Raw genomic sequence first — 123,411 nt, forward strand, 5'->3', positions numbered from 1 at the left:
GCAAAGGATGTGAACAGACACTTCTCAAAAGAAGACATTTATGCAGCCAACAGACACGTGAAAAAATGCTCATCATCATTGGCCATCAGAGAAATGCAAATCAAAACCACAATGAGATACCATCTCACACCAGTTAGAATGGCAATCATTCAAAAGTCAGGAAACAACAGGTGCTGGAGAGGATGTGGAGAAACAGGAACACTTTTACACTGTTCGTGGGATTGTAAACTAGTTCAACCATTATGGAAAAGAGTATGGCAATTCCTCAAGGATCTAGAACTAGATGTACCATATGACCCAGCCATCCCACTACTGGGTATATACCCAAAGGATTATAAATCATGCTGCTATAAAGACACATGCACACGTATGTTTATTGCGGCACTATTCACAATAGCAAAGACTTGGAATCAACCCAAATGTCCATCTGTGACAGACTGGATTAAGAAAATGTGGCACATATACACCATGGAATACTATGCAGCCATAAAAAAGGATGAGTTTGCATCCTTTGTAGGGACATGGATGCAGTTGGAAACCATCATTCTTAGCAACCTATCACAAGAACAGAAAACCAAACACCGCATGTTCTCACTCATAGGTGGGAACTGAACAATGAGATCACTTGGATTCGGGAAGGGGAACATCACACACTGGGGCCTATCATGGGGAGGGAGGAGGGGGGAGGGAGGAGGAATTGCATTGGGAGTTATACCTGATATAAATGACGAATTGATGGGTGCTGACGAGTTGATGGGTGCAGCACACCAACATGGTACAAGTATACATATGTAACAAACCTGCACGTTATGCACATGTACCCTAGAACTTACAGTATAATTAAAAAAAAAAAAAAAATCATTAAAATGGCTCAGTCTCCCAGGCCAAGGCTGTGTGATCACACCCGAGAGTCTCAGCACTGCCCAGTACTCCCTCTCTCCTTGCTGAATTTTTAGTCCAACAGATCACAGAACCCACACCCTAAAAAATACAACGGCATTCCAATAGCATTCTGTTTTGCTTTTTAGCCACCAACAACTCAACCTATTCTCAGAGCAGGTGAAATACAATTCTGAATCCAGTTTGGAAAGATTCTGGCAACCAACACTTTATGTCAAAGCACAAGGAATGATGACAAGGACTCTGGCGATGGAAGATCAAAAACAGGCTTGTTTTATTTATACACAGAACAACTTATGTACAGCACTCAGGTATGGACTATGTACATAACAATACAAGAGGCATTTGTTTCCACGGTGGTCACTATATAAATTAAGATTATAAATACGAGGGGGTAAGCCCCACCTGAGGGCACAGAACCTTTTCTCCAAGACTCTTCAGGGATCCTTCCTGCCTCTCTCTGCACAGCAGACCGTGAGGCCTGTCTGGCAACAACACAAGGGGACCTGGGCCGGGGCAGCAGAGCAGCCCCCCGGACAGCAGCGACACCCCAGTGCGGGACACCAGCCCAGCACCAAAGAGCAGTTTCCTAAGCATTCGTTTTCATTCCTTCCTCACTTCTAACCTGTTAGAACTAGAAAAAATGGTTTTTATGTAAACAGTGTTGTTATAATCACTGACAACATATTAATTTTAAACACTTTTGATCCAAACCCAACTCCTTGCCAGGAGTAGGACACTGAGGACTTGGGATGGCCCTGATGTCCTTGAAGCCATGGTCAGCTGTTTATCCTCATGTCCCCTCCTCACCCGAGTTCCAGCTTGCCTGGGGCTTCTTCTGGGACCCGAAGAGCCCCAGGATGCCCACAGTGCCAGGCCAGCAGGGCCAGTGGTCATGCAGGGACCGCAGGACAGGTTCCCATCATGTCCTGTGTTAGCCTGCTCCACCTGGGAAACCAAGCAACTGCCATGGCTGGCTTATTTCTCCCTCTGCCGACCCGCATCTAAAATGTTCTGGGGAAAACACTCACAGGTGGAAAAGGTGACATACAACCACCTTCCACCCACATCACTTCCAGTGAGGCAGCTAAGTCCAGCAACAGAGCATGGCAGAGTCTTTCATCCAAAAATCCCGGCACGCCGCATGTAGGGACAGGAGGCTGCACCGGGGAAACCCAAGGCCCTGGCTCAGCCTCCTCACTCCAAGGGCCTTGGCCCAGAAGGACCATGAAAGCGGAGCACCCCAAGGCACGTGGAGGGGCCCACCTAGGCGCACTGCAGAGGGGACAGAGGGGCTGTGAGAGATGGGCCAGCGCTGTTCACTGCCACCTGCTCAGGACTGAGGGCTGCCGCAGACCCAGCCCCGTCTATGCCCTCCCCAACAGGTGCAGCCCAGCCTCTGCACATCAGATGGAGTGACGCTGACTAAAGGACCGGGGCGGTGCCGGCAGACATTCCCAACACTGTCTTTCTCTTTGGGGCATGGAGCTACGGCCAGGCAGCTAGGCCAGAGCCATTTCCTCCTCACACCAGGGCAGGGGTTACAGAAACCTCTTCCCAAGATATTTACGAGCCCCTGCAAGCCACAACTATCAAGGGGGAAAAAGGGCAAAGCCAGTGCCCTGGAGGACCAAGCGCATCCTCCACCTGGAGACTGCCCCTGTGGGGCACAGCACTCTGCCCAGGTGAGCTCCCTGCCCTCTGGCACCATCATCTGCTAGTTCAGAGCCAGGACAGAGGCAGGGCAGGAGCAGTATGGACCATCAAATCAGAGTCCCTGCCAGCACCTCCAGCGACACCAGGCCCGGTAGCAGGAGACAAGAAGCCAGAGCAGGGGCAGAGATACTCAAGAGAGCCTCTGGCCTCCAGGCCACCGGATAGCGTGAAGAGGTCAAAGCACACCTGCCCACCAGGGCCATGCTCCCTGGGAACCACAGAATGGGCAGAAAGTCTCCCAGAGCCAGGAAACGTTTCCCACACAGAAACACTGAACTCATGTGGACACACGTCCTCTGTCTGCGGGGTCGCAGCTGGCAAGCTGTCTCACTCACAGCCCAAGCTGAACTTGGGACAGAAGGGCAGGCGTCCCCAGGCCACAGCAGGTGAGGGGGAGGGGGAGGGGGTGGGGGAGGGGGAGGAGGGAGGAGGGAGGAGGGAGGAACGCAGGCCCTGCGACACCCAGTGAGGGGCTCCCCGCCTGGGAAACAGCACTCGCTGCCTTGGCTCACGCAGGAGGAATTTTTCTTTTCTCTTCACGTCAAATTACAATCAACAGGACTAGAAACATCCATGTTACTTTCAAACCAGGAAAGAGCATCATTTTTGTGCAACAACAAAAGCTGCACCAACAAACAAGGGCTCCTGCAGGCTGCTGGGCCGCAGCCACGTTTCCGAGAACGGGACGGGGGCCAGGAGGTGGAGCCACACGGTGTGGCCACAGAAGGACACAGGGAGAGGAGCCCCCGGGACAATCCAAGCACGTGGCCAGGCAAGGGGTGCCCAGGAGGCCAAATGCCGCTGGATTCCCTGGCCCACAACACAGGCGGGCAAGAACTGAGTGGCCGCAACACATGTGCTCCAGGTGACTCTGAGCTGGAGAAGGTGTTGTTTCAAAGGTAGCTGTGTTGTTATGTTCGAGACCCCAGAGCTCTGGTGGACGGTGTCACGGAGGCTTTCTGTAGCTGACAGAGGAAGTAGCACCATGAGAAGGGGGCGGGCTGCAGCGTCCGCCCAGGGCCTCAGTGGCAGGAGGTGCAGAGACCACAGGCTGAGAGGGCGGAGGCTAGGCCTCGGCAGCGGGGATGTGGAGGCCGCAGGCTGAGAGGGCGGAGGCTAGGCCTCGGCAGCGGGGATGTGGAGGCCGCAGGCTGAGAGGGCGGAGGCTAGGCCTCGGCGGCGGGAGCGCTGCGGCTCAGTTCCTTGATGCCACACAGGATCCTCTTCATGTGGCCCACCTTGGTCACGCCCAGGTCCTGCAACAGAGGAGACACCACCATGGATGCCGGGGAGACAGCCGGAGCCAGAGGGCTCCACAGCAGGCCTGCCACAGTAGCCCTTTCCACTCGGCTTGTGAACACAAATGAGAGTGAAAATGACAAAAACGGTAAAACAAGATGGAAACGGCTTAAAAACAACAACCATACAGATGCCTGGCCCATCGCTCCTGCATTCTAGTCACTACCATCAGCAAGGACAAATCCAAGACAAAGACAAAACACAGGCCTGAAAGCAAGTGGATGACAAATGACCTCACGAGAGCCGCCGTCCAGGACACCCACGGTGGCAGTTTGCCCTCTCGGGACTCGGCCAGTGACTCAACACCCAGGGGTAGCCCCTTGAGGCCAACCTGGGTAGGGGCATGGCGCTGCAAGATGTGGCATGATGTCTGGCATAGACAAGGCCTGGCACCCAACCGCCACTTCCCAAGGCTCCCTGCAGACGAGTGGCAGCACCCACCCAGGAGCAGCATGGGGACAGTCGCGTGTGACTGTGCTTCAGGGGGCTGTGTCCCCTCATAGGGTTGTTAACACGAAGACAGTCCTTGTCTGATTAGGCTAAGATAACCAAGGCTCTGACCCCATTATGTCTGCTCCTGGCTTCCTCTGGCTGTGGTGGGTGGAGCCATCACTGCCTAGGGTGAGGGCCACAGTCGCCCCCACCTGAGGTATACACAAAGGCCTGAGGAGAATCGTGATGCTTGAGACATGGCCAGGTCAGGGGAGAAGATGGAAGAGAAGGGAACTGCGTGCAAGCCCAAGTGCAGGTTCCAGAGACATGCCTATGGAAGTACCTTGAGGTCCCTCCGCTCCAGGTGCAGGAGCTCAGAGCCCCGGATGTCGTGCCGCGTGAAGATGTCCTTATACTCACAGAGACTGAGGTGCTCCAGCCAGGCAGCAACCTCCTCTGTCCCCCAGAGGTGAACTGTCGGAGATGGAAAAGCACGAGTGCAGTGAGTGCCCAGAGCCCAGTGCGAGGTAGGCAGCGGCCAGCACCCAGCACCCGAAAGCCCAGTGCCAGGACAGAAGATGCCCCAACAGCCAGCACCCAAGACAGCCCAGCAGCCACTACCTGAGATAGCCCAGCAGCCAGCACCCGAGACAGCCCAGCAGCCAGCACCTGAGCCATCTCTGGCAGCCGGCACCCATCACCCAGCCAACAGCACCACCCACCAGCAGTGCAGAAAGAGGCAGAGAGCCACCAATTCAGGGGGCGACGGCTGCAGCAGAGCTGGCATCTGTTCCTGCCAGGTGGGCCGCCAGCCTCTGGTCATTTCCCCGTGTCCCAGGAGGGATTTACCACCACCAAATATGAGGGAAATGTCCCCATGATTGTGGCCAAAGCCAGCTTTTCCTCCAGCTTCTAGAAGGGTTAAATTTCACTTCTGGACCATAGCAGGAAGGGAGACAAGCAGATATTCCAATTTCACGTAGTCGGGGCCACCATCATTAACAGAAACCCAATTTCTGGACAAACATGCAAAGAAGAAAAACCCACAGGAGCTGCCCTGACTGGCGGCAAACACCAGTCCCAATACCCAGGCTTGGAGGCCTCTCCAGCCCCTGACAGCACTGGATATGGCCTGGGTACTCAGGGCTGATCCTTCAGACAGAGAGTTTAGCTCCAATTTACTGACCCAAAGGAACAATGTCCTTTAGGATCATATTCGATTGATTTCATCACCCACAATCTCTGGTGGCCTGGGGTTCCCATCACAGGAACCTTGACCAATGCATCGATTTATCAGGAACCAGCAGCCCAGGAGGGAGCAGGCGGAGCATGCCCCAGCGCGGCCTGAGTTCAGAGCTTTGTGTCTCCCAAGTTTGTCTTGTCACCACTGCTGTCTTCCTCCCCACCTCGAATCTCCCAAGTCAGGGCAGGCAGAAAGCCAGAGAGCACGTTAGGGCCGGGTCTAACAATGGTCAGAGGGGAAGGAGGCGGAGTGGAGGGCTGTAGCTACGAACAGACTAGTGTGGCCGCGGGACCGGGGGTTACAGCACAGGGACCAAGAGGGAGGAGCCGCAAGGCCAAGGGAGAAAGCAGAGGCCAGGAGAACGGGGCCGAGCCAGCAGGCATGGACAGCCAGAAACACACACGGGAGAAAAGCAGGTACCCGGGGCTGCCAGGCTACTGTGAGCTTCTTTGTTCTTGTTGTTTTTCTCCTTTTTAAACTTGGTCACGAGGCGGAATTTACCACTGCGACTGCGCTTGGCAAGATCCAGCATCACACTCTGTTGGGGAGAGTGAGAAATACTGAGAATCAGGCTGCAACTGGTCACGGCCTCATGCCCATCTCCACCAAAGAGGCTGGGAGGGCAGGCAGGGCTGAGACGAGAGGGAGCTGGGAAAGACCTCTTGTTCCTCGAAGGGCTTCTCTCCCTTATTGGTTCTTGTATTTACTGTTGATTTTAGTGACTGTTAAAGTGGCTTCAAAGTGAGCATAGTGTCTATTTTTATCATAGTCTACTGTCTTCACTTTACATGTGCATTTCTCATGAGATTTAAAAACTTTTTGAAAATATCATAAATATCAGTACCTAAACGAAAATTATTAAAATAACCTCTTTAGCCAATCTTCTAGTGTTGGATTGCTGGGCTCTGATTGTTAGTATTACGAGTATCCATCTAACGAAAACTCTTCCTGCACTTTGCATTCTTTCCTTGTGATCCACTCCCTGAGGCAGAAAAGCGGAGGAAGGGTGAGCAGCAGAGCCACATAGGAGCTCGGCCTCTGCTCTTGACAGCCATCAGCATCCGCGACCTCTCCACAGCGCACCCCCAAGGACACAGGGAGGTAACACTGCCTCACTCTGCGATGCGCTCTTTGTAAGAGGCACTCCAAATAAAGCTTGAAAGTAAAACTATGAAAAAAACATAGCAAGCAAGTAGACTTGAAGATAAAAAGAATTACTAAAGATAAAAGGATCATTATATAATGATAAAACCTATGGGTACCCAATAATATAGCCTCAAAATACATGAAGCAAAAATAAACATAACCACAAAGATAAACTGAGATATCTACAATTATGGTATTAGAGTTAACTGATATATCAAGAAGACAAAAAAAAAATTTCAGTAAGAACTTAATGATGTAAACACAACTGCATACAAGGTACATTTACAAAAACCACCTATTGGGCCATAAGACAAGTCTCACCTCAATACATTTCAAAGGACTAGTAACACACAGATCACTGCTTGGAGCATAGTAAAATGAAGTTAGGGAAATAAAAAACATATTCTTGAGTAGCTAATTTAGATGCTTATTATCTGGCACAGTTTCATGACTGTTGTAACTGTCTTAGATATGCAATTTTATTTTTATATTGTTACTTTAGATTTTTTATGGTGTTTTTAATCTTTCTGTATCATAAATTTTTATTAGGAGTATGAGAAAAAAACAGGGCTCTTGTGAGCAATATATGGTTAGGTTTCATTTTAAACACAACCTGAGAATTTGCTTGTAAGAGAAAGCCATGGCATTTTTCTGTTATTTTCGTGCTGTTAGCGATACCCTTGCTAGTCCTTTATTTTCTTTTACAATATAAATTGTATTTTATTTTTGTCTTTGGTGGCAATTTGGAAGATACAAATCTTTTCAGCTTTATTAGAAATTACCTTTAAGTTAAAAAAAGAATTTTTTTTTTTAAATGGAGACAGGATCTCACTATGTTGCCGAGCCTGGTCTTGAACTCCTAGGCTAATGTGATCCTCCCACCTTGGCCTTCCAAAGTGCTGCGATTACAGGTGCGAGCCACCACTCTTGACCCTAAAAACATTATTGACTCTTTATTTCTCCAAGTAGGAAAGTCAAGAATGTTGTTTGTAACGTCCTTCCACTGTAAGAGGAGGAGTTTAACATGCTTTCCTTCCCCCGTCCATGTCCTCTTCACAGCCTCTCACCTCACTGCCCACCTTACTGGCCTTAATTTAATCTGGTATTATAGGGCTATGTCACTGTTACATCTGTTGAATCGTTATGTATTATGATTTTTGTAATTTTGGGTAAAATTTTTTATCACCTTTACAATGAATTATTTAATGGATTTTGAGGAGCTTGCACTGTCCTTTTATACCCAAGTGCCCTCACTGAGAAGCTGCAGAGTTTCATCCACCGGCTGGAGGGCCTGAGTCAGTTTCCCATGAAAGGCTTGCATGCGTCAAAAAATGCCCCACGGTCCCGGAAAGAGGGTGCTGTTGTGCAGCTGCCCACTTCTGTCCCCTCGCCTTACTGTTGCCCACAGGCCTCACAAACCCCACTGGGGAGGGGTGCCCAGGTTTGGCATCTTATAGTTATTTGCCTTCTGCAACTGTATTGCCCAAGATGAGCTTTCCTCATGGCCCCTTTGTGTTCCATCTCTGAAGGGGGGAAGCCAAGAGACAGGCTGGGGTTTGTCCCTGTCCAGACACGACCCTCTCCAGGGCTCCTTCAGCCAGCGCTCCCTGCAAAACAATGTGACTCCACCCTAGGGTTCGCTATGCCCTGGGTCCTCGGGTCCCTGCCAGACCTGCAACGAGCTGGAGTCTTTCTGTTTACACAGGAAGAGCGTGTGAGCGGGAAGGGGTGCACACCAACGGCGCCCTGTCCACAGGCTGGAGTCTTTCTGTTTACACAGGAAGAGAGTGTGAGTGGGGAGGGGCGCACACCAACGGCGCCCTGTCCACAGGCTGGAGTCTTTCTGTTTACACAGGAAGGGAGTGTGAGTGGGGAGGGGCGCACACCAAGGGCACCCTGTCCACAGGCTGGAGTCTTTCTGTTTACACAGGAAGAGAGAGTGTGAGCGGGGAGGGGTGCACACCAAGGGCGCCCTGTCCACAGGCTGGAGTCTTTCTGTTTACACAGGAAGGGAGTGTGAGCGGGGAGGGGCGCACACCAACGGCGCCCTGTCCACAGCAGGATCCTAAAAAGCTGCCATTTATGCCATGGAGCATCTCCACCCGTGGCGGAGGCTGTGGGGCTGGGCTCAGCCTTCTTTCTACCCACGGTCCAGGAAGCCCTGCAGTTCTGTTTCAGAGAACAGGTCCCTGGTCCTCCAGAGGCACTCTTTTTTTTTTTTTTTTTGAGATGGAGCCTCGCCCTGTTGCCCAGGCTGGAGTGCAGTGGCACGATCTCGGCTCACTGCAACCTCCGCCCCTCCAGGTTTAAGCAGTTCTCTGCCTCAGCCTCCGGAGTAGCTGGGATTACAGGCACCCGCCACCACGCCCGGCTAATTTTTTTGTATTTTTAGTAGAGACGGGTTTCACTAGCTTGGCCAGGCTGGTCTTGAACTCCTGACCTTGTGATCCACCTGCCTCGGCCTTCCGAAGTGCTGGGATTACAGGCGTGAGCCACCGCGCCCGGCCTCAAGAGGCACTCTTAATCCCAGCCCTGAACTCCTTCCTACCTGCTGTCCCTCCCTGCCTTAAAGAGCATTTTAATAGCGAAGTCTGGAGAAGGCCCCTCAGGGGCTGCCCGAGCGACACCATCTTGATCCCAGAGCCACACAGGCCACAAGGAACACAGGCACTGCAGGCAAGAGCCACCATGTCCGGGCGACCCAGGCATGGCCCCATGAGCCACATACCTCTTCATCGCCGGGCTCTGCAGATTGGCAGAGCCAGGGGGTGTCTGCCAGCCTCCTGAGCTGTCGGTCCATTTCGGCAAGAGCACTCCCCAGCTGCTCCTTCTGTGGCGGATCCAGCTGCTGCTCCAGGCGGAGGGAAGGAGGGAGAGATGGAGAGTGTACGCTGCTGATCAGCGTGAGGTCCAGTGGGGTCAGGCCCGCCCCAGGCCTCTGCTCTGATCAGGGAGCTCACTTTCCAGAAATGAAGTCCCAGAGCATCCAAAAAGGAACCAAACCCAGAACCTCACTTTCTAAATAGTGCTGGTGAGAGAATAAAACTGTCCATCGGTCAATGATGAATTCATATACAGCAGGGCTGACACATGACCTGCTTGTGTCCCTCTGTCAGCAAGGAGGTCAGAGTCATTCACCTGTGCCAAGCAGTGGAAATGCTGTAGGAGGCAAAGTCAGCAGTCGTGCCTTGCTGGAGGCAGCACGAGGTGTGCACTGAGGAGATGCATGTGACCACCGGACGTGTGGGATGAGAGGAAGCGTCTGACAAGGAGAGGCGTAGAGTGAGGATTTCTGTGGAGTGAGGAGATGCGTGGAGTGAGGTGTGGAGTGAGGACATGCATGGAGTGATGAGATGCGTGGAGTGGGGAGATGTGTGGAGTAGGCAGATGTGTGGAGTAGGCCGACGTGAGGAGATATATGGGGTGAGGAGACGTGTGGAGTGGGGAGACATGTGGAGGGGGGAGATGTGTGGAGGGGGGAGATGTGTGGAGGGGGGAGATGTGTGGAGTGAGATCTGTGGAGTGAGGAGATGTGTGGAGTGAGATGTGTGGAGTGGGGATATGTGTGGAGTGAGATGTGTGGAGTGAGGAGATGTGTGGAATGAATGTGTGGAGGGAGGCGATGTGTGGAGTGAGATGTGTGGAGTGAGGAGATGTGTGGAGTGGGGAGATGTGTGGAATGAGATGTGTGGAATGGGGAGATGTGTGAAGTGAGGAGATGCATGGAGTGAGGAGATGTGTGGAGTGAGACGTGTGGAGCGGGGAGAGGTGTGGAGCGGGGAGAGGTGTGGAGCGGGGAGAGGTGTGGAGCGGGGAGAGGTGTGGAGCGGGGAGACGTGTGGAGCGGGGAGAGGTGTGGAGCGGGGAGAGGTGTGGAGCGGGGAGAGGTGTGGAGCGGGGAGAGGTGTGGAGTGGGGAGACGTGTGGAGTGGGGAGACGTGTGGAGTGGGGAGATGTGTGGAGGGGGGAGATGTGTGGAGGGGGGAGATGTGTGGAGTGGGGAGATGTGTGAAGCGAGGAGATGTGTGGAGGAGATGTGAGGAGATGTGGAGTGATGAGATGTGTGGAGTGAGATGTGTCAAGTGAGATGTGTGGAGTGAGGAGATGTGTGGAGTGAGGTGATGTGTAGAGTGAGGTGATGTGTGGAGTGAGGAGATGTGTGGAGTGAGGTGATGTGTAGAGTGAGGTGATGTGTGGAGTGAGGAGATGTGTGGAGTGAGATGTGTCAAGTGAGATGTGTGGAGTGAGGAGATGTGTGGAGTGAGGTGATGTGTAGAGTGAGGTGATGTGTGGAGTGAGGAGATGTGTGGAGTGAGGTGATGTGTAGAGTGAGGTGATGCGTGGAGTGGGGAGATGCATGGAGTGGGGAGACGCGTGGAGTGGGGGAGATGCGTGGAGAGAGGAGATGCGTGGAGTGAGATGGGTGGAGTGGGGAGATGTGTGGAGTGGGGAGGTGTGTGGAGTGAGATGTTTGGAGTGAGGAGATGTGTGGAGTGAGGAGATGTGTGGAGAGAGGAGATGGGTGGAGTGGGGAGATGTGTGGAGTGGGGAGGTGTGTGGAGTGGGGAGATGTGTGGAGTGAGGAGATGTGTGGAATGATGATTTCTGTGGATGAGGAGATTCGTGGAGTGAGGAGTTGAGGGCTGGGAAACCACACCTGGGGTGGTTCTCCATTTGTCGAATATTTAGCAAGCCCCTTCCTCCTCTTCATCTTTAAAACCACAAGGCTGGCCAGTTCGTCTCTCAGGCCTCTCCCTGTTCTAGCCCCTGTGATTCAGTAACAGCCCCGTGGCTGCCCCAGGGCTGACATATCAGCCAGTTTTGCAGGGCTGAGCGTGGAAGGTGCCTGAGAGTGTCACCAGCTCTCGGCAGGAGCAGGACTCTGCAGTACAGGTTTCTAAGACAGAAAAGCATCTTGTGTCCACTACGACAAGGGTGTTCCTGCTACAAGCGCTTCTTGCATGCTTGAGACAACTTGACGGAAGGGTTGCCAGCAGGGGTGGGCACCAGGCGCATGGCAGACCAAATGACCTCTGAGGCCCCTTCCTTAAGGCTGGGAACTCTGGACTAAAGTGTGCTGTCCTCTATTCCCAGCAACCTGATGATAGCAGTCGTTTCACACACAGCCCAAGCCCTGCTGTTCCCAGGGCACCAGCTTACCAGCGCCATCTTTCCGGACAGCAGCAGCTCCGTCTCACTGCGCAGAGCTTTGAAGTTATTCACCATTTCCAGGACAAAGCTGCAGTTCAGCCCCTAGGAGAAACCAAGGCAAACATGCTTGGGGAGGGCCAAGGGCTGCAGACGCTGAGGAGAAGCCAAGACTGAAAAGGCCAGAATAGCTACCTCTGTGGTTCTGGGCTTGCCATACACCCGGTCCATCGACTTGGAGCTGGCATTGACGGCGTGGGCCAGTTCCTGCTCCATGTCCCGGTGAGACTGAGCTATTTCTCGGATACTAGAGAGGAAGAGAAGCACGGGCAGATGTCAGGCCAAATGGAAGGGCAGCCTTTCACAATACTCATCTGAACACGGCCCAGGCACCACCCGGAGGGCTGATGCGGACGGCAGGCCCGGCAGGACAACAGGGATCGTGGCTCAGCCCAGCGACCGTTCAGTCACAAGCTTGGGCACAGAACGACCAACAGCAAATGGGAGGGCTTACAGGAGTAATCTGATACCAAAATCCAAGATTTCGCAGGGAGAGAAATGTACAAAATGAGGCTTACAAGCTATAAAACGGCCAGTGCACAAGCGGCGGTGCACACAGGCCCACTGCAGAGACTGCTATAATAAGGCACGACCCCCAGGTGCCCACAGCCTTGCTGGAACCTTAACTGGCCGCTCTGTCCCTGGGGACAAAAGGACCCTCATCTGAAGAGGACAATCCTGGTGTAGTGATGGGCTCCGAGCCAGACCCCAGGCAGCAGCCTTTATGGGGAAGACGGTGAAAGCACAAGTCACAGCAGGTCTCAGGGAGGCTGAGATGTGGCTCAGGCAGGTGAGATGGGGAGACAGAAATTATAGGAGCAGTGCAAGCAGATGCAGCAGGGCCAACCTGTCCTGACCCTGTGGAAACAGACCACTGCCAGTAGCTTCCTGCAGTGCTGTGCAGGTGCACCTTCCAGGCAGGCCACAGAAGCCACCATGGGCTTTGAGGGGACAGGGTAATGGCCTTCCAGGGGAGGCCACCAGAAGCCTACTGCATAGCAAGGAATTAGCTGAACTGAAGTCCTCCAGCCCCATCACTGATCTAGGTGGGGTGGGAAAGAGACGAGGACAGGGGCTGCAGTGGCACCAACTCCTGGGGCAGAGAATGCGGCGCCAGGAAGGACTGCAGCTGGTATGGAAGTGCAGAGCGAGGAACGTCGGCGATGACTGGGACAGCGACCACCTGCTTGACAAGAGCCGGAGGCTGGCACATATGATCCATCTGCACGCCAGGGCTGGGCAGGCTGCCTGGAAGGGCACACAGCATGCCGGGCACAGAACCGACGGGGGCAACCATCCCCAGCCAGGAGAAGAGGGAGCCCAGAAGAAACAAGAAAGGGACAGCAGGGCACCAGCCAGCGTGCGGCCACGGGGAGAATGCAGGCAGGAAGGCCCTGTACCAGTGAAGAACCACAGGTGCCAGCTGGAGGGGCTCACAAGCGGCACCCGCACAGGGCAGGCGAGGAGCAGGGACAGCAGACAATGCTGACCACTGGCCACAAGAGACAGACACAGTGGCTCCAGGGGCACTTCTAGAAGGCAGGTGAGAGGAAATGCCCCTAACAGTTGTCTTTTTTTTTTTTTTTTTTTTTTTAAAGTAAACTTGAAAACAAAGAGCAAGCCTGTTCTCAGGGTACAATGAGGCAAAGTGAAGGAGGCTGGCAGTGGGCTGCCCTCGGGAGTCAGGGCAGGGTTTTTTTGTTTTGTTTTGAGACGGAGTCTCGCTCTGTCACCCAAGTTGGAGTGCAGAGGCACGATCTCGGCTCACTGCAACCTCCGCCTCTCGGGTTCAACCAATTCTGTTGCTTGAGCCTCCCAAGTAGCTGGGACTACAGGTGCCCGCCACCATGCCTGGCTAAATTTTTTTTGTATTTTTAGTAGAGACAGGGTTTCCCCATGTTAGCCAGAACGGTCTCGATCTCCTGACCTCGTGATCCGCACACCTCGGCCTCCCAAAGTGCTGGGATTACAGGCGTGAGTCACCGCGCCAGGCTGAGCCAGGGCAGGTTTTAAATGAGTGGCCCTGAAAATCACAGTGGGTTTTAAATTCCAGCCAAGTAAACTCCAGGCGAGTTCTGAAAGACCACTGGGGAAATGAGCCAGAGCTGAGGGCACACGGAAACGGGCTCGGCCCTCATGGGTAATAATGCAGACCCCGCAAAAGTCAGGAGCAGCAGCTCTACGCCCCAGGGGCACTGGAGGAGCGCAGTCCTGGGGACCCCGGGGGAGGCTCATGGGCAACGCAGAGGGGCAGGAGCCCACCTGTGAATGAGGACCCCCGCCGCCTGCCCAAACTGGTCCATCTGGGTGGCCTCCTCCTCGGACAGCATCTCCGGGTGCAGGGAACAGGATGGAGGGCGGGGCAGTTCGCACTTCTGCTTGTCTTCCCAGGACTTCAGGGTGCTCTCAAATGCCTATGGACCCGAGAGCCCGATTACACCTGCTGCCCTGAAGCATGCGTCTAACCGCCACAGACACTATGGGGACACCAATGAGATCACAACTAGGAAAGGGACAAATGGGATTTTTTTTTCTTAAACATTTGGGGAAGGAGATGGTCCTAGAAATTACTGCCCTATTAGTTTAATCGTTGGGTCTTAAAAAAAAAAAATCCTAGAACAAAACACAAAAAGCTCCAGCTCTTAACAGTGCACACAAGCGCCTGCAGGTGAGCCCTGGACCCCACCCAGGTACCACAGGTGGCCGCTCTTACCCTGTCTCTGGTCAGTGTCTGTGCCCGGTTCTTGTGGACAATCCGAATGTACCCTGGCGGCTGGACCCAGGCCTCTCCGTCCACCTGCACAGGCACGCCCTCATCCCCAAGGATGGAGATCTTCACTGTGCGACACTGAGCAGACATCACAGTCATTACTCGTGCTGAGCCAAAACCCCCAGGGGTTTTAAAGTGCTGCTGGCACCACCACGACCTTCCTGCTCCACACACGCGTCCCTGCCTTGCAGGACACCCCACCTCCGCCTCTGGGATGGCACTCTGCCTGCAGCTAGCCTTCTGCTGTTGCGTCACTGAGCCAAGAGTCTGTTTTCTCCCACTGTCCCGCCCCATCCTGCCCTGTCCCCTCACCGAGCAGTCAGTGCCTGAGACCTTGGTGCTGAGACAACAGGTGTCAGAACCCAGGGGCAGGGGTATCGTAGCTCCCAGCAGCCACTGGGCCCCTGGCACGTGAAAACACCCCCAGAAAAGAGCAGATGGCATCGTGGATGACGATGAGCCATCCATCACCATCCTATTCCTCCTTTTCAACAAGAAACATTGCCAAAGAGTGAAAATTGTGAACTTCAAGCAGCCTACAGCTAAGGGTAGACAGAGTGCTGGAAGAGACCAGACAGTTGCAAGCTGGGGTTCAGCCAGTGGGTGTCATCAGCACCCTCCTCCGCCCCAGTGCCTGTGCCTGGGCACAGAGTCCTGCCCCATCAGCCCATCACTGCTGTCAGAAATAAGCCATGGGGGCACTCTCAGCCCTCAACCACTGGGCCTCAGAACCGTGATCGACGGCCCCAGATGGAAATCCCCCCACACCCCACACCAGAGCCATGGGCTCCGTCCCCACCTCCAGCTGCAGCTTTGAAAGCCGCAGACACGGGCAGAGTTCACCCCGCGTCTACTCTATCTCATTCCACCTCAGAAGGGACAGGCAAGGCTGCGGCTCAAGCGGGATACACATTTTGAAAGAGTTATCTTGGCCGGGTGCAGTGGCTCACGCCTGTAATCCCAACACTTTGGGAGGCCGAGATGGGTGGATCATTTGAGGTCAGGAGTTCAAGACCAGCCTGGCCAACATGGTGAAACCCTGCTTCTACTAAAAATACAAAAATTAGCTGGGAATGGTGGTGGGTGCCTATAGTCCCAGCTACTCCTACTCGGGAGGCTGAGGCAGGAGAATCACTTGAACCAGGGAGATGGAGATTGCAGTGAGCCGAGATTGCACCACTGCACTCCAGCCAGGGCAACAGAGTGAGACTCTCTGTCTCCAAAAAAAAAAAAAAAAAAAAAAGAGTTATCTTGAGAATTTAACTGTCAAGCATAGCACAAGAAAAGCGCTCTGGCCCAGGAAATGGGGCCACGAGCTGTCCAGAACAGGACATGAGGCAGCCACATGGCCCTGGAAAGCACCCACCCTCCCAGTCTCCATGTGCTGCCCGAGAATTTAGCACACTCCCGGCCAGGCACCCCAGGACCATGGCCACTACCTGGGCGATCCGATGATGCTGCAGCCTGATGACTCGAGAGACGGCCATCTGCATGCTGCCGAACACGGCGACCACCTCCAGAATCTTGTCATCAAATGATGGAGCTGTGAAAGTCTGCAACGGACACGTTAGAGCTGACCACCACTCCACACATCCCCGCACAAGGCCACCCCCTAGCCTCATTCCCTCCCTCTCGGGGTCAGCCCCTTCCAGCTGGCAGGAAGTTACCAGGTAACTGCACTCCTGAGGGGCTTCATGTTGCAGGCCCTGAAACCAGCTGCCTAGGTCCAAATCCCAGCTCTAACCCTGGCAAAGTTACCGAATCTCTCTCTCCCCCATTTCCTCATGTGTAAAATGGGGAAACTAATGGCACGCTCCTCCAGGGCCATCAGTAGGGCCGAGTGAGTTAACACTGCAGAGTGCCAGGACTGGGGACAGCACACACCACGTGTGCAGGAAGCGCTGAATATTTCTACTCGCCAGTACGTACGAAGGAAGGTTTAAACCAGGTTTAAACCTATCAACACCATCCCACAGTTCTTAACACAAATTCCAAACTTCTTCCCCGGCTCACATGGCCCAATGTGACCCAAGCCCTGTAGACCTCTCCTGTCTCTCCACACTCCCGCTGCCCGCTGCAGTCAGGGCACCTCTCCCACATCCTCCATGTGCCTGCCCTGTCTTGACTCTGAGCCTTCATCTATGCAATTCTCTGTGCCTGGAAGAGCCTCCCCCTCTCCTCTGCCCACCTAACTTGGCCAACTCCAAGTCATCCTTCAGATCTTGGCCTCCCAGACACCTTCCCTGACCCTCGTTCCACATCATACCCTCTGACCACATGTGCTGACCACAGACCCTCACTGACCACCTTCACTGACACATCTGCTCTGCTCAGCCCTCTAGACGATGAGCTGGGTGGGGGACCCTGTCTATCTTGTTCTCCATGGCAGCCCCACTGCTGGCACAAGGGAAGGGCTGCTCTGCTGCAGCCATAGCAGAACACCTCCCTGCTCTCGGACAGCTCTTCCCCACTCAGCTCAGGCCCACCTGCCCACACCCCATACATACATCATCTTCCTTGGTTCCCCCCCAGAAGTTGGTTCCTCCGGCATAGCTGGGAATGTTAAGGACAGCAATTCCCTGAAGACTGGGGAGTGGGATGGGTCGCCCGTCACACTGAGCAGCAGAGACACAGAACAAAAGAAAAGAGAAAGGCATGAGTCAGCCGCTCCTTCTCTACCAGCTTCCCACCACCAGGGGCTCAGGAGCACAGCGGTGGCCAGGGCAAGTCCCTGTGCACGGAGGGAATGGTCAACAGGAGAAGCGACGGGCCTGGCAGTCTGCTGATGGATGGAGGCTGGCCTGCAGGTGACAAGGACCCTCCCACTCACCTCCAGCAAGACCTTTTGTTCCAGGTTCTTGTAGGTTCTGTGCAGCAACTCTTTGGTTCCAAGAACTCCATACCACATCATGTTCTTGGTTCGGCTCCTAGAAACAGAAGCAAAGACTTGCCATGGGTCTGGGCTTTCTTCGTACAGTTAACCAGAGCCATTTCTGTGAAAGCTGGGAATGGCATCTGACCCACAAATCAGCTATATTTAGCAATTATTTACAGCAGTAACATCTGAAGAACACATTTTTGTTTTTGCAGATACGCATAAGGAGATATGTTTACCAATGGGAAATTTTGCTAAAGAGTAACATTTTGCCAAGGAAGTAATCATACCCTGAAAAGTAAATAAATAAAGTTAAAACATTATAGAACTCTATAAAAAAAACTTCTACACATCCTGATTTTTTTTCTGCCTAAAAAAATTATGCTTACCATGGGAAAATTAGAAAATATAGAAAAGCACCAAGGAGAAGGCACTCCTCATAATCCTCCATGCCTAATCCAGCACCTGTATGCACCCTCCACATGTACGAATGACAAATGCCAAGTGCTGCTGTGGATTTCCTCAGTCGTCTTTGCGTATTTATTTCCAGTTGCAGTAACTTGTTTACGGTTTCACCACCTACTTGGTCCACTTTACCCTACGCCAGCAGCGCTTCCCTCTGTCGCCACACGCTCTCTGCAGACGTGGCCATCCTCAGCCGGCACTGCTCTACCACAGCTTATCGAACCGATCCCCGTGGCTACACTCCTCTGCCCCACGCCTGAGCTCTGCAAACGACACACTAGGAGCCCCTTTCGTACCTACTTCAACCAACATTTCCAGTGACTTCTGTAGAAATTTCCAATGACATTTGTAGAAGTGGAATTTTTCTCAGGAGAACTTTTCAAAGCTCTCAATACAAACTAAAGAGAGGTTTGACCAGGGTTCCAAGGCTCTAGAAATGTATCATGCATGCCCCTGTTCCTCAACTACTTATTTTACCCTGCTAAAGTATGTGTATTTTAATACTTTTCCCAGTGATTTTTGGACTAACAGGGATTTTTAAACGATCTGATGTCACCATCCTGTGCTGTACAGGGGTATGTCCCTGGGGCCCCTGAGCCATTTTCTCCTGCATGTAAGAGCCTCAGAGTTCAAAAGTTCTTTGAGTTCTGATGCTTTTGTTTTCTAGAAATTTCCAACTACATATAACGTGAGTAATGACTGAAGTTGGCCCCTCAGGTGTCAGCATGGCTCCCCTCGAGGTGGCAGTGACACCATGAGGAGGATGAGGCCACATGGGACCACATGGCTTGGTTCATTCAAGCCAATCCTGACTCAGCGGATGAAGACTCCAGCAAGGGTCTCCCAGTTTCTGGGTCAAGGGCTATTCTCTGCACAAATACCGTCAACCCCCACACCCATTTCTCCCCGCCCTAGTTCTAATCATGTCAAAGCTGAACCGTCTCTCCGGCTATTACTGTGGGGTGGGGTGGGAGACATTTCTCCCTCACTTCTTGTGTTTCACAGACAAGAGGGAATTCTACTTCAGCCCAGGAAGAAAAGCTTGAGAAGAGGGACCCTTCTCATTTTTCTCCATCCTCTCTTCAGATTAGGACCGAGTATCCAGTAATTTTAGGGGAAAAAACTGAGCATCCTCAGTGATGTCCCTTGGGGCTCGCACGCCACCGTCTTCCTGCAGAGGTCAGACTCAAGGGCCTCGTGGGCAGCCTCGGGTGTGATGGGGGAGGGCCAGCTGGGGTGCCGATGAACACACAGACCCTCCAACAAACAATGCTGGGCACTTACGCTATAGGTGCAATAACTTCTTGGCACACCTGCCGCTTTTCTGTAGTATCACGGACTTAGGCCTCTCATTAAGAGATGCAGCCATTCCAATGACCACCATCACTGGTTTTCTGATGTTGAATTTCCCTTGACCTGGCCAGCCTGAGAGGTGCTTCCCTTCCATCTCTGAAAGCACCTGTGCTTCTGACAAGGAAATCGGGGCTCTACTTCTGCCCCCCGCCTTAGCATTCTGCACGTTCTTTAACCTGCTGAATCCAGAAATCTGCTACTGTCTGGAAGGAGAAGCCACGCCCCTGAGCCTGTTACCTACCTGCACTTCTCTGGGTGCTCATCGCGCTTGTTGTTAAAGTCCAGGGATATCTTTGCATCCAGGCCGATGCCAAAATAGTTGTTCATGACACACTTCTCCGTGTAATACTCTCTGCAAAGGTGAGTTTTAAATCAACTACAACAGCCCTGCTTCCAGCGTGGACATGTTTTCAGTTCAATCCCACGTGGCCCAGCAGTTCTGCGCCTGCTGGTCACACGGCAGCTCTGGGCTGAACCTCCGGTGGAGCTGCCGGACTGTTCCCCACAGCAGCTGCCCATCTTACACTCCACCAGCAGCACCAAACCTGAAGACATGTTTACGGCACAGAAACTCACACGTTTCAACTCTGGATCTCAAAACATTTCTCAAACATCCCTAGTTACAATCAAAGCTGTCGCCAAATTAAAAAGGGAAATGACTTGAAAACATCCATCCCAGCCCCACAGCAACAAGGCTTCCCTTTCTCCATGTGCAACAGACAAGAAGAGACTCATCTCATTCAAGTTTCTTGTCCCCACCCAGCGGGAAGTCCTGCCCCTGCAGCGCCCCCAGCCGCTGGGAAAGCTCAGCCTGGCCTTCATCCTCCCCAGCCCCAGGGTCACACTGGGGTTCCCCGCCAGGGCAGGTGGATGAAGGGAGGAAACCCTGTTCCTCCATCCAGAGGCTACAGCCAGGAGAAGAGGATGTTCTGGAAGTTTCCAAAGAAACTCAATGGGTGGATGGGCTTGGGAACATTGCTCAGGCCAGAATTCTGACACACTTTCGCTTACTGAGCCAGTGCTGCCGGATCTGAGAGCAACCAGCATGTGTCAGTGTATTTATGATCCATCTAATTCAAGTGCCCGACAGCTGAGCCAGAGCAAAGCTCTGGGACAAAACTGTTTACCAGGCGGGAAGACCATGTGCCTGGCCAGTATGTACAGGTCCTGGGAAAAGAGAGAGATCCAACAGAGAGAAACAGGGCAAAGAGATGAGGGAAGGCAGAAGAGAGACTGGGCTCAGGGACCTGGAGCAGGAGGGGCAGCAGTGGCCGGGGCAGTGGGAGATGATGGGGTGCCGGGGCCTGCTCAAGCCCAGCTGCAATGAGGCCTACACAATACGGCCCAGGCACACACCACGGCAGGAAGGCAGCAAACCACAGCTTTGTCTCCCCAGGTGAAGAGAAGAGATAAGACCACCCAGCTTAGCAACAGAGGTGGAAGTTCCACAGTCTCAGATGAAGTAGACAAAGGAGACATCCAGTTCAGGGGCCCCTAGGGACAGTGCTCGCTGTGGGGTTGCAGCTCTGGCCTTCCCAAGGAAAACAGCCTCCGGAGGGCTGAGAACTGAAGCCCCAGGTAGCCCCAGGGGAGGAGGAGACCAGGCCAGGAACAGGGACACTGAAGTGCTGTACCAGGCCAGCACCTGGAATCCAGGGGTCCACTTTCCCAAACCCAGAGCCTCTGTGAACCACACATTTCTTCCTGTCACTGCCCCTGACCACTCCAGAAAAATGGCTGGCCATGTTTAACCAACTGCCATCAGCTGCCCAGAACCTGCAATCAGCCAGCAGAAAGATGAGTCTAGAAAAACAGGTTTTCAAAACACCACTTGTCTCCACAATGGTCTCCAATACCTAGGAAGACTCCATTAAACTGCTATACACGTCCTCACTGCCTTACAGGCCAGCAGAGGAAGAAGGCCTTGTCCCCAGCGGAGTAGCAGTGTCAGCACGCAGGCACACAAGCAGCCCTTACAAGCCTCAGCACAGGCCAGTGTCTCCCTAGGGTGCTCAGAGACACGAGAGGGGCACACGGAGGACCCTCCAGCCCAGAGTCTATTGTTCTGCATCACCAACAAGGAGAGCAGGTTTTAGAGGAAAGCAGGGGGAGGGATGGCAAGAGGAAGATGGCAGGCTGTAAGCAGAAGTCAGTGAGGTCCAGCCAAGGTCATGGGAGAGTGAACACGAAGAACAGCACAAGGGCAGCTCCCGGCAGGAGCAGCTGAGCCTGTGAAAAGCCTCGGAAGGGCATGCAGGCTCAGGGGACGTCGAGCAAACACTGTGGGACCTTGGGAAGGAGACGGGAGGCGCTTTGCCTCTGCAGATGTGCAGTAGTGGTTTCCAGGTCCACTCCTTAAGCGGAATCTCCACGACTTCTCAGCCTTCCTTATCAGCTACCACTGATTTCTCTAGTTAATCCTGAGATCTGTTTTCTATGCACTAGCAGCCATGTTAACAACACGCCCACTTGGTTTCTCCCTCATACTCACAGGGTTTCTGGTTCAGAGTTAAAGGGATCAGCATTAATTAACAGGCGACTGATGACTGAGCCACCGGGTAAGGAACCAGACATTCCAGCCCGGACATCTGTAAAGGAGATATAAGAAAGGTGGCGGGTCAGGAGCTACAGACTTAAGAGAGGCCCGTGGGTCTGAAGCTGGTGGACCAGTATTCTGCAGAACATTATCATAATTAAATGTGTCTAAAATTATGTATAACCATGTCTGAATTTCGCCAATAGTCTTAGGTCAAAAATCACTGGAACAAAAAAACCACACTGGGTGGCAGAAACCAACACCTACAAAACACATTTAAAAATGGCTTCTAAGGCCGGGTGTGGTGGTGTGTGCCTGTAGTCCCAGCCATCTGGGAGGCTGAGTGGGGAGGATCACTTGAATCCAGGAGGTCAAGATGCAGTGTGCCATGACCACACCACTGCACTCTAGCCTGGGCAATAGAGAGCGAGCCTCTTTTTAAAAAAAAAAAAAAAAAAAAAAAAAAAAAAAGGCTTAGAGAGTCAGTTTTCATGTTCTCATCAAATGTAAGCCACTCCACCAAAATGATCTGAGAGTTGAGGCTTAAGGCTTTATAAGGTTGCCTTCATAAGAAATGAACATCAAGGAACGCTCCAGGCGGCCAGGACCTCACCCTCCCTACGCCTCCTGCAACCACGCTAGAAGCATGGGACGGTCCCTCGGATTCCCTCATCAGGCCGGCCACCTCCCTTTTCCACTCAGAAATCTAATTCCTTTATTCTTCAAAACCTGACTCAAACATCACCTTCTCAATGACGTCTTCCTGGGCTCCTCGCGTGGTTATTTGGGTACTAACTGGCTTTTGTTTTTTAAAAAAAAAAGAAGCACTTTTCATACAGTTGTGTAAATTTTTAAATTCCACCTATCTTTCTCAGGGACCTGTAAACTTTCCAAGGGCAGCAACCCCATCTCTTTCAGTTTGACGGACCCAGCGCCCAGCACAGCGACAGGTCCAGCGTTGTGCTAGGGCCCCCACCAGTCCCTCCTGCTGGCCGCCACTCACTTGGGTACAGGATCTTGGTGTTGAGTGCAGGCAGGCCGTCCCGGCTTCCCGGCTGGGGCGGAAGGGAAGCAGAACTGCCCAGGGACAGACTTCCTTTGCTGATCAGTTTTTCACACGGAGATTTCAACACTGTAACAACAGAACAGAAAACATTACAACTGTCTGGAATAGAGACTGTGAAATACTGGGGAGTCCTTAGCAACATGAGCAGGTGGGAGGGCTGAGGTGGGAGGGCTGCAAACCACAGGCAGTTGCGTGAAGTATGTGGGACAAAGAAGGGGGCGGAGGACCGAGTGGGTGCACATGATGCTCAGGGGGTTGGGCTCATGGAGAGGGTAACAGGCCACAGGTGGCAGCGCTGGAGGGAGGGGTGAGCCCAGTCAGTTTGGGCTGTGGGAGGCAGAGCACACACACAGCAGAGCTCTGAGTGGTGGCCATGCAGTGGCCGTGGGTCAGTTCTGAGCACAGACCTCCCAGCAGCCAGAACAGGCTTGGGGTACCCTCCACCAGGGCCTACGCTGTGGACTGTTGCAGAAGGGGCAAGGACAAAGAAGGCCCCCCCTCACCCACCCACCTTCCCTCTGCCAGACACAGCCCCTTCCAAGCAGTTGTGGGGTCCAGGGTGGTTCTGAGGAAGCAGTGAGGGCAGAATGCAAGTGCTCCTCAGGGAGGCGGTCCTCGCCCTGACGGAGGGGGTCTTGTGGGTTCTACTGGTGTCCACCAAGGCAGACCACACACACCTCAAGGGCACGCACAGGAGATGCACAGAAACAGGCCTTGGGCGGTGAATTTTTATGCAACCAAGTGGCCAAAGCAACTACGAGAAAGCACCCTAAAACCTCCCCTGGCAATCCCAATACGTCTCACCAAAACCAAGCACACCGAGGTACGCAGAGGGAGGTGGAGCCACGGGTACCTTTGCGCTGGCTCCTCCCCTTGGGGACCCCGAAGCTCTCGCTGTGGGACAGTGGTGGGCACACTCTGTGGTCTATCTTCTCCTCTGACTCAGAGAGGCCCAGGACGAAGCCCTCCTGCTCCTGGGTCTGGGCATTCTGCTCATCGACAGCTGTACAAGGAGAGTGTGTGCGACTGAGCACGCGGTTGCAAAGCCAAGGGCGCTGTCAGGCTGGGTGGAGGTCTCCTCCTCACCCCATGGCCTGATCTTCCTCAAACATCCTCTGGCTAAAGGCTTGGACTCCGAACCCCCATTCCCACCCATCTTCCCCCTGGTCCTGGCACTGGGGCAGGGCATCCCTGCTAACAGGCTGGGAGGACTGGAACCCTCGCAGGGGAAGGCAAGGGGTGCAGAGGAGCCTGGCGAAGGCTGGAGGGCTGCAGGCAGAAGGAGCGGCCACATGGACACACAGGTGTGCGGGTGTGAGACCGTGACCACAGGTCTCACAGGAGTGAGACGCTTATAGTGAAGTCAATGAGGGCTAGGAAAGAGGTCAACGGGAGGCAGCATGAAGGCGTCTGAGGGTGTAAGAGGAGGGGTGGAGGGAGGGCAAGTGAACTGGCTGGGGGCCTGGCGCCTGGACACAGGTGGAGAGGGCCATGGTGGAGGTTTTCACAACGAGCACCCTTCCATCATCACCGTGTTCAGGGGACGCTGGGCATGCCCAGTGCTGGGGAAAGCCCCCTCCTCCTCAAAAGACAGTCACCTTTTTCTGTGTGTTCTATGATCTGACGAATCGCTTTCTTCAGGCTGTTGGCTCTCAGCATGAGCTGTTCTCGAGGCCGGAATATCTGCGGCCGGGCCGGGCACGCTGATGCCACCAAGCGGTCCCCGGTGGAGCCACAGACGCTGCCCGACCCATCTCCATCTTCAGCCTCCTCGGCAATGGTGGGGGGTGGGTTGGGCAGAGAGGACGAGGCCTGGGACTCATCGTCCAAGGTCTTGAGAAGGGAATCCAGCTTCTCCTTCAGGACAGAGCACTGAACAAGGAAAGGAAAAGGCATGCAGAGCTGAGGCAGGAGAACAGGGTCTGGAGGCAGGAACCTCAGGCCATTTCACCCACACTTCCTAGAACTCAATCAAAAGGAAAATCCTAACTCTCCACACCGCAGTAACAAAAGGACCAGAGGCTACTCCCTTTGCAAATCCCCACCTTCTCTGCCCAGGCAGGTGGAAAATAGGAGAAACTGGCTGTCTGCAACCAACCAAACTGACTGCGGGCTGAGTCTTAGTCTGCACAGAAGTGCAACTTGGTAATTTCTGTAGCCTCTGATTGGTTGCAAAAAGCAATCAGATGTTTGCACAGGAGTGTGACCTTTGTAACCACTTCAGCCTCTGGTTGGCTGCTTTCTGCCACCAATCAGACTGACTGCGGACTACCACTTCATTTATATGAAGTGAGCATGAAGTGGCCAATGGGAAACTTCTAAGAGGTATTTGGACCCAAGAAGATTCTGTATCTGGGCCCTTGAGCCGATACTCGGGCAGCTCCCACACTGGAGTGTACTTTCATTTTTAATAAATCCCTGCTTTCGTTCTTCGTTGCTTCATTCTTTTCTTCCTTTACTGTGCGTACTGTCTAATTCTTTGTTCAAAACGCCAGGAACCTGGACAACCTGTAGTCACGGCCCTCTACTGGTGTCAGAGGAAGCTTCTCGCTGCCTCAGTGCCCCTCCCAACCAGGGCACGGGAACAGACCTTCTTGGCCATGACCTCTGACTCCTCCGAGCTCTCGGTTGTCTTCTCATAGGCCTTCCCCACCCGGGCCACGAAGTCCTTCACCGTCTCACAGAGCACTCTGTGGGGAGAGAAACAGAAAGACCCTTCTAGAGAGGCAGCTCCAGGCTGGGGGGCCAGGGCACCATGCCTTCCCCAGGGCCACCAGGCACTCACTTGGCCGAGGAGATGACCACTGAGTGCTGGTCCGAGGTAAGGATTTTAGAAAGGTGGGCTGCAACCGAGTCTTCATAGAAGAGAATCTGCTGTACCTGCAATCACCCCAAATGGCCAGGACTGTTGGTCTCTGTGACAGCAAGCTCTGTGACAGTCCCAGTGACTCTGTCACCTACTTCCTTGCCAGCACAGGCTGAGAAAGATGAGCCTCTCCTAACAGACCCTGTCTGACCCAGCCAAGCCTCGACTCACTTCAAACGCTAATCTGAGACTCACCTAGTGCTAGGTGAAAGATTTTAAAACCTTCGTCAAGCTGCAGACAAACTACAAATGAATCTCCTTCAGTCTGCGATCCCAGCACGGTCTGTGCTAGGGGCTTCTGTTCTGACCCCTACTCATCCTGACAGCAGTGTGCTCACGGGTCAGCTCCAGGTTTGGGTCCATTCGCAGCAGAGGCTGTTTCTACCTGGCTGTGAGCCCCATCTGAACACACTCTTCCCCTCACCATCTGCTCTGCCTGTCAGAAGAGCAGCCCTATCCCTGTGGGATCCCTGCTGTCTTTAGGACCCAGCCCCAGAGTCAGCAAACTTACTACTGGCCAGACAGCGAATATTCTGGGCTTCCCACACACACTCTTTCTCTCAAAATTTAAAAAAGGAAAAATTAAAAATGTACAAACCATTATTGGCTTGCAAGGCCGTGGGCCCAGGCACATCTGGCCCACAAGCCTTGTTTGCAGATCGTTGTCCTAGCCTCTGACAAAAGCTCACCTCTTTGTACTACCCCACCCAGCACTGCACCAGTGCAAAATATAAACTAAAGAAGACAAAGTCTATTCTCTGAGGGAACCTGTAGGGGCGTAAAACACAACAGTAACAATCACCAAATGAAAAGAACTACCAGCTGGACTAGAGGAGGCTGAGAGAAGGGCAACTGCGGACGCCACAGAGAGGTGTAACGGGGCAGGAGCGGGGGGCTGGGGAAGAGCCACGGCAGAGCCGGCTAGAGCGTTCCAGGCCTGGGGGCACCGTGGCAGGGGAGGGAACAGGCGCGCACCGTCTGGGGCTCACTGAGCAGTTGAGGAGATGCATGGACAGGATGGGAAGGCCATTAGGAGGACCACCCCCACCCCCACCCCCGGCCCGGCAGGGCCTTTGACAACCGCAGGAAGCCCCTAGAGGGTCACAAAGCCCAAAAGGCCCCTGCCGAGGGAAGTGAGAATCCCCTCAGCCATGGGTTCACCCTGCGCCTCCGCAGGCCTGACTATGACACCCCATCACCAAAGGGGAGGCGTCTCTGCAAGGGAGGTGATGCAAAGCGCTGAGAGGACAGTTCAGATCACATCAGCATGCGAGCAGGATGTGAAGAACATGCCAGCAGTACCTCGGAATCCTCGCTGAAGTCTTCGGTGACGGTGGAGGAGGAGGCCTGTCGCGGGAGCTTGGCCTCGTATGCCATGACGCTCCACCTGCACATACAAGGTCAGCTGCACAGGCGGCAAGACGTGCAGGCCCCCAAGGGTGAACCCTGTGCCCTCCGCTTTCACGGCTGGCAGCCTTGATCTTGACACAGTTTCTGACTTCATTTTTAGGTCCTTGGTCTTGACTCTGTCCCATAACTTGGCTGAGAACAAATGTCTGCACTCCACAACTAACGGCAGTACAGCTCCATGAAAGAGAGGAAGGTCTCCCATAAATGGCTGCCTTGAGATAAGACACTGCTTCTGGCAGAAATGGATTTACCCTCCTCAAGAGAGCTGCAAATGGCTCAGCCAGCTGGCCCAGTGAGATGAGCATTTCACAGGCCCCAAGGCACACAGAGGAGGCCTGAAAAGGTGGGGACACTGCAACACCACACCTGTGCTCAGAACTCCAGGCTTCCGGGAGCAACTAGGAAGGCTAGGAGGCATCTCATCAGTGCCCCATGTGCCACAGGTCAGTGAGTGCCAAGTGTGTCACTTGGAACAACAGTACCTCACTCAGGGAAGGTATCACAGTGGCTTTAGGCACTAGAGGATAATTTCCCAAAACTTCTTCTGGGAATAGACTATGGCAAAATGAAACTGTTCAAATAAGCGCAAGGAGCACTTTTCCGACGGGTATGAGATCCGGGCTGAAGCAGCCAAAGACGGCACAGCCGTCTTCTCCACGGCCCTGACACGCTCAGGCTTGACCTCCTGGGGAGACCAGATCATTCTAGGGCATGGCTGGTTCTTAATCTCTTTTGTTTTTATCCTTGTCATAATCTGACCAAATATCAAAGACTATCAGAATATATGCTCAGGTCAAATCTTTACAAATAATTTCAGAGGGCCCACATTTTCCACAGACCCCAGGTTAGGAACACCTGGTCGAGGTCACCTGTCTCTCAGAGTCTCCTCATACGGCACCGGAGCATATCCCCACTCACCTGTCCAGCATCTTGGTGCTGGCTCTCTCCAACTTCTCCAAGATCTGGGGGAGCTGGGTGTCATCATCGCAGGCTGAGCCCCAGCCCAGCACTCGGGCCAAGTCGTTCCCTGTGCCGAGCGGAAGCACTCCCAGCTGACACTAAGGAAACACGGGGGAAGATGTGTAGGCAAACACCTGGGGGCGGGGACCACCTCCCAGCCCGCAGCCTTCCTTGTCACCCACCATGAGGATTACATCAGCAATGTGGGGATGTGACCTAAAACCGTGCAGCTTGCACATTATAGGCAGAGCCCACTGGAAGGGACAGATGACATTTTCCTTGGCAATGAGACAGAAACATGACTGCCCTTGAGATAAGATGCTGCTTCTGGGAGAAACGGATGAGCCACAGGTCCATCTCTCAGCTGTCGTCACATCTTGATGGTCAGCCCCTCACATTCTCTCTGATCTGTCTCCCAAATCCCCCGGCTTCCCATTTTCACCACTATGACCACAGCCCCAAGGACTCACTCTGACGCCTCGCCACCCATCCCTCCATCCACTACAGCGTCTCACTCACTAATGCCAAATTCTTCTTCCAAAAACATCACGAGTGTCACTTCTCTCCTCTAAATCCTATCAAAAAAAGGTGCCAGGACCCTTCTCAGTCTGGACGCCACCCTGAAGCCTTGCCAGAGCTCAGCCTCTGCCCACCTGCCTGCTGTTCCATGAAGACACCTCATCCATTGCTCAGGCCTCACCCTCTACCTGGATTCCCATCCCAGAGCTCCAATGAGATCCCACTACACCACTTCATTGCTTAGGAGACCTCTTGAAACGCCCAATGCCCAGAATTCACCAGCTTCTGACTCTGACAATGCAGTGACCAGGGCCATGAAGGCCTGCGGTGCAGTGTGTGGGGAGGCGTTACTGTCCTTGAGGCAGGAATCCTGCCATGCTCCAGCCTACAGCACCGTACAGCCCTCTGCTCACCAGATGCAAGTGACCATGCTTGAGGCCCTGCTGCCTGTGGGGACAGCAAACACCAGAGGAGGTCCTGCCTCACCAAGGGGACATCTGGCAGTGGGGAGGCAGGAGCAAGCAGGCCAGGACACCGGAGCCAACATACTAGATGGAGAGAACCCAGCGCTGAAGAGTGCCCAGAGGGGCTGAGGACTCCGCGAGGGCTTCCTGGAGCCTTAAAGGAAAAGGAAAGCAGTGCACAGCAGGCATAGATGGTGCTCCAGCAGGGAGGCACCACACTGGAAGGGCAAGGCAGAGCTCAGTGAAGAGGAGGACAGTGAGGAAACAGAAGGCAGACAGGCAGAGGAACAAGCAGGAGGCAAAGCTGGGACTCTGGCAAACTCTTAAAGGTCTGGACTTTTCCCAGAAGCATCGTGCTTGGGGGATGCACAGGCAGAAGTGGCCCGGGAAAGGTTGCCTGGGTGAGCTGCAGATGGACAGAGGCCAGGGTACTGTGGATGGCAGGACTGAGGCCACAATTAGTGAGAAACAGGCAGGAGGAAGAGACGGAGGAACCAAGAACAACTGTCCAATTTCCTGGCTCAGACATCTAGAGGGATGTTTTCAGACTCGAAGGAAAGGAATGCAGGGCACGGGCTGAACATGGTGTAGTGTTGGAAACTCGCAGCACTAGGAGACATCCAGAGAGGCCCAAGGCCCAAAGCATCCAGAGATGTCCCCAGGACAGAGATGACAGCAGAAGCCCTGCTAGTCGCTGAGCGTTCCAAAAGTGAAGGAGGAGAGGCCCCAGCAAGGCTCTGCGGACACAGCGTTAAGGTAAGGGGACGGACGGAGAGGCCACCATGGAGCAGGAGCAGCCAGGAAGACGAGAAACCCCAAGGCAGCAGGGGCCCAGCGAGGGCATGGCCGCCACAACAGGCGCCAAAGAGAAGCAGGGGAGAGAAACGTGTGCTGATCTTGGCTGAACGTATGAAAACCAGCCACAAGGTTCCACTGTCTTCCTAACTAGTGACAGTGAACTTGCAAATAATACACAAAATCAAAAATTAGAGTAGTCTATGCTAATCCACCAGCAGGCGGCACCACTGCTCCTCCTGAGCCGCTGGCCTCCTGGCCCAGGCTGTCAAAGTCCACCCACCTGGGAATACTACCAAGTGAGCAGGGCTGGGTAGGGACTGCAGAATCACTGAAAAATACATCCACGTCACACAGAAGACTGAGTTTTTTAAAAATGGGGCCATAATAAACATAAGAAAATATAGACGCAAATCTTCCTAATCTTGGGGTGTAGACAGCTACAAATATGACAGACGTTGACTAAAATCATGAAAGAAAAGACCCCCCCGCCCCCCGCAAAAAGGATGTTGAACTGACAAATGACAAACTGGGAAAAAAATATCTGCAGTGATAAATAAGAAGTTAATATAACAACAATCCTCACACATTCATTTTTAAAGAAAAAAAGGTGAATATTCAAAGAGAAAATGAGGCAAAAAAACATGAACAGGTTGATTTATTTAGAACTTCACAACCAACTGAGGAGGCTTCGACTTCACCAGGAATTAAGTAAAGATCAGACATTTTTTGGCCTACTTAGCTGGACAAAAACTATAGAGATGAACAGCTTGGACGGTGCACGGGAAAGGACAGCTTTAAGAGGCATCAAGCACGGAAGCTGGCACAGCCCTGAGGAAAGGCAGTTTGTCCCCACATTTCAATACTTAAGTTTGGGTGCGCCCAGAGAGGAGACTCCTGGGAAGTGATCTCCATGCTCACACACAGAGGTGAGCTGGCCCAGGGCTCCCAGGTGTGCCCAGTGGAAAACGACACAAGGATGCCTACTTACAGACACAGGCAGAAGGTGTGTGCAACATCTTAATCAGTGATTTTTAAAAAGCAGTAACAGGCTGGGCGCAGTGGCTCACGCCTGTAATCCTAGCACTTTGGGAGGCCGAGGTGGGCAGCTCACGAGGTGAAGAGATCGAGACCATCCTGGCCAAAATGGAGAAACCCTGTCTCTACTAAAAATACAAAAATTAGCTGGGCATGGTAGTGTGCACCTGTAGTGCCAGCTATTTGGGAGGCTGAGGCAGGAGAATCACTTGAACTGGGGAGGCAAAGGTTGCAGTGAGCCAAGATCGCGCCACTGCACTCCAGCCTGGCGACAGAGCAAGACTCCACCTCAAAAAAACAAAAACAAACAACAACAACAAAAAGCAGTAACAGAATTATGTGCTGTGATGGAGAGAGGCCACAGACAGCAAAATGCTGGTACTGGCTGATCACCTGTGGAGGCCATGGCTAGGTGTGGAAATTCAACGAATATATGAACACTTTTATATACAATCAGGAAAATCTATTTTTATTTTAATACAAAAACTAAGTCCAATGAACCATGACTCTGACTTGAGAAATTCAAGTATACTGCCGTCCCCTTCTCACAAGCAAGAGGCCTCAAGTCAAAAATTACCCAGTAAAGCAACAGCCCCACCCAGTCCTGCTCCCCACATGGGTCCTTTGTTGGCAATTCTTTTCATAGCTCCCTTCAGGTCCCCCTCATACATCGTGGTCTGAGCCCCCGGGCCTCCACAATGCCAGGGGGTGGCCTGGGCTCTCCCCTCTCTGCCTTGGCCACCAAACTGCACACTCCCCAAAACCATCCATGGTTTCTGGCCTGAGAACAGGCACCCCGAGATGAACAGGAGCTGAGACTGCGTGATTTCCCTCTAACCTCCGCACCCTCTCTGCTCCTGGCTGGGTTCCCTCCCGTACAGGTACCTGTTTATGAAGGTTGAGGCTGTCGATTTCAGAGAGGACCCAGCCAACACTTCCATCCCCACCACAAACCAGAATCCGGAAAGTGTCAAACTTCTGGAATAACCGTAAGCTGCAGAGAAAAGAGAACAGCCATGAAATGACGCTCATTCCACAGGACAAATGACAGGCTTGTCAGCAGGGGGCTGAGGGGCCACCTATGCTCCTCATGGCTGACCTGCACCAGAGACAGAGCACACACAGGTCCTGCCACGTGACACCAGCCGCCTGCACACCCCTCCACTCAGGGTCCACTTTGTCAAGGGGATGACAGCGGCACTCGGGTCCAACCAACTGCTCCCACCAGGGCCATGCCCCACCCAGCGAGAAGACCACTCAGTTTGGTGAGCCACTGCACCCTCTGCAGACACCACAGGCTCAGTGGCGGGCCAAAACTGCATCCCCTGCCAGGCTCATAGGCACAGCCTTCCGTGGCCCCTGCCCATGTGTGCCCACCCTGCGTCACTGTCCCTGCCTCATCCACATGTGGCTCCTGTCAGCTTTCCCAGCATGCCCTCTGGGCTGCCTGCATCACCCTACACCCTCAGCCTTGGCACTCCCTGGCCCTGGGCCGCAGTCTGGCTTCCACCCTGGCCCTTGTTCTAGTCACCCTGGAGCCCCAGGCTGCCTGACCTGCCTGCGGGCTACGTGTCCCCACTGCAGCACATATGCCTGGGCCCACTCAGTCCTCCGGTGACATGACCCATGCCTCCTACCCTCCTAACTCCTCGGTTTCCTTCCTGGGCTCCCCCTGTCAACCTACCCCTGCCCAGCAGCGTCCCTACTCAGGACACCACTGCCGCTTCTGCTCACTCCTCATCCTCTTCCTATGTGACCACGTCCAGTTTGTTTCAAGAATCATACAGATGACTCTGGATCAACAGCCCCCAGGCAACTCCTGAAAGGCGACACTTGTACCTGCCCTCCAGAACACACCTCTCTGGTATCCTAGGACACCTCTAACAGGACACAACCCTACTCAGAGAATGGTAGCCCAACCACCAACCCAGTCGAGAGGCCAGACCCTCCTCCTCTCAGCCTGCAGCCGACCCAGCCCCTCCTGGTAGCCTCTCCTCCACACCCAACCCAGGTACCAGCTCAGGTCACCACCGTGCTCTCGCAGAGTCCTACAGAGGAATCAGTCACTATGACACCCTTCCTGAAAGCTCCCCACGTGAGTTCCAAGAAGATCTTTCTAAAACACGAGCCTGGCCATGGGCCTTGCTTTATGAGGTTGCCCCTCGTTTGCAGGAAAGAGCCGAACCTCTTGGCCAGCACCCGCAGCCCTCCCCGATGGCAGGTGCCACCTTTCTGCTGCTGCCCCTGGTGTGGCTCTGCAGTGTTCCCTCTTGCCTCACCTCTGCACAAGCAGTGCCCTCGGCCCAGAAGCCTCCCCGTCTCCCTGCAGACATCAGAACACTAGAGCTCCTCAGATGCCAGCTCAGGGAGACGTGGAAGAATGCCCAGTGTGACTTGACACCCCTGCCTCCCGGGTTCCCAGAGAAGTTGCATCACCCCATTGAAGTGCCGGGGGACCCTGCGTGTGCTCCTACCCATTCCCTGCATCTGCACTCCTGGCCTGGCTGACCTGTGCACCCTGCCTCGAGCTCAGTGTCCGACCCAGAATGAATGTTCAGAAGACAGGCAGGCGTAGGTGATGTGGCACCAAGCCCAGGCTCCACACAGAACACTGACACCTGTAAGGCCCCTTGCTCTTGGGAGAAGAGGTGACAGGTCAAGGCCGGGAACTGGAACACGAAGCAGTAGCTCCCGATTCTGCTGTGAGCTGTGTGAGATGAGCTGCTCCCAGAAACGGGAAATGACTGACTCAACTCCCTTTACGCCGCTGTGGGGGCTTCCTAAATCATCCCATCTCATACTGAACTCCCACTAGGAATCATGGGGTTTTGCTTGCACACCAAAATTAGTATTTTGTTATTCTCGAGATCAGCTGTGTAGCCTGCCCTGCCACAGCCATTTCAAAGCCTTCCTCCAGCACCCCTGGTACCATGTTTAATAATAACCTCAGCCTACTCGGTGCACTGTGATAACAGATGTATTATACCTCCACTTTCCCCACTTTTTAACTAAAATTATTTCTTTGCCAGGCACAGTGTAATCCAACACTTTGAGAGCTCGAGGAAGGAGGATCACTTGCGTCCAGGAATTTGAAACTAACCAGGACCACACAGTGAGGCCACTCTACAAAACGTTTGAAGAGTTTTGTGACGCTCAACATTAAAAAACATTAAAAAAAAAAACATTAAAAAAAAAAAAAATCAGCACACCTGCAGTCCCAGCTACTCAGGAGGCTAAGGCAGGAGGCTGGTTTGAGCCCAGGAGCTGTAGTGAGCCAGGATTGCACCAGTACAGTCAGCCTGGGCAACCTAGCAAGACCCTGTCTCAAAAAATATAAAATTAAAAATAAAATTAAAGGCCGGGCGCGGTGGCTCAAGCCTGTAATCCCAGCACTTTGGGAGGCCGAGACGGGCGGATCACGAGGTCAGGAGATCGAGACCATCCTGGCTAACACCGTGAAACCCCGTCTCTACTAAAAAATACAAAAAAACTAGCCGGGCGAGGTGGCGGGCGCCTGTAGTCCCAGCTACTCGGGAGGCTGAGGCAGGAGAATGGCGTGAACCCGGGAGGCGGAGCTTGTAGTGAGCTGAGATCGGCCACTGCACTCCAGCCCGGGCGACAGAGCGAGACTCCGTCTCAAAAAAAAAAAAAAATAAAAAAAAATAAAATAAAATAAAATTAAAATAATGTCTTGATCAGCCTACTAGTGATTGCAATCCTCCACCATTCAGATAAGTCTTTCTACAGAAAATGTGGGAGTGCTGCCTTTGTGGAAGCAGGCTGGAGTGCTGCCATCTGTGAGTGCCCTCCAACTGTGCCTGGCTGGGAGTGGGGACAAGCAACACAGAAGACACCAGAGGACCAGCGATGAGCAGCATGTTCCTCTTACCCTGGCACGCACGCCAAGGATACGCAGGGAACTGGCCGAGGTTCACCTCAGAGTAGCCCCTGGCTCGTAAATACACAGACCCCCCCGACTCCTCCCAGAAAAACACAGGCCAGACCACAGGTTCTGCAGGCACTTCCCACTTCGGGTATCCTGGACCATCTCTGGAAGTGCTAGCAAGTCCTCTCAGAGCTCCGACCTGGAGCTGATGCTTCCAAAGGAAGAAGAAATTCATTGAAATGGCAAAATTCACAAAAGCAAATGTTTTCTACAAACTTATGAAAAGTACAAAACTACAAATAACACACACTGGCTCTCCAGCAAGCAGAGGAGCAGTCTAATCTCTGTGCTGCTGCTGAACAGGGGAATCACTCGGGCCCAACGTCGCCCTCGCGTGTTCCTGCTTTGCAGCACCTGCACGCCACATAGCCTCCCGTGCCTCTCAGCAAACACTGCTCCTGGCCTCGCTGCAGGACAGCTTCTTTCTCAACGCTAGGCAGCCGTTACAAAGAACGTGGCATGCCAGGAAAACACACCCATGGATCAGATAGATAGATAGATAGATAGATAGATAGATAGATAGATAGATCGATAGATCGATCGATAGGCATGCCAGGAAAACACACCCATGGATCAGATAGATAGATAGATAGATAGATAGATAGATAGATAGATAGATAGATAGATAGACAGACAGAAAGAAAAAATAAAAGAAAGAAAATATACCCACAACGTTGTGTGCAGACACACGCAGAAGGCATTTGTGCAACGGCAGGTAAAGAAGAATCCTGACTGGCTCAAAAGATGCATGTGCATGGGTGTGTGTACATGGGTGTATGTATGTGTACGTACGTGTGTGCACACGCGCTATGTTCCAAGTTGGAAGGCCATGCACCTCTGTCAAGAGTGGGCACCTCTGCAAGTGCAATTTGGGGAGGAAGCAGTTTAACTTTTCTTTCCTATTTAAAACTTTGTGTCTTTAATTTTTTTTTTTTCTAACAAGCACACACCACCTACACAATTTTTAAAACTCCAAGAAAGATATATTTTACAAGCTTCCTACCCGAGGTGTGGGCCTCCGTTCATGAGGTCGAAGACCTGGGCGGGATTTAGCAGCTGTTTGAATCTTCTGAGGAACTTCACACCCTGGTTGTCCCCACTTTTTGAATTGACGAAGACCAACAGTGGGCTTGTGCAAGACGGAGGACAGCTGGCCTTCCAGAACCCTGGACGCGAGAATGAACAGAAGAAAACATGTAGGCCACGGAAGATGCTGGGGGCACCACTGATGGAATCAGCAGCAGCAGACCCCTCCAAGGACACACGCCTGACACACGCACACCTATGACTCAGGAGGAGGTCAGCAAACAGTCCCCACGGCCGCTCCCCATGTGTGAGGCCGGGAGCCCCATCCATCTGATCTCACATTCACAAGGCGTCCAACTGCCACCTTGCTGCTCTTCTCTTCCTGATCTCCTCTCAGCCATGGACCCCACATCTCTCCTTCTACCAGTACTTGTTAACAGGTGCCACCATGTCCCAGTCAGACATGACAACAGCTGCAAGCCAGTGTGTCAGCAAGTGCTAGGCAGAGATGGAGCACAGCTTCAACGGCTCACGACGGACAAGGCCACAGACCCGGGTTCCACTCAATAGCATCACCTCCACATCAAGCACCTGGCTTGGGTCTCAGGCCCATCTAAGGGCAATGCCACAGAGTCAGGGCACCATGTGCCACTCTGTGCAACTCCTCCAGTACCCCCCACAGCTGTGCCTGACCTCTTGCTGACATCTCACCAAGACAACCAACTCCAGAGCTGGAGAGGAGAAAGTGCATGGAGAAGGAAGCATGTGGGCAGGCATGAGAAGGATGAGCATGTGTGGTACCCACCATCAGAGTCGATGCTGTTGAGAGCCGTGGGTGGGATGACTGACACTTTGCATAGGCCAAGGGGGCACTTGGTCAGCAAGGATTCTTTACACGATGTGTGAACCTGAAACAAGAGTCCCCGCATCACCAAGGGTCACTGGCATCCTTCACACACACCAGAAATCCTCCTGCCCTGTAGCTGATGAGCTGGCCCCGGGGGAGGCGAGCGATTTCAGAGCTGGGCTGGCCTGCTCCCATCAGGGGTCCCGGGCCCTGGCTTTGCACTTGAGAAGGCATAACACAGAAACACCGGGCAGGAGCCAGTCATGGTTCACACCGTGTGAGCTACAGTCCTGTACCCAACCCTCTGGCCCTTCAACCACAGCTACCTCAAACTTTCAGGACGACGGTGAGGGCTCCCGGGGCCACGTGCCTCTATGTGTCCCCTGTGTCTTGGCTTCCTCCTGGCAGCCAGATGTGCTAGGCAAGTGACTGCAGCAGCCACTTCACAATGACCAACTCAGAAGCAAGCACATGGAGGCTCCCTGAGTCTTCCCCTGGAAGCACATCTCACCACCTAGAGCAACGATGAGACCCAGGACCTGGCAGGAGGCCACGTGGGCTGCACCCCTTCCACATGGCTGGGCTCAGTGGAAACACTGCCCAGAGCCAACGCGCTCCAAAGGCCCTCTACATCTTTCCCGCTTCCACACCACAGAGGCGGCCAGCTCAACCGTCCCAGGTGACCCCTCACAACCCGGCTACAGTGCCTGCCGCATGATGCAGGGTGACATCTGTCATAATAATACACATCTGCATGTGTCAAAAGGCAGGAATAAATTCAACAGGAAGAAATACCCCAAAAACACAGCTAAGAAGAAAGACCCAACAGTTCAAAAACCCAATCTCAGCCGGAGGGGCCTCTGGGATGATTTTACCAGGATCCGGCAGATCATGTGGAGCCACAAGGCCCACATGGGCACCGTAGGGAGCAGGCCCTCCCCTCCAGCCCGGGCGCGGGGCCCACACTCACCATGGCCTTGCACCAGAGGCAGCGCCAGTCCTGCAGGCGCAGCACGCTGCCACAGGTCTTGTCGCACACAGTGCACTTGGCGCTCACAGGTAGGTTTCCTTCCAACCACTGGTGGGGCATTGCGATCTGCAACCAAACAGGCACGCGCTAGGGACGCTCTCAAGGCTCCACGTCAAGGGCAGCCAGGAGCCCTCAGACGGAAACGCTCGTTGTGAACTCAGCCACGGCATTCTTCCCAGCACAAGCTCCTTCCCTGATGGTCAGTGAGGGCAGGGATGGCAGGGCCTGTGAAGCACAATCTACCCACAGCAGCTGTCGGAGGTGCAAACAAGACCCACAGGGACAGGATGGAGCTCGGGAGTGTGACAACCACACAGAGACTGCGTATGCTTTCCACTGTGACACCCAATGCCAGTGTGACCGTCTCAAATGAAACAGAGGTGGGGAGGGAAGGGAGGAGGCTTGCAAGGGGCCGTGCAGGTGGGGGGCCCTGGCTCAGGGCCCCACGGGTGGTATTTCTTAACATACCCCATCTGCATCTTCAATGATGTCCTTCCCGATCGAGGCCAGCGTGGTCCACTTACAGTTATTGGTTGCACGCACAGCACAGCGCTTGTGGGCCTTAAATTTGCACACTGTGAGAGAAGGGACACATGAGCCTACAAGCTGTGTCTGTGCCAGGAGCTTCCCATGCTGAGCAGTGTTGTGAGAACTGTCCAGCTCCAGAAAAGTCAAGGAAGGAATCAATGGCACTCCCATTTTATAAGTGAACTACTGTGATACGCTTAGAGGCTGATGGCGGTGGGACCGGCGCCGGCAGGGAAAGCTGGGGATCAGTATGCTTTGTGTAACAGGCCAGAGAGTGAGCAGTGGAGACTGCAGGTCGTAACCAGCTTCCATCACCACTATTCAACTCTATTGTGTAGCACAAAAGCAGCCAGAGACAGTATTTTTTTGTGGACACAAATTTGAATTTCATGTAATTTTCATGTGTCACAAAATATGATTCTTCTTTTGATTTTTTCCAATCATTTAAAAATTTAAAAGCCAGTCTGAAGTGTGGGAGCTGTACAAAAACAGGCAGAGGCAGGGTGTGGTCCAGGCTACAGCTAACAAGCCCTGCTCTAGCCCACTGCTTTTGCCACCAGACCGGATGCCCCTGCCCAAACGCTGCAGCCCTGACCTCTAAGTCTGTAACGCACTTTCAGTCCATATATGCGCAGCCCTGTCTCCCCAGCTGCGGAGTGTGAGACACGGGGGCTGACCACTGTTCCTTCAGTGTCTTTCCCTGTGTGCTCTAGGCTTCCCCAGTTTCTCCTTTTGCCACCCACCACTTCCCTTCTTTTCACTGTTTGAGCACTATAAAAACATGATTTATCAAGGACTCTTCGGCAGGTAAAATAAACAAGAATGGCATCATAGAAATCACTGTGCCCTTGACTGACCACATGGGTGACAATGGCTTATTTATGGTGACTGGGTTTGGATTTCCAAGGCTTTATCAAGTAAAATGCCAGGCCACCTTTCCTGACAGAATAACAAATGCACATCCGTACCCTCGCAGGACAGCCCGTGCGACGTGACCCCAGACAGAGCCTCACGGCACACATTGCAGTAGGTCGGCCTCGCGTGGGAACAGGCGTACCAATTGTGCATCCCTGAGAAGTGGTCCATGCTGTACTGGGTGGGCTGGAAGAACGAAACCAAGATGGCAAAGGTAAGACTTCTCTTTTAAATTGTTAAATGCAGTAACTTGGACAAGATTAAACAAAGTATCCAAGAGAGGAGAGAAGGAAGGTTTATAAAGGGCAGGTCTGCCGAGAGGACAAGCAATAAGCTTTAATTGTATAAGGAACATGCTGAGAATGTGAGCTCCAGACTGTGGGTCCGCAGGTGGGAGACACTTAGACAGCAGACACTGGGGTGAGGGAGGCAACAGGAGGCATTTGGAGAAGGGTATTTTCTTTTTTAACCTCAAAGTGCTCCCTGTTCTGCACAGTCTTTAACGCTGCAATCCAATCTTCCATTTCTTTTCTGTTATCAGCACACAAGATGAGCTTCCTGCATGGAGTTATGACCTAGAGAAAGAAACAGGTTCAATAGATCCATGAACAAAAGGCAAGTGCTGATAGCTATGAATGCTTTCTTAAAACCGACCTCACATAGACATAAAAATTACTATTTCATTCACGTATTCACACTGAACTGGAAACAAAAATGGTTATCAAGGATCACTAAAAATTAAAAATAAGAACGATCTCAAACCAAAAAGACAGTGAAATTTAGTTTTTATATGTTCATCAGCAATCAACTTAAGTGGACATTTATAATTGCTTACTACTTAGACACAGTAGTAAGCCCTAGGAAATAAAAAAAGAAGTAACAACTGTGTCTTTAGAACAGTGGAAGACACAGTTGCTATTGCTTCAGGGAGCCCACAGTGATGTCCAGCATTTGAACTGTTGAGGGAAGTCTGCTCAGCTGTAAGTCTAGAACACCATGAGCATGCATCACATATAAATGTTCTTGTAGAAAACCTCAATATCAGACTAGGCAGGACCTGAACAACTTGACTAGAACTAAAGTTGCGACCTGGTAATAATCAACAAATGAAAATGATATCCATAATATATAAAGGGTTGTAATCAGTAGGAAAAAATCTTCCTGATATAAAAAAGGCTATGAAATTGCATTTTACAAAAGAAATACATCAACATTCTTTTTTGTGTGTGGGGGGGTACATGATAGGTATTTGTATTTATGGGGCATATGAGACACTCTAATACAGGCACAGAGTAAATGGGGTATCCATTGCCTCAGGGATTTATCCTTTCTCTGTATTATAAACTATCCAAGTATACTGAGTTATTTTTAAATGTACAGCAAATTATTAACTGTTGTCACCCCGTTGTGCTATCAAATACTAGACCCTGTGTATTCTAACTATGTTTTTGTACCTATTAACCATCCCCCCAGCCCCACTACCCTTCCCAGCCTCTGGTAACCATCAATCTACTGCCTATCTCCATGAGTTCAACTGTGTTCTTTTTTTTTTTTTTTTTTTTTTAGCTCCCACAAATAAGTGAGAACATGTGAAGTTTGTCTTTCTGTGCTTGGCTTATGTCACTTAACATAAGTGTCCTCCTGCTGTTGCAAATGACAGGATCTCATTCTTTTTTATGGTCGAATAGTACTCCCTGTGTACATGCACCACATTTCTTTATCCACTTGTCTGCTGATGAACACTTAGGTTGCTTCCAAACCTTAGCTACTGCGAATAGTGCTGCTATCATCACGGGAGTGCAGACATCTCTTCATACACTGATTTCCTTTCTTTTTGGTATACACCTAGCAGTGGGATTGCTGGATCGCATGGTAGTTGTATTTTTAGTTTTTTGAGGAACCTCCAAACTGTTCTCCACAGTGGTTGTACTAATTTACAATCCTACCAACAGTGTACACGAGTTCCCTTTTCTCCACATCCTCACCAGCATTTGTTATTGCCTGTCTTTTGGATAAAAGTCATTGTAACTGGGGTAAGACGTTATCTCATTGTCATTTTTATTTGCATTTATCTGATGATCAATGATATTGAGCACTTTTTCATATACTACTTGCCATATGTATGTCTTATTTTGAGAAATGTCTATTCTGCCTATTTTTTAACTGGATGATTAGATTTTTCCCTTTTGAATTGTTTGAGCTCCCAATTTATTCTGGTTATAATCCCTTGTCAGAGGAATAGTTTGCAATTTCTTTTTGTTCTGTTTGTTTGTTTGAGACAGAGTCTCACTCTGTCACCCAGGCTGGAGTGCAATGGTGCAATCTTGGCTCACTGCAAGCTCCACCTGCTGGGTTCATGTCATTCTCCTGCCTCAGCCTCCCGAGTAGTTGGGACTACAGGCGCCGGCCATCATACCCAGCTAATCTTTTGTATTTTTAGTAGAGACAAGGTTTCACCATGTTAGCCAGGATGGTCACGATCTCCTGACCTTGTGATCTGCCCACCTTGGCCTCCCAAAGTGCTAAGATTACAGGCGTAAGCCACCGTGCCCGGCAGTTTGCAAGTATTTTCTCCCATTCTGTGGGCTGTCTCCTCACTTTGTTGATTGTTTCCTTTGCTGTGCAGGAGCTTTTTAACTTGTTAAAAACAGGAGCTTTTTTCACTGTTTCCTTTGCTATGCAGGAGCTTTAACCATTTGTCCACTTTTTACTTTGGTTGTCTGTGCTTGTGGAAATTACTCAAGAAACCTCTGCCCAGTCCAACGTGCTGGAAAGTTTCCCCAATGTTTTCTTTTCATAGTTTCATAGTTTGAGGTCTTAAAGTCTTTAATCCATTTTGATTTGATATTTGTATATGGCAAGAAACAGGAGTCTAGTTTCATTCTTCTGCATATGGATAACCAGTTTTCCCAGCACCATTTATTGAAGAGACTGTGCTTTCCTCAGTATATGTTCTTGGTACGTTTGTCAAAAACGTGTTCACTGTGTATGTATGAATTTATTTCTGGGTTCTCTATTCTGTTCCATTGTTCTGTGTCTATTTTTATGCCAGAACCGCGCTGTTTGGGTTAGTATAGCTCTGTAGTATAATTTGAAGTCAGAAAATGTGATTCCTCCAATTTTTCATCAGGGTAATTCTGGCTATTCTGGGTCTTTTGGCTATTCTGGATCCGTATAAATTTAGAATTATTTTTTCCATTTCTGTGAAGAATGTCCTTGGTATTTTAATAGGAATTGCACTGAATCTGTACATTGCTTTGGGTAATACGAACATTTTCACACTGTTGATTGTTCCAGTCCATGAACACAGAGTATCTTTCCATTTTTTGTGTGTTCTCTTCCATTTCTTGCATCAATGTTTTGTAGTTTTCATTGTAGAAATCTCTCACTTCTTTAGTTAATTCCTAGGTACTGTATTTTATTTGTAACTACTGTAAATGGGATTACTTTCTTGATTTCTTTTCCAGATTGAGCACTGTTGGTACATATAGAAATGCTACTGAATTTTGCACATTGATTTTGGATCCTGCAACTCTACTGAATTTATCAGTTTTAATAGTTTTTTTGGTGGGGTCTTTAGATTTTTCCAAATATAAGATCACATCATCTGCAAACAAGGATAATTTGACTTCTTCCTTTCCAATTTGGATGCCCTTTACTTCATTTTTGTTGTTGTTGTTGTTTGATTGCTCTAGCTTGGACTTCCTCACAGAAGAAATACAAAATGGATAATAAGCAAGTAAAAAGCTGCTTAATCACTCTAGTCATCAGAGAATGCAAATGAAAATAGCAATCTATTTTCGCCCATGGGATTGGCAAAGTTTTAAAAGATGACTATCCAGTACTGACAAACATGTGGGGGAAAAGAATTCTCCTCAAGTACTGACAGGAGGTAAACAGGATATAAACTTTTTAGAGAAAAAACTGATAGTGTATATCAAAATTTAAGGGTTGTAACCTTTCACTTTATTTTGTTTTATAATGATTATATTATACCGATGGAGTTCCAAAGTCAAATCTACAAACAAGGTAGATTCAGAAATCTAGCTTTTACATCTCTCCCCTCTATCCTGGTTCCCATAGGTTGCTTTACTAAAAAAGAGAGAAAGAGCAAGTATGGTTTTTAAGATACATGCAAACATGTATATCATATTGTCCCCTTTGTCAACAGTAGCAGGGACACTTTTCTCCACCTTTGCCTTTCCACTTAATTACATATCCCGGCCATCACTCCTTAGCAATATCCAGGGCTTCCTCATTCTTTCAACAGTGGCACAGTACTCCACTGTATAGGACTCAGCCAGCGCCCTATGAATGGGAATTTCGTGCTGTTTAAAATTCTTTGCTATTTCTCATAGTGTTGCCACGAATTATCTCTACAAGGATCTTTTCCTGTTTTTACCAACCTATCTCTGGGGTAAATTCCTAGAAGCAGAATTGCCCTGACAAAGAGTAAATGCACATGTAATATTGCTAGCTATTGCCAAATTACGCCCACAGGGGTTGTACCATTTTGCATTCTTACCAACAGTGTTAGGAAAATGCTTGCTTCCCCATGGATTCACCAACAAAATATGTTATTTAACTTTTAGATTTCGACACATCTCATAGCTTCAATTTACATTAAGAAGACCCAATTTAGGAATACCCAATTTAAATTATTAAATGACCATGTTTCTGCCTCAGAAAACGTAGGAAGTACTTTATAGGGAGATTCTCCAGCGACTAAGTTTCATCACAGAGGGGATAAATGGAACTGGGTCGCCAGTGCATGGTTTGCTTCTTCCTCCACATATCCTGGGTTGATGGAAGAACACCTGGGGCCAGGCTGGGTGTGGGAAGCAGCAGAGCTGGGAGAGAGTGAGGGTGAAGGAGAGACAGCAAAGGTAGGCCTGGAGGGGCCATCTGCCTTCTGCCCTGCTGCTGTTCAAGCTTCGAGAGCACCACAAACGACCCCTCTCCCTCCAGAGGATAACCCCTGGCTCCACAGATGCTTGCTAGATGTCTCCTCTAGACTGGGGATTCTAAGAACATGGTGAGCAAAGTTCCTCCCCTCACAGAACTCACAGTGGGGACAGGCATTTCCCACACTGACTCGGCCATGAAGACGACAAAGTGGGCCCTGAGAGTGGGAGTCGGGGCGGGGGGGGTCTCTGGACAGCCACTCAGGGTCGGTCATGGGAGACTGGGAGCTGCAAGGCCAAGGCGAGTGCATCAGTCATTGGCACCGTCCCTGTCTACCTATCAAGTCTGAGCACACGTCCCTAACTGTTCACTCTGGGTGAGTTTTAGTATTTGAACACTTTTGTCAGCATAAATACAGTAAGAGAAAGATAACATACCTTACTTTGCATAACTCAAGGATTATATTAGGAGTCATGCAACAGGATATTTATAGAAGACAACAATGAGATGTTCTAGGTCCTGAGTCTACTACTCCTGCGGCAGCCTTTATGAGCTGAAGTGTCAACTTTGCTCCAGAACTCAGCCACAGCATTTGAGAAGATGAATCTTTGGGCCCACCTGACCCACACGCTGAAGGAGAGGGTTTACTAGAATTGCTTTGTGGATATTGGGCACTAGTAGGCAGCAAATTACAGACAAAAGCATTAGGTTTAAAGACAGTGAGTGAATGATACAAGCGACCAAGGCAGCACTGCCCTCACCTGTGCTACTGTTCGCAGACAATAAACACTGAGCAATAGATAAATGTCAGAGAACCTGGATTTTGGCTTCTAAGGAAAAAACAAAACAAAACAAAACACCTCTTATTGGTGCCTGTTCTGTTGTGAAGAAGCCTGAGACAGACCCAGATCTGAACCCCACCTGGCAACTGATAAATTTGGGAAATGGAGGCAGACCCTCTTTGCTTCTCGTCAAGAAAGGTGATGCTAGAAGCAACCTGCAGGGCTGTGGTGGGGCTGAACAGGACGAGGTGTGCACAGGGCCTGGCACAATCCCTGACTCTGAAGCCCTTGCTAGTTGTGTCACTTAAAGCAGGTGCTTCTCTGCCCTGTGCCTCCACTGCCCTATCTGAAAACTGGGGCTATAAAGAGCAGTGTCGCATCCTAGCCTTGTTGTTGTGAGGTGCCAGTTGGTACAACCTCAGAGTGTTCTGGGCACTGTCACTATCAGAGCTGCCCCGGGCTCGCAGCCCTCAGCTTTGATGTCGCCATTTGACACTGCTGAGACCCCTTTCCCACGTGGGCATCTTTCTTGAGACTGCTCTGGTGTCAATGGTCCACCCTCCCAAACCACAAGCAATGTCACAGAAGAGTCCCACCAAGTCAGTCAGAATCCATCTTTCTTAGCTGCCCACAGAGGGGACACACTGGGCCTGCCTTCTCTATGTCAGTCCCCAGCTGCACACAGGAGACTTGCCATGACTCACACTTCCATGCCATGCCTCCATCTTCTCGGCACACCTGTCCTGGCGAGCTCCAGCCCCAACACCAGCCAGAAGGCACCCCTCAGGCAAGGGCCTCCCTCCTCCTCCTCCTGCTCCCCTCCTCCTCCTGTTCCCCTAACACCAGCCACAGCCCAATCCCTGGTAGGGGAGGTAAGTCTCTTCGGGAGGCTGATTCTGGGGGATGTTCTCAGCAGCACCTCCCATTCAATCCCTTGATTTGGGAGACATCGTGAGTAGGAAGGACCCAGGCGAGAAAGTGGAGGCTAGATACAGGCCTTCAGGCTATGCCTTCCTGGCTCTTCACCCTGCCCACCAGGGCAGGTGGCAGGGTGCAGGGTGAAGCTCTAAGGAATACTAAGAGTGTCCCTATGTCTGGACTGCAGCCAGTATCATAACTACTGGCAACCAAAGAATGGTGCAAAAAAGCTGAAACTATCTCCAAAATCCAGCCTTCACAAATAAAAGACTTTGGAGACTAAAAGATGGCTCATATTTTTCAAGCAAATGTATAAAGTAAGAAACGGTTCACACCCCTGAATCAACTTAAAAGATAATTGCAAATCAGAAGCAGGGCAATAAGGCTGGGCGCAGTGGCTCACGCCTGTAATCTCAGCACTTTGGGAGGCCAAGGCAGGTAGATCACTAGAGGTTAGGAGTTCGAGACCACCCTGGCCAACATGGTGAAACCCCATCTCTAACTAAAAATACAAAAAACAGCTGGACGTGGTGGCACGCACCTGCAATTCCAGCTACTTGGGAGGCTGAGTTGGATCACTTGGACCTGGGAGGCAGAGGTTGCAGTGAGCCAAGATTGCGCCTTGCACTCCAGCACTCCAGCCTGGGCAACAGAGTGAGACCCTGTCTCAAAAAAAAAAAAAAGTAGGGCAATAAACTGAACTCGACAGGACAGATGAATGACATCCCAGGCATTCAAAAGGCCAGGCTGCAGGACGTCCCACCAAGAGAAGGAGCAGAACAGGATCAGAGGTGACTGCATGGAAATCTACACACTGGAGAGAGAAAATATCCTCAGATCTTGATGCCCGATGACTGGAGAAAGAAACGTCATGTCATAGAGGAGAAGTGGATAAAATGGTGGGTGCACTTCTCACAGAATCCTGAGGCAGGCTAGAACAGCCATAGACAGATTTGAATTTTTACACACTTGCTGGAATTCTCTTGAAGGTAACAGAACTTAAAAATCAGTAAGAAAAGAGCAGACAAACTAATACTAAAATGGACGAAAGACTTGAACAGTTATTTCACAAATGGCCAATAAAGCACATGACCTGGTGTTCAATTTGATTAGTCATCAGGGAAGTACAAATTAAAGCCACAGGGTGATGCATCTCTCACAACGGCTGAGCTGAAACAGACAATATCAAGTGCTGGTGACAGTACAATTTGGTGCAACTACTTCAGAAGACAGCTGAACTCATATATACCCTGTGACTCAGCAATTCCACCCATGCATCCCACAGAAATGCAAACGCATACGTTCCTCATCAAGGCATACAAGAATGTTCGCAGCATCACTACTCTAAACAGGTCTACAGTGAATACACTGTAGTATATACATACATTGGAAGACAAGCAATAATGTAATGAATCTTAAAATAGCAAAAGAAATAAACCTGACACAAGACAACATATACTCTGTGTAATTTCCTTATGCATTACATAAAGTTAAAAAAACAGACATAACTAATCTATGGCATTAGATGCTAGCTTCTCCTAGCAGCTACTTTGACAGGAGAGGCACACAGGAGGGTTTCCGGGGGCTGCAATGTTCTCCGTGGTCGGGAACACGCATCAAGCTGTGCGTCTGTAATGAGTACACTCCTTCATGTGAATGCTGCACCTCAGTCAAAAAGGATACAGAACTTGGGATTTCTCAAAAACATGGAAACCTACACATCGGAGTATGTGTATATACTGGAGTATGTGTGTACACTTAACTCAAAAGAAAGGTGTGCAGAGCTGCCTAGACTCTTGTACAAAATCTGATTAGAAAATAACTGTATAAAAGACAGGGAGAGAAAGGTGGAAACATGAATATGAATATGAGCTATGAAGCACGAACATGAGAGTCTGGCAGAGCTATGTTAAAACAGTGTTAGAAATGGATCTTCAATGTATGAAAAAATGCTGTCTTACTCATACGGCAAATGCAAATTAAAATTAGGAGATCCCATTTTTTAACCTACCAAATTCATAGAGATCAAATGTTTGATAATATGGTCTGCTGACTCTCATACATTGGGGCAAAAATTAATACAACCTCTATGGAAACCATTTGGCAAAATCCGTCAAACTTGAAAATATACACCTGTGTCTCCTCAACCACGCTTCTATAAATTTATCCTCTCCTGTATCTACATGAGAAATCACGTACTGTATATACAAGGTTATTTGTGGCGGCCATTCACTATAAAGACAAAATATTTGAAACCAAACAAATACTGATCAATAATAAGGCTGGTAGAGACTGGCTGCAGTAATGACAGTACATTCATATAATAGAAAACTATGCAGCCACTAAAATGCCTGAAGCTACTCTCCATGTTCTTACATGGAACAACCTCTAAGATACACTGTTAATAGACAAAAGCCAACTGCAGGAAGAGTACAGGTACACAGAAAACATTAATATTAGTCACCTCTAACTGAGGAGACCTCTGAGTGGCTGGGAAACACTTCATATATTTTTAGTCTTAAGATTTCTGTACCATGTGCATGTGTTACCAATCCAAAAACGAGCTATTAAAAAAGAATAAAGTCGGCCGGGCGTGGTGGCTCAAGCCTGTAATCCCGGCACTTTGGGAGGCCGAGGCAGGCAGATCACGAGGTCAGGAGATTGAGACCATCCTGGCCAACACGGTGAAACCCCGTCTCTACTAAAACTACAAAAAAATTAGCCGGGCACGGTGGCGGGCACCTGTAGTCCCAGCTACTCAGGAGGCTGAGGGAGGAGAATGGCGTGAACCCAGCAGGTGGAGCTTGCAGTGAGCCGAGATCGCGCCACTGCACTCCAGCCTGGGCGACAGAGAGAGACTCCAGCTCAAAAAAAAAAAAAAAAAAAAAAAAAAAAAAAAAAAAAAAAAAAAAAAAAAAAAGGAATAAAGTCTTACATTTATACGTTAGGGACAAAAAAAAGGATTTAAAATTCTATTTGAAAGAAGAGCTTTTGCTTCTATTCTTGATTCAAGTACATGATCTTCCAAGAGAAACAGAAAATACCTTGCTACTCCAAATGAGTTGCCAAGCCAGACAAAATGTCCTCCCATGTCCTGGGGGTTATTAAACCACAGGGAGTGATCTCTGAGAAATCATGGTGAATAGGAGACATACTGGAGACATACAGACATGATTTCTCAAATGGAAAAGAGAGTGGACTCTGCCTCACACACACATGGCAGCTGATAGAACAAGGGGCAGTTTGACTAACATGGACGAGGCGCAAAGAATGTCTCAGCAATCCACTGGGTGTTTTCCAGGTATCTGCTCCCTCCAGCTTCTCCGCCACCTGATGAACCCGGCTAAGGGGCCTGCTCACAATCCCACAGCAAATGAGCTGATGTGGCCAGGACACCAGGCAGGCCAGCTCCAGGCGGATCCCTGGACCTCCATCCCCCAGCCTCTCCTCATCTCGGTGGTGCCTCACACCAGCGCCAGTGGGCAAGAGGCAGGGAAGCAACTGGCACTCACCACGAGCTCCCCAAGTTCACTCAGTACAAGCAGTGTCTGGCACATCTCATTTCCTTTTTGGCAGGGTGACTGGCTTGGAGGATCAGCACAAGGATGACATCAACATCTCATTAAGTCATCTGACTAGTTGTCCCTCCCACTCTGACCAGGTTTCTGAAGAGTTCAAAATAGAAGGTAGAGGAGTAAGATCTGGAGGATAATGACAAACGCAGTTCACTAATTCACATCAAGCTGAATCACAGCACCCAAATGGCCATGTCCTGTCCAACCATTTCTAACCATGAACTTGGACATGGAGGGATCTGGACGTGGATCACATTCATAAATGACAGTTTAAATGACAAAAAGATCAAGGTCCTGCAAACTGCGTCACATTGAAACCACACACTAAACCAAAAGGGCTTAAGAGTAATTAATGTGAGGTCCAGGGCCCACGACGGTCCAATGGTTATGACGAGCGAGCAGGGATGGGTAGGGGCACAACATTCTGCCTGGACCCCCGCCTTCACTTTTCACGAGTCCAAATTCAGATGACATGGAGGTACTTTTCCCCACTCCTCTCACTGAGAACTGAAAACCATGGGCATTAGAAAATCAACACAAGAAGACCCTGAAAGGTAGAGAGAAGATGGCAGCCTGACGAGGGTCTTGTCCCAAGGGATGACACAGTGGTGGCCCTCTGGGTTTTCTTCTCACCTGGTATACCCTAGACTTGGAGCTAAAGAAGCAGCAGTCAGAAACCGTGAGGGATACTGGGGGGTGTGTGGAAAGCCCTAACAGAAGCCTGCTCTTCCAGGCCAAGGATCCAGGAAGGGGGCAGTCAGACAAGACAGAAATTGACAACAGCAGTAACACCCACCTTACTCCAGCCAGAGCCACAAGAAAAAACCATGCCCACCCCACTCCCAGGCCGCAGCTAGGCGCTCCAGCACTCGCCTAACAGAGGATCCAGAGAAGGCCAAGCAGAGAGCCAGGATGTTTCCTGCACCACCTGGAAATGAGTCCTCACCCCTGACATGGCAAGAAGACATGCAAGTGGCGAATAAGCACACAGAAGATACTCAACATCCTTAGCCGTCAGGGAAACACACTGAAATCACAACCAGAGAGCCCTACACACCCATCATGACGGCTACAACGGAAACGAGTGCCCATACGGCCTGCTAGAGAGAACGTGGAGAAAGTGGAGCGTACTGTTGGGTGGGATGTAAAACGTTACGGCCGCTCTACAAAACGGTTTGGTAGTTTCTTAAAAAACCAAGCACACAACTGGCACATGACCCGGCAATTACACTCTTCAGCATTTATCCCAGAGAAATGGAGATTCATGTTCGCACAGAAACTTGTCCAGGAATGTTTACAGCAGCTTTTTTCATGATCACCAAAAGCTAGAAACTATTCGGATGCCCTTCAGTGGGTGAATGATGAACAAACTGTGGTCCACCCGTGGAATACTACTCAGTAATAAAAAGGAACAACCACTGATCCGCTCATCAACCTCAATGAGGTTCCAGGGAATTACGCCGAGTGAAAAATCCAACCCCAAAGGTTATATACTATAAGATTCCATTTATATCACGTCTTGAAAAGACCAAATTATAGAAATGTAGACCAGATAGTGTTTGCCAGGGGTTACAGAGGGACATGTGTGAAGCTGTAAAAGGACACCAGGAAGATCCCTGCGGCTTGGAGGCTACCAATCTCCACTGTAACGAGGTTAGTATCCTGGGTGTGACACTGTACTGGAGCTGTGCAAGAGGTTACCACTGCATGAAACTGGGTAGAGGGTAGAAAGAATCTCAAAACAAAAGCTTTAATTAAAAATAAGTAACCACCATCAACAATATTTAAGTTTAAACTGGAAAAACCAAGCAGTAACTCCAGAACAATGCGGTGTTTCTTAAGGCCAAGGGCGTATGCGGGCAGCACAAGGTAAAAGTGTAATCTTACCTAAATTCCTGTATTTGTAATTAGTGCAACCCACGAAACATCTGACGCCAAGAAAATATTATGTGGACACAGCCGACACACCTTCGGTACACATTCTCAAAGAAAAGGACCGGGTCCTCTACGTCCTTCTACCCAGAAGGGCTGGGTGGAAATGCCAGCCGCCCCGCCTGTCCCTGCACCTGAGTCCAAGCACACGCAGGAGTGCCATGGACTGTGCCCTCTGGTTGTGCTGCTCATTTTGCTATCAGTTCTGACACGTGGCCTGGGTACTTGAGCCTGCACAAGGCAGGGCCCCGGAAACGGAAGGTTTCATTTCTAAACACAACAGTGCTTGAGGAATCAGGGGAGCTATGTAACCTGAGGAGCTCAGCCATGAAGGGAGGATGTCAGAACCACAGACTCCTGCCCTCAAACAGCAGTGCACTTCCCGGTGGGGCGGGCCAGCCCAGCATCCACTACCACAATACCAGTGTATGCTCTGGGAGTGGCCGAGATGGTGCCAAGACAAGGCCCCAAAAGGAGCTGCCTCTGCAGCCCCACAGTCTGCTGGCCACGCCCCTCTGGGGTCCTACTACACACTTAGGGGACCTCGAGGTCCTCCTGCCACTGCCTCCCAGAGACCGGTGACTGCCCCATCCCCCCAACCTCCCAAGTCAGAAACTGCTCCCTCAACTTCATCTCCTCTCCTGTGCTATATTCATCATCGGGCTCCAAATTCTTTCTTCCCTCCTCAGAAATAAATTCAGGCAGTCTTTCACTTGAGCAAACAGAAAAGATTCCTCCTCCTGTGGAGGTGACATTTGAATGCAGGCAGTAAATAAAGACTTATTAAAGAAGTGAATTACACAGCATGGAGAGTAGTAGCTGGTGACGAGCGCTATGGAAAAACGGGAGACCAGAAAAGACAGGTCTGGGGGCCAGAGGACTCCACAACAAAAACGGGGAGGAGGCGAGGAAGGAGCCAGAGACCAGGAGGAAGCAAGGAAGAAGGTGGGAAGGGCTGAGCAGAAGCAGGCGCGTGGCACATGGCTGGGGCTGGCATCAGGAAGGGGGCCAGGGGCCAACCTGGAAGCATCGGGGGCCACAGAAGGCCATGCAGGTGTCTGTAAGAACTTTGGCTTTATGCCATGCAAAATAAGAAGCCATGCGAGCTCAAGTTTTGAAAGCATCATTCTGGTTGCTTTATTGAAAGTTGACAGTAAGATGCAGGAAAAGAAGTCAGGAAACCTTTTGGGAAGCTCCTCAGTAACCCCATCACAAGATGACGATGAGGAGAGTGGGTGGACTCTGGGTGTGCTCTGAGGACAACAGGCGGGACAGGGTGACACAGAGAGGAGTCCACAGTGACCTTCGAGCAGCTGGCAGGGTGTTGCTCCCATCCCAGGAAGGGAACGCAGTGGGTGAAGTAAGCTTTACAGCTGGGGTGGGGGTGGGGCCAGCAGGTCCACGTGGACATGTTGAGGGCACGGTGTCAATTAAAGTCTCAGCAATGTCCAATGTCTTATCTCACTCATGAGGTCTTCATCTTGCCATCAGTTTGGTATATTAAAAAAAGAAAAAAGAAAAACTTAAAGACACTATAGAAATGTGATCACTCATACATGACCACTGCTGCCGATGGTTCTGGAGGTAATCTGACGATCGCCAGTCAAGCTGAAGATGCACACACCTGGCAATTCTATCCTTAGAAACACATTCTAGAGAAACTCTTGCCCGTGTGCCAAGAAGACAAGGATAAGCACATCCACAGCAGCACTACTGATCACAGGGAATCTGGGAAAGCATACGTCCACAAAAGGACATCTTAGGTACCGGAACACTACAAAGGCCACAAAAACCAGCGTCATGGGCCTCAACTCGGGCCACACCTGTCAGGAGCTGTGCAGTTCATGCCTCATTCCCAAGAAATTCTGATTTAACTCCAGGAATCAGTTGTTTTAAACTCTGAACCATTTAACTAAAGCTAGATGTAGCCACAGGGATAAATCCAGGAAGCGCAATCCTGTGGCTGTCCAGTCTGATAACATTTATTCAACATTTCAGAACCAGTTCAACAATGCTATATACTGTTTATGCCTACACATACTTATCAAAAAAAGTACACAAACATGCAAACAAATGATAAACACCAAAGTCAGGATGGAGGTGACCCCTGGGGGAGGGGGAGCAGGAAGAAACAAGGATAGGAAAGAGAATTCCAAGTGCCTCTGTTATATTATGTTTATTTCTCAGGCTGGAAGTAGTCATAGCTGGGTTCATGTGTTATTTTTTGAATGTTTTAAATGTTTTGGCACAAAAATATGTTAACATGCCAAAGCCAGAACTAGAGACACACACAATATAGCCATGCCCTATATGTGTGGTTTAGCCATACAGAAGGTTACTAGGTCAGCCTGAAACCACGCCAGTAGCCAGACTCTGCTGAGGGAACTGTGGGAGGGGAATCTCCGGAGCGCCTGAGCCTGGAATTCACTCCTTTACCATCCCAACCCCTCTATGCGGGGTTCCCAGGGCTTTTATACACCCCACCAGGCCCTGCTGACTGCCACGCGTCTCATGGCAGACACAACTGTTCTTAATTTGTCTCTCAAATTTCTCATCCCAGAGTCGATTCCTGAATCCTAAATAGCTCGAGTGTCTGAAAACAAGGTGGATGCTTCATGAAGGGAGGAAAGGGAGGTCCTGGAGGAACCACTCAGAAGGGAGCTTTTAGAGGAGACCAACAAAAACCCCTTCCCTCCCAACACACACCCCTCCACAAACTACAAACCAACATCACACCCTAGAAACCTCAAAGCACACAGAGACAGGCCCTGCACCGTCCAAGGGACGGACAGACACGACAAGACGAAAATTCACCCACACCCAAAGCAGAACAAATCCGGCTCTGTAGTGCTTGCTTTGGGGGACTGGAGGGAAATTTTCCCGTCACAAAGCTCAGACAATAGGAATTCACGACAGAGAAGCTGCTTCCACCTGTAGGTAGGCTCTCTGGCCAGGTGAGAACCACAGAATGTTTCTAGTGCATGAGTGAAGTCACACCAGAAAGCCTATACCTTTAAAAATCCCAGTCTTCCATTTCTAAGACATACAAGCCAAGAAGCTACCCTCTGGAGCATCTTACAAGGAAGCTCAATTCCTTCCACTTAACTTCAAACCCTGACCTTGAACGCACCACCCGACAGCCTCCCAGCATGATGGCACACTGTCCCCCGGGGCTCTTACCTCTGCCCTTCCTGCTCAGAACACTTTCCAACTGCTCCACGTGTATCAAAATGGAAGTGACCCAGCACAAACAAACACTGGGTGTTCAAGTCAGTGGACAAGAGCCTACAGATCACGAAGCAGACCAGAGATGCTGGAGTAGCAAATCAGTACTGTGTAATCAGCCACTAACCAAAAGAGGGGCAAAGGGATGGTGCTGGGGGCAGGATGAGGCAGTCGGAAATACTCCGCTAAATATAGCTCCTGGGCTGCAGTGCTTGGAAAGGTGGCCGAGAATAAGCATCTGGCGCCCTGGGTCATTTCTGTCACTTCCTGTTACTCACATCCTGCTGTTCCGACGCTGCCCGAATCCTGGATTCCCTGTACACAACTCCCTACCTGGAAGCCCCCAGAGACAGACCATTCAAAGCAGCTGGGATGTGCGTAGACAAAGGACTTCCTCACAGAGCACCACACAAAACACAAAAATAGACACCACCATACAAACAAGCTCTTGGAGTTCCCCATATGGAAAGAGACTGAGTGCCCAGGTCCAGGTGAGCTCCACATAGCACTCTGTCAGACCTGGGCCCAGCCCACCAGCTCTGCACACTGCCCTGCCTGCACCCTAAAAGGGAACGCGGGCCCAAACAGGTGTCATGCACTTCCTCTCCTGGGCTGCACCTCACCTACAGCCTCAGAGTAGCTTTGGGGGGAAAGAAGGGGTCGCCATCATGACAGCTGACAGGTGCCACCCACAGCACAGCCAGATCAAGGCATTCTCCATCTGAGCCACTCCTGCCTCCCCAGGAACTCAGGAAGCCCAGGCATAGAGCAAAGCCAACTTGGCAAGAAGTTAAAGTCACATGTAACCTACCAGAAGACAGATCTATTTTTTAAGAAACCCATAAAGTAAAATGAAGCAAAAAGTGAAAGTTCTACCTAAAAATGAAATGTGACAGAAATATTCTGTGTTACTTATCTACTCACTATTTTAACAGTACTTCAAGCTTGAGATGTGTTCAACTGTGAGAAAACTAGAGATTGGACTGCCATGGTTGGCGGGGGGGCCTCTGGCAGGAAGGAAATATTATTACCCACGAAAGGCACCTCAGATGTAGAGCTGGTGCCCCAACATGGGCTGGCCACAGTCAACCAGCATGCAGAAGGCAAAATACAAACAAACGTGGTTCCAATAGCAAAATGCTGGCAGCACCTCAGCCTCCAGAGAGGGGGCTGGTAAAGTCAACTCCAACACACTCATGCAATGGGATGTCACAGGACAATTTTAAAAAGGGTGAGGAGGATGCATAGTCGTGGACACAGAAAGATTAAGTTCATAAAGTAATAAGTTTTAAAAGCAGGTCATAAACTAGTTTGTATAAATAATCCAAATTTTTGTAAAACTAAAGTATATTTAATAATATTCACAGAAAGAGGCCCCATAACTGTCTACATCAGAGTTTCTCAGCCTCGGCACTATTGGTATTTTGAGCCAAATAGTTCTGTGTTGTGGGGCTGTCTGTCGCACAACACTGCAGGATGCCTCTGGGGACACTGAGCGGCTTCCCTGGACTTTAACCACTAGGTGTCAGCAGCACGTACCCCTGCTCCCCACCTCCACAACTGTGACAAACCAATGTGTCCCCAAATGTCCTCTTCAGGCCAGTCTCACCTGCCCCACTGCCTTATCCCTACCCGTGTTTGAGAATCACAGGTCTACATAATAGTGCTTAATCTAGAATCTCAGTGATAAGATTTTGAGTGGTTTTTGTTTGTTTGGGTTATCTGTGCTTAATTATCTATAATGAAACATGTTATTTGTATTAAAAAGGGAATTAAAAAGAATCTTAGCATCAGGAAAACTTTCCAGGTATTTTTGCTATAATGCAATTTTTGAGTTCCTAAAAACCCTCATACTCTACAAAAGTGCACAATAAAAATAAAAAGAAGTCTCATGGGAATAGGTAAGCTGGGGCAGGCCACTGAGAACCTATGCAAATTTGTAACCAAGCATTAATGAAACAACAGCAATATTAAATTTTTTTAAATGAACAATTTTTACCACATAAACACTATAGTAAATACAGAACTTTACCTTTTAAAAAATACACAAGGTGGGCTAGGTGCAGGGGCTCATGCCTGTAATCCCAGCACTTTGGGAGGCTGAGGTGGGCAAATCACTTGAGATGAGGAGTTCAAGAGCAGTCTGGCTAACATGGTGAAATCCCATCTCTACTAAAAACACAAAAATTAGCCAGACGTGGTGGCGGGTGCCTCTAGTCCCAGCTACTTGGGAGGCTGAGGAGGGAGAATCAGTTGAACCCAGGAGGCAGAGGTTGCAGTGAGCTGTGATTGCACAACTGCACTCCAGCCTGGATGACAGAGCAAGACTCTGTCTCAAAAAAATAAAAAATAAAAAAAAATGCACAAAGGAACTAAGACACAGTAAGCAATTCCAAGGCAGAGCTTGCGGCCACAATGCACACAGTAGCAGGGAGGTGGGAGAAGTGAAACCAGAGGCCTCGTGTCCAGGGCTGTGCTCCTCCTGGGCTGACCGCGTCCTGCGTTAGTGGCCTCGGCTTTCAGTCGCTGGGCTATTGGACTTCTCGCTACAGAAACAAACCACTGCAGGAGGACGGAGTACCTGCATCCTTCAGCTACTGCACAGAAGAAACAAGGAGCTGAAAGACCTCAGAGTCCTGGTGATAAGGAAAGTTTGAGCAAACCAAAGGTCCCTGGCAGTAAGTCTTGAAGGGATGGGGTGGAGGGAGAGAAACGGGAATGCTTTGGCATTCTTAAGTCTGACAGCCACCACGCTGTCATAACTTATCCATTTTTCTCTGGGATTAACTGATGGTAAATCTGCATATACCCAAAGGCGTCTATAGTAACACCGTAGTTAACAAGTAAGTATCAAGAGGTAAGTAACAAGAAGAGAAAGAAAAAGTTTTGTAAGCTACCCAAAGCCCCTGACACCACCGTTCACTTTTTTGGTTACTGAAGGTCAACCTGATTAAGCAATAAAATTTCCCGGAGCAAAGTGGCCAAGGTAAGAACAATGGCATCTGCTGGCTCGGGCCAGGTGTCACCCTTAGGACAAAGTCTTGTCCACGCCTTTTCAAATGAATTGATTCAAGCCTGTTTGTGTGTTCAATACTTGAAGAGGTTAAGTAAACCACAGAATAGCTACCACACAGAAAACAAAGACACACAAGGAGGGAAAAACAAGTAATTTATAAAAGGGCATTATTTATACTGTACTCTTAAAAATGGTTAAGATGCTAAATTTTATGTTATGTGTATTCTACCACAATAAGACATAAATGGGGGAAAGGGGGACATACTGATGTGATAGCATTGTGTTTAAAAAAGGCAGGACACATGTAGCCGGGAAAACTGGAAGTTCGCATATCAAGTGGTAGGACTGAGAGATTTCTTTTTTTCTTTTCCCTCTGGTTTCCTCTATTTTCCAAACTGTCTACAGTAAAAGGTGTCTTTAAATTTATCTATGCCTGGTTGGGAGCAGCAGCTCATGCCTGCAAACCAGTGCTTTGGGAGGCCAAAGCAGGAGGATCCCTTGAGCCCAGGTGTTCAAGACCAGCCTGGGCAACATAGTGAGACCCTGCTTCTACAAAAAAATTTATAAATTAGCTGGGAATGGTGACACCCGCCTGTCCCAGCTACTCGGTAGGCTAATGTGCGGGAATCACTTGAGCCCTAGAGGTCAAGGCTGCAGTGAACCTTGATCACGCCACTGCACTCCAGACAGGGCGACAGAGCGAAACCTCATCTCTAATTAATTAATTAATTAATGTAGCTACGCCTTTTTAAATTTATCTATGCCTTAATCTATGCCTATTTCCTACAAAAATCAAGATCAGAGATAATTACTCCCACTTGCCTACACAACTTCCTTTACCCATTGACCTTCTATCCCAATGGCCTCTGGCAAGGCCTAGCTAAAATACTGGGTCTCCAACCACCCCTGCAGCTGGAGACAGCAATGGAGGTGAAGGAGCTGACTTCACCAGGGAGAGAGGTTCCAGGAAAGCTCTTTGAGGGAGATGACTCAGCTGGCAGCCACTCTGATGTCACTTGCTGCAGGCATCTCATAACCAAGATGCCCTACCCTAATATACCCTACTCCAATTTCACACGGAACATTAAAACAGAGTTTCTTCTGTGGGCTAAGGAGTCCCATGTCCTCCAACTTTTCTGTGCTTTAGTCTGAGAGCTCAGCAGTCTGGGAAAACAGCCATGTCTCCCGACAAGGTCTAACTGTTACCTGTGTGAAGGTACTCTCAAGTTTTGCTCTTGGCAAAGAACTAGGCCAGCAGGGACAGAGTCCAAAGTGTGGGTCCAGCATGTACCTGTAGTCTCAGCTACTTGGAAAGCCAAGGCAGGAGGACTGCTTGAACTCAGGAGCTCCAGACCGGCCCAGGCAACACAGCGAGACCCCGTCTCTAAAACATACTGACACACACAAAGAGTGGGTCCTTCCAGCCCCTTACCAACTCCCTCAGACTGGAAGGTCAGGATGCCAAGTCAGCCCCAGTCAGTGTACAGACAAAAATGGTTCACTGTTGGCTCTGCAGAGATGGCCTCATTCCCTAGCCAATCCACCTGCAGGACGGAAGGGTAGTCATCTTCTCTCCCCCAAAACTAACTTTAAGGAAAACATCTACAAACACATTAATATTGCACTTCTTGAAAAAACGTACCTGAAACAACCTGAACTTTCCATTTTGATCACTGTGAAGCAAAGGTACAGGACCACAGAGACAAGGTCAGGACCATGACACCTGAGGCATTTCTCTTCCAAGTGTCACAGTCATCACACGGTAATGTCAGGAGCTGGGGCCACAATACAGTTGGCCAAGTCACCTCATCCAAGGCATGCCATGGTCCCCTCCTGAAGGGAGGGACAGAGTGCCTGCCTGGTGACCCTGGCAGAGCTGTGTCTGCTATCACATGAACTCAACACTCTGCTTAACAGGAGAGACTACAGGTCCATGAGCAGCACAGTTGTTATTCTAGGTTTCCCAGCTTTGATAAGGGAGCCCCTGACTCCCAAGCCCAACTTCTACAGCTGCTGCTGGTGCACAAAGACCCAGCCCCCTTAGGGTGCAAAGGATAAGTGGATACAGACCCGTTCCAGATGCTGGGGACCTGAATGTAGTCTATAGCCACAACAGTCACGTCCTCAAAGAGAGAGGCCCAGTCCAAATTACCCTGTTCTTTTTCAACTCCCTGGCTGATTTATGTGTTTGCTCCAGGGGCTGTCATTTGTAATCTGTCCAGGAAAGGGCATCTCAGACCACATTCCCAGTCAGTCAGGGAATCACGTACAAGGTCAAGAGCCTACTGGAATTATCCTCCCTCATCTAGAACCACCCGCTTCCTAATTTCAGTTGGATGCTCACAGGTGGTTTATCCCTTCACTACAACGGCTTTCCTTATTCCTCTGATACTTCAAGTACATTGCAAAAATGAAAAGAAGTAATTCCAACTACAGGATTTAACATTTTAAAAGACCAGAAAAGGTTGAAAATATTTTTTTCCACTGGCAAGCCCTGACTCAGAGGGTCTGTGTACCAGCGCTGGGCACACGGCCAAGAATTTGAAGAGATGCCGTGGGAGGGCACAGCATGCAGGGCAGCCACGGTTCACCAGCCTGACCCAGCCAGCCCCTGTCACAGCACGGTGACGACACTGTCCCATGTGGATGGGGGAAGACAAAAATGCTTCCCAGAAGTGCCAAGGAATAGATATACAGCAACAACAAATCAATTAACCCCACAGGCTTTTACACAGTGGCTATTTGGTGCCAGGCATGGTGCGGGGACACTGGGATGAAAACAGATCAGCAAGTCCCAAGACATCCCTTTTCTCAAAAAGTTTCTACTTCTCCATCCAACAGACATAAATCAGAGGGAAAAGGAAGAGAATGCAGAAAATGTCACTGTAGACACAAGAAACAAAAAATCTGAACATTAAAAAAAAAATCACAGGGTATTATTAAAAACTTTCCCCCCAAAAAACTGCATACCTACATCACTTCACTGGTAAACTCTAGCAAATATTTCAGAAAGAACACCAAACTTACACAAACTTTATCAGAAAACAGAGGCAGGGGAACACTGACTCACTAATTTTTTTTTTTTTTTTTTTTTTTTTTGGTGATTTTAGTAGGGATTGGGTTTCACCATGTCGGCCAGGCCGGTCTTGAACTCCTAGCCTCAAGTGATCCACCTGCTTCGGTCCCCAAAGTGCAGGGAGTATGGACATGAGCCACCACACTTGGCCTCACTCTCTATTTTTTAAAGTACCAAAACCTGACAAAAGCAGAAAGGAAGGAATGAAGGAAGAAAGGGAGAGAAATAAATTACAGATCAATATGCTTCATGAATACTGGTGTAAAAATTCTTAACAAAATAATGGCAAATTGAATCCAACAATAAATAAAAAACGTATTATGAGCAAATAGGGTTTAACCCAAGAATGCAAAGTTGTCTTAAATTTGAAAATCAGCCAATTTAATTTGCCCTTTTAACAACATAAAGGAGAAAAACCATATGATCACTTCAATAAAGGCAGAAAAGTATTTGACAAAATTCAATACCCGTTCATAATTAAAACCGTCAGCAATCAAGTAAAGAACATCCTCAAACTGATAAAGGATACCTACAAAAAGCCTACAGCTAACATCACACATAATGATGAAAACCCAACGGTTTCCTGCTAAGGCTGGAAAAAGCAAAAGGATTCCTGCCTTCACTACTCCTATTCAACGTTGTACTGGAATCTCAGCCTTTGCAATGAAGCAAGAAAAATAAATACAAGGCATGTGAGTCAGAAAGGAAGAAGTAAAGCTGTCCCTATTTGCAAACGTTATGACTTTATATAGAACTTTCTAGGGAATCTACAAAATGACTACTAGAATCAACCAAGTAGTATTTTGCAAGGTCACAAAATCCATTGTATTCTTATATATTAGCAACAAACAATTAGATATCAAATGTTTATAAATTGTTTAGTTAATAAAAAAACATAAATTACATAGAAATGAATCTAACAAAAGACGTTAAAGACATCTACACTGAAAACTACAAAGCATTGCTGAGATAAATTTAAAGCACCTAAATAAAGAGAGACAGATCATGTTAATGCACTGGAAAACTCAACATCATTAAAGATTCAATGTTATTAAGATATCAATTCTCCCCAAATTGATCTACAGATTTAATACAATCTCAGCCAAAATTCTATCAGGCGTCACTTATAGAAATGGACAAACTAATATTAAAATTTATATGAAAACATGAAATACCTGGAATAACTAAAGCTATGTTAGAAAAGAACAAAGATGACTCTAATTTCAACACCTCCTATAAAACTATAGTAATCAACAAACTGTAGAATTATTTGGGTAAAGGTAGACATAATATAGTTCAATAAAACAAAACAAAGTCTGGAAAGAGACTCAAAAATAAAAGGCTAATTGACTTTTGACAAAGGCAGCAAAGGTAATTAAATGAGGGATGTATCTTCAATAAATGCTGCCACAAAAACTGTACATCCATATGGGGGTCAGGGGAAGAACATCAATAATAATCCCAACTGTAAAACCTAAAACTATAAAACTTATAGAAGAAAATCTTTGCAAACTGAGGTAGACAAGGGTTTTCTGGATAGAATACAAGAAGAATGAGCCATTTAAAAAACTAATAAGCTGAATTTCACCAAAAAGAAAGACTTCTGTTCTAAAGGTGTCATTAAAGAAAATACAAGCCACAGACTGAGAAAAACATTCACAACACATGTATCAGACAAAGGATTTATATCCGAAACACATGAAGAAGTCTTACAACTCAATAAGAACCCAATGAAAAAATTAATAAATGTTCTAGCACACATTTCACAAAAGACATACAAATGACCAACAAACACATGAAAAGATGTTGAAGTCATTAGTCATCAGGGAAATGGAAATTAAAGCCACAAAGGGATAACACTACATAACTATTAAGACACATAAAATTAAAAACACTGATCACACCAAGTGTTGGTGAGGATGTGGAGCAACTGGAACTCTCTATATACTGCAGGTGGGAATATAAAACTGGACCACCACTTCAGAAAACGGTTTAGCAGCCTCTTAAAAAGTTAAACATATACCTACTACATGATCCAGCAATTCCACTTCAAGGTGTTTACCCAAGAGAAATGAAAATATGTCCACACAAAGACTTGTATACAAATGTTCATAGTAGTTTTATCAGTAATAACCCAAAACTAGAAACTACCTAAATGCCCACCAATAGAATAGACAAATGCTGGAATATCCATACAATGGACTACTGATATTCCTAACATGAAATATCTCAAAACCATTATGCTGAGTGAAAGAAGCCAGACATTTAAAAAAAAAAAAAAAAAAAAAAAAAAAAAAAAAAAAAGTACATGCTGCAGTACTCAATTTATATAGCATTCTTTTAAAAACGCAGAGTAATCTAAATGACAGAAAACAAATCCATCCATGTTTGCCTGTGAAGAGGCAGAGAAGGAAGGATTACGAGGAAATCCTCAGGGTGACGGAAATGTTATCCTGACTATGACTATGGTGACAGCTTCAATGTACAAATGAGAGACAGTGTGTGTGTGTATAAAAACTATCAAACCGTACATCTTAAATACTGCAGTTTATTGTACATCAATTATGTCTCAATTAAGTCACAAAAAATGGTTCTCATGCATTAGAATAGTCATTAAAGAACAGTATGACCCTTTCTCTGAATAACCAGGGTGACCATATAGCTTATCATCCAAGCCAGGAGACTTATGCAAGTCAAAGTGAGTGCTACAGATAAGAGGTTGTGTGAATTGGTACTGCCCTAAAGAAATCAGCACTTAGGGATTTGGGAAAATCAAATACCCAATCTCTTCCTTGGCGTGATTAGATATCACACCAAGGTATCTAATGATACCTTAAAGCAAACCATCAAGTTTTCACATGAAGCAAACGCAAGTTCCTCAGAAGGCAGAGCAGAGCTGGCAACAGCCTCAGCAAGTCAGCTGCACCCCTGACTTTGATTTGCAGACAAGGAAGCAATCCCAGCTCCCAGTCAATGAGGGCGCAGGACAAACCACAAGGCTCCTGCCTCCAAGGTCAGTGTCCATTGAGCCCCTCTTTTTTCGAAGAGAAAGAAATCAAAGAATTGGGTGGAAGCCAATCCCACTCTTTACTATTTTCCGAACATCTAATTATCTTGACCTACCCTCTATAGCTTTGCAGCCAATGAACAATTCAGCTACAAAAACAGCATTGGCCAGGCGCAGGGGCTCAACCTGTAATCCCAGCACTTTGGGAGGCCGAGACGGGTGGATCACGAGGTCAGGAGATCGAGACCATCCTGGCTAACATGGTGAAACCCCATCTCTACTAAAAAATACAAAAAACTAGCCGGGCGAGGTGGCAGGCACCTGTAGTCCTAGCTACTCGGGAGGCTGAAGCAGGAGAATGGCGTGAACCCGGGAGGCAGAGCTTGCAGTGAGCTGAGATCCGGCCACTGCACTCCAGCCTGGGTGACAGAGCGAGACTCCATCTCAAAAAAATATATATATAGTTTTTCCTCTCTCAAAGCCAAAGTAACTGGCTTAGGAATTTTGCCCAGAAAATATCTGAAATCCAAACATGCTAAAAAGGAAAACTGATGTTGAAATCTGGACAAAGATCATGGTTCCTCACCCAAGAAGCAGCCCTAACCATCCCCTTGGCTGATGTCTGCTAGAAACAGCTGAGAAACTCGGCCACAGTTTCACGCTAGGTAGGCCTACCAGGGAACTTTCATTCACCCAACAAATATGAATGCCACATGGACAAGATTTATTTTATTTTTTGAGACAGGATCTCACTCTGTTGCCCAGGCTGGAGTGCAGTGGTACAATCACAGCTCACTGCAACCGAGAACTTCTGGGCTCAAGCAATCCTCCCACCTCAGCCTCCCAAGTAGCTGGGACTACAGGTGCATGCCTCCATACCTGGCTAATTTTTTTATTTTTTGTAGAGACAGGATCTTGTTATGCTGCCCAAGCTGGTCTTAAACTCCTAGGCTCAAGTGATTCTCCTGCCTTGGTCTCCCAAAACGCTGGGATTACAGGCATGAGCCACCGTGCTCCGCCAAGACAAGATTTAAACGCAATACTCTGACCCATTACATAGCTTCCTTTTTATTTAGCTACCGATTAAAGGCATCTTGTATGTTAAATTATACTTGGTTTTCCCTTAACTTTTATTTTTCCTGTTTGTACTGACTATAACCTGAAAACTTTTAAGGATAACTTTTTCTGGACATCTACTCTTCTGCTACAGAAGCTATTTTTTAATATTATCTGTAAAGTTGGCTTCATCTGATATCCTTTGAAATTCCTATAAATCAGAGTAACTGCTACATGTTAGCAAGTTAAACCCTATTACTTTTCTACTAGTAGAGATGAGTGGTGGTGGAGATTAGAAACTAGGAAACATTCAGAACGCACTTCTGTGCCAATCCAATGACCTTTGAGATAGAGTCCGGTATCATCCCATTACACAGATGAGAAAATCAAGTCTTAGAAAGATGAAGTATCTGCCCTAGGTCATACAGCTAACAAGGAAGACCTTCTTTATGATATACCTCATCAAACTTCTTGATACCATAAACTATTTCAAAAATATTACTTGGGGAAAAGGAAGTAATAAATACAGACATGAAAAATCACCCTTCTCTCTGCATAACATGGTTATTCCGACATGATTATTCCAGGGCAAGTATCCTGAGAGCTATATGGTATGAGCACATAACTAAAGGTCAACCAGAAGGATGTCCGCAGAAGTGCCATGTCACACTTTGGGGAAGTCATACAAGAGCTCCTCATTTGCTCTGTGCCATGGACCCCTTCCGGCAGTCTGGTGAGGCCTACGAACTCCTTCTCAGAATTTCTCTAAATGCCAAAAATAAAATACTTACTGATTACAAAGGAAACCAATTTTAATAAAATATAGTCATATCCACAGACCGCTTTGAGGGGGCTGTGAATCCTGGTTATGAACTCCTACCAGGCAACACACTTTCCCTCTCCTTGTCTCCCCATCCTCCAACAGGAGACACAGTGGTGACTGGCACCTCATAGCCTCTTACACTAGAAGACTCACATTCTGGAAGGGCTCAGATGACCTTGCAGAATGACCATACTGACCAAGGACTACTTTCTTTGGTGTGAAAGAATAAAACCTTGCCTATTCACACCATTCTTATTTGTAGCTATAGAGCATCGAATGATGGCCTCCAAAAAGGTATGTCCATGTTCTAATCTCTGGAACCTGTGAATGTGACCTTATTTGGAAAAACACTCTTTGCAGATGTAATTAAGTTAAGAATCTTAAGACGAGATCATCCTGGATTATCTGAGTGGGCCCTAAATCCAAGGACAGGTGTCCTTTTAAGAAACAGAGGAGAAGACACAAGAAGGAAGAAAAGCCCACGTGGAGACAGAGGCAGACCTTGAAGTGATGCAGCCACAAGCCAGGGAATGCCTGGAGTTACCAGGAGCTGGGCAAAGCAAGTCACAGAGTCTCTCCTAGGACCCCAGCATTGCCATGATTTCAGATGTATGGCCTCCAGGAACGTGACAGAATACATTTATTTTGTTTCATGTTATCTGATAATTTGTTATGGAAGCCATGAGAAACTAATAGAGTAGCTAAACCTAATTCGAACGTATACTACCTTCATGATATTCTACCAGCATCAAATATAAACTGCCCTTTATATAGGCAGTATTATATAGCTATTACACATAAGCAGCCCTCTAGACATGTGTCTCAGTCTGTTTTGCGCTGCTATAACAGAATACCACAGACTAGGTAATTTTAAATGAACAGAAGTTTATTTGCCTCATAGTTCGAAAGTCTAAGAGCATAGTGCACCATCTGGTGAGGGCCTTCATGCTGCATCAAAGGTGATAGTGAGAGCAAGGGGGAGGGGGATGAACTCATCCCTTTATTAGGAACTGACCCCTACAATAACAGCATTAATCCATCCCCAGAGCAGAGCCCTCCTGGCCTGATCACCTCCGTTTTTTTTTTAGACCGAGTTTCACTCTTGTTGCCCAGGCTGGAGTGCAATGGCGCAATCTTGGCTCATTGCAACCTCTGCCTCCTGGGTTCAATGATTCTCCTCCCTCAGCCTCCCAAGTAGCTGGGATTACAGGCATGTGCCACCACACCTGGCTAATTTTGTATTTTTAGTCGAGACAGGGTTTCTCCATGTTGATCAGGCTGATCTTGAACTCCCAACCTTGGGTGATCTGCCTGCCTTGGCCTCCCAAAGTGCTGGGATTACAGGCGTGAGCCACTGCACCCGGCACTGATCACCTCTCAAAGTTTCTACCTCTCAATACTGTTGCACTGGCGATTCAGTTTCCAACACATGAACTTTGGAGGACACAATCCAACCACAACAACATACGTATCTTAAATTTAATTTTCACTTGGCTTATAATAAAAACACCCTTTATTTTCGATCCCCATTATTTGGCCAATCCATTTTCCTGAAATTTAAAAAAAAAACCAAGGACCTGTCCTTTTCTTCATTCTGTTCTTACATGATACAACAAGTCTTCACTTCTCACTTTCTATCTTTTCAAGCTTGTTCTACTCCCGTAAACCAGCCCCATCCCTCATAGAGTGTGTACTCAACTCTTCTTCTACCACCTTCCGTATCTGGGGCAGTTCTCCACTTGCCCTCCACCCACCCTCATTCCAGGATGTGCCACTGGGACAGCAGATGTTCACCCAATGTCTGCTCACGTGCCTTCCTCCACCAGCTTAGTCACATATGCCAGAGTCCCCTGATCTGTTCACTTCCCTTCAACAAACCCAACCTCTTCTTGATACTGCTTTTTTGAAGTTAGTGACATGCCAATCCTCGAGAGATTCTAGAGGCTTAGGATACCTGAAATTTCAAATTATGACCCATCTAAAATAGTGTAAAAGTAAATAGAAGCTGAAATACAGAAATATTCAAAAATAACGCTGTAAAACAGAACCAAACTAGAATCACCCAAAGCAGGAGGAAGTTTTGTCTTCTCAACTTTCAGGGCAGGTAACAAAAAGGGACCCAAGACTAAATCAAACCAAAGCAGGTCCTGAAGGGCAGACTGCACCCTCTCCTGGGCAAACAGGGCTCAGCATGGAAGCTGCTCTGCAGGGGAGACCAAACTCACCTCCCTAAATGTCCCTCCTGTGATTTGAAATGCACATTCCAACATTATCTCCAACAGGAAAAACTGAAACATTCTCAGTCCCTAATGCTGCAAGAGTGAGCAAATAAACTTTAACCGATCAGTGATGACACATCTATACAATGCAATATCTGCCACTGTAAAAAATGATCATTATAGAGACTCATGATATAGGGAATCTTGTGATAAAACAGCAAATAAAGCCAAAATACAAAATTAAACAAACTGATGTGTATATAACACATGTAAAATTTAATGTTTGCCTACTAAACAGTCTGAAGGGAGGAAGGACGCAGTGGCTCACGCCTGTAATACCAGCACTTTGGGAGACCAACGTGGGCGGATCATGAGGTCAGGAGTTCGAGACTGGCCTGGCCAGCATGGTGAAACCCCGTCTCTACTAAAAATACAAAAAAAATTAGCCAGGTGTGGTGGCACACGCCTGTAATCCCAGCTACTCAGGAGGCTGAGGCAGGAGAATTGCTTGAACCCAGGAGGCAGAGGTTACAGTGAGCCTAAATCGTGCCACTATACTCCAGCCTGGGCGACAGAGTGAGACTCCATCTCAAAAAAAAAAAAAAGTCTGAAGAGAAACACGAAAAAAGAAAACAACTGCAGAGCTACTGTGGGAACATTTTCTCCCTATTTTACTTTTATTTTTATTTTTGAGATGGAGTCTTGCTCTGTCGCCTAGGCTAGAGTGCAGTGGTGTGATCTCGGCTCACTGCAATCTCCGCCTCCTGGGTTCAAGCAATTCTCCTGCCTCAACCTCCTGAGTAGCTGGAATTACAGGCACCCACCATCACACCCAGGTAATTTTTGTATTTTTGGTAGAGACGGGGTTTCACCATGTTGGCTAGGCTGGTCTTGAACTCCTGACCTCAGGTGATCCGCCTGCCTCGGCCTCCCAAAGTGCTGGGATTACAGGCGTGAGCCATCGCACCCAGCCCATTTTCTCCCTATTTTAAATTTCCTTTAAAATCACTACTAAGATTCAAACACTTTAAGAACTAAGTTAATAAATGAATCCACACAGGAGGGCTTGCCAAGGAAGAGGTGAATCAACATCCTCTCTGTTGTGTTAACAAAAAGAAGCAACAGAACCTGCTTCTTCCAGCTCATATTCATACACATAGTCACCCCAAAGGGCAGAGCACTGGGGACCCTAAGCTGCCAAGAGACTCCCTGGCCTTGAGCTCAAGGTGTGGCCAAGTACACATCACTAGGGAGTATGTGCTAATTTAGCATCACATGAGTGATACAAAGTACCCTCAAGAGGGGGTCCCAAAGTGGCTTTACCCTAAGATTTTGCAAAGTTTTGAAAAAGCACCCACTTGCAAATTTCTGGGGAAAGTTCCAAAAGGTGCTCGGGCATGGCCAAGTTTGAGAACCACAGCCCCACAGAAGCATATGGCAGCTTCCTGAGCACCGTGTGAACAGGAAGGCTTCCCTGAGGAGGAAACGGACAGGGCCTGTGGGGAGAATTTGGGGAAACAGACCCCCGGAGACCAGGGCCAGCAGGTGACCCGTACACACAGGGAGCTCCCTAAGAAGCACTGGGCTTTGCTGGGGCGAGGCCAGACCCTGAACTTCATTAGGTAAGAAACGACGGGCCCCTCCATGGCTTATAGCATTTTTTTTTCTTTTTTTTTTTTTTTTGAGACAGAGTCTCGCTCTGTCGCCCAGGTTGGAGTGCAATGATGCAATCTCGGCTCACCGCAACCTCCACCTCCCGGGTTGAAGTGATTCTTGTGCCTCAGCCAAATGGGATTACAGGTGCCCGCCACCACGCCTGTCTAATTTTTATATTTTTAGTAGAGATGCGGTTTCATCACGTTGGTCAGGCTGGTCTTGAACTCCTGTCCTCAGGTGATCCACCCACCTCAGCTTCCCAAAGCGCTGGGATTACAGGTGTGAGCCACCATGTCCACACCTGGTTTACAGCACTTTTAACAATGGGCAGAATATGACCCTTCTGAACAGCTCTGGATTTCAGGCATATTCCAGTAAAACTTGTCTTTCCTCTCTAAGTTTCACCTAAGCTAGAGTCGACATGACCCAGGGACAAGTAATAATACAGCCAGACTAACTGAAGCCCAGTGAAATCTGGACTAATTCGTAGTGATTTTGTTCAATTTAAGTTATTATTCAGTAAACAGAGAAAGTATGAAACATTAAGTACACCAAACTAGAAGAAAATTTTCCACATACCAAATGACATAACAAATGAACTTCGTTTATTGCTTTCAATTCATTCACTGAATAATCAGTAAGTGCCTATAATCACAGCGTTAACAGGCGCAAACACATATATCATGCCTACATTCATCAACTCATTTAGTCCTCACAACCAAACCACCCCACAAGGCAGGTTACCCCATTTCTCAGATGAGAAAATAGAGGCTTGGAGCTGTTCTGTGACTTGCCCACGGTCATCTGCTCGGAAGAGGCTGAGCTGGGATTCACGCTCCGGCTTGCCTTTAAGCATGAAGTTACCTTGCAGGATCCTGTACTTTCAGAGATTAGAAGAAGAGAAGGAGCCCAGTCCTGTTGCCTTGGGTCTTCTATCTGGTGGCAGACACACAGACCCTGGACATTCGAAGACAGAGTCCCTGATTTCTCTGGGGAGCTCACACTTTGGAAATGCCACGTAGCATAAAACTTCCCCCATACAGAAGTAAAAGGCAACTGAAAATGTAGCATCAGGAGGCCACACATACTCAGCTGCAACAACTGAGGAAGGATCAGCCTTTCCACGGGCCTCCTGGGCAGTCCAGGCCTGTCGAGCTCTAGCTCTCTGGGAACAGCAGCTCAGGCCTTGCCCTCCAGCTGTACAGGCAGCCCTGCCCGTGAGAGGGGGCCAGGGCTACCCGAGGGAGCTCAGGTAGCTCAGGTCTGCACACTCCACCACCCACTGAGGGAGTCAAATGTGTGCTCCACAAAACCAGCGCCCGAGGTGGACTCAAACTATATCCTGCCCACATCCCACCCAAGGCAGGAGGTAGGGAAGGAGAGCCACGAGAGGAGAGGGAGTTGGGCAGTGACACCCCCACAAATGGGAGAGGCCATGCCAGCAGGTGGCCAGGGAGATGCGGGGCAGGACGGCACGAGGCGTCTCAGGCAGGGCTGTGGGCACTGGGTGTGAAGGGCAAAGGGCCCTGTGGGAATGGAAATGGCCACCATGCATCACCACTCTCTCCCAGCTCCAGGCTCCCTGCCCTCCAAGGGACCTAGCCAGGGCTCAGGCCTTGACTGCCTACCGCTGTCCTGTAGGCAAAGACTGGCTATGGGGAGCACCCACGCCCACTTGGAGTGATGAGCCTGGCTAAGTGGAGCACCCACACCCACTTAGGGTGATGAGCCTGGCTACGGAGGGCACCCACACCCACTTTGGGTGATGAGCCTGGCTATGGGGAGCACCCATGCCCACTCCAAGTGATGAGCCTGGCTACGTGGAGTACCCACGCCCACTTCGGGTGATGAGCCCTTTTCCTACTTAGTCTAGAAAATCTTCACTAAATTGAATTTAGCTCTGATTCTGCCTCCTTCACAATGGACACAGACTCTGACATCAGCCACCATGAAGTCAGTCTCCACGGGGACATTTCTAGAACTGGAAAGGCCAGCAATACCAAAACACTCCCATTGAGGAGAAGAAACTGCGCCTCTGGAGTCCTGCAGAGGCGCTGTGATCATGCCACTGTGCACAGCACTGCTTTCTAGGAAGCATGTATCATGGCCAATGATACAGTATTTTCCTTCAATACTGTTACTAATACTTAATTCCCAGTGTCACCCAAAACAAAGAAAAGAAAGTACCAGCAATAGCAGAAGCATGGACCCTGCCCACCTGCAGTGCATGGCTCTCCTCAGGCCCCATCTCTCACCTCCATAAGCGCATCCGGGCTGTCCCCCTACCTCATGTTGGGGGAAAGGCCCCTCTGCAGCCCTTCTCATCCACCTAGCCACCTCTTCCCTGCAGATCTCGCCTCTAGCAGCAGACAGACTCTCTAACAAAAACCCAACTTTACCACCATGCTTTAAAATCTTAATGGCTTCCCACAGCTCTGATATAAAAGCCCAAACCCACGCCAGCCTGGAAATCACCTCCCACCTCTAAGGCTCCTCACCCAGCACAGCTCCCACGCCCACTCCCTCTGGCAAGAAGCGCCCCTTCCACCCCATAGCTACCCTCCTCAGCTCTGGCATGGTCTTACCCCCTTCTCCCACCACAGGCAGGGATCCCCCATGCCCTGCCCCAAGAAGCAACCCACGTCAGTTCCTCCCCAGCCCTGCCATGGCTACTGCGACGCGCATGGACTGTGTCCCGCAGGAAGGAGGACCTGATCTTGCAGCCAAGCCCAGCATCTGGTCCCAGGAAGCGTCCTGCAAAGCCGAATCCATGAAGGGCAGGGCCCAAATCATTCTGGAACTGGAGGTGACCAAGCCACTCTTCAACCAAGAGTTATGTGGCCGGGCGCGGTGGCTCAAGCCTGTAATCCCAGCACTTTGGGAGGCTGAGACGGGCGGATCACGAGGTCAGGAGATCAAGACCATCCTGGCTAACATGGTGAAACCCCGTCTCTACTAAAAATACAAAAAACTAGCCGGGCGACCTGGCGGGCGCCTGTAGTCCCAGCTACTCGGGAGGCTGAGGCAGGAGAATGGCGTGAACCCGGGAGGCGGAGCTTGCAGTGAGCTGAGATCCGGCCACTGCACTCCAGCCTGGGCGACAGAGCGAGACTCCGTCTCAAAAAAAAAAAAAAAAAAAAGAGTTATGTGCACCTATTGTATGCTGGGCCCTTGGTGTAAAGCCATGAACAAAACAGACAAAAATCCTTGCTCTCATGTAGCATATGTTATAAATAAATAAGACCAAACGGCATGCAGGCAGGAATGACTTTCCAGGAGGGTCAGGGAAGGTAAGAATAAAGCCCATTGCTTTTATTCCTTTTTGCTGCATTTTGAAATTTCAAACAACATTAAAGGAGGCAATAAAAATTAATCAATCCTTTATCAAAAGAGAACATGGGTTTAAAAATGATGAAAAACACTGACTTGGAGAAATAAGTAAATAAAAGCACAAAACTCAAATGGACCCTACCGTCTTGTAGTGTTCTACAGCTCTAGCTGCTAAGGGAAGATTATAAAACTGGGCATGGTGGCTCACACCTGTAATCTCAGCACTTTGGGAGGCTGAGGAGGGCAGATCACTTGAGCTCAGGAGTTTGAGACCAGCCTGGCCAGCATGGTGAAATCCTTCTCTACTAAATACAAAAATTAGCCAGGCGTGGTGGCGGGTACCTGTAATCCCAGCTACTTGGGAGGCTGAGGCATGAGAATCATTTGAACCCAGAAGGTGGAGGTTGCAGTGAGCTGAGATCGCATCATTGCACTCCAGCATGGGCAACAGAGTGAGACTGTCTCAAAAAAAAAAAAAAAACAAGCCTAGGACTTGAAGACAACAACTAACATCACTAAAACACACTCAAAGTATAATAAATCAGGGAAGAAATCCTAAGTCAATGAAAACATTTGAAAACCCAAGAGAAAATGGAGATGATCAAAGGAAAATCTTTCCCTAGAGGGAATGACTTTGTTAAACAGAAAACTTTTTAAAAAATATTTTACCTATCGGCTGGGTGCGGTGGCTCATGCCTGTAATCCCAACACTTTGAGAGGCTGAGGTGGGTGGATCACGAGGTCAGGAGATCGAGACCATCCTGGCTAACACTGTGAAACCCCATCTCTACTAAAAATACAAAAAAAAAAATTAGCTGGGAGTGCTGGTGGGCGCCTGTAGTCCCAGTCACCCAGGAGGCTGAGGCAGGAGAATGGCGTGAACTCGGGAGGCGGAGCTTGCAGTGAGCCAAGATGGTGCCACTGCACTCCAGCCTAGGCGACAGAGCGAGACTCCTTCTCAAAAAAAAAAAAAGAAAAGAAAAAAATTTACCTATCAACCAAGAATAAGCCAGGATAAAAACAAAGTATGCCGGAATCGGGGGTGGGGGCTGGGAGGGGAGGTTGCAAGTAAATGTAGTTACAAACAATATAAATACTTTGATAACTAGAACTAGGAAAAAAAAAAACAAGAAATTAAATAAAATAAGGCTAAAGAATGTGACAGACATGGAGGATAAAGAAGCCTCCCCCACCACCCCACAGCCCCTCTTCTGGACTCCTGAGCTCACTTACCAGCCTGCTGCTGTACTCAGAAGCCCTGACACCTTCACCTACTCCACCCTCTTCTGACCTGATCACCAGCCTCCCCACTACCCCCTTGACACCTCCATACTCTCCACTCCACTCTCTCCTAACAATCCTACAACCTTCCCTCCCCTTCCAGTTCACCCTCCACTCTACAGCCTAAGTAGAACTTTCCCACATCTGCAAGTCTGAGAATTTCACCAAATGAAACTTCAACAGCAGCCCAAGTCCTGAGGAGTAAGTCCCAAGCCCTGCCCTGGTCCCCTCTGATGTCCTCTCGCTCTGGCCTCTGCCAGCCACCCTGGCCCTTCCACCACTTTGCACACTCCACACGGTGTCCCCATCCCAAGGTCTTCGCACTGCTGGTCCCTCCACCTGCCCCATTCCCAAGGTGTCTATTTGCACAAGAAACAGATACACACAGAAACACACAGACACACACACAGAAACAGACACACACACCCTCTCAGGCTCAAGCTTCCCTCAGTGGATTTAGCACTGTCATTCTTCACGTCTCAGCTGTGAGACCTCACTTCCTCTGAGAAGACTGCCCAGCCCCTCCCCAAGGCCAGGTGGGGTCTTCCACATATCAGGCATCATGCAGTGCTCTTCCATCGGAGCTTGTCTCAGCCTGTAACTAAGGCTCTATGTGTGTGCTTATCTGATCTTCCACGAGAATATAAGCTTGATGCAGAGTGGCTCCTTTCCATTTCTACCCAGCATTGAAACTTGAGCACTCAGCATGATGTGTGGCCAGGGTAGACCCCCCAAAAAATGCTTGCCAAAACAATGACTAAATAAACAAGCCAAGCTCCCAAAGAACAAGACAAAGCACATGAACCAGAATTCTTTTTTTCTTTTTAAGTGTAAGAGAAAAGAAGGAAAAAATAGTTTTCCAAAGCTGGAAAACCCAAACTGGAGTCAGGGAGAAATCAGGCTTGCTCTATCCCAGACCAACCAGTTAGCAAAACCCGCACTGCACAAGAGAGAAGGCAACTCTGAGACTTCGAGCAGAAATGCCTTCAAAGACAGCAAGACCATCAAGCCTGCTCCCGACGACCCCGTGCAACACCAACACTGGGAAATACCATGTCCTCGGAGCTCGCTAATAAAATACGTATTTGATTCCTTTCTGGAAAACAGACCATTTTGCATTCTTTTTCTTCCATGTTCCTCAGTCCTTTTTCATTTTCATGGTTTGATATGAACCAAATAAAAGCTAGTGAAAAAAAGCACTGAGTAACACGTTCTCTGTGACTAAACACTCAGTAATACACAAAGCTTGACCAAAAAAAGGATGTCACCATATGCGCTGGCTACAAACAGGTCTAGCATAATAAAATTTGTGAACTTGGCCAGGCATGGTGGGTGGCTCATGCCTGTAATCTCAACACTTTGGGAGGCCGAGGCCGGCGGATCACTTGAGCCTGAGATTTCGAGGCTGCAGTAAATGGTGATCATGCCACTGTACTCCAGCCTGGGCAACAGAGTAAGACCTGTCTCTTAAATTTAAATTAAAAAAAAAAAAAGGAAAAGGAAAAGAAAGGAAGATAGAGAAAGAGAAAAGAGGAGGGGGAGGGGAGAGGAGAGGAGAGGAGAAGAGAGGACAAGAGAGAAGAGGAGGAGAAAAAAGAAAAGAAAAAGAATCTGTGAACTGTAAATGTTTAAGAGACAACACAGAAGAGAAGTAGAAGGGAGGTACCAAGAGACCATTAAAATAAGAAAGCATGACTGGGTGCAGTGGCTCACGCCTGGAACTCCAGCACTTCAGGAGGCCAAGGTGGGCGGATTACTTGCACCCTGAAGTTCAAGAATAGCCTAGGTGACATGGTGAAACTCATTCTCTACAAAAAACACAAAAATTATCTGGGCATGGTCACATGTACCTGGAGTCCCAGCTATCCAGAAGGCTGAAGTGGGAAGATTACTTGAGCCTAGGAGGTCGAGGCTACAGTAAGCCATGACTGCACCACTGCACTCCAGCCTGGGTGACAGAACAAGACCCTGTCTCAAAAATAAATAAATAAATAAGAAAGTACAATACATTCGGCCACAAAACACAGGCATCAGATATGCAAGAATCCTGACAGCAGAAAATGGCTGAAGCACAATATTTACAAGGCAAAGGGTTTCTGACTAAAATAAAACAGATTCTAACAACATACTGTTTACAAGAATTAAATCTAGGCCAGGCACATCAGCTCATGCCTGTAATACTAACACTTCAGGATACCAAGACAGATCACTTGGGGCCAGGAGTTAGAGACCAGCCAAGTCAACATAGCTAGACCCCATCTCTACAAAAAATAAAAAAGTAGCTGGGTGTGGTGACAATGCCTGTGGTCCCAGCTACTGGGGAGTATGAGGAGGAAGATCTCTTGAGACCAGGAGTTTGAGGCTGCAGTGAGCTAACACTGTACCACTGCACTCCAGCCTGAGCAACAGAGCAAGAGCCTATCTCTTATAAAAAGAGAGACAGAGAGAGAATTAAATTTAAAATAATAAGGAAAACTAAAGATAAAAGTTAGGATGGAAAAGGTGGGGGGGTGGTTATGTATATTGAGTAAATTCTGAACAAAGAAAAGAAGACTCAGAAATACTAGTATCAGAGAACGGTTAATGACACAAACTACTCATTGTGAAAAAGATCTTCTTTAATCCCAGCACTCTGGGAGGTCAAGGCAGGAGGATCACTTGAGGCCAGGAGTTCAAGACCAGTCTGAGCAACATAGCGAGACCTTGCTTCTACAAAAAAATGTTAAAATTAGCCAGGCATGGTGTCAAGCACCTGTAGTCCCAGCTAACTGGGAGGATGAGGCAGGAGGATCACTTGAGCCCAGGAGTTTAAGGCTGCAGTGAGTCATGATTGTGCCAGTTCACTCCAACCCAGTTGATAGAGCAAGACCTTGTCTAGGGGGGGGAAAAAAAGCTACTACTTTATTAATCTTTATTAATAAATGATTACTCAGTATTGAGGGTATTATCTTTTTAAACATGTATATGCTTAACAAAGCTTCAAAATGGAGAAGGTGAAAACTGTTAGAAATACATGAACAAAGTGTTACATGTAATTGGCCTGAAATAGATTAACTCCTCATTAACAGCCTATGGAAGCTCAAGGGATTAAAAAAAAAAAAAAAAAAAAAAAAAAACAAGATCACAACAGGACTTGAACAACGTATTTCATAAGTTACAACAGATAAAAACCAATACACAGCCGGGCATAGTGGCTCACACCTGTAATCCCAGCACTTTGGGAAGCTGAGACAGGAGGATCACTTGAGGTCAGGACCAGCCTGGACAACATGGTGAAAACCTATCTCTAACTAAAAATACAAAAATCAGCCAGGCGTGGTAGGACACACCTGTAATCCCAGCTACTCAGGAGGCTGAAGCAGGAGAATAGCTTTAACCCAGGAAGAAGAGGTTGTAGTGAGCCGAGATCACAGCACTGCACTCCAGCCTGGGCAACAGAGTTAAACCCCACCCAAAAAAAAAAAAGGAAACAGGTCAGGCTCAGTGGCTCACACCTGTAATCCTAGCACTTTGGGAGGCTGAGGCAGGCGGATCACTCGAGGTCAGGAGTTTGAGAACAGCCTGGCCAACACGGCGAAACCCTGTCTCTACTAAAAATACAAAAAAATTAGCCAGGCGTGGTGGCAGGTGCCTGTAATCCCGGCTACTCAGGAGACTGAGGCAGAAGAATCGCTTAAACACAGGAGGTGGAGGTTGCAGTGAGCCAAGATGACGCCATTGCACTCCAGCCTTACAGCCTGGGCAAGAGCGAGACTCCGTCTCAAAAAAAAAAAAAAAAAAAAAAAAACAAGGAAACAGAAAAGGAGAATTGTTCAATAATCTAAGAACTAGTTCTCTTTAAAAACAAAGAAAACAAAAAGGCTAGAGTTTAAGAAATCTGACAAGAAAAACAAACTAAACTAACAAAATTAGAAATGCAAAGGAGATCCAACCAGAGACATAGGTGTTTGAACTACACAACAGTACACGCTACTAAATTTGAAGGTGTGAAATTAGTGAGAAAGTAACTTACAGATATGGACTCAAAAAGTGAAAAAGGCTCAAATGATCAAAAGCAAGAAACAAGTATTTCAGGATTTATTTCAATTATAGCCTTATCTCCCTAAAAAGTCTTCTTGACAAATAATTTAAAATAAATTTTATCAAACTTAAGAAACAACCAATCCCAAAGCTACATAAAATGTTGCAGAAAACATAAACTCAAAGAAAGTTACTAAATGAATTTTATGGGGTTAGTTTAACTCTGAAATCAAAACACAACAAAGGCAATACGTCCAACTATTATGTAACCATTAAAATTAAAAATAGAAAAAACAATTGTTTAAAACTGCAACAAGGCTACCTTCTCACTCAAAACAAATGCATATACACCAATGGGAAAAATCTAAATTGCAAGATTAAGGAGTAAAATTCAACATTACTAAGAATAATTTTTTTAATAGGAAATATGCAAATAACTGAAACCAAATGAACATCTAAATTAATGCTCAAGGCCAGGTGCAGTGTCTCACGCCTGTAATCCGGAAGGCTCAGGCAGGCAGATCACTCCAGGCCAGGAGTTCGAGATCAGCCTGGCCAATACGGTGAAACCCCATCTCTACTAAAATTATAAAAATTAGCTGGGCGTAATGGTGCACGCCTATAATCCCAGCTACTAGGGAGGCCGAGGCATGAGGATTCCTTGAACCTGAGAGACAGAGGTTACAGTGAGCCGAGATCACATCACCGCACTTCAGCCTGGGTGACAAAGGGAGACCACATCTCTAAAAAATTAATTAATTAACTGATGCTCAGAATACTCCAACGAAATTCAACACCTACTCCTATTAAAGACTCTAAAAACCACGACTCAAAGAAAAATCGATTTGTGTGGTTAAAAATGTCTCTTCCCAGCTGGTAAAAATAAATTAATAGAGAAAACTACAAATACTCCAAGTAAAATAAGAGCAGTTACATCAACACAAAATAAGCAGAGGTTTAGACAGAGGAAGGAAAATCCCATTTGTATCAGCAACATCAACAATGAATCCATCAATAAATAAAATAGAACTTGAAAGCACGTGAAACTAACACTAACCCAAAATGTCGGATCCTAAACTTGAGGAAAATTACTCACCTTGACTGAATTATAAAAGAATAATTTTTAAAATTAGGGGGCATACTTTATGTCTAGATGGGATGGCCTAATAACATAAAGAAAAATAGCTTTAAAAGTTCTAGTGCTGTTATTAAGAGTCAAACCTTACACAGGTAGGCACTAAAGTCAGCCCGTAAAGCCTAAATTATACAATCATACAAGAAAATGCTACTATAGCCATTAAAAAATATAATGAACATTTAGATCAGCTGACATGAGCAAATGTCTACTATAAATTGTCCTGGGGGGAAAAAACCACACAGGTGTAAACGAAAAGGTTCAGCATGATCTCACGGGTACACGCAGGTAAAGACACAAACATACAGAAATAAAGATAAACACTCTAGAGAGTAAGCAGCTGGCCACTTCCAAGCGGTGCGATCACATGATTTTGTGCATTTAGAACTTTTGCAGAAAGTCCAATATAACTTTCATAAATTTGGAAGGAAGAAAGTTTAAACATAAAAAAGGAAAAAAAAAGAAATACACCAAAATATTAACACTCAATGTTTTTTGAGGTGTCTGAATTATGGCTGCTTTTTGCTTTAACATACTTGTCTGTATTTTCCAAATTTTCTACATTAATCACAGAAAACAAAACTCTGTACAGAGCTGGTAAGACATGAACCAGCCAAGCGTGGTGGCTCACACCTGTAATCCCAACATTTTGGGAGGCCGAGGCGGGCAGATCACCTGAGGTTGGGAGTTCCAGACCACCCTGACCAACATGGAGAAACCCCGTCTCTACTAAAAATACAAAATTAGCCAGGTGTGATAGCACATGCCTGTAATCCCAGCTACTAGGGAGGCTAAGGCAGGAGGATCACTTGAAGCCGGGAGGCAGAGGTTGCTGGGAGCTGGAGATAGCACCACTGCACTCCAGCCCGGGCAACAAGAGCGAAACCCTGTCTCAAAAAGAAAAAAAAAAAAAGGCGTGAACCAAAACATATTTTAAAAATTTTCCTTTCGTCCCTATTGTCCTTTTGTGCTTATGCATGCCAAATTCTTGGTTATTGTCCAACCACAGTATTACTTTCAGCATTAAATTCAAATTTTACCAGCAATCATTCAAAGAATAAAAGTGTTTGAACTGCTTGGACACATGTTCAGATCAAAAAGGAAAGCCAACTTCAGTAAAGAATCAAGAAAGGCGTGACTCAGGAATCTTACCGTAAAACTGTTGTTGACGTTTTTGGTACTGGATTCAGCCACGCTGGCATCTGACAGATCCACCTCATCAAATATGATTGACTGGAAAGAGACAAACACAGGGACTAAGGCACACAAAGACAAGGACATCCTTAAGCACCAACCAGCGCTGCCCACCACACCCCCCTGATCCCTACCAAGCACCCACAGAAGCTCAAGTACCTTGAAACTGTAGGATCCAATCAATAAGCCAATCCAAATTAATCCACCCACCTGCTTCTAACCAAAAGCTCGAGCTCACAGGTATAGTGCCATGATTTAAAAAAAAAAAAAATCTACGAACTTTGCCATTGCATTAGTGAAGGAAAAAAGAGAGAGAACCAAAGCAAACAACTCAATGCTAGTATTTCTGTATTTACTACTACTGTCAACACCAGTGTTCACTTTTACATGTGAAGTGTGTTCTCACACAGTGTTTTAGCTGGGGGAAGGCCCCGGGGTCCGGACTGAGGATTCTGTGTCTTCCCAGCTTGTTCCTCCAGCGAGCACATGGAGGGGAAAGGTCCTGGCTAAAATAAATTCTTCTGGGGAAGAGAGACAAGTCCAAATGGAAGGTGTCTGGCCATGAAAGGAAACAAGGGAGCAGATCAGAAGGAGACTGGTCCTGGAGGGAGAGAGACGCTCCAGGGCAGGCTGGGAATCAGGCCTGGGGACCTCCACCATCTCCCTTTCCATTCCCTACACGGTCACAGTCCCCCAGCACAGCCTCTGCCTGCTGTTTCCCATATACCATCCCCTCTATTCTATGATGGCTCTATGAGGAACCCTGGAGAAAATCAAACTAATTACTCAGAAAAGAGACTCAATCTTTTAAGTAAACTTCCCCCTCCCCTCGCCCCCAGAACTAACTGTAAAAGGTGTTTTCTCGTGTTGTTGTTTTTTTTAAGTGAGGGAAGTGGTCAGAACTCTTTCTAAAAAAGCTGCTTTGTTCCATTTCAAATTTTAATGCAGTAACTTTCTAGGGGTATGTCTCAAAATGTAAATGATTCAGATCCCAGATTTCTTAAATACCAAAATATTAGTACTGACACCAATACTGATACAAAAATACAGGTATTCAGAATCCCAGCCAACACACTGGTGTCTGAATGTCTAACACCACATCCGCTTAAACATAGCAGTAATCTGTGACTTTCACTGGCTGCTCCTCCTCCAGCAGCACCCACCTGGTGCTTCTAGTTTTAAATCTACCTACAATAGGGCAACAGAAAGAAGGTTAATTGCTAGAAAGCCTAAAAATAAAGAATTTCCCATTTCTGTTCACACATCAAAAAGCTCAGCTCCTTCTACTTCCGCCGGGCACAGTGGCTCAGGCCTATAATCCCAGCACCTTGGGAGGCCAAGGCGGGAAGATCACTTGAGGTCAGGAGTTAAAGACCAGCCTGGGCAATGTGGTGAAACCCCATCTCTAGGCCAGGCATGGGTGGCTCACGCCTGTAATCCCAGCACTTTGGGAGGCCAAGGCAGGCAGATCATTTGAGGTCAGGAGTTTGAGACCAGCTTGACCTACACAGTGAAATCCCATCTCTATTAAAATACAAAATATAAGCTAGGCATGGCTGCAGGTGCCTGTAATCCCAGCTACTTGGGAGGCTGAGTCAGGAGAATTGCTTGAACCCAGGAGGCAGAGGGTGCAGTGAGCCAAGATCTCACCACTGCACTCCAGCCTGGATAACAGAGCAAGACTCCCTCTCAAAAAAAACAAAAAATTAAAAAAAGCTCAATATACTTAAAGAATAAAGAATTATATAATAATAAGAAGATAAAATTCATAACCCGTGATTCCCCCCAACCTTTCTGAAAGAAAGATATCCAACTTTAACATGGCTATTTCTGTGACCCTTTTTTTCCTTTTCCCCATTACTGATGACATTAAAGAAAAGGAAAATGAATAGAAATTAATTTTGATAAGAAATAAAACATGCCTTGAGACAAGTAAAACCTGACAGTGTGGAGTGTTACAAAACTCACTGGCAATAACAGATCTGAAAATTGAAGCTTTTCCCACACAAGGACTCAGCACCCCCAATTCCTCCCCCGGGACGGCTCCTGTGATGTCCTCACGCGTGGTCCCTGTGATGTCCTCACTGCGTGCTTTCCTGCATGGGGCCTCACCTTTGCCGTTTTGGCATAGTAAAGCGTTCGCCCTCGAAGCTTGAAGTATCTCCTTTTTGATCGCTGGAATGAATTGTTCTGTTTGGTCAGCATCCCCTCTTTGATGATGGTCTGAAAATACAGAAACATATTCATAAACTTGAGTTTTCAAGGTGCCCTTTCACTCTTCCGGCTGAAACGCACCCTGTTGTGGCTGAAACATATTCATGTCTCCAACAGAAAATATTTCTCACACTCTCAACAGACCTTGACCTATGCACAGGCCCAGCACGCTGCCAGGGGACTGGGGGGTTACACCAATCCTTTCCTCTATGGGGCAATGTGTGCCTGTGTGGGTGGGGGTGTCAGAGGCCCAGGGTGTGCCCTGGATGCACTGGCAACATGAAGAAAGGACACTGAGGCTCACAGGGCCACAGTACGCAGCAGCTGGGAAGACAGTGGGACATGGGGCCAGTGCATTCTCCAACTTCAGCATTTGGTATTTTTCAGCTATTCTTGGCCCTGTCTCTGTGTTCTCTGGCCCCCTGCCATTTCTCAGGATGCTGCTGCCAAAGCTGTCTACGTCAGTGGCTCTGGGGCTCAGAAACTCCAGGCCTGCACCCTCAGCCCAACCCACCACTCACAGGCTGGGTGTGTGCATCTGCACACACCATGAGAGGGAAGTGCCTCGGCCACAGACACTAAAACTCCTCTCAACCCGAAAATCTGATGAGTTCACCCCATAACACAAGACGTTCTCTTATAAGAATCCAGAAATGGACTCTACAGTCCACTCACCTTGGCTCAATTAAAGCCAAGAATGAAGGGGGCACTACTTCTCCTGGAGCTGCTCCCCCGCCTCACATAGCCCATGCCACCAAAACATCAAATGCGTAAGGAACTACTTGGTCATGAGACTTTCTGACGTACTCAGAGCCATTAACACAGTCAGAAAGAATAAACGACATGCATGAAGACAAGAACCTGGCTCTCAGCGTTTGCACACTATGTTACATCCCACCTCACAGAAATGCCCAGTCCACAAGGGCCTCAGCATGGAAACGGAGGGAGGCTTCCTAAAAATTCTGTTCAAAGACAAGCACATTGGTTCAGAGAAGCTTTTGCTTAATTACCTAATCCCATATAGCTCTGCACTTTACGTAAATGTTTTAAACAGTGTGTGCACAAAGTTTTTAAGTAACCACAAATGCTGAAAACTCCCTAACATAAAACCAGCAAGAGCAAGCCACAGGAGGCTCCTGTCCCCCACTTGTGCCAGAATGCAAGCGCGGAACACTGCACTGCCCGATCCTTCTACCGGCCGTTCACAACAGAAGACAGAGCGGAACAGGGAAGGCTGCAGAAAGCCCCCACCCCGACACCCCAACAACATGTGGACGGACACCAGGACCACGCCCAGACAGCATAGCACAGGCCAATGCACAGTGCCTAGGGGTCTCCTCCTTATCCTGCAACAAGCCATCCTCACTGTGCCCTTCCTGGGTTAGGGGAAACTGGCTGCACTCACGACCACTTCCAAGAGCTTCTTGCTCACCAGCACATACCAATCGTGGCGAACTCTGCTTTCGGCACTGGCCCGGTAGCACGACAGCAGCCCTTTCCAACTCTAGAGGATCGGCGCAGGGGAGAGCTGCTGAAGAATCTACTGACTCATTCTTGGCTTATACATTCACCTCACACTTCTGAAAAAGGCACCCACCCTTTCCCCAGTAATTAAAGAGTGCCAGGAAGGAAAAAGAGAGGAGCCCAACATTATCCAACAATCAAGCATCCTGATGAGGCTTGTTTGCCAGAAGTGACCTTCCCATCCCCACCCGCTCCCCTAGAGACAGCAGGGATCCCCAGCAAACAGCTAGCATCTGAGGTCCCGTCCAGAACAGAACAAGGGTGATCCAAGGCAGACAGAGTCCCACCCCCTGATTCTGGGAGCGAGGATACAAACCAGTCTTCACTGTGAAGGACTGGGAGATGGTATTTGTTTCCAAACATCCTTTTCAGATCCAAGTACACATGGATGACACTCATTTCAAATACATCTGCACAGAGCAATGCCATCCACAGAAGCCTAAAACATACATCACGAGATCCTTTCTCTGTTGACCTCAAAGCCCTCACTGTGAAGATATCTCCCCTGGCCCCCATTCCTCTTCCTTACCTCTGTGGAGAAAGCAATCACTTCCATCTCTTCCCTAAATGGGCAAAAAAAAAAAAAACAACAAAACCAACAAGCCAAAACCCAGAAAAGTTAGAATAAGTTATCTTTAAAGGACAGATGCTAGAGTATTTTTTCTTGCATCTCCTGCTACACATCTCATACATAAAAGAAAAGCAAAATTAAAACACAACTCACTGCACCACATACTCTTACACACACACACACGCACACGCACACGCACAATCTTTCTGAGGGCGGATGAGAGTCTGCGATCTTGGGCTGCCCAAGGAGAGCTGCTGCTTTATTTATAGAACAAGAGTGCTCAGAAAAAGACTGGTGGGTTTCAGCGGAAAAGGCTGGGGAAGAGATAAAGACCATGATTTCTTTGAAGCCTTCTCAGAAACTGCATTTCTTCTCCTGATTCGCTGCTTGTGAGTACTATAGATATGCTGCAGAATATTTTTAAACGTTTAGTCAAAAGCAATGAACCAAAAGTGGTCAAGAAAATAACACCCCAAAATAATGTGCTGTATTTTGCACGTGGCAGCTGTGAAAGGCACCCACAGGAAATGCTGCTCGGCTGACAAGGCCTCTCCTTGCCCCCTAGAGCAGAGTCAGGAGTGAAAGGGCCAGGCCCTTGCACAGTTCGCTCAGGCCATGCCAGGCCACCGGGCTCTTACAGACACTTTGTTGGGTTCTATGCACAAACAAAAGGGCCTACTGTCGTTTGAGCCATCTAGGATACCCTTATTCCAATCAGAGGCAAATTTGCAACACACACTGCACCGAGAAAACTCTCAAGCTCCAGTCAGAGAGAGAGCAGCAGGTAGAAAGTGAACACGCGCCCACCAGCAAACAGAGGTGAGACACTAATTCCAGTGCTGGGCTCCCCAGAGGAAGCTGGCGAGGGCACTGGGCCTGAGCTGAAGCATGGTCCATGGCCACCCACTGACCCAACAGACATATGCCCAGCCCACAGGTCCAAGGCTACCACGTGCAGCTGTTTGCGGGGAAGTGTAAGTCTCCAGTGGTCCTTGCTGAAGAGTAAGACAGCTCTGAGAATGCCCTTGAAAAGGGCTTCAAACCAGGGGACAGAGAAAGTCCAGAACAGACTCTGTCTGAAAGGGATCAGCAGGCCCAGTCACAGGGTGAGGTTGACCCCTCTCCAACACATGGCCACGTCACCAGATGCTGGTCACTGCACTGGGCTCTGAGGGCTGCATGGGCAGGAGCTCAGACCAGAGGAGAGCAGACGTATACACACCAGAGTGCTCTGGGATGTGGGGCACAGGGCAGTGAGCAATGTCCCATAAGAGAGGCTGCCTGAACAACAGGTGCCTGAGCAGGTCAGGGAGGAGGGCCTGGGCCTCTGGGCAAGCAGAGGCCCGCAGCTGCTCCTTGGGGCTAGAGACAGAGCCCGGTGGTGGCTTAGAAATACACTCTGGAAAGCTGACTGTGGCCACAGTGTGGGAAAGAAGAGGGGGTGAAACGTGGAGGCTGGCAGAACACTTCAGAAACTCGCATAAGGGGGGAGTTGGTGACAAGAGTCAGGGGTGGCAGGGGAGAGATGGACACAGGCACGGGAATGTTCAGAAAGATGTGACAATTGACCGAGGTGAAGGGGAGGAGACAGGACAGAAATCCTGGACACCTCTGAAGAGTGTGTCTCAGTGGGGGGATGTCGGTTTCATTCTGGACGTGCTGAGTCTGTGGGCCTCGAGGACATCAGGGGAGTTCAGTGTGAGGTGACAGCCAGCACTGCAGGTCTGTGATGTAGGAGAAGGTCTAACGCAGGAGATGCCTTGCCAAGGGCCCCAAAGGAGAAAGCATGGAGTGCATGGAGGCCCAGGGAAATGGGAACCCAGGGACACCAACATCGAGGAAGGAAAGCCAGAAAGCAGAACGAGAAGAAAGTGGGCAGAAGTGCAGGAGAGGAGAGAGCACGTCGAGAAGATCACATCAGTGATGTCCAATGCAGCAGCGAGGTCATAAATGAGAACTGAGGCTAGGAGAAAGGAAGCAGCCACCAGGGGGTCACCGAGGACATGCCAGAGCAGACATGGTGGCTTGATGGGGTCGAAGCCAGATCAAATCAACCTGAGTGTGACCGGGACAGGAGAAAGCAAAGATGACAGGTTTTTGTCAACTTACAACTTCCTTTCTATGAACATGGAACCCATACTGTGCATTCTGTTATTTGACCCTGCTACTTTTTCTGTCATGTATATTATCACCATATAGCCGCATCAGCAAACGCATTTTTGTTGGCTACAGAGTATCTCACTGCACCTACACACCCTCCCCTCCATCATTCACCTGCTTCCCACTGCCAGAAGATTTAGAATGCTTCCTGTTCCCTCAATGCTATCATCAGAAATTCAGCGGACATTCCCATAAGTAAATATCTGCTTATGTCCTCAACTATCCTTAGAGCAAATTAAGAGAAGTGGAATTTGGGGACCAAAGATAGCCCAGAAACAGACCCTTGCAGATTTGGAAGCTTGATGTACAAAACAGGCGGCACTGCAAACCGGGGTTTGGAGGGAGAGGGATTTCAGCAAAGGGGCTGAGATGTCAGGTTACCCAAGGACACCACATGCGTGAGCTCCTGGCAGACTCTGGGTGTGCTAGAGCAAGGGGCAGAAGAACTTCAAAACTTCCAGTAGACGACAGAGAATTTCCAGGGACTTTGGAATTGGGAAGAGTTTCTTAAATATAATAGAAAAAAATATTAGATATAAGCTATGACTGCTAAACTCAACTATATTACAATTGAGAATTTCTGCTCATCAAAGACACCTCAAAAAGAGATAAAAGAAAAGCCAAGGTGGGAAAAATATGTGCACTACTGCCGACAGCCAGTCAGCAACCAGAATACAGCAGAAACTCCCACAGAACAGGCTGGGCGCGGTGGCTCATGCCTGTCATTCCAGCACTTTGGGAGGCCAACGCAGGTGGATCACCTGAGGTCAGGAGTTCGAGATCAGCCTGGCCAACATAGTGAAACCCCGTCTCTACTAAAAATACAAAAATTAGCTGGGCATGGAGGCGGATACCTGTAATCCCAGCTACTTGGGAGGCTGAGACAGGAGAATCACTTGAACCCAGCAGACGGAGGTCGCAGTGGGCCGAGATCATGCCATTGTACTCTCGCCTGGGTGACAAGAGTGAAATTCCCTCTCAAAAAAAAAGAAAAAAGAAACTCCCACAGAAAAAGAAAAACCACCAAAAAGAAAACCGGTAGAAAGTGTGAACTGGCATTTACCAGAAGAGTAAGTCAAATGGAGACTAAACCCCAAAGGATGCTTAACCCTGGGGGATGCCACAGAAGAGCACCTTGGCAATCAGCCATGCAGGTGGGTCCACGTGTGCACAGTCCATGACTGTGCTTCTCAACTTACATGTATACTCTATGTATCATTCTACATGTAAAACGGTAAAGGGAAAAATACAGTTAATCAATTTGAGGACAGAAGTAAAATCTCAGACTAATATTTATTAGCGTTAATGTCTCGAGCATGTAAGGAGTGAGGATTTCCACATTTACACAGTAAAAGACAAACAAATGAAAAACAGCTGCCACATAGGGGTGAAGAAAATGGAGGGGGCCAACCAAGAGACGTGTCCAGAGGCTCAGGGCAGCAAGCCACAACCTGCCCCAAGGTGACCTGGACAGAGGGACGGCAGGCAGACAGCTGGGAAACTGGGGAGGGGAACAAAAAAAACAATAGGAGAAAGGAATGAAAATTAGCCGAATGTCCACTTCAGCCATCTATCTGTCCTTTAGACCTTCCCAGTCCTTCAACAACAACAAAAAAGCAGGTAAAACAGAAACCTGACTATGGTTAATTAAGCAACATCACCCAAATTCACAAAGTCCCCAAAAGTGGAAATACTAGGATAAAACATTAACACACAAACGTTTCAGTGGAAAGAAGCTAGTAAAACTTACTTCTATCAATTTGCATATCACTTTGTTTGTTTGTTTGTTTTCTGAGACGGAGTCTTGCTCTGTTGCCCAGTCTGGAGTGCAGTAGCACAGTCTCGGCTCACTGCAACCTCCGCCTCCCAGGTTCAAGTGATTCTCCTGCCTCAGCCTACCGAGTAGCTGGGACTACAGGCGCACACTACACGCCCGACTAATTTTTTGTATTTTTAGTAGAGATGGGGTTTCACTATGTTGGCCAGGCTGGTCTTGAACTCCTGACCTCAGGTAATCCACCCACCTCGGCCTCCCAAAGTGCTGGGATTACAGGCGTGAGCCACCACACCTGGCCCAATTTGCGTATAACTTTAAATTTTCATGAGTATTTTTATATTTACTTGTCTTCTTAACAGAACAAACATTTCTGGTCTATGAGACAGAAACTAACATTCCAGTTAACAAATCAGAAAACTGGTAAACAGAGAGACTAAGTAACTTGCCCAGGTGAACAACTAATGACAGGTCACAAAAGAAATCCCAGGCCTCTCCAATTCTATCTCAAAGCTTCGTCTGTGGTTTGCAATTTATAAGCACCATGATTCACAAATAGGAAGCAATCAGAAAATAATTTGCTCACAAAACATAAGGCATGCAAAGCATGTTCAACCCTCCAGACTATCTCCAACACTCCGCACACACCACATCCACTACCCGAGTAGAAGCCATTTTCATCTTTTAATCCTCACATCAATTTTGAAAGTGGTGGCAATATTCCCACTTTACAAGGAAACTGAGGGCCAGAGGATTAAGTAATTCACCCAAGGCCATTTGGCTAATGAATGTCACACCTAGAATTCAAACCCAGAGCCCAGACAATACTTGTTGGCAAAATAAAACTTTAGCATAAAAGTCTGCTGATAACGGATTTAAATCAATTAAGCAAAGGTAAATGCCTGTATCTACTCAGAACACTACCCACAGATTCATCCTCATTCAGGAACTACCTGCAACTTACCCACCACCTATCTACCTATAACCTGATCTTACTGCATCCTGGCAGAAGTTGAGGGAATGCCCAAGGCGGCAATGGAATGTGTGCCACATCGGCATCTTCATGACACCAACGGCCAGCAGGAGACAGCACACCAGGCAACCCGTGGCGCTGCAGAATCCCGCTCAGCTCTGCAGAGCCAGACCCTGAGTCTGGTGCTAACTCTGACAGAAAGGAACCCAACACAGGTTTTCTGAAGACTCCACAACACCAACCCAAGGAAAAAGGACATCATCCTTCCTTTACCCATCAAGAGAATCCAATTTCCCCATTGCCACTACCCTTGTTTTCAATGCACTGCCACCAAGATTAAAACTGACCATGTCCCAAAGCTCCTATGCCAAAGCTTCTACTGACAGGAGGAGTGACACCTCATTCCTGCCCCCACTAATGTGAGGAAGGACCAAACCAAAAAAGCCAAAAAGTGGCAACAATGTGTACACCCAAACACCCAAGAGAGAGCTGCTCCAGATGTGCCCTTCATTTGGAGTTCACACTCACTTTTCCTAAACCCAGGACACTTCTCTTACTGTGGTATGGCTGACACTGTTTACACCTCCATACACGTACACAGACATCCTCACTGCTCACAGGACCTTGCTTCTGAGTTGGGGGTGGTGGGCGGGGGGGCCTTTCATCATAGGGCTAATCCCCATTACCCCAGTACCGGTCAAGGAGACCTCAGCAGTTCTGTTGGGGGTGGGGAGGTAGGTGAGTGCTTGGCTGGTATATGGGAACATGTGTAGCCGCAGTGCCACCTTTGCTTTGAATGAGCACACATCTAGTGCTGTGGCAAGCATGTTGAGGCTTCAAGGTAGCCCGTGTGGGTCCTGATGACATCAACCTGCAGCCAAATGCATTCCTGGCTGATGACGAGGGGTTGGCTGAGTTCGCTCCCGCTCTGTCAGCATCACTGCTACTCAAACCTAGTCTTGCATGCTGGCATCCCCACGGGCCAGGCCTCCACACTGAAATGTACCTCATCTCACTGTTCACTGACCCCACATTTCCTCTTTAGTTAATATTAATAGCATCATCAAATCTAAAAGAAGTAGCAGGTGCTCAACTCTTTTCCTCCTTCACTCCCCATTTCTAACTGGCTACCTAGGATCATTAATGGTATTTGTTAAAATAATGGAGGATTCCACGGTGAAACCCCGTCTCTACTAAAAAATACAAAAAAACTAGCCAGGCGAGGTGGCGGGTGCCTGTAGTCCCAGCTACCCGGGAGGCTGAGGCAGGAGAATGGCGTAAACCCGGGAGGCGGAGCTTGCAGTGAGCGGAGATCCGGCCACTGCACTCCAGCCTGGGCGACAGAGAGAGACTCCGTCTCAAAAAAAATAAATAAATAAATAAAATAATGGAAGATTCTGCCCCTCCTCTTCAGCCCTGCCTACCTCAGGCTTAAGTTGTTCTGCCTCTTGTCTCAGGCTCAGTGTGTCTCAAAGTGTGGCCCAGACCACCACATCAGAATCCCTGGAACGTTTGTTAAAAATGCAGGCTATGGCTAGCCTGAAGGCAGTGAGCTATCTCAAATGAGGGTTCACAACCAGTTACAGACTGAACTCCTTGCTCTATTCTCCACCCCATTCTCACTACTTCACTGAACTAGTTTTAAAAAAAGACAAGTTATTAAAATAATAATATAGAAATAAAAGAAAGAAAGAAAAAGCAAATTACTGCCCCACTCCCAACCTCCTGAGCCTTAGAAATATGAATTTTTGCCAAAAGCACAGGTGGCTCCTAAGCACACCAAGTTTGTTCTCTGTCCCTCCTTCCTCCAACCTGCTGCCACAATTCTCTCTCTAAACGGGAGGATCTCACCCCAACAGCCAATTACAATTACCTGACAAGCTTTGAGAAACAGTGACCACCGGCACCACCCAACCAGTGATGAGCATCAGTGTTGGAGGGGCAGGGAGCCACTGTGTTAGAAGCTCCCAGGTGACTGGAAGAAGAATACGGTCTCAGAGCCAGGGCCCACTCCCAAACCTCTCCTCACTTTCCATGGCATCTAGGAAGGCTTTGCAGGCCCACAGGGCTCCTCCCAATCTGAGAGGCTCCTCTCTCACCCCTCCCAGAACCACCTGACCCAAACACAACCGACTCCTTTATTTCCCCACTCTTTTGAATATACTCTTTCCTCTGCCTGGAAATCCTCAGCTCCTCTTTTACTGGCGGGGAAATGACTAAGCTTTGAGACCTAAGTCAAATGCCACCACCTTCAGGAAGTCTTCCCAGACTCCCCCCAGGCAGAACTAGCTGTCATCACTTTGCAAGTAAATGAGCATCCATTATGAGGCTGTCTCCCTCCCCAGACCAACAGTCCCTCGGGTTTAGTGAGTTTATTTATCTTAATTAATTAATTATCTTAATTAAGCCACCACACCAGGCCAGGAAGTTTTACAAAATACCACAAAGGGCTAATATCCCTAATCTTTAAAGAACTTAAAAAAATTGAGGCCAGTGCCTCAGGAAGTTTTGTTTTTGTTTTGAAACAGGTTCTCACACTGCCAGCCAGGCTGGACTACAGTGGCTCAATCACAGCTCACCGCAGCCTTGACCTCTCGGGCTCAAGCGATCCTCCCATCTCAGCCTCCCAAGTAGCTAGGACTACAGGTGCGCTTCTTTTGTTTTGTTTTGCTTTGTAGAGACAGGGTCTCGCTATGTTGCTCAGGCAATCCTCAGGCCTTGGCCTCCCTTATTGCAGGCATAAGCCACCACACCAGGCCAGGAAGTTTTACAAAATACCACAAAGGGCTAATATCCCTAATCTTTAAAGAACTTAAAAAAATTGAGAACAGACTAACAACCTGGTAGAAAAAGGGGCAAAAAATATGAACAAACATTTGACAGAAAAAAAACTGCAAAAGGAGGAAACGATACGGAGGAATCCTTAAATGGAGGAAAAGATACTCAACCTAGCTCAGAAGAGAAAAACAAAACTAAGTGAAAATATTATTTGCACCATCAAACTGACAAGAAACAAACAAGGCTGGGCACAGTAGCTCACGCCTGTAACCCCAGAACTTTGGGAGGCTGAGGCAGGAGGATAGCCTGAGCCCACGAGTTTGAGACCAGCCTAGGCAACACAGTGAGACCCCATCTCTACAATTTTTTTTTTTTTGAGATGCAGTCTCACTCTGTCGCCCAGGCTGGAATGCAGTGGCGCGATCTTGACTCACTGCAACCTCCGCCTCCCCAGTTCAAGCAATTCTCCTGCCTCAGCCTCCTGAGTAGCTGGGACTACAAGCGCAAGACACCACGCCCAGCTAATTTTTGTATTTTAGTAGACATGGGGTTTCACCATGTTGCCCAGGCTGGTCTCCTGAGCTCAGGCAATCCGCCCACCTAGGCCTCCCAAAGCGCTAGGATTACAGGTGTGAGCCACCACACCCGGCCTCAAATTAAAAAAAAAAAAAAAAACTATCTGGGCATGGTGGTGCACACCTGTGGTCCAAGCTACTTGCAAAGTTGAGGTGAGAGGATCACTTGAGACCAGGAGTTCAAGGCTAGCCTGAGCAACATAGAGACCCCCACCTCTACAAAACATAATATTATTTAAAAATTAGTGCACCTACAGTTCCAGCTACTTGAGAGGCTGAGGTAGGAGGATCACCTGAGCCCAAGATGTAGAGGTTGCTGCGGTGAGCTGTGATCACACCACTGCACTCCAGCTTGGGTGACAGAGCAAGACCCTATCTCAAAACAAATTAAAAAAAAAAACAAAGAGGCAACACATTCTGCTTCTATGGCAATGGGGAGATGGGCACTCGACACGACTGCAAAACGGGATGGCCCTGAAGACAAACACTTGGCAAAATCCAGAGCAGTTATTCATGCGTTTACTCTTTTGATCTAGCAAGCCCACTCCTAGGAATCTATCCCAAAAGACACCTTGGCAAAATAGAAAACAAAGTTTGTACAAGCCTATGTGCTACAAACTATTATAGTAGAACACTGAAAATAACCCAAATGCCCACCAACAGGCTAGCGGTCGAATAAACTACAGTACATTCAAACTATGCAGTACCACATAACTATACAAGGATTGTGAAAGATATCTTTATATGTTATGGAACAGTCTCCAAATCAGAGTAAGTAAAAAGAGAACTGTGCAGAACATGCATAGAACATGCTATTAAGGGGCCAGGTGCAGTGGCTCACGCCTGTAATCCCAGCACTTTGGGAGGCCGAAGCGGGTGGATCACCTGAGGTTAGGAGTTGGAGACCAGCCTGGCCAACATGGTGAAACCCTATCTCTACTAAAAATACAAAAAATTAGCCGGGCGCAGTGGTACACGCCTGTAATCCCACCTACTCGGGAGGCTGAAGCAGGAGAATCATCTGAACCTGGGAGGTGGAAGTTGAAGTGAGCCGAGATTGTGCCATTGCACTCCAGCCTGGGAGACAAGAGCAAAACTCCATCTCCAAAAAAAAAGGAACATGCTGTTAATATCTTTGTGTAAAAAGGAGGACATTGTGTGTGTGTGAAGAATATAAAGTTTTTTTTCAAAAAGAAACAATTTAACCAAAATAACAATTAAAATGGTTAAGTGGTTACCTCTAGGGAAAGGGAACAGGGTAGACGAGACAGGGTAGGCACACATATGATTTTAAAAGGACTCCCAGGGCAGGGGCTGCACCCGTAGCAGCACCCAGGAAGATGAGCTCTGACTTGCTCCAGGCTCAGGTGTAAGCACTTTCCAGAGATTACCCATTTAATCCATACAATGAACGTCTAAGGGAGGCCCAGGAAATGTTCCCATTTCACAGCATCATGGGCAAGGAGAAGAAAGAACCAGTATTTATGGAGTGCCTACTGTGTGCCAGGAGCTTATGTAAAATCTGTATTTAATTTGCCCCATGCAATAGTTATGGCCCCATTTTACTCATGAAGAAATTGGGGTCCAGAAAGGACACAGACATCTCCAGTGAAGTGACAGGCGTGGGCTTCAGACTCAGACCTGCCTGACTTCAACTCTCCATGCTTAGACAGCAGATGAAAAACATTTTTTTACGTTTGGGGAAGATTTACTTTTCATTATTTTTGTCTGTACAAGTTCAGACTAAATTAAGCCATAACCAATCACCCTACTTTTTCTGAAAGTGAATTTATGCACAAACCCATCTCCACTACACACCAAAGGCACAAACCTTAACCACCAGCAGCAGGAGCGACGTCCCAAAATACACACATGCTATCCGGGGTTCATTAAGGTAGGAAAGATTCAGCTTCCGTGAAACCTGCAGAACAAAATCCATCTCCCTATCAAGCTGTGGAATGAAATCACTCTGTTTCAATAAATGTTTATTGAACACTTGAGTGCTGAGTGCGGCTTGGAATACTACAATGAAAGGGACTCGACCCTTGACCTTTCAGGAAACTGCTCCAGCAGAAGGATACTTGACATAGTAGGAAGAACAGAATAATTCGCTTTAAAATGCTCAGGAAAAAAAGTAGGGGTGGGAGAAGGGGGTGGAAACAGATGAAACAAGAAAGACACAAGGCTGATGTGATTAATTCAATGGTCTCTACTTCTGCGTCTGTTTGGAAATTTCCACAAATTGTTTTCCAGTGTCATAAGAGGGGCAGTGCAGACAGGGCGCTTTGGACACTTGGAAGTCAGTGAAACACACCAAAGGCCTGAAGCTGGTGCTGCCGGGCTAGAGGGAGCCTCCCCAGCTTCCTGACCTATGGATCTCACAAGCACCTGAGAACAAGGCGGCAGTGCTGCCACTATCAGCATTCAACCTCCTCTCCCCTGGCACATGCTCAACCAGCTGCTTCCTCACCTGTTTTCTGACATTTGGTGAAAATAAAGTCCTGTGTTACACGGCCCAACTCATGGCACTTGTTTGCTGGAGGTTACTTTTTATTTACTTAAGACCACCCAGAGCCCAGCCACTACTAACACCTACTATTCACATTCCAAGATAACATCCTTCCCATCTGTTTTCTTTCTTTTTTTTTCTTTTTTCTTTTTTGAGACAGATTTGTTCTGTCCCCCAGGCTGGAGTGTGGTGGCACGGTCTGGGCTCACTACAACCTCCACCTCCCAGGTTCAAGCGATTCCCCTGCCTCAGCCTCCCAAGTAGCTGGGACTACAGGCGTGCGCCATCACGCATGGCTAATTTTTGTTACTTTTAGTACAGACAGGATTTTACCTTGTTGGCCAGGCTGGTCTTGAACTCCTGACATCAGGTGATCCATCCGACTTGGGCGCCCAAAGTGCTGGGATTACAGGCGTGAGCCACCATACCCGTCTCCGTCTGTTTTCAAGTATGTAAATAAAACAGAAAAGTGGGGCTGGGCATGGTATCTCACACCTGTAATCTCAGCACTTTGGGAGGATGAGGCAGGCAGATCACTTGAGCCCGGGAATCCAAGACCAGCCTGGGCAACATAGCATAGTAAAGTATCCCTCTGCTTTTATAGAGACTTCATCTCTATAAAAACTTTAAAAATTGGCTGGGTATGGTGGCATATGCCTGTAGTCCTAGCTACTAGGGAAACTGGGGCAGAAAAGTTACTTGAACCCAGGAATTTAGGCTCCAGTGACCTATGACTGAACCACTGCACTGCAGCCTGGATGACAGAACAAGAGTGTGCCTCTTTAAAAAAAAAAAAAAAAAAAAAACACGTAAAAACAAAATTGTCAGGTGCTATGGCTCACACCTGTAATCTCAGCACTTTGGGAGAAAGAGGTGGGCAAATCACTTGTGCCCAGGAGTTCAAGACCAGCCTGGGCAACACGGTGAGATGCCATCTCTACAAAAAATTTAAAAATTAGCTGAGCATGGTGGCACACACATGTACTCCCAGCCTCTGGGGAGGCCAAGACAGGAAAATCACCTGAGCCCAAGAGTCCAAGGCTGCAGTGAGCAATGATGGCCCCACTGCACTCCAGCCTGCGTGACAGGGCGAGACCCTGCTTCAAGGCCAGGTGCGGTGGCTCACGCCTGTAATCCCAGCACTTTGGGAGGCTGAGGCGGGTGGAACACTTGAGGTCAGGAGTTCGTAACCAGCCTGGCCAACATGGTGAAATCCCGTCTCTGCTAAAAATACAAAAACTAGCCAGGTGTCGTGGCAGGGACCTGTAATCCCAGCTACTCAGGAGGCTGAGGCAGGAGAATTGCTTGAACCCGGGAGGCAGAGGTTGCAGTGAGCCGAGATCACACCACTGCACTCCAGCCTGGGGGACAGAGCAAGACTCCATCTCAAACAAACAAACAAACAAACAAACCAACAGAAAAAACCCTGTGTCAAAAAAAATTAAACTAAAAAACATAAAGGGGAGTTACATGATATATGAATTATTTAATAACTTGCTTTTCCAAACAACAATATGCTGCAACTAGATCTGCTTTTGCTTTGTGTGTTATTCCTCTATATGCTATTTCTTTTTTATTTATTCAAATGTTTAGGGATGCTAATATCATTATGAACATATCTAAAGAACTGACAATGTTGCTCGCATCAAACAGTTTACATCTCAAGATAAAATACATCCTATTTATATCAAGATCTTCAGCTCGCCGCTTAGGTAAGTGTAGATTTAATTTCAACACAGGAGTTAAAAGTTTAAACAAAGGGGAACATAATTAAGTTGTTCCATATAATGTACTCATTTATTAGGATATTATGAAACTTAAATCCTATATTTTCACAAGCATGCCCTTTTGTATATTTGACTCCTGAAATTCAGTCTGTTCTGATCCAACAGTCCTGTTTCAGCTGTTACAGGACATTCCAGATAAGGCTGAGGCAGCCGCTTCTCCATCCTGAATCATCACCACATCGTGACGCAGCCCCTCTTGCCATTAGGGGTCCTCCACTGAAGGGAAGCATGTTACGCCTTTTTGTTCCCTTCGGTATAAAATAATACAGGCTCATTTTAGAATATGCAGGCAAGCAGATGTAAACATAAAAATAATACGAATCCCACCACCTCACCCGACCTGCAATATCATGAGAAACTTCCTCCGTGTCATTTCCTATTCCACCTTATTTCCAGTGTTTCACACACGGCTGAAATGCATTCTGTAAACACAGCTTTGCCTCTTTCTTTCTCCAACATCACACAGTACCGTCCCTGTTGCTGCCCTCCTCAATTACCTGGCTGGCGGCTTCAGGGACTGAGAGCCTCGCACACTGCCACTTTCCGGCTCTGTGACCTGGTGCAGCCGCCATGAAGTTGTGAAGGTGAAGTGGCATAGCACGCGCACAGAGCACAGCACGGGACCCGCCCACAGTACCCATTTTATCAGCTATTATCATTAACTCACTGAGTCATTACACTGGAGTGTTCTGGTGGAGTTTGTCCCAAGCTGGACTTGGACACCAGGGTGCTTTGCAACTTTTTATATTTAATGGTACAATAAACATGTTGTTCATGAGCTTCATATTTAAGATTATTTTCTCAGGAAAGAGTCCCAGTGTTAGAATTCTGGACCAAGAGTCTCTCGGAGTTATTCAGACACTCACTAAGTCACTTTCCCAAATGGTTATACCCATTTCTGCTGCCAGAGGACAAAGAAGCTGCAGTTAACTACCAAGGAGTTTCTATAAACAGCAGAATTCCCACTTATACAAAACACCAGTCAGATATAAAAACACAGACAAAAAATACACTTTGGCATTAGACTCATGCCTCATTTGTCAGATCTCCCTTAAATGTAAGAAAAAAATAAAAACTAAAATAAATAGACTCATGCCTCAATTCTTGACAAACCTGGTTCTACTTGCCCTCCTGAAGTACATAGAAATGTTCAGCAACCACACAGAGAGAAAGGAGATAGAGAACAACTTCTCAGACTTCCTTTCTGCCCAGCCTCTGAGTACTATAGTGTCCATTTTTATCAGAGTTCAAATACAGAGAATGTCAAATGAGACTGGATTTAATGAGACGAGTGTTATTTCAAGTTTACCAAACTATAAAAAGAACTGAATCAAGTCCATATTCTCAAACCTAAAACGGAGAAGAGGCTGGGCGCAGTAGCTCACGCCTGTAATCCTAGCACTTTGGGAGGCTGAAGTGGGCAGATTGCTTGAGCCCAGGAATTCAAGGACAGCCTAGGCAACATAGCAAGAACCCATCTCTACAAAAAATACAAAAATTACCTAGGTGTGGTGGTGCATGCTTGTGGTCCCAGCTACTCAGGAGGCTGAATGGGAGGATCACTTGAGCTCGGGAGGTAGAGGCTACAGTGAGCGGAGATCATACCACTGCACTCCTGCCTGGGTGACAGTGAGACCCTGTCTCAAAAAAAATAAAATAATACAAAATAAAACGTAGACGAGTTCCATGGCAGTAAAAATTCTGAAATGCAAATTACTTCCTTTTAAATCCTTTAAATATGTAAATGTCTCATAACCATCCATAAGAATAATTCTATTAAGAATCACTTCATGAACTCCATTGAGATTACCAAGCACTCCTGAGAAGCTCTGTGGCTGTTTTTCAATACTGCAGGGCTGTTTGCACAGCTGGGGAGGCAGACTCCAGCTGGAGAGCACTCCTCTTCAACAGATGGTGCTGGAGCAACTGCACATCCACACAGGAAGAATGAAGTTGGAACCTGACCTCACACCACACACAAAAAAAACTCAAAATGGATCAAAGACTAAATATATTAATAATAGCTGAAACTACAAAACTTGTGAAAGAACATAGGTATAAATCTTGACTCTGGATTAGGCAATGGTTTCTTAAGTATAACACCAAAAGCACAAGCAACAAAAGAAAAAAATCAGACTTCATCAAAATTCATCAAAATTCAAAACTTTTGTGCCTCAAAGGACACTATCAAGAGAGTGAAATCACAACTCACAGAGAAAATATTTGCAAATCATGTATCTAATAAAGGTCTAGTACCCAAAATATATAAAAAACTCTTACAATTTAACAAGAAGACAACCCAATTGGAAAATGGGCAACGGATCTGAATAGATATTTCTTCAAAAAATATATACAAATGGTCAAACACATGAAAAGATGCTCAACACTGTTAGTCACTGAGGAACCGATTAATAATACAATATTCTTACATTATTAAATATTATAACTTTATACTACAATAAGTGGAAAGTAACAAGTGTTGGCAAGTGTGGAAACATCGGAACTCTCCTACACTGCTAGAGGAAACTTACAATGGTGCAGCCATTGTGGAAAATGGTTTGGCAGCTCCTCAACAAGATAAACACAGAATTACCCAGCAATTTAACTCACATGTATGTACCCAAAAGAAATGAAAACAGGTCAGCCGGGCACAGTGGCTCACACCTGTAATCCCAGCACTCTGGGAGGCCGAGGCAAGAAGACCACTTGAGCCCAAGCGTTCAAGACCAACCTGCACAACATAGCAAGACCTCTTCTCTACAAAAAAATTTAAAAATTGGCCAGGCATGGTGGTACACATCTGTAGTCACAGCTACTTGGGAAGCTGAGGTGGGAGGACTGCTTGAGCCCAAGATGTGGAGGCTGCAGTGAGCCATGACTGCACCACTGCACTCCAGCCTGGGTGACAGAGAGACCCTGTCTCAAAAATTTAAAAAAAAAAATACAAAATAAATGAAAACAGGTATTTAAATAACAATTTGTACATGAATGTTCACAGCAGTTCTATTCATAATAGTCAAAAGGTAGAAGCAACCCAAATATCTGTCAACCGATGAATGAGCCAACAAAATGTAGTACATTCACAGAACAAAGTATTATTCACTCAAAAACAGAAAGGAAGTTCTGAAACGTACAACATAAATAAGCCTTGAAAACATAGTGGTCAGTGGCCAGGCACGGTGGCTCATGCATGTAATCCCAGCACTTTGGGAGGCCAGGGCGCTCAGATCACTTGAGGTCAGGAATTGGAAGACCAGTCTGGCCACAACATGGTAAAACCCCCTCTGTACTAAAAATACAAAAATTAGCCAGGCATGGTGGAGCGCACCTGTAACGCCAGCTACTCGGGAGGCTGAGGTGAGAGGATCGCTTGAACCTGGCAGGCAGAGATTGCAGTAAGCTGAGATTGAGCCACTGCACTCCAACCTGAGCGAAAGAGCAAGACTCTATCTAAAAAATAAATAAATAATAAATGAAATACCCAGAATAGGCAAATCCATAGAGATGGAAAGCAGATTAGTGCTTGTCAGGGGCCGGGAGGAGGGGGAAATGAGGAGTGACTCACGATGGGGAAGGGATTTCCATGTAGGGGATACAAAAGTTCCCAAACTGGATAGAAGTGATGGTTACACAATACCATTAATGTACTTAATGGCACTTAACTGTACACGTTAAAATGGTTAAAATAGCAGGTTTAAAAGAAAAAGAAAGAGTGTCCCTCTTCCATCATTCTCTAAGGACAAAGCACCATTCATCGGGGGATGAGAGTCCAGTCCTTCCTGCAGGGGAGAGGGAGGCAGACAGCCTTCACCCTCAGACACAGAAGAGCAGAGAAGGCAGAGTGGGCAGCAGGTCATCAACAAACACCCACTACTCAGGAACACACATGGACACGGAAAATGGGGCCACTGCACAGGAATTCAAGGTGAAGGGAGAGCCCGTCCAGAGCAGCAGAGACACAGCCTGGGCCCGTGGCCGATCACCCCATGGCCAGCCCCAGACTGTGCCCAGCAAAGAGCAATTCGAACCCACAGCCTGAAACACCATTCAAGAAACACTAAATCTGAACAGAAAGGGGGAGGCGGGAGGCTGATGGAAAAACATGCCATAAAGTACATGCACAAACCTGAAATGAATGACTGCAGAAAATGGAAGACCATTTTAGAAAAGATGCGACTCTTGTCATTAGTAAGATGCAGGAAGACACACCTTTTATTTAAAAAGTTAAAATTAAAATGTTTTTAAAGAACAGGGAGCACCAAAATGAGAACAGGATGAAATTAAAAGAAAACAAGCTAAGATGCTGACCAAGATTAGAAGAAAAACTGAAAACAATCACACTACGGAAAAATTAAAATCCAACTGGAAGGAGCCAAAGGGAAAAATGTACGTTACAGAAAATGTCATAGATGGCAAAAAGACAAAACTGAGAGGCTCCCAGAACGCTGATGGATAGATACAGTGGCAAGGGAAAAATACCGAGATGGACAGAGTGGTAAGGAGAGGGATGGTCTAAACCACAGGTAAGAACCTCCCCCCAAAATATAAAATAAATGGAGATGCAATATGAGAGGCAGAGACAAAAGCCTTTCTCACAGAAAGCTACCCAACTCATTTTATGAGGCTGGGACAACCCTAAACCTAAGCCAATCCAAAAAAGGAAAACAAAGACCTGCCAGCTTGAAACCTTGAAACTCCTAGGCACTCTCCTCCCAGGACTGGCAGGAAATGGGCAGCAATGCACGCTGTGGGCTGGCCACCTCGGCCACAGGACACACACTGTCCCTTCTACCTGAAACTCCAGCTCCAGGACTCCACCCAGAAGATGAAAACAGATCGCAACATAGCAAGCAAGCCTTCAAAGACCAAAGAGCCAGATGAAGGTGTGTTTCTAGGAAAATTAGGATAATTTGAGCATCAAAAAGAATGACTGTAACTGACTGTAAAACACTGAATAAAAATTGCCATGAATCCATATAGTGATACTCAGGGTGGGTGTGGGGGTTTAGGGTTGCGGGGAGAGAAACATTTGCCTCTACTGGGGATGACTATTTACCAAATCCTTACCTTGAAAACTGGTAAATATACAGAAATAATCCAGCAATTGCCCTGCCTTTTTAGGAGGAACTATGGCCCTTAACCTGGTTGAAGTGAGAAAATACCTTTTTATTTTCACTTTTTGGACGGAGTCTCGCTCTGTCACCCAGCCTGGAGCACAGTGGTGCTATCTCAGCTCACTGCAACCTCCACCTCCTGGGTTCACGCGATTCTCCTGCCTCAGCCTCTGGAGTAACTGGGATTACAGGCGCCCGCCACCACACCCGGCTAATTTTTTTATATTTTTAGTAGAGATGGGGTTTTACATACTCAAACTCCTGACCTCAAGTGATCCCCCCGCCTCGGCCTCCCAAAGTGCTGAGATTATAGGCATGAGCCACCACACCCGGCCCCAAGAAAATATCTTTATAGAACAACACCAACAGATAAACGTGGAATAAATGACAGAATGGGGGAGGCAGGAATCTCCATTTCACAAACTCTCACAATAAAATTGATTCAGGCAAGTCCTGTATTGTGTACAAATGTGGAAACCATTTGGGGTAAAGGATATCTGCACAGTGCCCAGGAATTACCTATTACTTCCTGATTGTAAAGGGGGAATCACATCTCCAATGAAAAGACCTGAGGCCGGGCGCGGTGGCTCACGCCTGCAATCCCAGCACTTTGGGAGGCCGAGGTGGGAGGATCACGAGGTCAGGAGATCGAGACCTTCCTGGCTAACATGGTGAAACCCCGTCTCTACTAAAAAAAATACAAAAAAAAAAATTAGCTGGGTGTCATGGCGGGCGCCTGTAGTCCCAGCTATTTGGGACGCTGAGGCAGGAGAATGGCCTGAACCCGGGAGGTGGAGCTTGCAGTGAGCCGAGATCTCGCCACTGCACTCCAGCCTGGGCGACAGAGCGAGACTCTGTCTCAAAAAAAAAAAAAAAAGAAAAGAAAAGATCTGGTCGGGCAAGGTGGCTCATGCCTGTAATCCCAGAACTTTGGTAGGCCAAGGCAGGAGGCTCACTTTAGGTCAGGAGTTCAAGACCAGACTGGCTTAACGTAGGGAGATCCCATTTCTATTTAAAAAAAAAAAAAAAAAAAGGAAGGAAGGAAGAAAAGACCTAGAAATCTCCTGTAAACCAAGCGATGACACAGCAGAGGGGGACAGCCTAGCAGGACACGCCCTCCTCCAAGTGGGATGCAATACAGAGCACACAGCGTTCCATATTTAGGGACGTGCCCAAAATGTCAACCGAAATACAGAAGTGAGAGTCTTTGAAACTGCTCACTTCTACTTTATAAGAAATATAGAAGATAAAATAACATTGTAAAAGAATGATGGGAAAACAATCAGAAAAATCCAGAAAGATTATTAGGTTGGTGCAAAAGTAATGGAAGTTTCTGCCATTAAAAGTCATTAATACAGATGAGAGCAGTGGCTCACGCCTGTAATCCCAACACTTTGGGAGGCCGAGGCAGGTGGATCACTTGAGGTCACAAGTTTGAGACCAGCCTGGCCAACACGGTGAAACTCCCGTCTCTACTAAAAATCCAAAAATTAGCCGGGCATGGTGGGGGGGTGCCTGTAATCCCAGCTGCTTGGGAAGCTGAGGCAGGATAATCATTTGAACTCGAGAGGCGGAGGTTGCAGTGAGCTGAAAGATCGCACCACGGCATTCCAGCCTGGGCCACACAGTGAAACTCCGTCTCAAAAAAAAAAAGTCATTAATACAAGACAACTGCCCTTGTCTCTTGAAAAACTTGATGTCATAGGCAGGTAGGGAACAGGAAGAGAGGACAGTGGAAGCTATTCTAATTTAACGAACTAAAGAGATAACAATAACCAAATATAATGCATAAAACTTGATGGGTACCTGGTTCCCAAAAGAAAGGTCATAAATCACATTTCTGGTTAAACTGGGGAAATCTGAAAATGATCCGGATATTAAATGTTAAAAATTTTTTTCAGGTATAATGGTATTGTTATATATGAAAATATCCTCATTTTGTGGGGACATACACTAAGGTATTTAGGGGTAAACCGTACTGGTTCTGGGGCTTCTCTGCACCGCCTTCCTCTTTCTCCTCCCTTGACAGTCCTTCCTTTTTTGACTAGTCCTCCTCCTTCTCCTCTGCCCACCTCCAAAAGCCAATGGCCCCAGCACCCGATCGGGTCCTGACCCCATCACACTGTCCTCACTCTCAGGCTCAGATGAACCATCCTCACTGCGGCTGCATGACTGGGGGCTGGGGAGGAAGGGACAAAGGAGGCCCTATCTGGGTTCAGTGAGACCTATATGGCTTCACTGCACACCAGCAGGCCACCGAACTGCTGAATCTATGTCACTTATTGGCAAAATTGGGGTAGTGGAGAATAAGAGGTTCCAGGATAGCAAGCAGCGGAGCTAGGCAACAGCAAAATCCCCCAAAGCTGTCCTCAACCACAGCTCATTAAATCACAGAAGAGTTCCATGATCCAGCTCATCACAGGAATCACAAATCTCCTCTCCCCCAGCACCCACACCAAACCATCACTGAGTTCTCACAATGTCACCTCCTCAGCATCTCTCAAACCCAGCTACTTCCCCCATCGCCACAGCCACAAGGCCAGGCCCAGGCTGCCAGCATCTCTCACTGCATTGGGTCAGCCAGCATCCACTCAGTCAACCGCAGCACAGCTAGAGCCATCTTTTCAACCACGATCCGATTAGGTCATTCTCCTTCCTAAAATCTTAAAGCAATAGCATCCCACTGCTCTGGGGGGGAAAAGACAGAGCTCCCTAACACAGCCTCCAACCCTCTCCAGTGTCATGTCCCAACCAAGGGCTCCGGGTGCTTACCAGCCCTAATCACCATAGCCTTCTTTCAGCCCCAAGATTTCCCCCAAGCTCCCTCTTGCCACAGGGCCTTTGCATACCTCTTTGATCAGCAACCTCCTCCTCCTCATTCTTTTATAAATCCTTTTAAAAAATACTCTATTTCCTTTGAGCTTAATGTGTTGCTATTCTAACTACCTGATTTTCAGCATGTCTTCTTTACTAACGTAAGTATTTTAAGCTATAAATTTCCCTCTAAACATGACTTCAGCTGTACCCCATTTTATATATACATATTTGCTATTGTTCAACCCAAAATATTTAAGCTTTCTGTGACTCATAAGTTACTTAGAAATAGGTATCTAAAATTTCCAAATATATTGAGACATTCTTTTTATTGAACCTGACTTAATGCTGCTGTTGTCAGAGAACATACTCTATACAATTTCAACTCTTTGAAAGTTGTTGAGACTTGCGTTACGGCCAGCATATAGTGAATTTTGACAAATGTGCCTGTATATTGGAAAAAAACTTAGATTCTACAATTGTTAGGTACAGTGTTCTACATATTTCCATTAGGTCAAGTTTAGTACTTGTGGCAGGTGCAGTGGCTCATGCCTGTAATCCCAACACTTTGGGAGGCCGAGGCAGGTGGATCACCTGAGGTCAGGAGTTCGAGACCAGCCTGACCAAGATGGTGAGACTCCCGTCTCTACTAAAAATACAAAAATTAGCCAGGCATGGTGATACACACCTGTAGTCCCAGTTACTCGGGAGGCTGAGGCAGGGGAATCACTTGAACCTGGGAGGTGGAGGTTGCAGTGAGCAGAGATTGTGCCATTGCACTCCAGTCTGGGCAACAGAGCGAAACTCCGTTTCTAAAAAAAAAAAAAAAAAAAAAAAAAATTTAGTACTTATGTTGTTGTTCAATTCTACATTTTTACAAATTTCTTTGTCTACTTGATGCATAGCATGTAAGACAGGTGTGTTAAAATATTTCAGGATGATTATGAACTTGTTTCCCTTACAAGTATGTTAATTTTTCTTTCATATATTTTGAAATTATTACTTTCACATTTTAAATTATTATATCCAAAATGAACTTTTTCTCATTTATTAGTATATCTTTATCTCTACTCATAATTTTTCCCTTATGATCTACTTTGATACTCAAATAGTTACACCAAGTTTCTTTTGGTTAGTGTTTGCATAGTATCTTTTCCTATTCTTTTACTTTCAATCTTTTAATATCCTTATATTTTAAATGTATCTCTTTCAAATAGCCTAGTCAGGATTTGCTTTTGTATCCCATCTCACAACCTCTGTATTTTAACTGGAGCATTTATGTCCACTTACATTTAATGTGATCACTGATATACTGGGATTTCAGTCTACTAACTTACTATTTGCTTTCTCTTTGTCCCAATTATTCAGTGTTTTCCCTCCTTTCTTGCCTTCCGTCAGATTTAGAATCCCTGATTCTATTTTTCTTGTTTAGCTTAGATAACACACACTATCACAATTGTGGTGGCCACGACACAGATTACATACAACATGCATCCCTGACTTGTCTAATATAATTGGATCTTTGTTCTTCTTCCTGGAAATGCAAAGGCCTTAGAGAAGTTCTCCTCCATTTGCCTCCTTTCTAACCTACATGACAAGTCATGTATTTTAATTATATATATTTTAAACCCAAAGGCATAATTTTTATAGTTAATAATCATTTTCCACATAGAAATGTCTTTTCCACATAGAAACCCTTTTTAAGTCTCCATTCCTTCCTACAACTCTAACGTTTAACTTGAGCTCATTTTCCTTTAGCCAAAACAAACAAAAAACACTTAATGTTTCCTTTAGTGTGGGTCTGCTAGCAAAAACATTGTTTTTGTTTATACTAAAGTGTCTTTATTTCAACTGTATTTTCTGAAGGACATTTTTGCTGCATACAGAATTCTGGGTTCACAGTTTCTTTGAGCACTTAAATTTCAATAGACTTTTGGTTTCCATTGTTTCTGTTAAGAACACAGCTGTCACTCTTTTTTGGTTTGGTTTTTGTTTTTAGAAGCGAAGTCTTGTTCTGTTGCCCAGGCTGGAGTGCAGTGGTGTGATCTCGACTCACTGCAACCTCCGCCTTTCTCTTTCTCTTCATCTGTGGTTTTCAACAGTGCTTACAGTCATCGGTTACTTAACAATGAGGATATATTCTGAGAAATGTATTACTAGGCGATTTCATCCTATGTGAACATCATAGAGTGTACTTTCACAATCCTAGATGGCACACACCTAATCTGTATGGCATAGCCGATTGCTCCTAGACTACAAACCAGTATAGCACATGATTGTGCTGACGCTGTAGGCAACTATAACTCAATAGCAAATATTTGTGTATCTAAATATAACTAAACATAGAAAAGGTACTGTTAAAATATGTCATAAAAGATTTTTAGAATGGTACACCTGTATAGGGTACTTACCGTAACTGGAGCTTGCAGGGATGGAAGTTGCTCTGGATGAGTGAGTGAGTGACTGGTGAGTGAATGTGATGGCCTAGGACACTACTAACCAGTACTGTATGCTTTATAAACACTGTACACTTAAGCTACACTACATTTTTTTTAAAGACTTTCTTCAATAACAAATTAACCTTAACTTGCTGTAACATTTTTACTTTATAAACTTTTAATTTTTTGACTCTTTTGTAGTAACATTTAGCTTGAAACACACACACATTGTACACCTGTACAAAAGTATTTTCTTTATATCCTTATTCTATAACCTTTTTTCTATTTTAATTTTTTAAATTATTTTATTTCTTAAATATTTTTGTTAAAAACTAAGAAACAAACACACACATTAGCCTAGACCTACAGAGAGTCAGGATCATCAATATTATTGCCTTCCGTCTCCAGTGGAAAGTCTTCAGGGACAATGACACACATGGAGCTGTCACCTCCTATGATAACAATGCCTTCTTCTGGATACCTCCTGAAGGACCTGCCTGAGGCAGTTTTACAATTTGTTTTTCTTTTTTCTATAAGTAGAAGGAATATACTCTAAAATAATAGAAAGTGTGAATAGTAAATATATAAACCAGTAACAAAGTTGTTTATTATCATTATCAATTATTATGTACTGTATATAATTGTATGTGTTACACTTTCCTACCCCTTGCAGTTCAGTAGGTCTGTTTATACCAGCATCACCACAAACGCATAGGTAATTCATTGCCCTACAACATTGTAACAGCTACCACGTCACTAGACAATATGAATTTTTCAGCTCCATTATAATCTTATGGGATCATCTTTATCCATGTGGACCATCATCTGGAAACATCATTATGCAGAGCACAGGGGTGTATCAGGAATTGATTAGATATGGTTCTTTCAGTTCATACGGCTACCGAATCTGTGGATGGTCCCTGTTATTTGTTGCAGGAAATTCTCAGGTATTATCTTTTCTTTCTTTTTTTTTTATTTAAGACAGAGTTTCGCTCTTGTCACCCAGGCTGTAGTGCAATGGCATGGTCTCAGCTCACTGCAACTTCCACTTCCCGGGTTCAAGCGATTCTCCTGCCTCAGCCCCCCGAGTAGCTGGGATTACAGGCATCTACCACCATGCCTGGCTAATTTTAACACTTTTAGTAGACACAGGGTTTCATCATGTTGGCCAGGCTGGTCTTGAACTCCTGACCTCAAGCGATCCGCCCACCTCAGCATCCCAAACTGCTGGGATTACAGGTGTGAGCCACCGCAGCTGGCCACATTATCTTGTCAAATATTGTGTCTCCTCAATTTTCTCTCACCTCTCCTCTCTTGTGACAATTAAATACAAGTAAGACCTTTTTACTGTATCTGTCTCCTACCCTCTCCAAATTTTTCCATTTTTTATGTCTCCAGGCTTCCCTGTGGGTATTTTCTTCTGAGCTATCTTCTGGGTCACACAACTTTTTCAGCCTGGGTCTAATCTGCTCTTTTTTGGGTTAATTTTGATTATTATGTTTTTCCATTTTAGAATTTTCTTTTATTGGCTGGGTGCGGTGGCTCACACCTGTAATCCCAGCACTTTGGGAAGCAGAGGCAGGCAGATCACCTGAGGTCAGGAGGTCGAGACCAGCTCAGCCAACACAATGGGACTCCGTCTCTACTAAAAATACCAAAAAATTAGCTGGGCGTGGTGATGGGCACCTGTAATCCCAGCTACTTGGGAGGCTGAGGCAGGAGAATTGCTTGAAGCCGGGAGGCAAAGGTTGCAGTGAGCCGAGATCATGCCACTGCACTACAGCCTAGGTAACAAGAGTGAGACTCAGTCCCCAAAAAAAAAAAAAAAAAAATTATCTTTAGTAGAGGCGGGATCTTGCCATGTGGGCCAGGCTGGTCTCAAACTCGTGACCTCAAATGATCCACCTGCCTCAGTCCGGAAGTGCTGAGATTATAGGTGTGAGCCATGCCAGTGTGGACTAGAATTTTCATTTGGTTCTTTTCTATAGTTTCTAGTTCTCTGTCAAAACTCTCAATCTGATCTCATATCTCCTTAAACACAATAAGCATAGTTGTTGTAAAGTCTGTGTCTGGTATCTGGAAGCCCTGCTGATCTGTCTATAATAGTCTATTGTTTCTACTGGTTTTAACTCAAGTGCCTTTGCCTCCCTGGGTGTCTATTTTTTTTACTGTATGCACAATAATGAATTTACAAACAGACTTGTGAAAGTCATTAGAGGCCTCTCCCTCTAGAGAGGATTAAAGTTTGTTTCTGTTGGGAATCTGGAGACACTAGTACACTGGGATTACTTTAATTTCAGAGGACTGAGGTGATGTGAAGCAGGGCTGCAGTCCTTCCAAAGTCTTACTTCTGCCTCATGCGCATTCCTTGGAAGTGGCTTCTTGGGATCCCAATCCAAATTGTGAGGGGAGGGTGTCACCCAGGACTGTTGCCCTTTGGCAGAACCGGGTGCCGGTGCCTCAGCCGTGTTAAAGCACCCGGACAGTCTCACAGGGCTCAGCCTCTCGGCTCCCATGTTTGTTGTGTTCACGGCCCAGTGTTCGTCCCCTAGGGCTGCCACAAAACTTCAAGGCTTAAAACAAAACTTGAAAAAAAAAAAAAAAAAACTTGACTGTCTCCCTGCTCTGGGGGCTGGAAGTCCGAGATCAAGGGATCAGAAGGGCCGCACTCTGTCTGAAGGCTCTAGGGGAGATTCCATCTGTTATCTCTTCCAGCTTCTAGTGGCCCCAGGCATTCCTTGGTTTGCATCAACAGAACTCTAATCTCACGCTCTGTTTTCCCATAACCTTTTTCTCTATATGTCTTTCTGTCAAATCTCCCTCCCCTTTCTCTTACAAAGACACCAACACTGGATTTAGAGTTTCTCCTAAGTTCATGATTTACTCTCAAAATATTTAATTAGCCAGGCACAGTAGCTACACTCCCAGCTACTCAGAAGCCTGAAGCAGGAGGACCACTTGAGCCCAGGAGTTTGAGACCAGCCTGGGGAATACAGCAAGACCCCAGCTCAAAACAAAAATTTTTGGCCAGGCACAGTAGATCCTGTCTGTAATTCTAGCACTTTGGGAAGCCAAAGGGGGAGGATCACTTGAGCCCAGGAGTTTGAGACCCCAAGCATGGGCAACATAGTGAGACCCCTGTCTCCACAAAAATTTGTTTTTAAATTAGCCAGGCATCATGGAACGCATCTGGAGTCCCAGCTACTCAGGTGGCTGAGGCAGGATTGCCTGAACCCAGTTAGAGACTGCAGTATGCCGCTGCACCCCACCCTGGACAACCGAGCAAGACCCTGTCTCAAAAAAAAAAGAAAGAAAATACTTTTAAAAGATATTTAACTAATATCTTATTATACCTGCATCCTGAAGTTCTAGGTGGATCAAATTTGGAAGAGATGCCAAACCCACTACAGATGCCACTATAGATTCCAAGGTCAAAAGCAGCCCCAAATACCACACTCACTTCCACAGACCTTCAGTCTCCCCAGATCCTAGTCCAGAAATTCAGCATCATCTCATTAGCAGACTGTGCTTGGCAGACTGGCTCCTCAGTTACTCAGCCCACCACTGCCAGAAGCAGAAGTCACTGCTCCCTACTCACCTTTCAGACCCCAGCCAGTCACTGCCTCAAGAAGCCCTCCCAGACCTCCCTGATATCAGGTCAAATTTACCTATGATGTCCTCTCAAAGTATTCTGGCTCTCTCCTCATCAGCACCGGTCCCCATCACAACTTTATATTAACGGCGTGATTGTTTTATTAATGTCTTCTAGACTATCATCTCTAAAAATTTTTGTTGCTGTTGTTACTCAATAAGATACCCCTAGTGCCTCGCACAACAATTAACAATGTTAAGATCTCAAATATTTGCTGTTAAACTGAACCAGTGAAATAAAAAATATAATACCTAGCCATGATATTCCCACTAGTACTCAATAAATTAACAATTTCTTTTAAAAATGGTCTTTGTTAATTTTCAGCCAGATTTGTTTGTATTTGCTCTTCTGGAGCCCAGAGATGGAGACTCAGACCAGCTTGGGCTGAAGAAAAATGGAGTCAGGGAAATGATTCCTATCTGGGATAAAAAAAGAACAATCAGAAAGACAAAAAATAATCAAAAGCAACCATTTAGTGATCACTTACTATACATCGGCCACTATGTTAGGTGTTCTATACAGATTATCCCATTTAGTTCTATGAGTTAACATCCCCATTCCTATTTTATGGATATGACAACTGTTATTTCTATTTTACAGACATGGAAACTGAGGCTCAGGAACACACAGTCAACATTTACTGTCACTACAACCAACCCAAGAACTAACATTTTCCATGTTTACAGATGAGGAAACCAAGTCTTAAGAGAGGTTTAGATGCCCTGTCCACAATCACATGCTTCATAACTAGAAGCACAGAGTCTGAGGCAACTTTATCTGACACCAAAGTTTAGACTCTGAAATCCAATAATAAAATGGTATTAAAAACCTTCTACATTACTACATACCTACTAGGATGGCTATTATCAAAAGACAGATAATAACAGGTACTGCCAAGGATGTGGAAAAATTCCATCCTCCTCATACACAGCTGGTGGGAATGTAAAATGGTACGGTAGCTTTGGAAAATAGTCCAGTAGTATTACCATATGGCCCAGCACTTCCACTCCTAGGTATATAGCCAAGATAAATGAAAACCAACGTCCACACAAAAACATGTACATGAATGTTCATAGCAGCATTATCCAGAATAGCCAAAAAGTAGAAATAACTCAAATGTCCATCAACTGATAAATGGATAAATAAAATGCAGTGTATCTGTATAATAGACTACTACCCAGTAACAAAAAGAAGAAATGAAGTACCGATACATGCTATGACATGGATGAACCTTGAAAATATCATGCTAAGTGAAAGAAGCCAGAACACATATTGTATGATTTCATTTTTGCGACCAGAATCAGCGAACACAGAGACAGAAAGTAGATTCTGGTTGCCTATGGTTGAGGGAGTTGAGAGGAAACGGGGTGATGAAAATGTTCTAAAATTGTGCAGATGGTTGCACAACAGCAAATATACTAACAACCCCTGAACTATATGCTTTAAATGAGTGAACTGTATTCCATGTGAATTATATCTCATAAAACTGGGGTGTATTTTTTTAAGTTTTTTACAACTTAAACCTTTAACCTAATTTTTACTAGTCTTCATTTCACAATGGAAAAAAATGCTTTGTTTAAATTTAAAATCAGGAATCCAAGCACTTTCATGCTCATATCCAAAAAAAGTTAACTTTTTAGAAACTTTCAAATAAATTAAACTCTTTTAACTGATAGCTTCGCAGAATTACACAGTTCTTGACCGAAATTTCAAAATACCTTATAATGTGCTGGGGAATGTACTGGTTGGTGTGTTAGCTCCATTTTCTTTCTTTCCATTCTAGCTGTGCAGTTCTACAGAGTCATTACTGTGTACTGTGGTCAGGAAATACAAATGAAGTAATGTCTTTGCTGGGGACAGCTTCAACTCTATAGAGCTCGAATATATTAAAAAATCAGACACCCATGAAACACTAAACTGACAAATGGCCATCACAAATCTGCACAGATCAAATTTTCAATATGCTAAAGATCTATAACCTGAAGAATTATTTGAAGTTTGAAGAGGCTTCTTTTTACATGTGTGCCATAAGGTCTTGTATTTCAAAGTGTGGTCCATGGACCAGCAGCATCAGCATCTTCTGGGAGCTTGTTAGAAATGCATATTCTGCCAGGTGCATTGGCTCAAGCTTATAATCCCAGCACTTTGGGAGGCTGAGGTGGGTGTATTACTTGAGCTCAGGAGTTTGAGACCAGGATGGGGAATATGGCAAGACTCCATCTCTACAACAAAATACAAAAATTAGCCAGGCATGGTGGCATCTGCCTGTAGTCCCAGCTACTTGGGAGGCTGAGGCAGGAAAATCATTTGAGCCCTGGAGGCAAAGGTTGCAGTAGCTGAGATCACACCACTGCATTCCAGCCTGGCTGACAAAGTAAGACTTTGTCTCAAAAAGAAAATAAAAATAAAAAGAAATGCACATTCTAAGGCCCCACCCACCCTAGACCTACTCAACCATAATCATCATTTCAACAAGATCCCTAGGGGATGAATCTGCACATTAAAATTTGAGGAGCACTGTCCTAAGACATTCTCTTTGTTCTTCTCTTCATTAAGACAGCTCTGACTTGCACTAGACTAATATTTTAAAAGCCTGACATACATACAGTTTTGGTCCTGGGCCAGCTTGTCCTCAGATCCATTCTTTGTCCTTCTGCTCCAGTCCAAGTTGTGGAGGAGGTGACCCCAGCCAGGACAGGGTTCCCAGGCAGAAGGGGAACAGTACATCTGCAGCAGCAGCTGTGCCCTTGCAAGCGTCCAGCCACTGCCAGGTGGACCCCTTGTGACCCCAGTTTTTGGTGGGTGACAGCTGTCCCTGAAGTCTGAAATGCCATCTCCTTCCTTCACCCTCCAGCTTAGGGGTGGCAGCGGTTTCCTGCTTGTTGCCTCATCTCCGGCTTGCCTCACTGCAGCCTGCATTCTCAGTACTCCCACCACCTGTGTGACCACTCCCCTACGTTATATTCCTTCTGTTCTAAATACTTAAGGTGAGTTCTGTTTTTCTTTTTAGACTCAGACTGCCACCCCATACCATTTTTGATATTTCTATTATGTACCATAGATACCAGAAGAATTTTGTGAATGGCTTATCTGCTGGGAAAAAAAAAAAAAATAGAGCTATTACATACAGTCAACCTCGCATTCCCACATTCTGACAATCTCTTAACAACTCAGAAGAAAAATCAGCCTTAAGCTATCTGTACAGCAGATGTGACTGTATTCAGAAACTCTAAGTCCTCGGGGTGTATTTTTAACAGTCTACCCATCACTCCTCCTCAACCAGAACAGCTGGTATAGCAGCTATTGTTTTAGGAGAAAAAAGAAGGAAAGCAAAAACACCTCCTAACCAACAAAATTCTGAACACTGGAATCTCTCAGGAATCAAATCTCTCTCAACACAATCTTGTTCTTAATCAACCTTTTAAATCACAAGATCTACCCCACCCTGGTCAGCACCTTGCCTGGGCAACAGGAGAAAGCAAGTCCCATCAGCACCATTTAGGGCTATGTGGAGACCTTCCCAAAAGCACATCTGGTCCATCACCCCCATGCTTTGAACAACCCTCTGTGGCCACCTCTTGCCCACCGCCAAAAAGCAAACCCCTCAAAGGACCAGCCCTTCGAAATTCAGCCTTAACTAACCCTTCCAACCTCTAAGTCTAATCAACGTGATCCACCTCTGGCCCAACTTCTGATCATTTCACAGTTGTGCCTAAAGCTCTAGACACAACGTTCAAATATGTAGAAAGCCATTTCTTACCCACTTAGCCTGGCGAATTCCTTATCCCTCAAGATCTCACCTTAAAGAAAACCTCTCCTGCCTCCCCAGGGCAGTCTCTGCCCCGAGTTTCCACAGCACTTAAAATGTTGTCATGTCAGATGCCCAGGTGTCCATCTCCCCACTAGACTGAGAACCCCTAGGTGTAGAAACTACCTTCCATCTTAAGGTCTTGACCATGGTTCCAATCCAGATCCACATTTACGACCTGTGACACCCTGGGCAAGTCATTTAACCTTGACTCTACTTCTATTCCAATTTCAAAAGGCGGAGATGATAGCATCCACCTCATTGGGTTCTCACCAGTACTAATAAACTAACCACGTCAAGTGCTGTAAAGCTAACCCAAGAAATTGCCTGGCACATAGACGGTATTAAAAAATTGTTATTTGCTATTGCTATCATTATTATTACTACTGTTACTGTTACACCCAGAACAAAGCAGGTGTATCGTACCTATTTGCTGAATAACTGGAGCACTTCACAACAAACCTGTTTGTAACATGTTAGGACTTCAGGTTCCCCCATCGCAGGTATCAAAGGTTGACAGAAGAGAAGGCTCCCACGGTGAAAGGACCGGCTGAACCTAACCCGCCCCGGAGGAAAAGCGCACTGCAGCAGGAGGAGATTGTCCGTGCCAACCGGATCTGCCAGCGCTGCCCCACGGACCCAGCCTCCTCACGGCCACCTGTCCAGCCACCTGCCTGAGGAAGCAGTGTTCTAACCGGGCGGGCTCACCTGGAGCAAAAACCGTAAGCAGTTTTCAATAGGAAGCACAACGGGAAAACAAACGGTGCAACTTTCCTCCTGCAAAAAGGACGTGCGTCTTTATCTAATATTTAGCGTTCGGAGTTCTCAGTGGAGAGTTGGGTGCCAAGCGGGTGCGCGGTCCCGGCTTTGCTGAGAGAGACTGGTCACTGAACGCGCATCCCTTCCTTTCCTTTTGTGATGAAGGGGTGAAGGGGTGATCCCTCGCACCCGGGTCCGAGCGGACTTCTGAGAGCACCACAGGGAAGTCTGCAGGGCACTCGCGGGACACCACCCGACCGCTCCTGAGAAACGTGCAGAACCGGGGTTTGGGGACCGCGCACGCCCGCGGGGCGCAGCCGGGAGCCCCCGCGTGGGACCCGCTCGGTGGTACGAGCGCAGTCCCCTGCATCTAGGCCTCAGTTTCCTCCGGGTCCTCGCGGCCCAACTCGTCGCGCGCCCCCCGCCCAGCGCGCGGCCCCCGGGAGCGCCCACCTGCGCGCCCCCTGCCCGGCCCCGCCGCCGCCCGCCGTCCGTCGGGGACCGCGCGCTCCGCCCCGGGCGCCGGCCCGTTACAGCGGCGGGTCACGCTCGACTGAAGCGGTGACGCCCGCGGGACCCCAGACCGGGCCGGGCCGGGCCTGGGCGGCCGCTCGGGCAGGGCCACGGGCCTCGGCTGGGGCTGCCGCGGCGTGAGGGGCGCGCGCCCGGGCCGCCGCGCCGCGAACTCACCTTCTGTCGGATCTGGCCCGACGTGGACACCTTGCGGATGAGCTTCTGTGGGGAGCCGGGCTCCGCCTCGGGCTCGCTGTCGGACGACTCCTCGGGCGGCGGCGGCGGAGGCGGTTGCGGCGGACCCGGCGGAGGGGCGCCCGCCGCCGCCGCCATGCTGCCGGGCCAGCGCGCGCACCGCGGGCGGGGGCGGGGCGGGGCCGGCGGGAGGGGCGGGGCCGAGGGCGGGCCGGGCCGGGGGCGGTGGGGGCGGCCTCCCGCCTCTCCCCGCCGCGCCCCCTGCCGGCCTTGTGCGCAGCTGCAGACGGCGCGGCGCGGCCCCTCCCCGCCCCCACCTGAAGCGTCCCGGGGTCCCCCGCCCACCTCTCCCGGCCGTGGCTTCTGTGTGTTCTTTCTGGAACGCCGTTTGTGTTCTTGTTTCTATGTTCACTTCTTAAAACATCTCTACTCTTCTGCATCAGAATGTAGGTAACCTCCGGCAGGCCGGGGCAGCGTCTGTCCTGCCCAGCCTTGTGTGGCCGAGTTTGGGGCGAGGTCGAATGCGCGCGCGCGTGCTGGAAAGAGACCCCGGTACTGGGACGGGCCTCGGGACACAAGAACTGGGATGCACCGCTCCATCTGGGAAGGCTTCCTGGAGAAAACGGTTCTTAAGGAGAGATGGAAAATGTGAGCAGGAGTTGTGACTAGAGAGGGAATCGTGTTCTAGGCAGAGACCAGATTCGTGCAAAGGCCTGGAGGTAAGAAAGAACTTGTGTTGGGCGAAGACGAGGGAAGAAAGGGAAGCTGGTGCTTAGAGCAAGGAAAACGGCATTAAGATATGAGCCTCGGGGCGGGCAGGTCGAAGCGGGCTTTGGAAACCAGATAAGGGGTTGGAAGGCAGCAGGAAGCCCTTGAGGGATTTAACCCTGGGCGGGGCTGGGTCACCACGCTGGGGCCTGTGATCCGGGCTTTGAAGTTATCAGGGCAGGTGGACACCCTGGATTACCGAGCTGCTGAGAGATAGAGATGTGGACTGAGATCCAGGTGGGGAGTGACCAGCGACTGGAGGGAGACAGAGGTGACAGGGACGAGCCCCAGGTTTCCCAGGGGGGCTGCTGGATAGTGGGCGGGTTGGGGTCCAGCCCTGCTCTGGGCAGAAGAGGGGGAAGCGCAGCTGGAGATAAGATCAGCCGAGTTTTTGGTGCCATCCAGGTGGAGCAGGACTTGGTGCCACCCAGAGGAAATGCTGTCCACTGTCTGCCCTGTTCTGAGGGGCAAATCAGTAAGGGGCTGCCCAGGTGTGCCCTCGCCCCGTCAAAGGGCTGCTGCTAGAGACCCCGCCTGCCTATCGGCATTCGCTGGCCCCGCCGCCCTGGGCAGTGACTGGGGGCTGCAGAGTGGCATCTGGCATGGGGACACGGCCAGGGGCATGGGCTCACAGCCAGGACAGAGGAGGACAAGGCCTAAAGCAGGCACAGTCTGGGACAGGCCGAAGGCCCCAGGGTGCACCAGGATGCTAGCCACTAGCCACATGTGGCTACTTAAATTTCAGTTAAAATTAAACATTCTGTTCCTCAGTCACATGAGCCACATTTCAAGGACTCAGTAAGCTGCATGTGGCTTAGCAGCTGCCACTCTGGATAGCACAAATACAGAACACTTCCTCCGTCCCCCCAGAAAGTTCTGCAGCACAGTCGCATGCTGAACTGTGCCTTCCTGTCATCCGTATGTTGAAGTCCTAACCCCCAGTACCTCAGCATGTAACTGCATTTGGAGTTAAGGTTTTTAAAAAGGTAATGAAGTTAAAATGAGGTCACAGGGGTGGTCCCTAATCCGGTATGACTGGCGTCCTCATAAGAAGAGGAGATGAGAACACAGACACACACAGAGGGCAGCCCATGTGAAGACACAGGGAGAAGATGGCATCTACAAGCCAAGGAGAGAGGCCTCCGATGGTGGCATCTACAAGCCAAGGAGAGAGGCCTCCAATGGAACTCCCCCTGCTGACACCGTGATCTTGGACTTCCAGCCACCAGAACTGAGAGCTTCAATTTCTGTGGTGGAAGCCGCCCAGCCTGTGGTGCAGTGCTCTGGCAGCCTTAGAGAACTCATGCAGGCACAAAGGGCTCCAGCCTCCCCACAAGGTTGGAACTTTTCTATCAATTAACTACATGTGGAGTGATACACAGAAGCAAAACCCTGGGGGTGAGCAAGGCTACAGAGGGGCAGGGACACACCGGGGAAGAAAGAGTTCATTCCTTCATTCCGCGGGGGAACCGGGTGACCTGAGCAGGGTTTAGAATTGGAATGGAGAGGCCAGATATGAAGGGAATTTCCCAGGATAACACAAAAAGGGGGAGACTACCCCCTACCAGGTGAGCATAGCGGGTGACGGATTTAGGTGAAGCCGGTAGCAAGGTAGGTGCAGGAGGCAGGGAGGTGAGCAGACGCGCCAGGATGCAGAGTAGCCTCCCGGCCCTGCTGTGAGGCGAGGACTTCAGTCCCGTGGGCACTGGAGCTGGCAAGGGGGTTTTGGAAAGCAGAGGAACTCATGTATCTGGGCAGAGAATGATCCAGGGGAGAGAAGACAAGAAAACAGGGAGGCCATTAAAATGCTGTTGCCTACACCTGTTAGGAGCTCAGGGGACATCTGGGCCCCAGAACTCATCATTTTAGAAGCAAGGGCATGAACTTGGTGGTTAAGAAGCAGAAACCGTGGCTGGAGAGGAGGAAATCTGCAATTACCAGAAAATACTGAGATTGTCACAGCCAAGAGGAGCCAAGGAGACATGATGACTAAACGTCACGTGGGATCCTAGATGGGATCCCAGAACAGAAAAAGGAAATTAGGTAAAAGCTGAGGAAATTGGAATTAAGTACAGGGCTTTAGTTTAATAATAATTAAATTATTGTCAATATTGATTCCCGGGTAGGAGGAGGGTGAGGATTGAAGAACTACCTATCGGGGATTATTGCGCTGATTACTTGGGTGACAAAAGTATCTGAACACCAAACCCTCATGACATGCAATTTACCCATGTAACAAACCTGCACATGTACCCCCTGGATCTAAAATAAAAGTTGGAAAGAAATATATGTATTACTGAAAACAAAATTTGAGTCATTCAGTATGGCAAATGTACCCTACTCATGTAAGGGTTAATAATAGGGGCTTTGGGGTGTGGGGGACCTCACCATAACATCTTTGCAACTTTTCTGTAAATCTAAAACTATGCAAAATAAAAAATGTATTTTAAAAAGAGAGGATTAGGCTTGGTAAAAATTATGTTCTTAAAGCAAAGAAAACTCTGGCATAAATGTTCTTTGATGATGAAGCAGCTTTTTTGTTCTCCCCGTGAGCGCACAGTGCGGTTCCCCTGGAGATCTCAGGAAGGGCTGAGACATCAACTCCCCCAAAGTGGTGGCCTGGAAGAGCACATTCCCTCCGGTGCTGCTTTATTGAATGAGTCACACTATGAATCATCTCTAACGACAGCCTGCTCCCGAGTCTACCCCACCTTGAGGGCATATCAAGGTGGCAGTAATAACACATTTCACGTCCAGCCTAATCCTTCTTTGTGGCAGGTCAGTGAAGAGGCACAACTCTTGTCAGAAAGAACCACTTCACATTGGAGAATATGAACGGGAAACTTGAAAACATGGGAATCATCCAATTTTTACCCTCAACTAGGGTCATGATTGACATTTGGAGCAGCACGTTTCTCCATTGCATGTGACATAGAGCTTCTGGTCTCCAAGCATGTGAAAACCAAAAAACCACCACACACATTTCCAAATGTCCCCAACTCCCACCCCGCACCTGCCCTACTCCTCAAAGATCAGTGAATGCGACTCAGTCCTGTGAAATTAAAGTGGAAGGAAGAAAGGTTTTTTAAATGTTAAAGGAATAGAAAACAGACACCCTAAAAAGAAATTACACAGGTGACAAAATTGCAGAGAACTGAATACACATACAAGTACAAGTCCAGTTGTGGAGATCCGAGATGAGCAGACCGGACCCATGTCGATACCCCGGTGTGATACTGCACTATAGCTTTACACGATGCTGCCACTGGAGGAAATAGGGTAAAGGGTTCCTGGGGTCTCTCTGTATTACCCCTCACAACTGCATGTGAATACGCAATTCTCTCAATGAAAATTTCTTTTTCTTTTTTTTTTTTTTTGAGACGGAGTCTCGCTCTGTTGCCCAGGCTGGAATGCAATGGCACTGTCTGGGCTCGCTGCATTCTCCATCTCTTGGATTCAAACGATTCTCCTGCCTCAGCCTCCTGAGTAGCTGGGATTACAGGTAGCTACCACCATGCCTGGCTAATTTTTTTGTATGTTTAGTAGAGACGGGTTTCTCCATGTTGGCCAGGCTGGTCTTGAATTCCTGACCTTGTGATCCGCCCGCCTCGGCCTCCCAAAGTCCTGGGATTACAGTCATGAGCCACCACGCCCGGCCTGAAAATTTCGATGGAAAAAAATAGCAAGGGCCAAGGGCAGTTGTTGAACCCTAACTGCTAATCTCCCTCCCCCGACTCCACCAAACTCTCCTACTTCCATTCAGCACCATACAGTGGGCAAAGGTCTAGTTACAGACTGAGGGACACTAGCATTTAAGCCTTGACTCTCACCAGCTGTGTGACCTTGTGTAAGGTACATAACCTCTCTGAACCGCAATTTCCTCATCTAAGGAATGGGAATGATGCTACTGATTTATAACTACTACTGGAATGGTTAGACGTCAGATGTGAAGTACTTGGCACAAGGTAGAAGCTACATCAGTGGCAGGGATCCCCCTTCTCCAGCCCTTCATTGCTGGTTGCAGAACTTTCTCCATGCAGCACCTTCAGCTGCTCTGTACCCCGTTTCTTGCACTGCACCTGTCCCAAAAACTCTGGGCCATACATTCAACCTACACATAGACTTCCTGCCTCCTGATACCAAGGGACACTGCATGCCAGTAGACAGCCCCACACATGTGCAGGCTGAGCTGAGCCAAGCTTCCACTTTCTGCTTAGGGCAGCTGGCGGCTCGCTTCCTTCCCCACCTCCCTCCCCAGCGTGGCCAGCTGCAGGCCATAAACAAGCCAACACCTGGAGGGCGTGTCCAGACGTTTTGGCACCAAAATAACTAGGAGGGCAAGGGCTGTTCTGACCTCTGGTCTCCAGAGAGTGGTCTTCCAGCCCCTCTCTCCGGCTCTCTCACCCACATAGTTCCAAAGGTCGGGCTTATTAACGTCCACCCTGACTTAGGATGTCCTGGGGTCAAGCAATGCAGGAACCAACGGGCTGGACCTTGCACCAGGCACCACGGGGCAGAATCCCAGGCCCTGGGCTAGCCCAAGAGCTCTAACAGGAGCCAAACACAGCAGCCTGTGTACTGTGGCAGAGGGCAGGGGAAGGACTCAGTGCAATGGGGAACAGCTTTGAGAATCCTCAGAGGAGTGTGCCATCCTGGCCGTCCCTTGCCTGCGTGCCCTGAGGGGAGCATGGGTTAAAATGGTTATGCACCATTGCCTTAGCACAGAGAGAAAAAGAAGGAGGAACTGTGTCTGATCCTGCTAACCCACAGCCTGAAGGACCAATCTGTAGTCTAGTGTATTTTAAATCCTCCTCCCAATGCCAAGATGCCTGAGTCAACACACGGGTCCACACCTCGTTTTGTCTGGGATCCCATCCAAGCTTCCCAAGTGGAGCCTCCTCATCTAAATCCCAATCTGCAGGACCCAAACAGCTGGAATCCTGCTCAACAACCCCAGATGTTGGGAACCTTCATGTGTATGGAACCCATGCCCTGGCCAGCCCTCTGTCGCCACATTCCATCCCAGAAGGCCGAGCCATGTGTGCTCCCCATCTAGAAGTGAGGGTCCCCATCACAGAAGGCACCCTCTGCCTTCTGTGAGTGGGTTGAACTGTGGAGGAATCTCCAACCCCCCTTTACCCTGCTCCCTTAAAGCATGGACCAGAGATGGACCAGAGCCTACGCATCCCCAACCTCTCCTTGGCCGCCATGAGCCTGTTCAGTATCTATGCCATCAGCAGCAGGCCCAGTGGGTACCTCAGGGCAGGAAGGGACCCCACAAAGGAAAGGCCCCTGGTATCACCTCTATTATTCCTCCTCCACCTGCAGCTCACCTTCCTCCCTGACATTCAGAGTGCTCTCCCCTATGCCTTTCATGCCCAATCTCAGTGAAGCACACACTAAGCCCACGTGACTCACAATCAACCCCTTTTTCTGGGATTCTCCATCTTCAGGGCTGGGCTCTGCCATCGCTGGCCATGGGGTGTTGAATCTCCCAGCCAAAGCTGAGCCAGTTGGATTCTCCTTCCCAATAACTGCCCACTGGGACCAAGAGACGCAGAGCTGGGAGCGTGTGGTGCGGAGCCGCATGAATAGCCGCCCCGGAGAGTGGGTCCCTGACCCCTGGAGCTTCTCTGATTCCTGCTCACCCCAGGTGCGGCAGCTCAGGTTCGTCCTTCAGTTCTCTGACCAAACCGGGGTCCTCCCACAACATTCCTTCTCCCCACCTTAAGTTGACCAAATCTGATTTTGTTTCTTGTGTTGAATAGATCTTAACCAACAACCCAAAGCTCAAACAGGCACCTGGACCCAAAAGTTGAATCAGTAACCAAGAGTATTTTTGTCCACAGGTGTTCTCTGCCCTGTTTAACTTGGGAGGCTCTTTAGGGCCTGAAAGTTGGGACTGGTCAGGTAATTAGAAACATACACACCAGGCCAGGCCCGGTGGCTCATGCCTGTAATCCCAGCACTTTGGGAGCCCGA

General features: G+C 48.0%; 1 protein-coding gene and 1 long non-coding RNA gene across 9 annotated transcripts; both read right to left on the bottom strand.

Annotated features, from left to right (window-relative positions):
* Positions 1-1,150: 1,150 nt before the first annotated feature.
* DGKD (diacylglycerol kinase delta) lies at positions 1,151-116,815 on the bottom strand. 8 transcript variants are annotated; one of them, XM_030916106.1, is made up of 31 exons: positions 113,993-114,444; positions 82,616-82,726; positions 80,462-80,542; positions 39,824-39,928; positions 39,407-39,539; positions 38,379-38,485; positions 37,851-37,976; positions 36,839-36,941; positions 36,011-36,173; positions 31,947-32,055; positions 28,204-28,343; positions 27,178-27,262; positions 25,795-25,889; positions 25,600-25,699; positions 24,608-24,881; positions 23,863-24,012; positions 22,947-23,075; positions 21,899-21,995; positions 19,649-19,759; positions 17,545-17,641; positions 17,222-17,329; positions 16,154-16,267; positions 14,658-14,792; positions 14,207-14,358; positions 12,080-12,191; positions 11,897-11,989; positions 9,465-9,584; positions 6,011-6,128; positions 4,691-4,821; positions 3,789-3,872; positions 1,151-3,738 (listed from the first exon to the last, which is right to left on the bottom strand). In XM_030916106.1, the coding sequence occupies exons 1-31, from the start codon at positions 114,218-114,220 to the stop codon at positions 3,733-3,735; spliced, it is 3,717 nt and encodes a 1,238-aa protein (XP_030771966.1). In that variant the 5' UTR covers positions 114,221-114,444; the 3' UTR covers positions 1,151-3,732. The 8 variants fall into 8 exon arrangements, 7 of the variants coding, with proteins under 7 accessions (XP_030771966.1, XP_030771967.1, XP_030771965.1 ...); XM_030916107.1 differs by lacking the exon at positions 113,993-114,444 and adding an exon at positions 116,644-116,815 and having other exon boundaries at positions 1,151-3,872; XM_030916105.1 differs by having other exon boundaries at positions 1,151-3,872; positions 113,993-114,443.
* On the bottom strand, positions 97,352-98,129 carry LOC115893158. Its single transcript, XR_004053104.1, has 2 exons — positions 97,866-98,129; positions 97,352-97,616 (listed from the first exon to the last, which is right to left on the bottom strand). It is a non-coding gene; the product is annotated as an uncharacterized LOC115893158 (long non-coding RNA).
* Positions 116,816-123,411: the final 6,596 nt, after the last annotated feature.

This window comes from Rhinopithecus roxellana, chromosome 14 (genome assembly GCF_007565055.1).
Source record: "Rhinopithecus roxellana isolate Shanxi Qingling chromosome 14, ASM756505v1, whole genome shotgun sequence".
Taxonomy (NCBI): domain Eukaryota; kingdom Metazoa; phylum Chordata; class Mammalia; order Primates; family Cercopithecidae; genus Rhinopithecus; species Rhinopithecus roxellana.

What these genes read in the sequence shown, in the direction of transcription:
- DGKD (XM_030916106.1), bottom strand. Translation starts at nt 114,220, where the DNA reads ATGGCATTTCAGACTTCAGGGACAGCTGTCACCCACCAAAAACTGGGG. An exon ending in ACTATGCCAAAACGGCAAAG is followed by an intron (nt 80,543 to 82,615) that starts GTGAGGCCCCAT and finishes GTCTCTTTCCAG; the next exon opens with TCAATCATATTTGATGAGGT. An exon ending in AGACACTGACCAGAGACAGG is followed by an intron (nt 14,359 to 14,657) that starts GTAAGAGCGGCC and finishes TCGGGTCCATAG; the next exon opens with GCATTTGAGAGCACCCTGAA.